The 144,179-nt window shown below is 43.6% G+C and overlaps 4 protein-coding genes and 1 pseudogene across 6 annotated transcripts; 1 reads left to right on the forward strand and 4 right to left on the reverse strand.

Annotated features, from left to right (window-relative positions):
• The first annotated feature begins 11,702 nt into the window (after positions 1-11,702).
• LOC129867174 (C-C motif chemokine 4-like) lies at positions 11,703-13,396 on the forward strand. The gene is made up of 3 exons (XM_055940397.1): positions 11,703-12,576; positions 12,780-12,900; positions 13,086-13,396. The coding sequence occupies exons 1-3, from the start codon at positions 12,441-12,443 to the stop codon at positions 13,174-13,176; spliced, it is 348 nt and encodes a 115-aa protein (XP_055796372.1). The 5' UTR covers positions 11,703-12,440; the 3' UTR covers positions 13,177-13,396.
• Positions 13,397-13,412: 16 nt separating this feature from the next.
• On the reverse strand, positions 13,413-47,053 carry LOC129867173 (septin-7-like). Of its 3 annotated transcripts, none has more exons than XM_055940395.1 (13): positions 46,713-47,053; positions 39,792-39,888; positions 28,914-29,020; positions 26,267-26,367; positions 25,974-26,108; positions 20,159-20,276; positions 19,963-20,055; positions 19,700-19,796; positions 16,288-16,339; positions 16,040-16,168; positions 15,622-15,757; positions 15,367-15,512; positions 13,413-15,241 (listed from the first exon to the last, which is right to left on the reverse strand). In XM_055940395.1, exons 1-13 carry the CDS (start codon positions 46,749-46,751, stop codon positions 15,202-15,204), a joined length of 1,290 nt encoding a protein of 429 aa, XP_055796370.1. In that variant the 5' UTR covers positions 46,752-47,053; the 3' UTR covers positions 13,413-15,201. The 3 variants fall into 3 exon arrangements, with proteins under 3 accessions (XP_055796370.1, XP_055796369.1, XP_055796371.1); XM_055940394.1 differs by having other exon boundaries at positions 39,792-39,891; XM_055940396.1 differs by lacking the exons at positions 28,914-29,020; positions 39,792-39,888.
• Positions 47,054-49,053: 2,000 nt separating this feature from the next.
• On the reverse strand, positions 49,054-50,654 carry LOC129867175 (C-C motif chemokine 4-like). The gene is made up of 3 exons (XM_055940398.1): positions 50,436-50,654; positions 50,227-50,347; positions 49,054-49,655 (listed from the first exon to the last, which is right to left on the reverse strand). Exons 1-3 carry the CDS (start codon positions 50,503-50,505, stop codon positions 49,541-49,543), a joined length of 306 nt encoding a protein of 101 aa, XP_055796373.1. The 5' UTR covers positions 50,506-50,654; the 3' UTR covers positions 49,054-49,540.
• A 5,663-nt stretch (positions 50,655-56,317) lies between these two features.
• LOC129867176 (sphingomyelin phosphodiesterase 3-like) lies at positions 56,318-114,042 on the reverse strand. Its single transcript, XM_055940399.1, has 8 exons — positions 113,375-114,042; positions 73,758-75,448; positions 68,695-68,770; positions 67,228-67,386; positions 66,976-67,065; positions 60,639-60,702; positions 60,358-60,517; positions 56,318-59,899 (listed from the first exon to the last, which is right to left on the reverse strand). The coding sequence occupies exons 2-8, from the start codon at positions 75,105-75,107 to the stop codon at positions 59,798-59,800; spliced, it is 2,001 nt and encodes a 666-aa protein (XP_055796374.1). The 5' UTR covers positions 75,108-75,448; positions 113,375-114,042; the 3' UTR covers positions 56,318-59,797.
• Positions 114,043-139,301: 25,259 nt separating this feature from the next.
• On the reverse strand, positions 139,302-140,711 carry LOC129867180 (adhesion G protein-coupled receptor L1-like; annotated as a pseudogene).
• Positions 140,712-144,179: the final 3,468 nt, after the last annotated feature.

Genomic DNA, 144,179 nt, shown 5'->3' on the forward strand with positions numbered 1-144,179 from the left:
AACAACCACCCACAAAATCCCAACACAAAACAAGCCACCTATATATGATTCTCAATCAGGGACAACGATAGACAGCTGCCTCTGATTGAGAACCATATTAGGCCGAACACAGAAACAGACAAACTAGACACACAACATAGAATGCCCACCCAGCTCACGTCCTGACCAACACTAAAACAAGCAAAACACATAACTATGGTCAGGACGTGACAGATGGGGCAAAAGGAATGGCAAATAAGTCTGGCTGCACAACCAATTGGCAAACTTATTGAAAATTGAGAAATCATGTGACTAAACTGAATAAAAAGAAGAAACTACACTATGAAACAAAGATAAATGAAATAAAGAATGATAGTGAAAAGCTTTGGAGCACCTTAAATTCTCTTGAAACCAAGGTGGCTTAGCAGTTCAGACGTATTTTTCCGTGTTGTCGTGTCGTGTCCTGTATATATATATATTTACACCTTTTCTTCACATATCTTTTATTTATTTTATTATCCAAGAACTCAACTACAAAAGCTTTCCTGCAAAAGCTTTCCTGCAACCCGCTTCACCAATTACAATAAGTACTATTTACCTCAATCTGAAAATCCATCGTGGAAGATAGCCAGGGGCTAATTCAGAAGCTAGCCTGAAAGCTAATCCAGAAGCTACTCCGATAGCTAGCCAGAAGCTAATCTGTAGCTGCCCCGAAATTAGCCGGTTTGCTGGCTAGCGTTGGTGTTTCAGCTGCCCACGTTTTTGCGGTCATCAGCTATTCCTCTAGCTCGATAATCTACCGGCACTTTTGTGCAACGCGACTCGGACCGGAGCATTCCGGGACTTTTTTTCTCTCAGTTTCCCCGGATTCCAACCGCAGCCTCTGGACACGTGCACCTTGATTTCGCAGCTAGCTAGCTGCATACCGTGTGACTATTGGCTTACGTCGACCCCGGAGCTAACTCAAATCATGCTGGAGCTAGCCAGCTGAGGAGTTCCATCACCATCCGGACCCGCTTCTTTGTTGCTGCTGCAGATACGGAACCCCACCGGGCCTTCACGACTGACTGCCGACGTTATCTGCCCGAGGGATTTATCCAACCGGCACCTCCGTCCCGGCGTTACCTGAACGCTCATCTGAGGCCCGCTAATCGTTAGCTGTCTTATCGGCTGCTATCTGAACAAAACCCCACTACACGGAACCTACCGACGGAAACGCACGAGGTATCTACAAACAGACCTCCATCCTATGCTGCTACCGATAGCCATATACCCGGCCAGCTGTCTGGATCGCCACGACCCCAACCAACCTCTACTCACTGGACCCTTATTTATCACTTGATTAAGCTTGCCTCTCCTTAATGTAAATATGCCTTGTCCATTGCTGTTCTGGTTAGTGTTTATTGGCTTATTTCACTGTAGAGATTCTAGCCCTGCTCTCTATACCATATCCAACCCTGCAGTTCCACCACCCACATATGCGATGACATCACCTGGTTTCAATGATGTTTCTAGAGACAAGATCTCTCTCATCATCACTCAATACCTAGGTTTACCTCCACTGTATTCACATCCTACCATACCTTTGTCTGTACATTATTCCTTTAAACTATTTTATCGCCCCCAGAAACTTCCTTTTACTCTCTGCTCTGGTAGCTCTAGGCGACCAATTCTCATAGCTTTTAGCCGTACCATTATCCTACTTCTCCTCTGTTCCTCTGGTGATGTAGAGGTGAATCCAGGCCCTGCAGTACCTGGCTCCACTCCTATTCCCCAGGCGCTCTCTTTTGATGACTTCTGTAACCGTAATAGCCTTGGCTTCATGCATGTTAACATTAGGAGCCTCCTCCCTAAGTTTGTTCTGTTCACTGCTTTAGCACACTCTACCAACCCGGATGTTTTAGCCGTGTCTGAATCCTGGCTTAGAAAGACCACCAAAAATTCAGACATTTTTATCCCCAATTACAATATTTTCAGACAAGATAGAACGGCCAAAGGGGGCGGTGTTGCAATCTACTGCAAAGACTGCCTGCAGAGTTCTGTTATACTATCCAGGTCTGTTCCCAAACAATTTGAACTTCTACTTTTAAAAATCCACCTCTCTAAAAACAAGTCTCTCACCGTTGCCGCCTGCTATAGACCACCCTCTGCCCCCAGCTGTGCTCTGGACACTATATGTGAACTGATTGCCCCCCATCTATCTTCAGAGCTCGTGCTGCTAGGTGACCTAAATTTGAACATGCTCAACACCCCAGCCACCCTACAATCTAAGCTTGATGCCCTCAATCTCACACAAATTATTAATGAACCTACCAGGTACCACCCTAATTCCGTAAACACGGGTACCCTCATAGATATCATCCTAACAAACTTGCCCTCCAAATACACCTCTGCTGTTTTTAACCAAGATCTCAGCGATCACTGCCTCATTGCCTGCATCCGTAATGGGTCAGCGGTCAAACGACCTCCACTCATCACTGTCAAACGCTCCCTGAAACACTTCAGCGAGCAGGCCTTCCTAATTGACCTGGCCGGGGTATCCTGGAAGGATATTGATCTCATCCCGTCAGTAGAGGATGCCTGGTCATTTTTTAAAAATGCCTTCCTCACCATCTTGAATAAGCATGCCCCATTCAAGAAATGTAGAACCAGGAACAGATATAGCCCTTGGTTCTCTCCTGACCTGACTGCCCTTAACCAACAGAAAAACATCCTATGGCGTTCTGCATTAGCATCGAACAGCCCCCGTGATATGCAACTTTTCAGGGAAGCCAGAAACCAATATACACAGGCAGTTAGAACAGCCAAGGCTAGCTTTTTCAAGCAGAAATTTGCTTCCTGCAACACAAATTCAAAAAAGTTCTGGGACACCGTAAAGTCCATGGAGAATAAGAACACCTCCTCCCAGCTTCCAACCGCCCTGAAGATAGGAAACACTGTCACCACCGACAAATCCACTATAATTGAGAATTTCAATAAGCATTTTTCTACGGCTGGCCATGCTTTCCACCTGGCTACCCCTACCCGGGACAACAGCACTGCCCTCCCCTCTGCTACTCGCCCAAGCCTTCCCCATTTCTCTTTCTCCCAAATACAGTCAGCTGATGTTCTTAATGAGCTGCAAAATCTGGACCCTTACAAATCAGCCGGGCTAGATAATCTGGACCCTTTCTTTCTAAAACTATCTGCTGAAATTGTTGCCACCCCTATTACTAGCCTCTTCAACCTCTCTTTCGTGTCGTCTGAGATACCCAAAGATTGGAAAGCAGCTGCGGTTATCCCCCTCTTCAAAGGGGGGGACACCCTTGACCCTAACTGCTACAGACCTATATCTATCCTACCCTGCCTTTCTAAGGTCTTCGAAAGCCAAGTCAACAAACAGATTACCGACCATTTCGAATCACACCACACCTTCTCCGCTATGCAATCTGGTTTCAGAGCTGGTCATGGGTGCACCTCAGCCACGCTCAAGGTCATAAACGATATCGTAACCGCCATCGATAGGAAACAATACTGTGCAGCCGTATTCATTGACCTGGCCAAGGCTTTTGACTCTGTCAATCACCACATCCTCATTGGCAGACTCGACAGCCTTGGTTTCTCTAATGATTGCCTCGCCTGGTTCACCAACTACTTCTCTGATAGAGTTCAGTGTGTCAAATCGGAGGGTCTGTTGTCCGGGCCTCTGGCAGTCTCTATGGGGGTGCCACAGGGTTCAATTCTTGGACCGACTCTCTTCTCTGTTTACATCAATGATGTCGCTCTTGCTGCTGGTGATTCTCTGATCCACCTCTACGCAGACGACACTATTCTGTATACTTCTGGCCCTTCTTTTGACACTGTGTTAACAACCCTCCAGGCGAGCTTCAATGCCATACAACTCTCCTTCCGTGGCCTCCAACTGCTCTTAAATACAAGTAAAACCAAATGCATGCTCTTCAACCGATCGCTGCCTGCTCCGGCCCGCCTGTCCAACATCACTACTTTGGACGGCTCTGACTTAGAATATGTGGACAACTACAAATACCTAGGTGTCTGGTTAGACTGTAAACTCTCCTTCCAGACCCACATCAAACATCTCCAATCCAAAGTCAAATCTAGAATTGGCTTCCTATTCCGCAACAAAGCATCCTTTACTCATGCTGCCAAACATACCCTTGTAAAACTGACCATCCTACCAATCCTCGACTTCGGTGATGTCATTTACAAAATAGCCTCCAAAACCCTACTCAATAAATTGGATGCAGTCTATCACAGTGCCATCCGTTTTGTCACCAAAGCCCCATATACTACCCACCACTGCGACCTGTACACTCTCGTTGGCTGGCCCTCGCTTCATACTCGTCGCCAAACCCATTGGTTCCAGGTCATCTACAAGACCCTGCTAGGTAAAGTCCCCCCTTATCTCAGCTCGCTGGTCACCATAGCAGCACCTACCCGTAGCACGCGCTCCAGCAGGTATATCTCTCTAGTCACCCCCAAAACCAATTCTTCCTTTGGACGCCTCTCCTTCCAGTTCTCTGCTGCCAATGACTGGAACGAACTACAAAAATCTCTGAAACTGGAAACACTTATCTCCCTCACTAGCTTTAAGCACCAGCTGTCAGAGCAGCTCATAGATTACTGCACCTGTACATAACCCATCTACAATTTAGCCCAAACAACTACCTCTTTACCTACTGTATTTATTTATTAATTTATTTTGCTCCTTTGCACCCCATTATTTCTGTCTCTACTTTGCACTTTCTTCCACTGCAAACCAACCATTCCAGTGTTTTTTTTAGTTTTTATTTTACTTGCTGTGTTGTACTCACTTCGCCTCCATGGCCTTTTTATATTTTTATTTATTTATACATATATCTGTTTGCCTTCACCCCCCTTATCTCACCTCACTTGCTCACATTGTATATACTGTAGACTTATTTTTTTCACTGTATTATTGACTATATGTTTGTTTTTACTCCATGTGTAACTATGTGTTGTTGTATGTGTCGAACTGCTTTGCTTTATCTTGGCCAGGTCGCAATTGTAAATGAGAACGTGTTCTCAATTTGCCTACCTGGTTAAATAAAGGTTAAATAAATAAAAAAAAAAAAAAAAATTATATTCTGGGAAAAAAGGCAAACTCAGCTCATCATTCATTGAATCAGATGGCTCATTCATCACAAATCCAACTGATATTGCCAACTACTTGAATGATTTCTTCATTGGCAAGATTAGCAAATTTAGGCATGATATGCCAGCAACAAATGCTGACACTACACATCCAAGTATATATGACCAAATTATGAAAGACAAGCATTGTCATGTTAAATTCCGTAAAGTTAGTGTGGAAGAGGCAAAACAATTATTGTTGTCTATCAACAATGACAAGCCACCGGAGTCTGACAACTTGGATGGAAAATTATGGAGGATATTAGCATCCGATATTGCCACTCCTATTTGCCATATTTTCAACTTAAGCCTACTAGAATGTGTGTGCCCCCAGGCTTGGAGAGAAGATTAAATAATTTCGCTACCCAAGAATCAAGAATAGTAAAGCCCCCTTTACAGGCTCAAATAGCCGACCAATCAGCCTGTTACCGACCCTTCGTAAACTTTTGGAAAAAATGGTGTTTGACCAGACACAATGCTATTTTACAGTCAACAAATTGACAACAAACTTTCAGCATGCTTATAGAGGACATTCAACAAGCACTGCACTTACACAAATGACTGATGATTGGCTGAGAGAAATTGATGATAAAAAGATTGTGGCGGCTGTTTTGTTAGACTTCAGTGTGGCTTTTGACATTATCAATCATAGTCTGCTGCTGGCAAAACGTATGTGTTATGGCTTTACACCGCCTGCTATATTGTGGATAAAGAGTTACCTGTCTAACAGAACACAGAGGGTGTTCTTTAATGGAAGCGTTTCCAACATAATCCAGGTAGAATCAGGAATTTCCCAAGGCAGCTGTCTAGGCCCATTACTTTTTCAATCTTTACTAATGCTACTGGCTTTGAGGAAAGCCAGCGTGTCTATGTATGTTGATAACGCAACACTATACATGTCAGCTACGACAGCGACTGAAATGACTGCAACACATCAACAAAGAGTTGCAGTTAGTTTCAGAGTGGGTGGCAAGGAAAAGGTTCGTCCTAAATATTTCTCAAACTAAAAGCATTGTATTTGGGACAAATCATTCACTAAGCCCTAAACTTCAACTAAATCTTGTAATAAATAATGTGGAAATTGAACAAGTTGAGGTGACTAAACTGCTTGGAGTTACCCTGGATTGTAAACTGTCATGGTCAAAACATATTGATACAACAGTAGCTAAGATGGGGAGTTTGTCCATGACAGCACCGCTCTCTGCCTTCTTGACAATACTGTCAACAAGGCTGGTCCTACAGGCTCTAGTTTTATCGCAGCTGGACTACTGTTCAGTCGTGTTGTCTGTTTGAACTACTGGGGCACAGCTCGGACACCCATGCATACCCCACAAGACATGCCAGAAGAGATCTCTTCACAGTCCCCAAGTCCAAAACAGACTATGGAAGGCGCACAGTACTACATAGAGCCATGACTACAGGGAACTCTATTCCACATCAAGTAACTCATGCAAGCAGTAAAATTTTATTTAAAAAAACAGATTTAAAAAAAACACCTTATGGAACAGCGGGGACTGTGAAGCTATACAAACATAGGCACAGACACATACATACACACGTTAGCATACACACGTACACATGGATTTTGTATTGTATATATGAGGTAGTGGTGGAGTAGGGGCCTGAGGGCACACAGTGTGTTGTGAATGTATTGTAATGTTTTTAAAATTGTATAAACTGCCTTAATTTGTCTGGACCTCAGGAAGAGTAGCTGCTGCTTTGGCAGCAGCTAATGGGGATCCATAATAAATATAAATCAAGATATAAACATGTGCCCGTTAAAGCGCCATCGTGTGGTCGATAGAAATGTTCTTGCATATGTTGAGTCTTGACAGTATTTGCAACGTGTACCAAATTGTGTTACAATACGAATATCCTTGACTGATTCATACTTTAGGTCAAACGGGGTGAGGGGTGTGACCTTTCAAAGTTAGCTTTTTCAATCTCTTGTTATACCTCCACCATCTGGCCAATCAGTGTAATTTAGTAAATGCCGGATCTCTATGGCAAGACCATCATTCACACAACTGTCTTCAAAATTGGGCCAGTGCCGGCTGAGATATCAGATTTGACTAAAATAAGAATGAGACCGTGTATGGACGGAGACAGATCCACAGTCCCCTCCCTGATTTAATTGTGGGGGACAACAAATCCCAAACACATTCTACATTCATTTAACATTGATTGAACATACATGCGAGGTCTGAAGTAATCTCATTAGCATTATTGCCGAATACCAATGATTAACTGTCGGTGAAAATTTGTGAGGGTTGAAAATGAGGGGTTGCAAGTGTGTGGGAGTCAGCCTGATATGAAAATGCTACCGTATGTATGTGTGTAAAAAATATCTGATAAGATCTGTTGTCTGTAGAATCTCCACTTGTCACAGGCAGCTCCACACCACAGACTTCTGCAACAGCGTCCTACACTGACATTTTCACAGTGTTGGGGAGTAGTGAACTATATGTAGTTCAACTAGTAATTTAACAACATTTTGCAGTAGCTTGGTGGTAGTTTAACTAAATTCAAATATAGATAGTATTTTCAGTAGTTAATTACTTTTTTGCCATGTTGCGGTGTAGCTAACTACTGGAACTACACACTACATATCTTACTAAGTATCACTTGAAACATTGTGTGTTTAATAGGATAAATTACACATTCTGTTATTACATTTTATAGTATTTTACATTTCAGATTTACATATAATTTTTCACAAAGTAGTTTGGAGGTAGTCAACTACTTTTTCAAAGTAAGTTTAGTTGAGTAAACTATATTTTTTGTAGGGCTAGCTTAAGTGTAGCTTAACTTCTTCCAGTGTGAAGTAATTGGTAGCTATATATACAGTGCATTCAGAAAGTACTACTCAGTACTTTGTTGAAGCACCTTTGGCAGTGATTCCTGCCTCGTGTCTTCTTGGGTATGATGGTACAAGCTTGGCACACCTGTATTTGGGGAGGTTCTCCCATTCTTCTCTGCAGATCCTCTCAAGCTCCGTCAGGTTAGATGGGGTGCGTCAGTGCACAGCTATTTTCAGCTCTCTCCAGAGATGTTCGATCGGGTTCAAGTCCGGGATCAGGCTGGACCATTCAAAGACATTCGGGGACTTGTCCCGAAGCCACTCCTTTCTTGTCCTATTGGGGGGGTGAACCTTCACCCCAGTCCGAGGTCCTGAGCGCTCTGGAGTAGGTTTTCATCAAGGATTTCTCTGTACTTTGCTCCGGTCATCTTACCTTCAACCATGACTAGTCGCCCAGTCCCTGCCGCTGAAAATAATCGAATCAAATTTTATTTGTCACATACACACGGTTAGCAGATGTTAATGCGAGTGTAGCGAAATGCTTGTGCTTCTAGTTCTGACAATGCAGTAATAACCAACGAGTAATCTAACCTAACAGTTCCACAACTACTACCTTATACACACAAGTGTAAAGGGATAAAGAATATGTACATAAAGATATATGAATAAGTGATGGTACAGAACGGCATAGGCAAGATGCAGTAGATGGTATCGAGTACAGTATATACATATGAGATGAGTAATGTAGGGTATGTAAACATAAAAGTGGCTAGTGATACATGTATTACATAAAGATGGCAAGATGCAGTAGATGATATAGAGTACAGTATATACATATACATTATATTAAGTGGCATTGTTTAAAGTGGCTAGTGATACATTTTTGATCAATTCCCATCATTAAAGTGAGCTGGAGTTGAGTCAGTATGTTGGCAGCAGCCACTCAATGTTAGTGGTGGCTGTTTAACAGTCTGATGGCCTTGAGATAGAAGCTGTTTTTCAGTCTCTCGGTACCTGCTTTGATGCACCTGTACTGACCTCGCCTTCTGGATGATAGCGGGGTGAACAGGCAGTGGCTCGGGTGGTTGTTGTCCTTGATGATCTTTATGGCCTTCATGTGACATTGGGTGGTGTAGGTGTCCTGGAGGGCAGGTAGTTTGCCCCCAGTGATGCGTTGTACAGACCTCACTACCCTCTGGAGAGCCTTACGGTTGTGGGCGGAGCAGTTGCCGTACCAGGCGGCGATACAGCCCGACAGGATGCTCTCGATTGTGCATCTGTAGAAGTTTGTGAGTGCTTTTGGTGACAAGCTGAATTTCTTCAGCCTCCTGAGGTTGAAGAGGCGCTGCTGCACCTTCTTCACAACGCTGTCTGTGTGGGTGGACCAATTCAGTTTGTCCAATAATCACCATTGGTCCAATAATGATGGACCAATAATCCCCACAGCATCATGCCACAACCATGCTTCACCTTAGGGATGGTGCCAGTTTTCCTCCAAATGTGATGCTTGGCATTCAGGCCAAAGAGTTCAATCTTGGTTTCATCAGACCAAATAATCTTTTTTCTCATGGAAAACTCCAAGCGGGCTGACATGTGCCTTTTACTGAGGAGTGGCTTCTGTCTGGCCACTCTACCATAAAGGCCTGATTGGTGGAGTGCTGCAGAGATGGTTGTCCTTCTGGAACTCTGGAGCTCTGTCAGAGTGACCATCGGGTTCTTGGTCACCTCCCTGACCAAGGCCCTTCTCCCCCGATTGCTCAGTTTGGCCTGGCAGCCAGCTCTAGGAAGAGTCTTGGTGGTTCCAAACTTCAACCATTTAAGAAGGATGGAGGGCACTGTCTTCATGGGGACCTTTAATGCTGCAGAATTGTTTTTGGTACCCTTCCCCAGATCTGTGCCTCGACACAACCCTGTCTCTAAGCTCTAAGGACAATTGCTTCGACCTCATGGCATGGTTTTTGCTCTGACATGTACTGTCAACTGTGGGACCTTATATAGACAGGCGTCAATGGAAACAGAATGCACCTGAGCTCAATTTTGAGTTTCATAGCAAAGGGTCTAAATACTTATGTAAATAAGGTATTCCTGTTTATTTATTTTTTCATAAATTTGCAAACATTTCTAAAAACCTGTTTTCCCTTTGTCATTATGGGGTATTGTGTGTATATGGATGAGAAAAAAATATGATTTAATACATTTTAGAATAAGGCTGAAACATAACAAAATGTGGAAAAAGTCAGGGGTCTGAGTACTTTCCGAATGCACTGTATATAACTATTTTCAGAGTAGCTTCCCCAACACTTCCTTTTCACACCCATTTGAAAAAAAATGACCTTAAATATAAAATGCTTGGGGGTTTCCTGATGTCATGGGTATCATTTGACCAAATGAAAATTGTCATACAGTAGACCTAGCATGCATATATACAGTGCATTCGGAAAGTATTCAGACCCCTTTACTTTTTCCACATTTTGCTACGTTACAGCCTTAATCTAAAATAGATTAAATATATTTTTCTCATCAATCTACACATAATACCCCATAATAAAGCAAAAACATTTTTTTTGATTTTTGTTGCACTTTATTACAAATAAAAAACAGAAATACCTTATTTACATAAGTATTTAGACACTTTGCTTTGAGACTCAAAATTGAGCTCAGGTGCATCCTGTTTCCATGGATCATCCTTGAGATATTTCTACAACTTGGAGTCCACCTGTGGTAAATTCAATTGATTGGACATGTGGAAAGGCACACACCTGGCTATATAAGGTCACACAGTTGACAGTGCACGTCAGACCAAATACCAAATCATGAGGTCGAAGGAATTCTCCGTAGAGCTCCGAGACAGGATTGTATCGACGCACAGATCTGGGAATGGGTACCAAAACATTTCTGCAGCATTGAAGGTCCCCAACAACACAGTGGCCTCCATCATTCTTAAATGGTTTAAGTTTGGAACCACCAAGACTCTTCCTTGAGCAATCTGAGCAATCGGGGGAGAAGGGCTTTGGTCATGGAGGTGACCAAGAACCCGATGGTCACTCTGACATAGCTCCAGAGTTCCTCTGTGGAGATGGGAGAACCTTCCAGAAGGACAACCATCTCTGCAGCACTCCACCAATCAAGCCTTTATGGTAGTGTGGCCAGACGGAAGCCACTCCTCAGTAAAAAGGCACATGACAGCCCGCTTGGAGATTGCCAAAAGGCACCTGAAGACTCTCAGATCATGAGAAACAATATTCTCTGTTCTGATGAAACCAAGACTTTGGCCTGAATTCCAAGCGTCACTTCTGGAGGAAACCTGGCACCATCCCTACGGTGAAGCATGGTGGTGGCAGCGTCATGCTGTGGGGATGTTTTTCAGTAGCAGGAAGTGGGAGACTAGTCAGGATTGAGGGAAAGATGAACGGAGCAAAGTACAGAGAGATCCTTGATGAAAACCTGCTTCTGAACGCTCAGGACCTCGGACTGGGGCAAAGGTTCACCTTCCAACAGGACAACAACCCTAAGCACATAGTCAAGACAACACAGGAGTGGCTTCAACAAGTATCTGAATGTCCTTGAGTGGCACAGCCAGAGCCCGGACATGAACTCGATCGAACATCTCTGGAGAGACCTAAACATTTCTGTGCAGCGACACTCCCCATCCAACCTGACAGAGCTTGAGAGGATCTACAGAGAAGAATGCGAGAAACTCCCCAAATACAGGCATGCCAACCTTGTAGTATCATACCCACGAAGACTCGAGGCTGTAATTGCTGCCAAAGGTGCTTCAACAAAGTACTGAGTAAAGGGTCTGAATACTTATGTAAATGTGATATTTCAGTAATTTATTTTGTTTGTTCCAAAAATGTAAAAAAAACCTGCTGTTGCTTTGTAATTATGGGGTATTGTGTGTAGATTGAGGGGGGAAAACTATTGAATCCATTTTAGAATAAGGTTGTAATGTAACAAAATGTGGAAGAAGTCAAGGGATCTGAATACTTTCCGAATGCACTGTACATCTCAATATTGTTTGTTATTAAGGCTTGTGGTGATCGTAATTGTATATAGTCATTTTTTTTTAACCTATTACAACTAAATAATGCAAGAGGACAACAGAATGTTCAGCTTCTTCGAAGACTGTTTAAATTAATGTTGTTTGATGATGGCATAGCTTCAAATAGCTGATACAGTGTGACCCTTTACTGCTTCATCCACTTTTTGTGATGATTCGTCATTCACTTTCCAGTGACAAAGGGTTGCTAGAGATAATTTGCAAGCACTGTGGTGGCACTGCATTTAATCTTATCTTCATCGCCTCATGTTTAGTCCCCTGCCTTTCAAAAAGGAAGTGACAAGGAAGTAGAATATAAAGATGATAGATATTGTAGTGCTTGGCAGGCTATGGGGGTGTATGGAAATTGGACATCGTAATGGCATTCTCTTCTAGGAAATATTAATATAACTCTGGAAGTTCCATCATACATCTTCGACAGTATTTATATGAGGAGATGCAACCCTTATGGACTCAAGACTACAAAGGAACCAAAACAAAGACGGGTCAAAAGCCAGACTTTCGACATCTCAAATCATCATGAAGACTACCTGCTTGGCTCTTGGGTTATTGCTGCTGACAGTATCCCAGTCCTATGCTATCCGTAAGTTCATTTAGTTTTCATGAGGATTGTAACCAATGTGTGCTTATATGCCCTTTTATAACTTGGCTAGGTGACTCCTTTCATGATTTTGATTATATACCTGTAAAGAGCTTGTCATACTTATCTTGGGTCGGTTGCCTTATGTCTTATGCTAGGAAATAGTAATCAAAGGATGTTCTAATTGACATGTTATTCCCCTACAGCTCTTGGACTGGAGTCATCACCTGACAGTTGCTGTTTCAGCTTCTCCATAATGAGAGTGCCCCCCAAGAAGATCGACTCCATCCAGAAGACTCACAGTGGATGCCCCCGACCAGCATTTGTGTAAGTGTTTGTTCCTCTTCCTCTGATGCCACAGTCCAAAAGGACAACTGCTTAGTTTGAGGCCCTAGCATTGTCTCAGTTATGGAAGACAGAAGAACTGGTGACTTTCACTGACTTGCAACAATCATACAAGCAACAGAACCCGCCTGATATTTCTCCTTTGTACCATTATCCCTCTACGACAGGGTCAAAACTGTTGAGGGCAGAGTGATTTGCTTCCAGTCAAGTGTGCCGTGGGTACAGAAAGCCTTCAACCGGATCAAGCAGCGGCATTGAGGGTTCCAGTCATCCTTGATAGCCTCCTCATCATGACTCAAACCTCACAAGACTATTCCGTCATCAACATGCAAGCAATGCATTCTAAGTGACATGTTTATCACTTAGAATGCAACAATTACTATTTTGCAACATATGGAATTGGGAAAGGAGTGTTAGGATATACACACATGTTTCTGTGTATGTGAATACTGTATGTGAGAATCCACTGCTTAAATAAAATGAGAACATTTGACTTAAACAAAAGTCTCATCTTTAATATAATAATGTACAGTTAGATAGAGAACAGATGATAAGAGGAAGAACCGAATAATGCTGAAAACAGTGTACATATATAAAAAAACAATACCAAAAAAAAAATCCTAAAGATATGACTACCTTTTATGGGGTTTCTAGGATAAGGGATTGGTTAAAGTTCTATTTAGAAAACGTTTGTTTCAGAACTTTGCTCAACTGAGCCTTTTACTGACCAGTATAGGTTGGGTCAAAGGTTGTCTTCTGTTAATTCACAGGGATTTTGAGTTTGTGTTCAGTTGTGATGATATAACAATTTAGTCATTTCCATTATGAATGTGAACCAGAGAAGAAGTACAGGGGTTAGATATTAGATGTGTGTTGTACACGTCTGTCCCTTTTGCATGTCTTCGATGCATCTGTTAAGATTCTAAAGGTTTGTAAAATCAAGACTAGGCTAAAATATTGTCTTATGAACCACTTACTGTAATGATCCTACTGGGTTTAAGAAATCTTAGTTCTCCAACCATACATTATATATTAGAATAAAACTTGACGATCCTCAGAGAGGTAAGGGTTTTGAGGTGTCACACAGTGTGGCTTAGTGTTAGTCTCACCATGCGTTTGGGACAAACCCATGCATATAGAGCTTTCAGCACAGTCTTTAGAACAGAGGACGAGTCAGGGAGAGAGAGGATGAGTCAGGGAGAGAGAGGATGAGTCAGGGAGAGAGTGGACAAGGGATAGATAGGGCTTTAGGTTCAGGGCTTCCACAAAATCCATCACTTCACATAATAAAACAGTCACGGTTATCATTGTTTTAGACACCCATGCAATTTGTGTAATATCATCTATATAATAGGAACATGATTATCTACTTCAGTATCCAGAATGTTGCTATGACACTGTTCCTGTTAACGTTGTGTGTTCTATTAGTAAAAATCGGAGGCATGGTTCTGATTGCATTATCAGGCATTATCGACCTCAAACACATAGTTTACAGATATACACAGACGCGCGCACACACATTTGAGATAGGTCATCCCTTTTCCTGAACCTGGCTTATTCATCTGGTCTTGGCTTTTCACTGTTATCATTCCACACAATTATTTTCCTTTTTTCTTGTACTCTCCGACCTGACTCAAACCCTTAATGACCACCTACATTGTCCCCCCCCTGTACACACACTCCCAAGTGTGGTGTTTAACATGCACATGTACCAGGTGTTCGGGGAATTTCAGACTGTATATGATTATGTGTTTACACATGTCACAATGGAGTGTGCTTGTGAATAGTCTAAGACTTGAGCTGCCTCTGCTGGAAGAAACAGGCGAGTTAAGTGGCCAGAGCAGCATCTAGAAAACAGTCTGTAGTACACTTGTGTAAAGGATGACTATGCATGGTGCCTGCCATGTGTAAAACTCCAAAGATCAGAGGGACATCATTTCCTCCATGTCAAGAATAGGCATTGACTTTCACATGCATTCCCACATAAATGGTTCAGGTTTTGGCAGAGACTCCAAGAGAGCGATGTGGCTGTGTGTGTGTGTGTGTGTGTGTAATTGGGGTGTGTTGTTGTATGTACTGTATGAGAGTGAGTTAGTGATGTGTGAGGTCCATGTCTGACATGTACTGCAAGAGAAACATACATTTGGAATGTTGGTATGGAATGTCTACTATAGTACAATATGTGTGTGTGTGGTGTGGTTTGCGGGTTACAGACCGTGTGACAATCTAAAAGGATGTAAAAACGAGTTTGTCATTTTTCATAAGGAGGAATAGGTTCAACTCTTAAAAGATTTTTCCTTTCTTTTTGTTCTTTTCCATGGTCCTGTAAAAAGAGACGAAGGGAAAGGGAGATTTCACATTTCAGCATTGCATTGAGAAATAGATAACATACTATATGTTTGTCTGAGAGAAAAAGAGCTAGGATGAGTAAATGTGTCAGCCACTTACTTAGAAGCCTCAAGTTTCTGCTGCTCCAGTATACGTTGCTGTGCCTCCCAGTTTGACTTCTCTTCCTCATGGTGGCGCTTCTTCTCCTCCAGTTCCTTATACTGAGCCTCCAAGTTCTTTTTCATCTGCTCGTGGCGTCGCTCCAGCTGAGAAGTGTGGCAAAAACTTATTAAGACACAAATACACCCCCACACGGACAAACACTCCCTCTACCTCTCCCCATTGGTTCTCACACACACACACACACACACACACCTCGGCCTCAGAGTCCTTCAGTTTCTGTTTCTTCTCCTTGACTTTCATCTCGAACACCTGCTCCATCTCAGTCTCCATCTTCTTCATCTTCATGACATGTTCCCTCCGTTCCTCCTCCATCTGGGCCAGGGGGCTCCTACAGGTCAAAGGTGAGAGACCAGACAACAAGCATCACTAACAGTGACCAGTGATTCATGAATCACATCTAATACAGTCTTGTCAACTGTCACTTAACGACAGTGTGACAATACCTTACTTAAAGTATCAAACCAAAGGTTAATCTATGAAATAAGCTTCATAGCAAATTAATGATATTGCTATTTATTCTCTTAACGTCATTTAGATTATTACGGTCTGAATACTATTCAACATATCAGATCTGTGGTATTTCCTCTGATGATTAGGGTCTCTCTCCTACCTGGTCATTTGGTTCTTGGTCTTGCTGGTGTCCACTCCTCCATTGCAGGTGACGGCAGCAAGCTTCCTGCTGCGGTAGTTCTCATAGTGGACATTGTTGGTCACATCCTTCAGATCTTGCATATGGGTCCTACGGGAGGGAATTGGTAATATTCTCAAATAACGATATCACTAATTATAACGATATCACTGTACATACTGTAAATGCTGCGGTATAAATCACTTTGACATGCATCCTCTGTCTCTCACCTGATCAGCATGTTCCGTAACACAGTAAAGTCACAGTGCTCCCCGTTCTCCACTGAAACAGGAAGAGAGAGAGATGTCAGAGACCTTTTGAGATGAATCTCATCACACGGCCAGCCATCATTAATGTGTCTACTGGTAGAATACACACCACTTCCAAGAGTTCCCAATAATAATTGGTGTCTAACGATATTACAAAGGGCTCTCGGATCAAACGGGACAATCTCTACTTCTGGAGCCAAAAAGCACTGGGTCACTCAGCTAGTCAAGTGTACAATCTAAATCACAGCATATTAGCTGATGAGACAGTTAGGTAGACAAACACAGACAGACACAGTCAACCCACAAATTCATGAGCCATGCTCAGTCAGTCAGACTGTTCACTGAGCAGACACATTGTTTAGTTTACACACAGACAGTCAAACCTATCACTGCTTGCTAACACAGAGACAGGACATCTCACTGGACCACTGTTCAGACAGACATTCAGTAGTATACATGGAGTAAACAACAACAGTCAGATAGACAAACATCTCATCAATCAGACAGACTACTGCCCTAAGCCATTCATTTCAGCTGATTAGATGGCCATACAGTCTCTCTGCTCAGACAAACACACGGTTAGAAGATCACATGGGATTCTGGAAAAGCATTGCAGAGACGCTGTGCTGCTGCTGAGGATGTGGATTCCTCCTCTTTCCTGATCAAAACATGGCTCCTCTCCCCAGGCCCCACCTCTAGGGCTAAACCTAATATGCATCCCGCTGTCAGCTGTGGATCTCAGGAGGAGGACACCTTACCATGATGAGGTGCATGCATAGAGCCCCGTCTGCCAACCAATCCCCGGATGTCACCTACCTGAGTGATTTCTGACGGAGGGAGGGAAGGGCACACAGGAGCCCAGGTCCTGCCCAGGTGACCCCCATAACCAGTGTCTGTCCACCCTGACTGTCTACTGAACCAGGGGTTACATGAGGGGGTATGATGGCTGGCAGGGCAGGCCAGCCTCAGTGATGGGACGGGAGTGGATGAGGGTTGGGTTCACAGGGTGATAGGGACACAACAAAGCAGGGTTGTAGCTCTGATGGAAAGATACACCCTCAGCCGATTGGCTGAAAACTCCTGATGTATGCTGGACTGAATGGTTGTTGCACCCTCACTGTTTTCAGTGCTCTGACGTTAAAACAGAAATATTGCGAGCAAGAGGTCAGCTGCCCATCTGGAGTTTTAAGCCAGAGTGCTTTAGCTACGAATGTTTGTTATGTTATGATACATGCATGGACGTTTCCATTGAATGAGCCAAGAGCAGTGAAAAATGTCTTAGCTCATGACCAGGTACTTATTGTAAAATGCTCAATGAATCAATATGCAATGTATACTGAACAAAAATATGAACGCAACATGTAAAATGTTGGTCTCATGTTTCATGAGCTGAAATAAAAGATCGCAGAAATGTTTCATACACACAAAAAGCTTATTTCTCTCAAATTGAACGCACAAATTTGTTTACATCCCTGTAAGTGAGAATTTCTCCTTTGCCAAGATGTTCCATGTGGCATATCAAGAAGCTGATTAAACGCCATGATCATTACATAGGTACACCTTGTGCTGGGACAATAAAATGCCACTAAAATGTGCAGTTGTGTCACACAACACAATGCCACAGATGTCTCAAGTTGAGGGAGCGTGCAATTGGCATGCTGACTGTAGGAATGTCCACCAAAGCTGTTGCCAGAGAATTTAAATGTTAATTTCTCTACCATAAGCCACCTCCAACATCGTTTTAGAGAATTTGGCAGTACATCCAACCGGCCTCACACTGCAAACCACTTGTAACCACGTCAGCACAGAACCTCCACATCCGGCATATTTTTATTTATTTTTTGTACCTTTATTTAACTACGCAAGTCAGTTAAGAACAAATTCTCATTTACAATGACGGCCTACCCCAGCCAAACCCAGACGACGCTGGGCCAGTTGTGCGCTGCCCTCTATGGGACTCCCAATCACAGCCGGATATGAAACAGCCTGGATTCGAACCAGAGACTGTAGTGAAGCCTCTTGCACTGAGATGCAGTGCCTTAGATCGCTGCGCCACTCGGGAGTCATCTTCACCTGCCGGATCGTCTGAGGGGGATAGGGGTGCTGAGTAGTATTTCTGTCTAATAAAGCCCTTGTGGAGAAGAAAACGAATTGTGATTGGCTGGGCCTGATTCCTAAGCGCCCTACGCTTTCCCAGGCCCACCCATGGCTGCTCCCCTGCCCAGTCATGTGAAATGCATAGATTAGGGCCTAATTTATTTATTTAAATTGACTGATTTCATTCTATGAACTGTAACTCAGTAAAATCTTTGAACTTGCATGTTGAGTTTGTTTTTGTTCAGTATACTAGTGTGATCGACCCCCTGTGGACACAGAGTGCAACTACAGGTATGGAGTGCCAGCAAACAGCATCATGACACCAGGATTTAGAGCAAGAGTGTGTAGCTACATACGTGAGCGAATGTTTGTAGAGCATGCATGCAAAATGTGTATACATTGACATTATCTATATAATAAGTTTGTGCAAATGCGCCTTTATCTCTTAACATGTCTATAATTGTATGAGTGTTCATGAGTGGCCAAATGATGACTAAAATAGATAAAAGGTGGCTCAGAGTTTTGGAAAATGTATGACTTTTTATATTAAGATAATTAGGCACCTATAAACATAAGTTAGATGGTGATTTTGCTTTATTCTAGGAGTAGCGTCAGCACTGAACAGCCATTCGTTTTCTCCATGACCACTGACCATCAACCTAATGTCATAGCAACATAAAGGCGAAGAGGGGAGGAAGGCCTGAGGGAGAGTAGTAGAAAAAGTGAGAGATGGTTTTGTTTACCAAAAATGCCCTCTGTCAGTCATGGAAAATAGATGGAAAAAGAGAAAAGAAAGAATGAAAAAGTGAAAGACTGATAAACGGTCAACCACAGAGCAACACTTGAAAATGAAAAAGTAGTCTTTTAGGGGACTAAAACAAAAGAAAATCAAGTGGAGAACAACGATCATCGTGGCCAATGATGAAAAAAAACAGGGTGACAGTCTTTCTCTCTGATGCCAGTGGGTGGTACAGTACAGTACAGTATTTACTGTCAGGGGGACCATAATATCCTATTAGATCCCTGTCCCCCTTTTCCAGAATCCCTGTAAGACACACTATCTGGTGGGGGGGGGGGGGGGGGGGGGGGTCCTGGAAGACCATGCAGCTTCCCTACACTGGATCTCCACACTCCTGTACTCCGTCCTCAAGCATGGCACAGTGAGTGACATTAATAAAGAGCTTCCTTCAGTACAACCCTCAACAGCAGCATGCCAATATCTCGTCTCATCTCAGCCAGAGAACAGAGAACCCAGGCCAGAACATGCTGAACCTACCTTCTGCCACGCCCCAGGGGTACTGACGACCTCTGACCTTCTTGCCGTTTACTTCGATCACTACATTGCTGCCAACCACTGCCAGAGGCATCCGCTCCTGCCACACAGGGACAGAGGGACCAGCGTCAGTTAATCAGTGAGCCTGTACAGTATCCACAATATATTAGATAACCAAACTGACAGGGATAGACAAGGGCAGATAGGGACTAGTGTGAACTGATACAGGTTGACTATCCGTCTCTCTCACTCTCTTTGCACACTACCTTGATCTTCCGGATGAGCTTGCTGTCCTCATCGTCCTCTGTGTCAGGAAACTCATAGATCTGGATCTTGTGTTCTTGGATTTCCTTCATGATCTGAGGATGAGTTGAAGGTAAAAATGACATGAGTTATTTCCACACACATACTGGTACACACAATGTGTTTGTGCTAACACAAATAATTACTACACACCCACACCTGTTTCTTGAATAGCTGGCATTCCTCAGGTGTCAGGGTGTCTGCCTTGGCGATGAGAGGGATCACGTTGACCTTGTCATGGAGACGCTTCATAAACTCAATGTCCAGGGGCTTCAGCCTAAAGGGGAATTCACGCATTGAAGAAAATCTATTCCGAGTTTGTTGTTGCACAATCATACACAGTCATTCAGTTAGACAAACACAGGCAAGCAGGGAAGGCTGATCTATGCTTTGATGTGACAGTCCTGAATAATTCTCTGCAGTTATGCCGCATTCACGCCATGTCGGAAATTCAGAACCTCAGAGTTAAAGGTAACGCAAGTTATTTGCGTAGAGCTTCATTTTGGTTGATTTTGATACCTCCCAATTGGAAACTCAGGATCCGACTCTTCCGCCTAGGTTAGCAAGTTGGAAATGTTTGAGTTTCCGACATATCACGAACACCATAAGTAGACTTTATGCTCAAACTGATGCAGTTCATTATGTCACCAGTAGAGGGTCACCGGCATGAAAACACAGTGGGGGTACAAAGGAATCAAAGAAACAGCGACTGACTTATTTTTCTGTATTTTCTTTTTTACAGTTAGCGACCACTAATAATTATGTCATGGTGGGCTCATGAGGGATTCTCTTTGTTCTCACTCTGGCTGGTGAGGGAGTAGGTGGACAAAGGGGCTATTCATCTCAGAGGCCTGAGAGAGTGAGTTCTGTCCAGGGACCGGAGGGAAGGCCTGGAGGGGGCAGAGCAGTAAGGGTGGGTGGGGGGGTGCTGAGTATTCCATGAATGTAGAGATACAGAGCAACAGACCAGCTGTTTACAGGTCACAGGAATAAAGGAGGCTTATGAATTGTGGGGAGAGAGACAGACCTGACAAAGATTAAATGTCATGCTCTGAATTTGTCTCCACATTATCAGGAGCAGGGGGGTCAGAGGCAAGGGCTGACATGACCTCTGATCTCTTAATACATCACCATGTGTGGGTCTAACTGACATTTTCTCTAAGAATTTCAGGATCTTATATAATTACAGCAACCATGTGTCCCTACTCCTTATGGCTGCATATAATTACAGCAACCATGTGTCCCTACTCCTTATGGCTGCATATAATTACAGCAACCATGTGTCCCTACTCCTTATGGCTGCTAATAATTACAGCAACCATGTGTCCCTACTCCTTATGGCTGCTAATAATTACAGCAACCACGTGTCCCTACTCCTTATGGCTGCATATAATTACAGCAACCATGTGTCCCTACTCCTTATGGCTGCATATAATTACAGCAACCATGTGTCCCTACTCCTTATGGCTGCTAATAATTACAGCAACCATGTGTCCCTACTCCTTATGGCTGCATATAATTACAGCAACCATGTGTCCCTACTCCTTATGGCTGCTAATAATTACAGCAACCATGTGTCCCTACTCCTTATGGCTGCTAATAATTACAGCAACCATGTGTCCCTACTCCTTATGGCTGCATATAATTACAGCAACCATGTGTGCCTACTCCTTATGGCTGCATATAATTACAGCAACCATGTGTCCCTACTCCTTATGGCTGCATATAATTACAGCAACCATGTGTCCCTACTCCTTATGGCTGCATATAATTACAGCAACCATGTGTCCCTACTCCTTATGGCTGCATATAATTACAGCAACCATGTGTCCCTACTCCTTATGGCTGCATATAATTACAGCAACCATGTGTCCCTACTCCTTATGGCTGCTAATAATTACAGCAACCATGTGTCCCTACTCCTTATGGCTGCATATAATTACAGCAACCATGTGTCCCTACTCCTTATGGCTGCATATAATTACAGCAACCATGTGTCCCTACTCCTTATGGCTGCATATCATTACAGCAACCATGTGTCCCTACTCCTTATGGCTGCATATAATTACAGCAACCATGTGTCCCTACTCCTTATGGCTGCTAATAATTACAGCAACCATGTGTCCCTACTCCTTATGGCTGCTAATAATTACAGCAACCATGTGTCCCTACTCCTTATGGCTGCATATAATTACAGCAACCATGTGTCCCTACTCCTTATGGCTGCTAATAATTACAGCAACCATGTGTCCCTACTCCTTATGGCTGCTAATAATTACAGCAACCATGTGTCCCTACTCCTTATGGCTGCATATAATTACAGCAACCATGTGTCCCTACTCCTTATGGCTGCTAATAATTACAGCAACCATGTGTCCCTACTCCTTATGGCTGCATATAATTACAGCAACCATGTGTCCCTACTCCTTATGGCTGCATATAATTACAGCAACCATGTGTCCCTACTCCTTATGGCTGCATATAATTACAGCAACCATGTGTCCCTACTCCTTATGGCTGCATATAATTACAGCAACCATGTGTCCCTACTCCTTATGGCTGCATATAATTACAGCAACCATGTGTCCCTACTCCTTATGGCTGCATATAATTACAGCAACCATGTGTCCCTACTCCTTATGGCTGCATATAATTACAGCAACCATGTGTCCCTACTCCTTATGGCTGCTAATAATTACAGCAACCATGTGTCCCTACTCCTTATGGCTGCATATAATTACAGCAACCATCTGTCCCTACTCCTTATGGCTGCATATAATTACAGCAACCATGTGTCCCTACTCCTTATGGCTGCATATAATTACAGCAACCATGTGTCCCTACTCCTTATGGCTGCTAATAATTACAGCAACCATGTGTCCCTACTCCTTATGGCTGCATATAATTACAGCAACCATGTGTCCCTACTCCTTATGGCCGCTAATAATTACAGCAACCATGTGTCCCTACTCCTTATGGCCGCTAATAATTACAGCAACCATGTGTCCCTACTCCTTATGGCCGCTAATAATTACAGCAACCATGTGTCCCTACTCCTTATGGCTGCATATAATTACAGCAACCATGTGTCCCTACTCCTTATGGCTGCTAATAATTACAGCAACCATGTGTCCCTACTCCTTATGGCTGCTAATAATTACAGCAACCATGTGTGCCTACTCCTTATGGCTGCATATAATTACAGCAACCATCTGTCCCTACTCCTTATGGCTGCTAATAATTACAGCAACCATCTGTCCCTACTCCTTATGGCTGCATATAATTACAGCAACCATGTGTCCCTACTCCTTATGGCTGCATATAATTACAGCAACCATGTGTCCCTACTCCTTATGGCTGCATATAATTACAGCAACCATGTGTCCCTACTCCTTATGGCTGCATATAATTACAGCAACCATGTGTCCCTACTCCTTATGGCTGCATATAATTACAGCAACCATGTGTCCCTACTCCTTATGGCTGCTAATAATTACAGCAACCATGTGTCCCTACTCCTTATGGCTGCATATAATTACAGCAACCATCTGTCCCTACTCCTTATGGCTGCATATAATTACAGCAACCATGTGTCCCTACTCCTTATGGCTGCATATAATTACAGCAACCATGTGTCCCTACTCCTTATGGCTGCTAATAATTACAGCAACCATGTGTCCCTACTCCTTATGGCTGCATATAATTACAGCAACCATGTGTCCCTACTCCTTATGGCCGCTAATAATTACAGCAACCATGTGTCCCTACTCCTTATGGCCGCTAATAATTACAGCAACCATGTGTCCCTACTCCTTATGGCCGCTAATAATTACAGCAACCATGTGTCCCTACTCCTTATGGCTGCATATAATTACAGCAACCATGTGTCCCTACTCCTTATGGCTGCTAATAATTACAGCAACCATGTGTCCCTACTCCTTATGGCTGCATATAATTACAGCAACCATGTGTGCCTACTCCTTATGGCTGCATATAATTACAGCAACCATGTGTCCCTACTCCTTATGGCTGCTAATAATTACAGCAACCATGTGTCCCTACTCCTTATGGCTGCATATAATTACAGCAACCATGTGTCCCTACTCCTTATGGCTGCTAATAATTACAGCAACCATGTGTCCCTACTCCTTATGGCTGCATATAATTACAGCAACCATGTGTGCCTACTCCTTATGGCTGCATATAATTACAGCAACCATGTGTCCCTACTCCTTATGGCTGCATATAATTACAGCAACCATGTGTCCCTACTCCTTATGGCTGCTAATAATTACAGCAACCATGTGTCCCTACTCCTTATGGCTGCTAATAATTACAGCAACCATGTGTCCCTACTCCTTATGGCTGCATATAATTACAGCAACCATGTGTCCCTACTCCTTATGGCTGCTAATAATTACAGCAACCATGTGTCCCTACTCCTTATGGCTGCATATAATTACAGCAACCATGTGTCCCTACTCCTTATGGCTGCATATAATTACAGCAACCATGTGTCCCTACTCCTTATGGCTGCATATAATTACAGCAACCATGTGTCCCTACTCCTTATGGCTGCATATAATTACAGCAACCATGTGTCCCTACTCCTTATGGCTGCATATAATTACAGCAACCATGTGTCCCTACTCCTTATGGCTGCATATAATTACAGCAACCATGTGTCCCTACTCCTTATGGCTGCATATAATTACAGCAACCATGTGTCCCTACTCCTTATGGCTGCATATAATTACAGCAACCATCTGTCCCTACTCCTTATGGCTGCATATAATTACAGCAACCATGTGTCCCTACTCCTTATGGCTGCATATAATTACAGCAACCATGTGTCCCTACTCCTTATGGCTGCTAATAATTACAGCAACCATGTGTCCCTACTCCTTATGGCTGCATATAATTACAGCAACCATGTGTCCCTACTCCTTATGGCCGCTAATAATTACAGCAACCATGTGTCCCTACTCCTTATGGCCGCTAATAATTACAGCAACCATGTGTCCCTACTCCTTATGGCCGCTAATAATTACAGCAACCATGTGTCCCTACTCCTTATGGCTGCATATAATTACAGCAACCATGTGTCCCTACTCCTTATGGCTGCTAATAATTACAGCAACCATGTGTCCCTACTCCTTATGGCTGCTAATAATTACAGCAACCATGTGTCCCTACTCCTTATGGCTGCATATAATTACAGCAACCATGTGTCCCTACTCCTTATGGCTGCTAATAATTACAGCAACCATGTGTCCCTACTCCTTATGGCTGCTAATAATTACAGCAACCATCTGTCCCTACTCCTTATGGCTGCATATAATTACAGCAACCATGTGTCCCTACTCCTTATGGCCGCTAATAATTACAGCAACCATGTGTCCCTACTCCTTATGGCTGCTAATAATTACAGCAACCATCTGTCCCTACTCCTTATGGCTGCATATAATTACAGCAACCATGTGTCCCTACTCCTTATGGCTGCTAATAATTACAGCAACCATGGTTTGTTAAAAAGCGTGAGGTTGGATAGGGTGTGCTATGATACAAATTGTGGGCCTAGCTGAGTTGCTATTGAGGCGATTTTCTAGGCTGAAACTAAAACCTCCCGTTCCCAGGGATTCTGAGCTCAGGGGCTCCTCAGCGAGCTGCTTCCTCCTGATTAGCTGGCTCAGTGCTGGTGAGAACGCTCCCATCACATCTTCCACAGAGCACGCTCAGTCTAGTGGGTGTTATGCAACCTTGTGGGTCACAACGTTGGCAGCCTACATCTCTCTCTCGCTTCCCACTCACATGTGAACTCATGGCTACGCCTACACTCTAATCCACTCATGTTCACGTTCGGCCTCACACATAGGCAGGCAGAGATGCATAGATAATGACAAAGGCACACGATCAAAAGCATATAGAAGCAATAACGTCATGGCTTATAAGGCCTGTCAGTGTCAGTACTCACCCGTGGCCAGAGGGGGCAATGAAGTACAGGCAGCAGTGAACCCGGTTGTCTGGCATCAGTCTTCGGTTCACCCGGGACTCCGCATTCAGGAAGTCCTCACACTTACTGTCAATGTAGTTAATGACAGGCTGCCAGCTGAGAGGGGGATGATTAAGGACAGAGAGAAAAAAATAGGAAAATGTTGTTTACTCTACATGTAGGCTCTCCTTGACTCAGAGAGCATATATTCACACTCCTACACAACATACAAACTATGTCATTCATACATGCTCACAATTACTCCCAATACTCACCAGTTACTATTATCCACTGCATCTCCGAACCCTGGTGTATCGACGATGGTGAGTGTGAGTTGGACACCCCCTTCCTTCACCAGAACCTTGGACTGCTCCACCTGTAAAACAGCAACACAGTTTCTCTAAAACAGCACTCCATAGTTCCCATGTTATTCCTCAGCGCCTCCACACACTATAGTTCATCATTAGCGTCATCACGTTGTCCTCAGGGGGGTGGTTCTGGATCAGTGGAAGTTAGGACTCAGTGATATGGTGTTGGTAGATTTTTTCTTCTCACAGTTTAGGAGACGAATATATAATTTTCTCCCTGCTGCTGTTAGTTTCAGCGGCTCTCTGTTTGGCTGCATACTTTCGTTTCACAAGGGTAGTTATTTTGGGTTGATCCCTTTGTCTCTCTAAACACAAACCATTTTTTTTCTTCAAGCTGGGCATATATCAAGCACTCAAAACACTTTTGTAAGTGTTTGACTGTGTGTGTGTGTGTGTGTTTGTCTGCATATCTGCTTAAAAATCAACTTCAGTGAATGAAAAACAAAAGAAGAAAACCCCCAAAATACACACCCATCAGTTCAGTGAAATCTGAGTAGACAGAATGTGACCATTTGACAAGCATAAGAGATTGTTAAGAGATTGATTGGAATGTAAATACTCTTCCCGTTTCTACCCCTCAGCGGCCACATCACACAGCTCACTGGTCCCAAGTCTACCCCTCCACATTTACACTGTGGATCTGGCCGACCCAAACAGCTCCATTCCTAAACATTGGACACTCCTCAATGGAGAATCAAACACATCAGCAGGAATCACAGGGACCCCTGAGACACAACCAGGAATCTCAGGCCTCAACAAATGTGCAAAACAGCTTATTTCTGTCTACATTCAAAAGTGAAGTCAAACATTCGCTCAAACACATTTTCTGGAGCAGCTTTTTGACTGCGATTCTAATTTCAGGAGATTGTGACTTACCATGGCTCAGGACCACGCACAGATCATTCAGGGGGGAGGGGCTCAAAATGAAAAAAGGGCAACACACTCACTGATCTCAAATTGTAAGCAAGCTAGTTAGTGCCTCCTAAAGACATGATTGACATCGGTAAAGAGTGGTCTATCAGCTGATCATTGATGTAAATCTGCTATTGTTTTTTTAAAATACTTTTTTTGTTTAACCAGGCAAGTTTTAAGTGCTCTTACAATGACGGCCTACCCCGGACGATGCTGGGCCAATTGTGCGCCGCCCTATGGGACTCCCAATCACGGCCAGATGTGATAAAGGCGTGACACCCCTTTCACTGAGATGCAGTGCCTTAGACCGATGCGCCACTCGGGAGCCCCTAGTTATAGCTAGCTTTTTCTTTCTGATTGAGATTTTTCTTCAGTGCTCTTAAATAACTTCATAATATGTTACTAATAATCTTCTAACTCATGATATATGGCCGGCTAGTGGCTTGTGTGGGTTATTTTAGCGTATGGTGGTTGGCTAGAGTCTAGACTAGCTGTGTTGCTGCTGCCCTGACACACACATGCAACTCCTGACTGAAGAAGGGATGAGTTGGGTCGGAGGGTCGTGGATGCAGCTGCTCCTCCCTAGGTCTCTCTGCCTCTCTCTACTGTGGGTAGGCCATCAGCCAACCAGACCCAGTACTGTTGATCATGAAAATGAAGTCTTAATAAAAATGTTATGCTTCAGCTGCTGTGGCAGTACTGTTGATATTTAAACTAGGTAGCTAACACACACTCGACCGGTGACTGCATCTCAAGCCATGAGTGTTTGGATACCGGGGGCGTGCGAGCTCCATACAGGGCAGACCAACAGGCGCAACCAACCAACGGCCGGGGGGTGGCGAACTTGACGACGTCAAGGCAACTTGCCTTGGATTCAGAACGAAAGACAAAAAATGTCACCACCCACAAAGGGCACTTGGCGAGTGGTAGGGCAAAGGGGTAGGTGCTCTGAACAGGTAGACCCCGATCTGTGCACGTGCCTGCCATGGTTACTAACTCCAACACATCAGTGCTCTCAGTATGAACCCAAATATCAAGCACCACCCCTGTGTGTGTGTTCCTTTGCATATGTGTCATAAAGACAGGAGGTTATTACAGGATGCTTCAGATGGCAGTCTAGTGTTTGGTGGGAAAGTCACCACTGGGTGTTGAGTTTCATGGGAACATTCCTAACCTCCTACTGACCCCTTCAGGCACCAAGAGGAACCAGCACGCCTGAGTCCAACTTCTCCCCCTCTCCTCCTTGTCCCCATTCTAAATCGAGACCACACAAACCTCCCCAAACACCCATAACTAGCCTACACCCCTCCCTCCCCTCCCCTGGTCCTCCAGATGCAGCTTCTTCACCTGCTGGTTCTCTGGGTGCGTTGCCTCTGACCTGGCCACTGTAACCATCCAGTGGTAATTGGGTTTGTTTGCTGTGTGATCTCTGGCCTTTGGTTGTGTTGAATTTCCACATGTGTTTGGAGATGGGGGATGGTTAGAGAGGTGAGGGGGGAGGATTGAGCCCTGGGAGATTTGGAACCAGCTAGAAAGAGAATGGAGGGTTTTTGGGAGTAGTCCCAGTCCCGAAGAGACAAACATGGACGAGAGGTAGGTTAGGTCAGGGGTGAGAGGTCGAGGAGAGAGGGATGTGGGCTACCTGAACAGTCTTCTTGATCCGTAGGGATGGCCCTGGGTAATCCTTGGAGTACAGGTCAGTCAGGAATAGGGAGTTGATGAGTGTGGATTTCCCCAATCCAGACTCCCCTATGGGAGTAGTTAAGGAGATCAGACATCAGTTACATTGTCAATCCATGTAATCCACCAACACCATAGCTAAAATAACATAGGTCAAACCAACATGTTTCAGCATGGTTAGCCTTCATTTGCCTATGCATACACTTCAACACACTTACTAACATCATACACACCCTGTAGTGACACAGTCACAGTCTAAGGTTTGAAGGTCATCTCTGTCCCAAAGAACTGCAGCACAGGATATACAAAGCTGATTCCGTGTCTCACTGGGAAAGGTCAAAAGTGCATCTGCCAGAGAATAGGCTTGTAGTCCGAGGGAATAAAACATCTCTCCCTTTCTCTCTTCCCAATGTTCCTTTCCCTTGCTTCCCACCCTGACATTAGAATCATTCAGCATGTTGTCAGTTTGACTATATGACCCATTAGTTTACAGATCACACACACACACACACACATCTCCCACTTACATGTTACAGTGATTAATGAGTGGGCATCTGGCAAACTGTGCTGGGGAGCGACTGCTCCGGTGCTCAAGGGGTAGGGTAAAGGGAAGGTTGCCTGGCATGCTCCAGCAGGACCAACCCACTAGCAGCTGAGCAACAGCAGCACTACCACCATGGTCCCAGCAGGGGGCACCCCACCACAAGTCAACCCATACTACTGCTCCAAGACATGTTCTTGGGGTTAAGGGGATCACTTATTGAAAATTGTAACAGCACAACATAATTTCCGACCATCTAAAAATCAACCCCTACTTCATCTTCCCTCCACCCCCCTCATGCTGCTGTCCCAGATCAATTACACCCCCATCTCCCCAAATACTCCACCTCAGCTGTATGGAAGGGCCTCATTTAAATGGAGCATTTCCATTCAGGATTTACCATGGTGTTTTACTCAAAAGGCTCAGACTTTTCTGTTTCTATATCGCGGGCCGGCATCAGTCTCTCTCTGGGCCATGGCTCCGGTGAACCTGCTCTCAGTTAGGGCCAAAGCCAGGCCACTGGTACTTTTCAGCTTGAATTTACATAACAATGGCCAACTGTGAACTTGAACGCCTTTTCACAAAGCAACTGTTTTGATTATGCAGAGGTTGTTGATTCTGCTCACTGTCAGCCCTAGCTATGGAAACAACTTCCCTAGTATAACATGCTGGTGTATACACTAGTGTAACACTGTTTCAGTGGAAAAGCAGCAACAGAGCCACAACAGCCCAGCCACAACACTGGGCACTAACCAAACATCGAATAGAACTGCTCCAAAGAGGATGCATGCCAAATTACAACCAATGTCCTCTGCAGTGTACTCCACTTATAAAGGCTTCCGCAACTGTTTGGTAGAGTTCGTGCATATATTACGACGACATTTTGGACTTGGGCAAGTTTTTTTTGGGCTGTTCGGGCACACAATATCTTTTCTGGAGGCAAGCCGTAGTTCGGGGCCGAAGTCTACACCTCTTCGTCGGTGATCGGTCAACAGTAGGGATTCTTCAATAAAGTCTGTTGTCATTGAATAAGAAACAACTTGTTTCACGCACATTTTTTAAATGAAAAATACTGCACCAAACATTTTAGTTGGATGTAAAATTGCACGACTAAAATCTCCTCGGCAAAAACGTCAAAATTAATGACAGATTTATTGAGTTATCTTAGATGAATTCTGACTATTTTGAGGAAGTGTATACTGGCTATGGTGTCTCAAACAGTACTATTTTCTCATTTTTCAAGCGAGCACACTAGTTTGGTTTGCCAGATATCGGCGTTAACCTAATGCAGAGGCTGGAATGGAATAAATGGAATGGTATCAAACTAACATTTATTCCATTCCAGCCATTACAATGAGCCTGTACTCCTATAGCGCCCCCCACCAGCCTCCCTTGACCTCATGGTAACTCATGGGGGTCAAAATCATGGTACAACAACAGTTGACATACCACATACAGTTAGTTGTGACAGCGGCTGTTCTGTGGTCCAAACTAGCTGACAGCTTTGACCAATGATAGCCTCACTCACCCCCCCGGAGGGCAAGTCCAAATGAATTAGCCTTCCTCTCAGTTAATTAAATACTGGTCCGCATGATCTCTGGAAATGCACTCTCCATAAATAGACCCTGTCCCTGACGACCCAGAGCTGCATGGATGGATGGCTGGGTGAACCCCCCTCTCACTCCCCCCTCTTTCTTTTATTACGAGAACATTAACTGAGCAGTGTGAGGGGGACAGAGGGAGACTAAGAGTCAGGTGAAGAGAAAATGCAGATAGGGAGGGAACGGATGTAGAGTACTGAAGAACAGTGACAGCAGTTAGAGAGTGACTGATTGAAAGGGCTATGGGGACAGACATACAGATGGACACAGGGTACATTTCCCAGGAGATTATTAACATTCCTGGCTTTTTATCTCTACTTTCTTCCTGTCAACCAAAAATTACCCATGGGGCAGCAGCTGGCCCTAGACATCCTGACAGGCCCCTTTACCCAGCGCCCCTCCCGTGCCCGGCCAGACTCTTGCTCCTCTCCTCGCCCCACAGAAGGGGCTCCTGGTGCTTATAGTCGGTATGCCTGTAGCTCTTTACCACTGACAAACACAGAGCTCTCCTCCCCTAACTAACAGACATGTGGGCTTGAATCGGAGTCAAATGAGACATCTGGCCGACACACACTAAAAAGAGAAGGGAGAAAGAGGGGGAAGGGAGAGGAAAGAAAGGGTAAGAGGGGGAAGGGAAGAGAGAGAATGTGAGTAGGGATGTTTCAGTGGGACTGACTTCAGTAGTGATAAACTCTATTGTTCAGGAGAAAAGGGATGGCTGCAGTAGGGTCAAAGGTAATCTCTATTGTGATAAAGATCTGCAACTCACAAGGATGGACACAGGGCACAATCTTTATAACCTCAAACTGTTATAAATGATTAGCAAGTGTATTGGGTCCAATAGGAAATATTCTGGTAGCCTTACAGATAGATTGGCTACACTCCACTGACTAAAGACCTGATCTTAAAATAGACAATGTGAGCCAGTTTCCAGAGATTTGGGAGAGAGTGTAATGTATAAAGTTTAACTTTGAACCTATGAGTCTAAACAGAAACAGCACTTGTGAGGTCATACAGGACATGTGCACACTCCACAGCAGCAGCGCCTCCCACACACAGTCACTCACACACCCAGCAGCAGTCCCACTGATCACACACACATTATCCTGCTGTGTCTTACCGCCAAGGGCCATAATAAATCATTGAGAAATACATTTCTCGATTATTTTCTTAGTGGCTCTGTCATCTTGTAATGTGATGAGATTTCCTTTACGATTCAACTGGAACATCGATTTCTGAAAACATCCTTTCTTTTCATGGTTCTATGCTTCTAAGGTAATGCTATCCTTTTTGTAAGTGAACAGTAAACAAGGGTTAGCAGATGATAGTAGAACGATGAGTTGGATGAAACCAATAGGTGAAAATAGACTGGCATAGAATATGGGATGGTGGAGGACTGTGGTATAGGCTAGGGGAAGATGAATGGGTAGTAGAGGAGATGTGGGCCAAGCCAAGGCCTCAGTACAAACACTGGTGAGTGAACTACACAAAGAAAACTACAGTTAATCCCATAGATTACTCAGCCAAAGCCTGGGTCCCCTGCCAGGTCAGCAAGCAAGCCAGTCAGAGCTAAGCCTGTCAGACCTTCTTATCAGAACGCACACAGAGAGCTTACACACAACCAGGAGACAGGCAGGCAGGCAGGCAAGTAGACACAGACATAATGGCTGACAGGAGATAACACAGACTGGGATCCACTGCTAGGCACTGACTGTGAGTAAAGAGAAGCTCCACTTCCAAGTGTTGTGCAGGGTTGTACATTTTTAGGTCTTGTGAGGTGAGTTGTTATAGTGGGCTGTTTAGACTCCACTTTGTTCCTACAGTATACCATGGATTTGAATAACCTGCTTTGTACAGCAGCACGGATCTCTCCAATCTTTCCAAAGTTCGCTACAGAAACTGCCAGCTGGCCAAAAAGCCAGGAAACAGATTTTAATCTGTCCCAGATTTTTGGAGGGGAAAAAAATGTCCCGAGCCAAAGTCCTGTGGCATCAGTCTCAGAGTGACAGCGGAACAGTGGAGACACTTCTAAGTGACCGGGCTCTAACAAGCGAGTGGATTCACTTTCAGTCAAGACCCAAACAGAGCCCCAGCCTGTCAAAACAGTGAACCCAGCTGGCTTCCATTACAGCCAATCTTCACACAGCTACAGCTCACTCTACTTGCCTGAAAGTGCACTCTATAACACTCTCACAGTGACAGAGGTAGAGTTTCGCAATAGTGTGTCTAAATGTGTTATATTGAGTTGCACCCCTTTTGGCCTCAGAATAGCCTCAATTTGTTAGGGCAGGGACTCTACAAGGTGTCAAAAGCAGTCCACAGGGATGCTGGTCCATGTTCACTCCAATGCTTCCCACAGTTGTGTCAAGTTGGCTGCATGTCCTTTGGGTGGTGGACCATTCTTGATACACACGGGAAACTGTTGAGCGTGAAAAACCAAGCAGCATTGCAGATCTTGACAAACTGGTGCACCTGGCTCCTACTACCACAACCTGTTCAAAAGGCACTTAAATATTTTGTCTTGCCCATTCACCCTCTGAATGGCACACATACACAAGCCATGTGTCAACTGTCTCATGGCTTAAAAATCCTTCTTTAACCTGTCTCCCCCCCTTCATCTACACTGACACAAGTGACATCAATAAGGGATCATAGCTTTCACCTGGTTAGTTTATGTCATGGAAAGAGCAGGTGTTCTGAATGTTTCGTATACTCAGTGTCTCTCATCCTTTTTGTTCCAAACACTGCTGTGCTTGTTCTCTCTTCCACACTTCACATTTTGTGTGTAACGTTTGGCCCAGCTGGGGTATGCAGTGGTTAGAGCCAAAAAGAAAGAATTAAAGAGAGGCCCATATGTAACAAGGCAGAAAGTAGAGATGTAATGATTCACAGATAAACATTTGAACCGGGGACCGATGCGTAATATGCGAGTGCATCGGTCCGTGGGAGCCCAAACAGATCCAAATGATGCATGCAGCCGTAAGAAAACCAATTCAAACGTTTTGAATCGCCAGTTTACTAAAAAATGTTTTACTCATTCATTTCTGCCTCATTCTGAAAATACATCTAATCTGTTGTGACTGAATTGATGCGTCCTCTTCTTCAGCCTATCAACATTTTATGCATGTAACGGAGTATGAAGTTTATCTACAAGTCAGATAACTGTGTACACTTTGCATTACATGCTGACCAGACCGAACACGTCGCGTGCGTCGCAAAATAAATTTAGAAATCCATTTTATTCAATTATTGCACCCACACTGCTCGCGTCTGCGACACCAAGGGCTAAAATAGAACTCACACCTTGCCCAAACCGGCTGCGCGCGTGCGCCATCGTGCATACATTTATTTTGCCCCCCCCACACCAAACGTGATCACGACACGCAGGTTAAAATATCAAAACAAATTCTGAACCAATGACATTAATTTGGGGACAGGTCGAAAAGCATTAAACATGTATGGTAATTCAGCTAGTTAGCTTGCACTTGCTAGCTAACGTTAATTTGTCCTATTTAGCTAGCTTAATGTTGCTAGCTAATTTGTCCTGGGATATAAACATTGAGTTGTTCTTTTACCTGAAATGCACAAGGATCTCTACTCCGACAATTAATCCACACATAAAATGGCCAACCGAATCTTTTCTAGTCATCTCTCCTCCTTCCAGGCTTTTTCATCGTTTAAATTATATGGTGATCGCATCTAAACTTTCATTGTATTACCACGACTACCGGCAAAACAGTTAGTCTTTTTATAACCCACGTGGGTATAACCAATGAGGAGATGGCACGTGTGTACCTGCTTCTATAAACCAATGGCCCTAGCCCTCACCCTCCGATCCAACAGGTCCCAGATCTGAGATCCGGGCTCTTCGCTGGCCATGGCAGAACACTGACATTCCTGTCTTGCAGGAACTCACGCACAGAACGAACAGTATGGCTGGTGATATTGTCATGATGGAGGGTCATGTCAGGATGAGCCTGCAGGAAGGGTACCACATGAGGGAGAATGTCTTCCTTGTAACGCACAGCGTTGAGATTGCCTGCGATGACAACAAGCTCAGTCCAATGATGCTGCGACACACCGCCCCAGACCATGACGGACCCTCTACCTCCAAATCGATCCCACTCCAGAGCACAGGCCTCGGTGTAAAGCTGATTCCTTCGACGATAAACGCGAATCCGACCATCACCCCTGGTGAGACAAAACCGCGACTTGTCAGTGAAGAGCACTTTTTGCCAGTCCTGTCTGGTCCAGCGATGGTGGGTTTGTGCCCATAGGCGACATTGTTGCCAGCGATGTCTGGTGTGGACCTGCCTCACAACAGGCCTACAAGCCCTCAGTCCAGCCTCTCTCAGCCTATTGCGGACAGTCTGAGCACTGATGGAGGGATTGTGCATTCCTGGTGTAACTCGGGCGGTTGTTGTTGCCATCCTGTACCTGTCCCGCAGGTGTGAGGTTCGGATGTACCGATCCTGTGCAGCTGTTGTTACACGTGGTCTGCCACTGCGAGGACGATCAGCTGTCCGTCCTGTCTCCCTGTAGCGCTGTCTTAGGCGTCTCACAGTACAGACATTGCAATTTATTGCCCTGGCCACATCTGCAGTCCTCATGCCTCCTTGCAGCATGCGTAAGGCACGTTCACACAGACGAGCAGGGACCCTGGGTATCTTTTTGTGTTTTTCAGAGTCCGTAGAAAGGCCTCTTCAGTGTCCTAAGTTTTCATAAATGTGACCTTAATTGCCTACCGTCTGTAAGCTGTTAGTGTCTTAACGACCGTTCCACAGGTGCATGTTCATTAATGGTTTAAGGTTCATTGACAAGCATGTGAAACAGTGTTCAAACCCTTTACAATGAAGATATTTGGATTTTTACGAATTGTCTTTGAAAGACAGGGTCCTGAAAAAGGGACGTTTCTTTTTTTGCCGAGTTTACATTAATTTCAAAACACATTGCGTTGGAGAGGCAGTTTCAGTGCGTTCTGTGTGGTGTATACGTTATGGATTTTCCCCCTGTAATCTGATATTGGTAGACGCTCAGTCTGTCCAATGGCTCAACTCACACTACAACACACACAAGCTCAGACAGCTGCAGCTCAGCTCCTGAGCGCCATAAGTATCAGATATGAACTTAGAATGTAAAAATGAAAGTGTTCATACAACAACTGTTAGTGAATCGAATCATATAGAACCGAATTGTATCGATTTGTTCCACTAATCAAATACAATCGCACCAAATCGTTTCAAACTAAAAGTATCATATCGGAGTCCGTATACCAGTACCAGTCAAAAGTTTGGACACACCTACTCATTCCAGAGTTTCTTTATTTAGACTATTTTATACATTCTAGAATCCCAAACTTTTGACTTTTACTGTATCTACATGCGTATTGATTTGTGCTGTAAGGAGAGATGCACGCCCTTAACTGAAATCCAATCCTGTTGATATGGAATGCTGCCACTCTCCCTCTGGCACATGCAGCCCTTTCCCAGTGTCACTTTACCAAACAGGAAACCCAAACCAGAGGGAGATTTATGTGGGACATGTCATGCTGGTTGGCTGTGAGAGAGAATGAGACAGAATGAAAGAGAGAGAGACACTGTGTGACTTGTTAGGAAGAGAGAGAGAGAGAGAGAGAGAAAGTGTACAGTTGGCATACATGAAAAAGACAAAAACCAACATACCCAGTCTTGATTCCCATGGAAAGCAGTCCTTACATCAGAGAAGTATGATCAGCCTCCTCATGTATTCACCCATGACTGCGTGGCCACGCACGCCTCCAACTCAATCATGTTTGCAGACGACGCAACTAGAGATCGACCGATTAATTGGAAACGCCGATTAATTAGGGACGATTTCAAGTTTTCATAACAATCGGTAATCGGCATTTTTGGACGCCCGATTATGGCCGATTACATTGCACTCCACAAGGAGATTGTGTGGAAAGCTGACCACCTGTTCCGCGAGAGCAGCAAGGAGCCAAGGTAAGTTGCTAGCTAGAATTAAACGTATCTTATAAAAAAAACAATCTTAACATAATCACTAGTTAACTACACATGGTTGATGACATTACTAGTTAATCTAGCTTGTCCTACGCTGCATATAATCAATGCGGTGCCTGTTAATTTATCATTGAATCACAGCCCACTTTGCCAAACGGGTGATGATTTAACAAGCACATTGGCGAAAAAAAGCACGTTCGTTGCACCAATGTGTATCTAAACAACCATCAATGCCTTTCTTAAAATCAATACACAAGTACATTTTTTAAAAACCTGCATATTTAGTTAATATCGCCTGCTAACATGAATTTCTTTTAACTAGGGAAATTGTGTCACTTCTCTTGCATTCTGTGCAACAAAGTCAGGATATATGCAGCAGTTTGGGCCGCCTGGCTCATTGCGAACTGTGTGAAGACCATTTCTTCCTAACAAAGACCGTAATTAATTTGCCAGAATTTTACATAATTATGACATAACATTGAAGGTTGTGCAATGTAACAGCAATATTTAGACTTAGGGTTGCCGCCCGTTCGATAAAATAAAAGAATAAACGTTTTGTTTTCAAAATTATAGTTTCCGGATTTGACCATAATAATGACCTACGGCTCGTATTTCTGTGTGTTTATTATATTTCAATTAAGTCTATGATTTGATATTTAATAGAGCAGTCTGACAGTGGTGGTAGGGAGCAGCAGGCTCGTAAGCATTCATTCAAACAGCACTTTCCTGTGTTTGCCAGCAGCTTTTCGCTGTGCTTCAAGCATTGCGCTGTTTATGACTTCAAGCCTATCAACTCCCGAGATTAGGCTGGCTATACTAAAGTGCCTATTAGAACATCCAATAGTCAAAGGTATATGACATACAAATGGTATAGAGAGAAATAGTCCTATAATAACTATAACCTAAAACTTCTTACCTGGGAATATTGAAGACTCATGTTAAAAAGGAACCACCAGCTTTCATATGTTCTCATGTTCTGAGCAAGGAACTTAAACGTTAGCTTTTTTACATGGCACATATTGCACTTTTACTTTCTTCTCCAACACTGTTTTTGCATTATTTATTTGAGACTAAATTGATTTTATTTATGCATTAAGTTAAAAAAAGTTTTCATTCAATATTGTTGTAATTGTCTTCATTACAAATATATATATATATATATATATATATATATATATATATATATATATATATATATAAAACAATATTTATTTATTTATTTTTATTTATTTATTTATTTTTTTAGTCGACCGATTTAATCGGTATCGGCCTTTTTTTGGTCTTCCAATAATCAGTATCGGCGTTGAAAAATCATAATCGGTCGACCTCTAGACACAACAGTAGTAGGCCTGATTACCAACAATGACGAGACCCTGGGAGAGTGGTGCCGGGAAAATAACCTCTCCCTCAATATCAACAAAACAAAGGAGTGGATTGTGGACTTCAGGAAAGAGCAGAGGGAGCTCTTCGACAGTACCACAGTGGAGAAGGAGGAAAGCTTCAATTTCCTCGGCACATCACGTCACTGACGATATGAAATGGTCGACCCACACAGACAGTGTGGTGAAGAAGGTGCAACAGCGTCTCTTCAACCTCAGAAGGCTGAAGAAATTTGGCTTGGCCCCTAAAACCCTAACACATCATGGAGAGCATCCTGTCAGGCTGTATCATCGCCTGGTAAGGCAACTGCACCTCCCGCAACCGCAGGGCTTTCCAGAGGGTAATGCGGTCTGCCCAACGCATCACCTGGGGCACACTGCCTGCCCTCCAGGACACCTTCAGCACCAGATGTCACAGGAAGGCCGAAAATATCATCAAGGACATCAACTACCCGAGCAACTACCTGTTCACCCCGCTATCATACAGAAGGCGAGGTCAGTACAGGTGCATCAACGTTGGGACCGTGAGACTGAAAAACAGCTTCTATCTCAAGGCCATCAGACTGTTAAATAGCCTTCCCTAGCCGGCTACCACCCATTTACTCAACTCTGCACTGCACCTTAGAGACTGTTGCCCTGTATACATAGACATGGAATCACTGGCCACTTTAATAATGTTTACATACTGCTTTACTCATCTAATATGTATATAGTGTATTCTATTCTACTGTATTTTAGTCAATGCCACTCCGACATTGCTCGATCTAATATTTATACATTTCTTAATTGCATTCTTTTAGATGTGTGTATTGTTGTGAATCTTTTTTAGATACTACTGCACTGTCAGATACTACTGCACTGTTGGAGCTAGGAACACAAGCATTTCACTACACCAGCAATAACATCTGCATGTGACCAATAAAATTTGATTTGAATACTGTATATCCTGACATCAATTGCCTCATGCAGAGTGATGATTCAATAAACATGTGATTGTGTGTCTGTGAATGTGTATAACCCATCAAGCCTACATTCTCTACCCATCTTATCTTCTTAGATACCAGATTCCAACAAGTTCATTCATACATTCTGTGGTTTGCTAATTCTTCAATCCACAAGTTTTCCAGTATAGAGATCTAGAGATGTACAAATAATTAACACACTCAGTCATAACTCAAATGTCCAATGACATTTCATGCAGAGACATAGAAAAAAACACACCGATCCACACAATCCATTCAAATTAAATATTAAACCTCAAATGGCATACATTCCTTTTTCACAGAGAGACATAACAAATAAGCAGACAAAGTGACTCACCAACAACCATTAGTGTGAACTCAAAGCCCCTCTTCACTGACTTCCTGTACACCTGGTTTGGGAGGTTGGCGAACCCCACATACCCCTCCAAATTCCTCTGCTGGAAGAAAACACAGAGTTACTCTGGAATCTTCCGGGGGGAAAAACACCTTGAGATTGTGTACACGGCATGTGTGTACACACTCACACGGAGACAAAGAGTTGGTTTTAGATTCAAATTTCTCTGGCCGGGAGTGACAAAGCACCATTGAAGGAGACGGGTAAAACTGGAACAGGGTTTTGGGGGTGAGGTGAGTAAAATGGTAAGGAAGTCTAACTGCTCCCCCTGTTTATTTACCAGTTGTATCATATCCATCATATCCATCATCTGAGAGACGTCATCATGGAGATCATGGATCTCGCACCAGATGACAGCCAAGGCGTTCCCAAGTTGTGTGCTCTCCTCCTCTCTAGTACTGTATTTCTCCATTCCTCTCTCTCCCTCTGCCTGCTGTAATCTCATCCTCTCCCAGCGCGTTGTCATGCACGCTACACAAGGCAAGTACAATTGATTGCTGCTCACCCCTGCTAACGGCCCTCGTATGTGTCCCAATGGAAAACTCGGGTAGAGAGAGAGAGAGAGGGGCCACACGAGTCACTCCTACACAGCAACCCAGTGGGCCACTGTCTACCACCCTGAAAACATGTGTCCTCTCACTTATCCTACAGAATCAGGAAACAATAGGGCTGCTAAGAGAGCAAACACGTTGTGGTATGTCCAGCCACCCAAGTCATAGTCTGTTCTCTCTGCTACCGCATGGCAAGCGGTGCCAATGCACCAAGTCTAGAACCAACAGGACCCTGAATAGCTTCTACCCCCAAGCCATATACGTGGACTATCTGCATTGACCCTGTTTGTACTTACTCTTTTGACTAATCACATACGCTGCTGTTAAAGTTTATAGTCTATCCTGTTGCCTAGTCACTTTATTCCTAGTTATATGTAAAGTACCAATCAAAAGTTGACACACCTGCTCATTCAAGGGTTTTTCTTTATTATTACTATTTTCTACATTGTAGAATAATAGTGAAGACATCAAAACGATGAAATAACACATATGGAATCATGTAGTAACCAAAAAAAGTATTCAACAAATCCAAATATATTTTATATTTCAGATTCTTCAAAGTAGCCACCCTTTGCACACTCATGGCATTCTCTCAACCAGCTTCACCTGGAATGCTTTTCCAACAACCATGCTTTTCCTTCACTCTGCGGTCCAACTCATACCAAACCATCTCAATTGGGTTGAGGTTGGGTGATTGTGGAGGCCAGGTCATCTGATGCAGCACTCCATCACTCTCCTTCTTGGTCAAATAGCCTGTAAATAACGTGGAGGTGTGTTGGGTCATTGTCCTGTTGGGAAACAAATGATAGTCTCACGAAGCACAAACCAGATGGGATGGCATATTGCTGCAAAATGCTGTGGTAGCCATGCTGTGCCTTGAATTCTAAATAAATCACAGACCGTGTCACCAGCAAAGCACCCCCACACCATCACAGATGGTGCTTCACTGTGGGAACCACACATGCGGAGATCATCCGTTCACCTACTCTGCGTCTCACAAAGACACGACGGTTGGAACCAAAAATCTAAAATTTGGACTCATCAAACCAAAGGACAGATTTCCACCGGTCTAATGTCCATTGCTCGTGTTTCTTGGCCCAAGCAAGTCTCTTCCTCTTATTGGTGTCATTTAGTAGTGGTCTCTATGAAGCAATTCGACCATGAAGGCCTGAATTATGCAGTCTCCTCTGAACAGTTGATGTTGAGAAGTGTCTGTTAGTTCAGCTCTGAAGCATTTATTTGGGCTGCAATTTCTGAGGCTGATAATTCGAAGGAACTTATCCTCTGCATCAGAGGTAACTCTTGGTCTTCCTTTCCTGTGGCGGTCCTCATGAGAGCCAGTTTCATCATAGCGCTTGATGGTTTTTGCAACTGCACTTGAAGAGACTTGACTGACCTTCATGTAATGATAGACTGTCGTTTCTCTTTCCTTATTTGAGCTGTTCTTGCCTTAATATGGACTTGGTATTTTACCAAATAGGGCCATCTTCTGCATACCACCTCTACCTTGTCACAAAACAACTGATTGGCTCAAACGCATTAAGGAAGGAAATTACACAAATTAACTTTTAATTGAAATGCATTCCAGGTGACTACCTCATGAAGCTGGTTGAGAGCATGCCAAGAGTGTGCAAAGCTGTCATCAAGGCAAAGGGTGGCTACTTTGAAGAAACTGAAATATAAAATACATTTTGATTCGTTTAACACTTTTGGCTACTACATGATTCCATATGTGTTATTTCATAGTGTTCATGTCTTCACTATTATTCTACAATGTAGAAAATAGTAAAATAAAGATCTCTCCGAAATTGATATTTTGCTGTTGTTTACAGGTCAGTCTGTGTTCAGGCGGCGGGCAAGTAAGTGATTTTAAATGGCCCAAGCAATTTCCATACTCGCTCCCTACCCATGCTGGGTTACATAATGTTGTTGTGGTGCCATCTAAGCACTCTCATCACCTGGGGGTAACACGTAAATTCTAGGGCTGGCACAATTCCTGTATAAATCATGTAACCAATGATTTTAGAGGAAGACCGTCATGAAAATAAAACAAACATCATAACTGTTTATGTTGTTGTGTGGAACGAACAGCTCACTGAAGCAATGAGGTATATAATAACTGTATGTTGTTGTGTGGAACGAACAGCTCACTGAAGCAATGAGGTATATAATAACTGTGTGTTGTTGTGTGGAACGAACAGCTCACTGAAGCAATGAGGTATATAATAACTGTTTGTTGTTGTGTGGAACGAACAGCTCACTGAAGCAATGAGGTATATAATAACTGTATGTTGTTGTGTGGAACGAACAGCTCACTGAAGCAATGAGGTATATAATAACTGTATGTTGTTGTGTGGAACGAACAGCTCACTGAAGCAATGAGGTATATAATAACTGTATGTTGTTGTGTGGAACGAACAGCTCACTGAAGCAATGAGGTATATAATAACTGTATGTTGTTGTGTGGAACGAACAGCTCACTGAAGCAATGAGGTATATAATAACTGTATGTTGTTGTGTGGAACGAACAGCTCACTGAAGCAATGAGGTATATAATAACTGTATGTTGTTGTGTGGAACGAACAGCTCACTGAAGCAATGAGGTATATAATAACTGTATGTTGTTGTGTGGAACGAACAGCTCACTGAAGCAATGAGGTATATAATAACTGTTTATGTTGTTGTGTGGAACGAACAGCTCACTGAAGCAATGAGGTATATAATAACTGTATGTTGTTGTGTGGAACGAACAGCTCACTGAAGCAATGAGGTATACAATAACTGTTTATGTTGTTGTGTGGAACAAACAGCTCACTGAAGCAATGAGGTATATAATAACTGTTTATGTTGTTGTGTGGAACGAACAGCTCACTGAAGCAATGAGGTATATAATAACTGTTTATGTTGTTGTGTGGAACAAACAGCTCACTGAAGCAATGAGGTATATAATAACTGGAGACAGCATCCAAGATGGCTGACCGTTGTCAACGTAATATACTCCCGTCCGCATAAGCCGTTTCATGGCAGTTGCCACCTGCTTTACAGAGCCAATAACTCTACTTGAATAATTCAATGGATTCTTTTTTTACTTCTCTACCGCCGTCAGCAAATCTGCAATACCGAAAGTGTCCTCTGACTACAGTGAGCGTGCTTCTAGACCGGAATCCTGCACTAAAGGCGGGACAGCCAGGTATTTGTGTGGTTGAGTCCATGTCTGCGGTAACATGGACTTCTTAGGGCTAGGACCCTTTTTTCTCAATTTCTGCATGAATGAAGTGGCCAAGGTAAACTGCCTGTTGCTCAGGCCCTGAAGCCAGGAAAAGTATACAATTGATACCATTGGAAAGACAACACTTTGAAGTTTCTAGAAATGTAAAAATAATGCAGGAGAATAACACGATAGATATGGTAGGAGAAAATCCAAAGAAAAACCAACCAGAACTTTTTTTGTTTGTTGGAGAGCCCATGCTCTTACAATGGAAAGTATAGGGGCATACTGCATTCTAGCTCCCAGGATGCAATTTATATGGCTTCCGCAGGGTGTCAGTAGTCTATGGTCAAGGTTTCAGGCTTGTAACTTCCAAAATGAATAATAAATATCAGTTTTAGTACAGGGACACAGTCTTGGAAATTTGTGTATGCGCACGCGATGAAGACAAAACGCACCTGCTAAAAATTGGTTTCCTATTGAACATACTTCTTTCCGTAAGAAATATTATTACTTTGATTATATTTTAGGGTATCTGAGGAGTAAATGGAAACACATTTTGACTTGTTGAAACAAAGTTTAGGGGTAGATTTTCAGATTCCTTTCTCTGCATGTTCAACGAGTAGATTACTCAAATCGATGGCGCCAACTAAACTGACCTTTTGGGATATAAAGAAGGATTTTATCTAACAAAACGACTACCTGGGACCCTTTGGATGACAAATCAGAGGAGGATTTTCAAATAGTAAGTCAATATTTAAATCGCTATTTGTGAATTTATGAAACCTGTGCCGGTGATCTTTGTCCCCCAGGCACTGAGTTTGAATGTAGGCCTTGAAATACATCCACAGGTACACCTCCAATAGACTCAATATGATGTAAATTAGCCTATCAGAAGCTTCTAAAGCCATGACATTATTTTTGGGAATTTCCCAAGCTGTTTAAAGGGACAACTATATATTCTTAACAAGAAATTTGTGGAAAACATGCATTCAGGAGCAGAGGAGAGGAGAAAACATGCATTCAGGAGCAGAGGAGAGGAGAAAACATGCATTCAGGAGCAGAGGAGAAGAGAAAACATGCATTCAGGAGCAGAGGAGAGGAGAAAACATGCATTCAGGAGCAGAGGAGAAGAGAAAACATGCATTCAGGAGCAGAGGAGAAGAGAAAACATGCATTCAGGAGCAGAGGAGAGGAGAAAACATGCATTCAGGAGCAGAGGAGAAGAGAAAACATGCATTCAGGAGCAGAGGAGAAGAGAAAACATGCATTCAGGAGCAGAGGAGAGGAGAAAACATGCATTCAGGAGCAGAGGAGAAGAGAAAACATGCATTCAGGAGCAGAGGAGAAGAGAAAACATGCATTCAGGAGCAGAGGAGAAGAGAAAACATGCATTCAGGAGCAGAGGAGAAGAGAAAACATGCATTCAGGAGCAGAGGAGAAGAGAAAACATGCATTCAGGAGCAGAGGAGAAGAGAAAACATGCATTCAGGAGCAGAGGAGAAGAGAAAAAATGCATTCAGGAGCAGAGGAGAGGAGAAAACATGCATTCAGGAGCAGAGGAGAGGAAAAATATATATATATTTTTTTGCTATTTAAATGGTGACTATGATAATTTGGCTGACTAATAATTGTCATCCATAATTCCATGACCATCACAGACTTACACATACCAGATGGGTAGCAGCTAGAATTATTGGTGATCTTTTGAAGAGGGAGAGATAGAGATTTGAGGCCTGTGAATAAAGCTGTGTCTGTGGTTCAGAATAAGAGGCAGCCCAAGTCCATGTGTTGCTCTTTAACCCCCTCTAGATGACATCTGCATTTGATTCTCTGTTGTTTGCCAATGCAAATTTGTCAAATGATGTTTTTCTGCATATTGAACTGAACATAGGCCTAGTCAAATTTTGATTGAACAAGACCCACTTACAGCCTATAGAGAAATAGTACTGGCGTCTTTTCGTAGGCGCTAACTACACCATGGTTCGTTGGACAAATCCTATAGGGAAATTTAATGGAGTTGTTGTATATATGCCGAAAATAAGGTTTGTGGTAAACACAGGCTTAGGAGATCGTATATGCTTTGTTTAATGAGATATCCTTCATCAGCAAACATCACTTTTTGTGAATTTTTAAACATTTATGTACTAAAAACCCCCCACATAAAGGCTTCATATTTCATAAAGGTCATGTTAACTGACTGATATCTCAGAACAAAACGTATAAGAGCTCCTAAGCCTGTGTTAACCCCAGACCTTATTTTCAGCATTTATCCCAAAACCCTATTCTTTCACCATTAGGAATGGCTAAAAAAAAACAGAGGTAACTCATTTTTTAGGCCTACAAAGCTGGTGAGCTCTATAGAATGAAACCATCAGACTCTACTACATCCAATAACCTTCATCACGTGCGCAAATACAACATTGCCATATTCATATAGCCTATGGATGTTTCGGATATCTGCATAGAAACAAAAGCATTATTGGAAACATAAGCCTTTTCTCAGAAATTCCATAGTGCATTCGCAATGTTAGGGCGAGTCTCTCCAAAACGCGCATTATTATGCATGTCCATTCCTTTCCACGACTGGACGTGGGATGTCATTGGCACTATTCAATTTGATCGGTCGGTGCGTGAGCAGGTTTTAAAGCGATGGGTGCACTTGGCAAGAGCAGGTTACAATTGTTACCTTTATAATAAAGATAAAATATCTATACAATGTATGCTGCGTAATACAAGGATACAACGCGTAATAACACAACGTACATGGGTACAACAAAGCGGAGTAGCAGTCGAGATGCTCCAACCTAAGGCAAGGCCTATAATAGAACGTTCATGCGTTGTCTTCCGTTGCCAGAGGCTGGTTTTCCAGTGAATACGGGAGAATGGAGTCGAATAAACCTACTCAGGCCAAGAGCTATGAAAGAAATCCTAATTTTCGGTTACATTCCTCTTTCTCCTATTGCCTCGGACGATCATGGGGTTTTAACGTTGGATAAGACAACATGGGATGCATTCATAGTATTGGTTTCAATTAATTAATGAAAATTTGTGTCCAGTTCACACGAGATAAAATATAATTGATTTGATAAGAATAACACTTACTGCAATGCTGGCAACTGCAGATTCTGGTCGTTCGATCATTGTAGTACTACTGTGACACCACCCACCCTAGAGACGAATAGATCAGACATAAAAATGTTTTAAAAAACACGGCGCAAAAGCGTTAAGAGACACTGGTTTAAAAAAAGAGCCGCCCTCTTTCTGCAACGCAACGTTTGCATGTAGCCTACTAGTAGCAACAGAACCCTGAATGAAATTGGGTTGGTGGTAGACTATCAATATAGGTTACGACGACAAGTAGAATACCACCATGACATTTCGCACAAGTGGGGAAATGTTCGTGTTGCAATCTCAAAAGGCGACTGTCTCCTCCTTTGGAACTACAGTATATTTAAGCCTATTGGCTAGAGACAGCTGAAATTGTGATGTCACATCAGATTCGACGGACTACCGAATTCTATTGGTTCTAAATACGAACTGCATTCTTATTCGATGAGGTTTAACGGCGGTTGGCATCCAATATATGTTGCGTTACCGCCACCTACTAGACTGGAGTACAACTCTCTTATACTTCGCTTGAAAAAATAAATAAGTAAATAAACAAATACCCTACCATCTAACACTACACTCACAATATAATTTTTTTATAATAAAAAATAACACCACCCTACTCCACTATTTAAATCTATTTAGTCCTATCTCATTCCAACAACTACTTTCTTCAATGCCTCAGCATATGACAACTTCTGCACTACTCTAACCCTGGAAACCTGTACATGCCTCTCTAGCATGGGACATAGCATGGGACATTTCTGATCCCCAGCCCCTACAATTAACACATACCACATACCACTAGTGCCAAGTCTAGGACAAAACGGCCTCTCAACAGTTTTTACCCCCAAGACATAAGACTCCTGAACAGGTAATCAAATGGCTACCTGGACTATTTGCACTATTGGTTAGAGCCTGTAGTAAGCATTTCACTGTAAGGTCTACACCTGTTGTATTCGGAGCATGTGACAAATACAATTTGATTTGATTTCCCCAATGCTACACATTCCTTTGTCTCATGCCCTTCTGCACACATCTCACACCTAGGAACCTCCCTCCTACACACTGCTGCCACATGCCCATAAGCTTGAAAACCTGGAACAATGTAATGTATACGGAACAAAAGCTCATACAGGATAACTTATATATACTAACATCACTTTGTCAGTCAAAGACTCAACATCAATGTTATTGCATTTCCCTATACCCACAAAACATCTGCTAAACATGTGTATGTGACCAATACAATTTGATTTGATTTGATCAAAACTCAAAAGAACAGACAATGACTGTTCTTTTTCACCACTCACGCCACCCTGGCTACGTCGCACCAAACAACGAGCATCACAAACACTGGAAATCTTATTTTTCAGTTGGTCTACGAACTGCATTGTGGTAAGCCGAGCCTTTTATTTTGAATCTTTTACGAATCTTTCATGAAGGTTTTGGACAGACAATCCATCATCTCATAAACGTGCCGTTGGATTTGCATTGATCACAGGTCAAATATCGCATACATGTGGTCTCCTGGCCTCCTGCATTCATATTCTCAATAGGATAACCCAGAAACAACCATGAGTTCATTCCACACGGTCATTTGAGAACACCAGTATGTCTAGTTGTGCACTTTTGTGGCTGTGCATTAGAGCATTAGAATCAAATCAAAATGTATTTGTCACATAAGCTGAATACAACAGTTGTCGACCTTACTGTGAAATGCTTACGTACAAGTCCTCAACCAACAATAAGAGTTAAGAAAAATAAGAGTTAAGAAAATGTTTACTAAATAAACTAAAGTAAAATAATAACATAAATGAGCAACAATAAAATAACAGTAATGAGGCTATATACAGGGGGTACCGGGTCAATGTGCGGAGGTACAGGTTAGTTGAGGTAATTTACGTAATATGCACATGTAGGTGGGGGGGGGGGGGGGGGGGGGGGGGGTGTCAATGCAAATAGTCCAGGTAGCCATTTGATTAGCTGTTCTACGGTCTTATGGCTTGGGGGTAGAAGCTGTTAAGAAGCTTCTTGGACCTAGACTTGGCGCTCTAGTACCACTTGCCGTGCGGATGAGGCAATGACACACATACACTATGAGCCTATGACTGATACAATAGTTAGAAATCCACCACTACAGTTCATTTACAGGTGATATATCAACTCAAGAATGAGCTGGCCAGTGAAACTTTCATGTCCTTTACACTGAGACAGTTAGACACACTTACACAATTGCGTGCATCCGAATACTCAGTGTGGTTTAGAGATATTTTACAGTCCTGTTTATTCAGGTAAGCATTAAAACAGAGAGTGAGGCATTGAAACCAACAAATTATTTGTCTACATGCATTTTAATGAATTGAAGGCAATAAAACAGAATATAGGCCTATATCCTGCAATTCAGTAATCAAGAATACTTAAATGTAACATAACCTAGGTCATTCTATGAATCTACACTCTAATTTAATCTAATCATCACTATGCACAACACATTCTACACAATTATGTGTTTTACGGATGTGTCTATCGAATTTAATTTAAAAAATAAATATTGACAATCGTTCTGTCAAATCATTCTCTGTCATTTGATCACAGGCATCAAATGCTAAAGAGAAAGGTATACAGGCTGCTCACAGTGTTACAGTTATATAGAGATCTAGCTCATCTATTTCCCCAGATCCAGGTGGTGTTTTGGCTCAGGGCCATGACTGCTCTCTCTGAGGCAGATCACTGGCCATGTCCTTGTGAAATAGAGGTACAAAAGAGGTTCTGAAGGATTTGCTTTGATGTTGAAACAGCTGATGGTCCGATCACCATAGTTACAGGAGTGGTGTCTGCTCCCCAGACTTCTTGCTGTCCAGGAAGTTGATATAGTCTTTCACCCATCCGTCTGAGGACCTGGCACACACCTTTCGCCCCGCCTGAGTCTTAAACCTGGACATAGAAAAACAGGGTTATTAGCACAGCATAACAGCAACAACACCGCATAGGGACAATCACATGCAAGACATCCAAGGCTCACTCATGACTTATGACATCCTGTTTTAGATCTATGTTAGATTTTTAACCTAGTTTTAGATGATGATGTCAGAGGACTTTTGTTCTCATTTTTAAAGGGAAATGCATGACGAGTGAAAGTGAGGTAGTGAAAGTTGATCACAGGAAAGAGGAACACATTCTGAGTTATACAACAGAGGGATAGTCAACAAAAAGAAGAAGCTCGCTCTCTCTCTTTGTGGAGCGGTCTCTTACACTGATTTCTTTGAGGATTTGGACCACGAATGCCAATCATTCCCTGTCAGTCCTATAACTATCCCAGTCACAGCATGACTGAATCAATGGCTCTCTGTCTGTCTGACACCTGTAATATTACAACATAACACTTTTCTTTGACATCAGTACCTTGAGTGTTCGGATCACACTAACTTAGAAATCACTCTCAAGCACTAATCGCCACATATCCATTCTCACAGAGTAACAGCTAAATATCAGTAAGGTTACTCACAGAATGGCTGGGTTGGAGCATTGCTGGCTGGTCTTGGTGTAACCCACCACTCTACCTCTGGGTATTTGACGATCAGCAAAGGTAAAACAACATTTCTTCGGTCCGCTTGCCATACGCAGGCCTAGACAACACACAGAACACACACTTATAGGTCAGTTTGGGACACACACACACTCAAAAATACAAACATTACAGTTACACTCGCTTACCTTCGGTAAAAGTGATGGCACTGAGTACCAGAACAAGCGCAGACAGCATAGCAAGACGAGGGGTGAACATGCTGGCTTAGAGTTGGTCCAGGTAGGGTGGAGAGTGAATGAGAAGTAAAGTGTTGTGACTTCAGGTGTCAAGCTTTATTCTCTGCGTTGTTGTGGTGTACAGAGGACCAGTCTTTATACTATAAAGGTGGAGTTAGGGGGAGACCCTGACAAGGGTCTCCCCCTAACAATTGTCTCGGTCAGGTTTTTCCCATCTAATTGTTAAACATTTAAGTCGTGTGTATTTGTGTGTGTGTCGTCCCATGCATCAGACAGTGTCAGGAGTTTTCTATGACGTGGCTGTATTTCACTTCTCTTTTTCAGCATTGGGTTTTACATCAGAAGTATACATATGATTGTGAATTCATAATGAAGAAAAGCCCATGTGGGATTTTTAGGTTCTATTCATGTCATGACCGTGTATAGAGACGGATCAAGGCGCAGCGGAGGTTGAGTTCCACATCTTTATATCTAAGTGAAACTTAAGCTAAGCAAAACAAAACATTAATGAAACAACGAAACGTGACTAAGTTGTGCACATGCACAAAACACAAAATAATATCCCACAAAACACAGGTGGGAAAATTAACTGCTTAAATATGATCCCCAATTAGAGACAACGATTACCAGCTGCCTCTAATTGGGAATCATACAAAACACCAACATAGAAGAGAAGGAGAGTTTGTACTTAGTGATTTAGTACATGAGATTGATATACTGGACGTAGTCTATAATATACTGTACATATAGCTGTGTGACATACAATAGCTCAGTATTTTGTTATTTATTTTCTACAGTAATTTTTGTTAATCTTTATCAAGGGGGTCAATAATTTAGGGCGCAACTGTACATACAGTGCATTAAGAAAGTATTCAGACCCTTTGACTTTTTCCACATTATGTTACGTTACAGCCTTATTCTAAAATTGATTTAATTGTTTTTTTCCCCCTCATTCTAAACACAACATCCCATAATGACAAAGCAAAAACAGTTTTTTAGAATTTTTTGCAAATTTAGAAAAATAAATAAATGTAACTATCACATTTACGTATAAGTATTCAGACCCTTTACTCAGCACTTTGTTGAAGCACATTTGGGAGCAATTACAGCCTCGAGACTTCTTGGGTATGACGCTACAAGCTTGGCCCACCTGTATTTGGGGAGTTTCTCCCATTGTTCTCTGCAGATCCTCTCAAGCTCTGTTAGGTTAGATGGGGAGCGTCGCTGCACAGCAATTTTCAGGTCTCTCCAGAGATGCTCGATCGGGTTCAAGTCCGGGCTCTGGTTGGGCCGCTCAAGGACATTCAGAGACTTGTCCCAAAGCCACTCCTGCGTTGTCTTGGATGTGTGCTTAGGGTTGTTGTCCTGTTGGAAGGTGAACCTTCGCCCCAGTCTGAGGTAGTGAGTGCTCTGGAGCAGGTTTTCATCAAGGACCTCTCTTTAATTTGAGAGTCCTTTAGGTGCCTTTTGGAAACTCGAAGCGGGCTATCATGTGCCTTTTACTGAGCTCTGTCAGATTGACCATCGGTTTCCTGGTCACCTCCCTGACCAATGCCCTTCTCCACCGATTGCTCAGTTTGGCTTGGTGGCCAGCTCTAGGAAGAGTCTTTGGTGGTTCCAAACTTCTTCCATTTAAGAATGATGGAGGCCACTGTGTTCTTGGGGACCTTCAATGCTGCAGAATTTATTTGGTATCCTTCCCCAGATCTGTGCCTCGACACAATCCTGTCTTTGAGCTCTGGGGACAATTCTTTCGACCTCGTGGCTTGGTTTTTGCTCTGGCATGTACTGTCAACTGTTGGACCTTATATAGACATGTGTTTGCCTTTCCAAATCATGTCCAATCAATTGAATTTACCACAGGTGGACTCCAATCAAGTTGTAGAAACATCTCAAGGATGATCAATGGAAACAGGATGCACCTGAGCATCATTTTGAGTCTCATAGCAAAGGGTCTGAATACTTATGTAAATAAGATATTACTGCTTTTTGTTCTTAATAAATTTGCAAAAATGTCTTAAAACCTGTTTTTGCTTCGTCATAATGGGGTATTATGTGTGTATATGGATCAATTATATGTGTATATGGATCAATTTTAGTATAAGGCTGTAGCGTAAAAAAAGAAGGAAAAAGACAAGGGGCCTGAATACTTTGCAAATGCACTGTATACATGTAGCTCTGTGACATACAGTATATTCTGGTATGTACATTTTTACCCAAGCAGGTGATTTCCCCTCTTTATTAAAAGTCATACTATTACTGTTTTTTTTAAACTGTGTTTCTAGTCATGCATGTCAACGTCTTTAGTATGGAATGCATCATGGCCGTTGGCACAAATTCACTGTAATCATGATTGAATATTGCCATTATAAATGAGAGTTGTTGTTTATGGTTGACTGGACAAGCAATTTGCTTAACTCATCAGCATACCAGGCATATCATCAAGCTCAAATAAACAATCTAGAACTCGAAATTAGATACAAATTACAAGGCATGTGTAATTGACTAGTTTGGAGGAATGTTATTTGGGGATGTTGACCCTTGATTGGTAAAATATGCCAAAATGAAAAGATGCCAAAATGTTTATCTCACATTTGGTCTTGTGTCTTTATGTATATATTATTTTGCTTTATGTTTATAGGGAGTCCCCTCGTTGAAGTTTTCAAAAAAGCTCATACAATGGAGTGTTCTACCACTGAAGAGTTATTTGTGGTTCTTCACAAAGTGTTCAAGCGTAACATTGAACTCTCCTCTCCCCTGATATTAAAAAGCAGAAGTATATGTCATACGAGGAAAATACCCACAAGATTTAACTTCCTTGTCACTTTTCTTTCTTTGGTACACAAGTGGTTTCGTTCCTTTCTATACTGTGTAACTAACCACAATTACCTTATGTAACGCCAAGCTTTCATAGAAAGTGAAGCTAATTAAATATCATCAAATATACAGTAACAGTCAAAAGTTTGGACACACCTACTCATTCAAGGGTTTGTCTTTATTTTTACTATTTTATACATTGTAGAATAATAGTGAAGACATCAAAACTATGAAATAACACACATGGAATCATGTAGTAATCAAAAGATGTTAATGTATAATATATTTGAGATTTTTCAAAGTAGCCACCGTTTGCCTTGATGACAGCTTTACACACTCTTGGCATTCTCTCAAACAACTTCATGAGGAGGTCACCTGGAATCCATTTCAGTTAGCAGGTGTGCCTTGTAAAAGTTAATTTGTGGAATTTCTTTCCTTCTTACTGCGCTTGAACCAATCAGTTGTTTTGTGACAAGGTAGAGGTGGTATACAGAAGATAGCCCTATTTGGTAAAATACCAAGTCCATATTATGGCAAGAACAGCTCAAATAAGAAAAGAGAAATTACAGTCCATCCTTACTTTAAGACATGAAGGTCAGTCAATGCGGAAAATGTCAAGAACTTTGAACGTTTCTTTAAGTGCAGTTGCAAAAACCATCAAGCACTTTGATGAAACTAGCTCTCATGAGGACCTCCACAGGAAAGAAAGCCCAAGAGTTACCTCTGATGCAGAGGACAAGTTCATTAGAGTTACAGTGGCCTTAGAAATTGCTACCCAAATAAATGCTTCACATAGTTCAAGTAACAGACACATCTCAACATCAACTGTTCAGATGAGACTGCATGAATGCTTCATGGTCGAATTGCTTCAAAGAAACCACTTCTAAGGACACCAATAAGAAGAAGAGACTTGATTGGGCCAAGAAACACGAGCAATGAACATTAGACCAGTGGAAATCTGTCCTTTGGTCTGATGAGTCCAAATTTGACATTTTTGGTTCCAACCGCTGTGTCTTTGTGAGACGCAGGGTAGGTGAACGGATGATCTCCGCTTGTGTGGTTCAGACCGTGAAGCATGGAGAAGGAGGTGTGATGGCGTGGGTGTGCTTTGCTGGTGACACTGCACACTATGTTATTTATTTAGAAATCAAGGCACACTTAACCAGCTTGGCTACTACAGCATTCTGCAGCGATACGCCATCCCATCTGGTTTGCACTTTGTGGGACTATCATTTGTTTTTCAACAGGACAATGACCCAACACACATACAGGCTGTGTAAGAGCTATTTGACCAAGAAGGAGAGTGATGGAGTGCTGCATCAGATGACCGGGCCTTCATAATCACCTGACCTCAACCCAATTGAGATGGTTTGAGATGAGCTGCCAACAAGTGCTCAGAGTATGTGGGATCTCCTTCAAGACTGTTGGAAAAGCATTCCAGGTGAAGCTGGTTGAGAGAATGCCAAGAGTGTGCAAAGCTGCCATCAAGGCAAAGGGTGGCTACTTTGAAAAAACTGAAATGTAAAATATATTTAGATTTGTTTAACACTTTTTTGGTTACTACATGATTCCATATGTGTTATTTCATAGTGTTGATGTCTTCATTATTATTCTACATTGTAGAAAATAGTCAAAATAAAGAAAAACCCTTGAATGAGTAGGTTTGTCCAATCTTTTCACTGGTACTGTATACCTGCATATCCCAAATCCCCCCCGAGACACCCTCGGAGAGTGGGTCACTGCCAGGGTCAGCCATTATCAACGGTGACCCTGGCGCAATTAGGGTTAACTGCCTCACTGAAGGACACATCGACAGATTCTTCACCTTGTCAGCTTGGGGATTTGAACTAGCAACCTTTCCGTTACTAACCGCTAGGCTACCTGCCGCCCAGGTGAATATCCTGGTACTGAGTAAAGTTCATGATAGTCCTACATAGTCCTTTATACTGTAGAGCTAACCATAATTACCCTTTGTAACGCCAAGCTTTCAAAGACAGTGAAGCTCATTAACTATCATTGAAAATACTCTGATTGTAAGAAACATTAGGAACATCTTCCTAGTATTGAGTGCACCCATTTTCCCCTCAGAACAGCCTCAATTTGTCAGGGCATGGTCTTCACAAGGTGTCAAAAGCGTTCCACAGGGATGCTGGCTCATGTTGACTCCAATGCTTCCCACAGCTTTGTCAAGTTGGCTGGATGTCCTTTGGGTAATGGACCATTCTTGATACACACGGGAAACTGTTGAGCATGAAAAACCCAGCAGTGGTGCAGTTCTCAAACTGGTGCGCCTGCCACCTACTACCATACCCCATTCAAAGGCACTTAAATCTTTTGTCTTTCCCATTCACCCTCTGAATGGCACATCTACACAACCCATGTCTCAATTGTCTCAAGGCTTAAAAATCCTTCATTAACCTGTCTTCTCCCCTTCATCTACACCGATTGAAGTGGATTTAACAAGTGACATCAATAAGGGATCATAGCTTTCACCTGAATTCACCTGGTCAGTCGATGTCATGGAAAGAGCAGGTGGTCCTAATATTTTATACACTCAGTGTATACCCACACTGTCATAGAAAGGACTTGAATCTGCAGACAGCCATTTTGTTTCCATCCTGGCGCTGAGAGAAAGATTGATTGGCGGAAGTTCCATGTAATGTCTAGGTCGATGTGAGCTGTGGTATGCTGTAGTATGCTGGATTACCCAATGTGATACTGCCATGAATTTTCTATAACACACACACACACACACACACACACACACACACACACACACACACACACACACACACACACACACACACACACACACACACACACACACACACACACACACACACACACACACACACACACACACACACACACAGTCCCTAAGTCCCAGAGGATGCAGAGCGAGAAAGACAGTTTCTCTGGTGTTTTCCACTGGCGGTTTGGCAGAGAATGACCGTTGGTGAATGAGAGCACTTTAGACATATACTCCACACTCAAATAAACACACAAAGAGCCAGCGATTCAAAGGGGGAAAATAATTTTTTAAAAGCAGAAGAAAATAAGCTGTTTGTCGAAGAAGCTTAAAAAGAGAAAGACAATTCCCCGCCACATCACTCAGAAAACAAGGCTACACCAAAGCAGAACTCCCAGTAAAATGAAATAAAACCCATCAGTAACAGTTATTATAGAAAACAAAATCAAAACAACAGTAAGGTGATGCCTTTTCTGTGGAGAGACTAGAAGCCATTACACGCTGCATGCAGCTACAGCAGTTCTCCCTGCCTGCCCTTTGACCCCCAATCCCTGACTCACACAGGCCCAACCCCAGAGAGGCTGAGGCACTGGAGAGTCAGACAAGCACAACAGGGATTTTATCTCTATGAGTTTGTGCACTAAACCAGGGAACTGCAGCATTCTAAATAAGAAACAAGCAGATCGATAAAAAATATAAACCCTACCAATAATAATAATAATAATATTGATAATAATAAAGAGGCTTTAGAGAGTATAAAAGCAACCAGGTGATAACGTTAGTAGATGAGTAGAAACTCCAGGTGGGCATACATACAGTACACATAGTACCAGCCAAAAGTTTGGACACACCTACTCATTCAAGGGTTTTTCTTTATTTTTTACTATTTTCTACATTGTAGAATAATAGTGAAGACATCAAACCTATGAAATAACACATATGGAATAATGCAGTAACCAAAAAAGTGTTAAACAAATACAAATATATTTAATTTTGAGATTCTTCAAAGTAGCCACCCTTTGCCTTGATGACAGCTTTGCACACTCTTGGCATTCTCTCAACCAGCTTCATCTGGAATGCTTTTCCAACAGTCTTGAAGGAGTTTCCACATATGCTGAGCACTTGTTGGCTGGTTTTCCTTCACTCTGCGGTTCAACTCATACCAAATCATCTCAATTGGGTTGAGGTCGGGTGATTGTGGAGGCCCGATCATCTCATGCAGCACCCATCACTCTCTTTCTTGGTCAAATAGCTCTTACACAGCCTGGAGGTGTGTTGGGTCTTTGTCCTGTTGGAAAACAAATGATAGTCCCACTAAGTACAAACCAGACAGGATGGCGTATTGCTGCAGAATGCTGTGGTAGCTTGATTTCTAAACAAATCACTGACAGTGTCACCAGCAAAGCACCCCCACACCATCACACCTCCTTCTCCATGCTTCACGGTGGGAACCACACATGCGGAGATCTTCCGTTCACCTACTCTGCGTCTGACAAAGACACGGCGGTTGGAACCAAAAATCTCAAATTTGGACTCCAGACCAAAGGACAAATTTCCACCGGTCTAATGTCCATTGCTCGTGTTTCTTGGCCCAATCAAGTCTCTTCTTCTTATTGGTGTCCTTTAGTAGTGATTTCTTTGCAGCAATTCGACCATGAAGGCCTGATTCATGCAGGCTCATCTGAACAGTTGATGTTGAGATGTGTCTGTTACTTGAACTCTGTGAAGCATTTATTTGGGCTGCAATCTGAGGTGGAGTTAACTCTAATAAACTTATCCTCTGCAGCAAAGGTAACTCTGGGTCTTCCTTTCCTGTGGCGGTCCTCATGAGAGTCAGTTTCATCATAGAACTTGATGGTTTTCGCAACTGAAATGTTCCAGATTGACAGACCTTCGTGTCTTAAAGTAATGATGGACTGTCGTTTCTCTTTGCTTATTTGAGCTGTTCTTGCCATAATATGGACTTGGTCTTCAACCAAACAGGGATGTCTTCTGTATACCACCCCTACCTTGTCACAACACAACTGATTGGCTCAAATGCATTAAGAAGGAAAGAAATTCCACAAATTAACTTTTAACAATGCACATATGTAAGTTGAACTGCATTCCAGGTGACTGCCTCGTGAAGCTGGTTGAGAGAATGCCAAGATTGTGCAAGGCTGTCATCAAGGGAAAAGATGGCTACTTTGAAGAATCTCAAATAGAAAATATATTCTGAATTGTTTAACACTTTTTTGGTTACTACATGATTTCATGTGTTATTTTATAGTTTTGAAGTCTTCACTATTATTCTACAATGTAGAAAATAGTAAAAAAATAAAGAAAAAACATTGAATGGGTAGGTATGTCCAAACTTTTGAATGGTACTATACTTACATAGCTAGTAAAGTACAGAGATATTCTGACTGACCAGGCTTATTCACTGACCAGAAACGAATAATCAGGTGTGTAAACATTCGCCTCTGCTGTGGCCACAACCAGGAATAAGCTTTATAAATACTGCACCATGCTAAAGGGGGACATGGGGTCGTCACATATCCCAAAGCCAGCCCTGCACACATAGGCACATCCCTTATCGTCTTGTACAGCCAGCAATAGCAACAGAGTCAATACTATACTGCTAGAACAGGTGAGAGAGTAAAAAGGTGTGATCACAAACGAGGCAGGCAGGAGTGCCGTCTATGTCTGTCTGTAATGTGTGTGTTTGTGGGTATTGGCAGGGTGGAATTTCATGCAGAAACATTACATTGGCAGTATTTGAGGTTGTATCGTCAAGGGAACATGCTTATCGCCCTGGAGACCAGGCTTCCAACCTAAACAGTCTCTTATCGAGGGATTGAAGTCTGAAATCCTCATTCCCCTCTCCATGCAGAAACCCCCCCACTTCTCCACCCAGGCCTTCCTAACTATGTTCCTCTTATCTAATCATTTCAGGTGTCCCTCACTTCTCAGCTCTGCCAAACTACCTACCAACCAACCGCCACTGAAACATGAGATGCCTGTAAGTGGTGGCCCCAAAAACATCCCTTTTCAGTCAAAGATGTTGGTTTTCATACAACTCCTCCATTATAAATGTAAAGTATTAAATGCAGGTGTTTAAACTCCCTACAAAGATGGCGCAGTGACCATAGAAACCTTTACAAAGAGTTAGAAAAAAAATAATTTTTGCTGAGGTTCCTTCAATTGACAGGAACAAACACCAACAGAGAAACACAGAGGGCCATAGAAAGCCAGGCTACACTCTAGATTGCATGAGTCAAGAGAAGTCTCATGTTGCCATTTTTTATCATAGAAATAAAGAACAAAGATTTGACACTTCCGAGCCCAAAAGGTAAAAACATAAAAAGGTCAGACATAAATGAGGCCTAAAAACAAAATAGTCCCTAAATACAGGAAATTATTTATAGTAAATCAATCATTGGGACTCCATCACCAGGGAGCTGATAGTCCATGAGGACCAGAGGTGATACAGTACGGTGGCCTGTAGGTGCGTGAGTCAAACTGAAACTGTCTGTGTGTTTAAGTCTTTGGCTCAGTCTCTCAGGTCCACATTAGGCCCAGTCCAGACCTCTGACACACACAACAACCACTCCTTTCTCTCTCCATCAGGTTCCATCTGGATCACATGATTCCTCTGTATCTGCTCTTCTCTTTCTTCCTCTTTACATCCATCTTTATTTTCTTTGTTAAGCTCTGTATTTCTCAGGCCTGAGTCCCTTTCGTTCTCTCTCTCTCTTCCCTCCCCATTCTAAGGTTCCTCCTCTCCAGTGGACACAGCCAGACGCATGGCCACAGACAGGTGGTCAGTGAGGCCGGCTAGCTGGGTGATGAAGCTGAACTCTTCAATGTCCTGCAGGTGGCGACAGAGAAAAGGTTCATGACATCACCATAATAATTTCATGATACAATATTATGGGATTACAGATTAATTATGTAAAGTCAGGAAAATACTAGATTACAACACAGTGTATTTTAAATCATAATATTCTGCACCACTGTGTGTATCTGAAAATGTATGTCAACCATAATTCCTGCCATAGCCAAGTTTAATCACAAGGGGGCAGTTCAGTGCAACGATTGATAATGAGAAAAACTACAGCAGTAATACGAGATGTTGTCCTGCACAGATTTGCAATCTATGCAAATAAAGTAATTTGGTTTTCTAATCCTCTTTGATGAAAACATTGACCTAACCCTAACTCTCCTTTCCCAGTTTGTTTGATCTGGTCTTGATGCTCAGTCTCCTCTCTTTGCATATTTCTATATGCAATTTGGCATCTACAGGGTCTTTAGCCAGGGTTTACGTACCACTTTCCAGTCCTGCTGCACCTCCTCTCTGTAAAGGATGTAGTCGATCCTCCTCCCATTGCCTTTCAGGGGGATTTTTCTGCCCTTCTGATTAGGACATTGGTTTTTATTGGTGGGGAACACCAAGTATTCCTTCCTCCCCTCCTCATTCTCCATCACTCTGTCAACAAAAACAACCAATAAACAACTTAAAAATACAATACAATTTCAACAGATATTAATAAGGGTATATGTATTGTCTGCCTGTGTGTGTGTGTGTTGATATTCGTTGTTTTACTTACTTTTGTAAACTCTCTGGTGAGCTGACCTCCTCGTCATAAAGCCCACTGGTGTCCAGTAGTGTACCTGTTAACACACACACACACACACACACACACACACACACACACACACACACACACACACACACACACACACACACACACACACACACACACACACACACACACACACACACACACACACACACACACACACACACACACACACACCTGGGTGAAAGGACAGCTGACAGGGAGGTATGAGTTCACCTGACCAATTGCATAAACTGACAATAGTTGGCAGCTCATAAGAATCTATAGTTCTGAAACCTGTTTTCTCTATAATTTCTTGAAAAGTCAACAATGAAATCTCCAGTATCTTCCTCCTCTGTGACATAACAGATCTCTAATAACCTTAAATCCCCAGACCGCTACAATTTTCATTTATAGAATGGTCCTCAGGCCAGAAATCCAATGTGCAGTATTGGTAATGAGGAGCTCTAAGGAACTAGTCTTAGGCTGATGGAGTCTTCCACATGGAGGAGTCTGGGTGAGACAACGTTAAAATGAGCAGTAGAAGAGAAGGAGAACATGGTGACTCACAGTGATTAACATACAGTGCCTTCAGAAAGTATTCATACCCCTTGACTTATTTCACATTTTGTTGGGTTACAGCCTGAATTCAAAATGGATTACATTTATTTTTTCTATCACCCATCTATGCACAATACCCCATAATGACAAAGTGAAAACATGTTTTTTAAACTTTTTGCAAGTTTTTGCAAAACACCAGTCTCAACGTCAACAGTGAAGAGGCGACCCTGTGATGCTGGCCTTCTAGGCAGAGTTGCAAAGAAAAAGCCATATCTCAGACTGGCCAATAAAAATAAAATATTAAGATGGGCAAATTAACACAGATACTGGACAGAGAAACTCTGCTTAGAAGGCCAGCATCCCGGAGTCGCCTCTTCACTGTTGACGTTGAGTCTGGTGTTTTGCGGGTACTATTTAATGAAGCTGCCAGTTGAGGACTTGTGAGGCGTCTGTTTCTCAAACTAGACACTCTAATGTACTTGTCCACTTGCTCAGTTGTGCACCGGGGCCTCCCACTCCTCTTTCTATTCTCGTTAGAGACCGTTTGCGCTGTACTGTGAAGGGAGTAGTACACAGCGTTGTACGAGATCTTCAGTTTCTTGGCAATTTCTTGCATGGAATAGCCTTCATTTCTCAGAACAAGAATAGACTGACGAGTTTCAGAAGAAAGTGCTTTGTTTCTGGCCATTTTGAGTCTGTAATCGAACCCACAAATGCTGATGCTCCAGATACACAACTAGTCTAAAAAAGCCCAGTTTTATTGCTTCTTTAATCAGAACAACAGTTTTCAGCTGTGCTAACATAATTGCAAAAGGGTTTTCTAATGACCAATTAGCCTTTTAAAATGATACATTTGGATTAGCTAACACAACTTGCCATTGGAACGCAGGAGTGATGGTTGCTGATAATGGGCATCTGTACGCCTATGTGGCCGATGTGAAATGGCTAGCTAGTTAGCGGTGGTGCGCGCTAATAGTGTTTCAATCGGTGACGTAACTCGCTCTGAGACCTAGAAGTAATTGTTCCCCTTCATCTGCAAGGGCCGTGGCTTTTGTGGCGCGATGGGTAACGATGCTTTGTGAGTGACTGTGGTTGGTGTGTGCAGAGTGTCCCTGGTTCGAGCCCAGGTTGGGGCGAGGAGAGGGACGGAAGCTATACTGTTACATTGGTGCCGTGACCCGGATCACTGGTTGCTGCGGAAAAGGAGGAGGTCAAAATGGGGGTGAGTGTGTCCGATGTGAAATGGCTAGCTAGTTAGCGTGGTGCGCGCTAATAGTGTTTCAATCGGTGACGTCACTCGTGCTGAGACCTAGAAGTAGTTGTTCCCCTTGCTCTGCAAGGGCCATGGCTTTTGTGGCGCGATGGGTAACTGTGGTTGATGTGTGCAGAGGGTCCCTGGTTGGGGCGAGGAGAGGGACGGAAGCTATACTGTTACACCTAGTATGTAGATATTCCATAAAATATAAGCCGTTTCCAGCTGCAATAGTCATTTACAACATTAACAATGTCTACACTGTTTTTCTGATCAATTGTATGTTATTTTAATGGACAGAAAATTAGCTTTTCTTTAAAAAACAAGGACATTTCTAAGTGACCCCAAACTTTTGAATGGTAGTGTTTATCTGGGTATAAAAGGGTCTAAAGCAATTTCTAGAGTGTTGAAAGTTTCCAAGATCACAGTGGTCTCCATCATTGCTAAATAAAACAAATATGGAACTCCCCAAACTCTGCCTAGAGCTGGATGTCCAACCAAACTGTAACGAAACTCTAGCTCTTCCTCCTCCTCGGACGAGGAGAGGCGAGACGGATCAGATGACCAATATGCAGCGTGGTAGTTAGACATAATGAAATTTATTAAACAAGATGAAAAAACGAACTACACTTGATAATTAACAAAATAACAAAACGACGTAGACAGACCTGGACATGAGAACTTACATACAACGAAGAACGCACGAACAGGTACAGACTACAAAACAAACGAACGAACGATACAGTCCCACGTGGTACCAACATACAAACACAGGAGACAACCACCCACAACAAACAATGTGAAACAACCTACCTTAATATGGCTCTCAATCAGAGGAAACGTAAACCACCTGCCTCTAATTGAGAACCATATCAGGTAACCCATTAACCAACATAGATACACATAACATAGAATGCCCACCCCAACTCACGCCCTGACCGACTAAAACACATACAAAACAACAGAAAACAGGTCAGGAACGTGACATAACCCCCCCCTCAAGGTGCGAACTCCGGACGCACCAGCATAAAGTCTAGGGGAGGGTCTGGGTGGGCATCTGACCACGGTGGTGGTTCAGGCTCTGGGCGTGGTCCCCACCCCACCATAGTCAATCCCAGCTTCCCTATCCCCCTCCCAATGACCACCCTACTATTAAACCCACCTAATTTAAGGGGCAGCACCGGGATAAGGGGCAGCACCGGAATAAGGGGCAGCACCGGAATAAGGGGCAGCACCAGGATAAGGGACAGCTCCGGACTAAGGGGCAGCTCCGGACTGAATGGCGGATCCTGGCTGGCTGGCTCTGGCGGATCCTGGCTGGATGACGGCTCTGGCGGATCCTGGCTGGATGACGGCTCTGGCGGATCCTGGCTGGACGGCTCATGGCTGGCTGACGGATCTGGCTGCTCATGGCTGGCTGACGGATCTGGCTGTTCATGGCTGGCTGACGGATCTGGCTGCTCATGGCTGGCTGACGGTCTGGCTGCTCATGGCTGGCTGACGGATCTGGCTGCTCATGGCTGGCTGACGGATCTGGCTGCTCATGGCTGGATGACGGCTCTGGCTGATCCGGTCTGGCGGAAGGCTCTGGCTGATCCGGTCTGGCGGAAGGCTCTGGCTGATCCGGTCTGGCGGAAGGCTCTGGCTGATCCTGTCTGGCGGAAGGCTCTAGCGGCTCCTGTCTGGCGGAAGGCTCTAGCGGCTCCTGTCTGGCGGACGGCTCTGTAGGCTCATGGCAGACGGGCGGCTTTGCAGGCTCATGGCAGACGGGCGGCTTTGAAGGCTCAATACAGACGGGCAGTTCAGGCGCCGCTTGGCAGACGGGCAGTTCAGGCGCCGCTTGGCAGATGGGCAGTTCAGGCGCTGCTTGGCAGATGGGCAGTTCAGGCGCTGCTTGGCAGACGGGCAGTTCAGGCGCCGCTTGGCAGACGGGCAGTTCATGCGCCGTTGGGCAGACGGCAGACTCTGACCGGCTGAGACGCACTGTAGGCCTGGTGCGTGGTACCGGAACTGGTGGTACCGGACTGGAGACACGCACCTCAAGGCTAGTGCGGGGAGCGGGAACAGGACACACTGAGTTCTCAAAGCGCACTATAGGACTGGTGCGTGGTACCGGGACTGGTGGTACCGGGCTGAGGGCACGCACCTCAGAACGAGTGCGGGGAGAAAGATCAGTGCGTACAGGGCTCTGGATACGCACATGAGGCTTGGTGCGTGGTGCTGGAACTGGAGGCACTGGGCTGGATACACACACCACAGGGAGAGTGCGTGGAGGAGGAACAGGGCTCTGGATACGCACTGGAAGCCTGGTGCGTGGTGTAGGCACTGGTGGTACTGGGCTGGAGCGGGGAGGTGGCGCCGGAAATACCGGACCGTGCAGGCGTACTGGCTCCCTTGAGCACTGAGCCTGCCCAACCTTACCTGGTTGTATGCTCCCCGTCGCCTGACCAGTGCGGTTGAGGTGGAATAACCCGCACCGGGCTATGTAGGCGAACCGGGGACACCATGCATAAGGCTGGTGCCATGTAAGCCGGCCCGAGGAGACGCACTGGTGGCCAGATGTGTAGAGCCGGCTTCATGACATCCGGCTCAACGCTCAATCTAGCCCGGCCGATACTGCGTAACACGGTGTCTGCCCGTACTCTCCCTCTCCACGGTAAATACAGGGAGTGGGCGCAGGTCTCCTACCTGACTTCGCCACTCTCCCTTTAAGCCCCCCCCCCAAAAATTTTTTGGGTAGTACTCAGGGGCTTCCAGCCTTGCTTCCGTGCTGCCTCCTCATATCGCCGCCTCTCTGCTTTCGCTGCCTCCAGCTCAGCTTTGGGGCGGCGATATTCTCCTGGTTGAGCCCAGGGTCCTTTACCGTCCAATATCTCCTCCCATGTCCACGAATCCTGGTTTCGCTGTAGCGCTCTCCCACGCCGCTTGGTCTTTGGTTGGTGGGTGGTTCTGTAACGAAGCTCTAGCTCTTCCTCCTCCTCGGACGAGGAGAGGCAAGACGGATCAGATGACCAATATGCAGCGTGGTAGTTAGACATAATGAAATTTATTAAACAAGACGAAAAAACGAACTACACTTGATAATTAACAAAATAACAAAACGACGTAGACAGACCTGGACATGAGAACTTACATACAATGAAGAACACACGAACAGGTACAGACTACAAAACAAACGAACGAACGATACAGTCCCACGTGGTACCAACATACAAACACAGGAGACAACCACCCACAACAAACAATGTGAAACAACCTACCTTAATATGGCTCTCAATCAGAGGAAACGTAAACCACCTGCCTCTAATTGAGAACCATATCAGGTAACCCATTAACCAACATAGATACACATAACATAGAATGTCCACCCCAACTCACGCCCTGACCGACTAAACACATACAAAACAACAGAAAACAGGTCAGGAACGTGACACAAACTGAGCAACTTGGAAAGAAAGACCTTGGTCAGGGAAGTGACCAAGAACCCAATGGAACCAGAGGTGACCTGGAACCCAAGTTCCTTGACTGAGATTGGAGAACCTGCCAGAAGGACAGCAGTCTCTACATCACTTCACCAATCTGGGCTTTATGGGAGAGTGGCCAGACGGAAGCTACTCCTGAGAGAAAGGCACATGAAAAGACGCCTGGAGTTTTCAAAAAGGCACGTGAAAGACTCTGTGGTCTGATGAGACAAAAATGTAACTCTTTAGCCGGAATGCAAAACGGTTTGTCTGGAGGAGACCAGGCACAGCATCATGCTATTAGGATGCTTTTCATCAGCAGGGACTGGGAGACAGATAAGAATAGAGGGAACAATGAATGAAGCCAAACAGACAAATCCTTGATGAGAACCTACTTCAGGGTGCAAACAACCTTAGACTGGGGGCGAAGATTTACATTCCAACAGGACAATGACCCCAAGCATACAGCCAGCGCAATGCTGGAATGGCTTCAGAACAAGAATGTGAAAGTCCTTGACTGGACCAGCCAAAGAATTTCTGTATTTCATTTTCAATACATGTGCTACATTTCCAAAAGCATGTTTTCACTTTGTCATTAGCTGGTATTGTGTGTGTAGATGGGTAAGAAAAAACATTGCTTTAATCAATTTTGAATTCAGGCTGTAACACCGCAAAACGTGGAATAAGTCAAGGGGTAGGAATACTTTCTGAAGGACTGTAACTCCTATGTATCTACACATTGGCTCCAGTGCACAATAAACTTGGCTTGGTTGAATATACGCCAAAATCCATCCTACCATCTCTTACGGCGTATAGCACTTGCCAAACATCACTGTGTCCTAGAAAATGTTCCCTCTCCTTTAGATTTGGTTCCGGACCATAATTCTCCAGGTTTATGCCAGCATATATTGTACTTATTTTTGGTCTGCACAGTGTGTGCCCAGATTGGCTGCTATAGGAAATCAAGCTTTTTCTAAAGAGACAAAGCCTAGTTCCCTGACACGAGCACACCCACTCCCTCCAGTACCAGCCCAAACTTCTATCCACTCACCCAGAGCCCAAGGCTTGTCCTCCCCTGGCCCCAGGCGACATGGGTCCTTGTACTGGGTGAAGACGGCATGCTGCTGCTCCAGTTTATCCTCTGAATTTGAGGGGTGCAATGAGAAATAAAGAGATGCTTGTCTGTCCAGATCCACCAGACATTGGTCTAGATACATCAAATTATATGTACAACACTCACAAGTACAATTTCTGCAGGATGTCAGAGAACAGAAGATTTTCACACAGTCAGACAGCTAGCTACCTGAGGAGCAGTTGTCAAAATTGAGGTCGCCGAGGACAACATCAAAGGCCACCTGGTCTTCCAGACCCTTCTCCTCCGAGGGGCGGGACGTCATCTTGCGGAACTCCGCCCCCCACGACAAGAGCAGATCCAACTGCTCACAACGCACAGCTGCATCTCCTGAGAGATGGAGAGAGAGAGAGACAGGGAGAGAGAGACAGAGAGAGAGAGACAGAGAGAGAGACAGAGAGAGAGGGGAGGGTGTGGGGGGATGGAAATAAAACAATTGAGTGGCTTAGCTTAGCCAGCGAGGATGACCATGCTACTAAACATATTTGTATGGAGGAAGAGCAGGGATTGTCAGGAACCCTGGATGACGTCTATTCAATGCTGATCATTTATGTGTCAACAAGACAATGCAAACATGTGTTCTAAATGTAGACAGTAATATAATTGTTGCCTCTGCACAAGCAGCAAAGGCCAAAATTAACAGAAGAAAAATGCACAAGTACACACACACAAGTACACACACACACACACACACACACACACACACACACACACACACACACACACACACACACACACACACACACACACACACACACACACACACACACACACACACACACACACACACACACACACACACACACACACACACACACACACATACAGTACACAGAACAAGCAGTAAGAGGGGAAAAATCGGCCATGAAAAACAAGCAGCAATAAAAATGTGCCCCGTTGCAAAGATGTATACTGTAGTGTGCAGCATCACCCAGACCATAATAAATCAAATAAAATTTGATTTGATTTGAGAAATGGCGGGTGTTAACAGAGATACAATGGATGATTTGGAGGATGAAGAGATTTCTGGATCAAACTCTGATTCAGAAATGGGAACCACAGTTGACGTTAAACCCCAAGTAAGAAATGTTATTTGATTATAATAAGGCCTTTCTTGTACTCTCTCCCATATGTTTAAGTTGTCTTTAGAAATAGCCGCAGTTCTATAATTAGCTGAGTGAGCAGACTCTCAGAGGCATGGGAGGCTCCAGAAATAGCAGGGAGATCTGTCTTGGTAAAAAATTAGGCTCAGAGACCAGAGGCTTTAAATAGGCCTGACACTTAAAACAGCTTGAGCTTGTCGCCATGGGAACAGAGGATGTGTGCGGGTTTGATGCATCCATTTATCTTATACACTGAGGTAGAAAGCTGAGTAGTCTACTACACACTAACCACCTTAAACCATCTGCCTACAACTGTTGTGTTTACACACCCACCTGCACAGGTACAATCACTCTTACACCCTTTTTTTATTCTATAACATTTGTCCTATTTCTCTCTGATATTCACATAAGACCACAGAGCCAGAATAGACCCATTCAGACACTGGGGAGAATAAGTGTTATGGCTGGGATCCAATTAAAAAAGCAGCTCAAAATGTATTGCTTTGTGAATGTGTATTGTTCTATCTCAACGTACCTTCAATGGCATGCAGATGCGTGCAGGTGAGATATCCCACAACTCTTTGCTCCTGATGGGAGGTGCCTACCTGCACCTGTAGTGAATAGGGAGAGACAAAGAGGAAGTTAAATATCTCTGTCAACAAGTTGTTCGAATATTGAATTAGAAAACATTTAATATCGCATTTACACCACCTTCTCTGTCATTGGCCCAATCCCAAACTCTCATTCTCCATCTGTCTCCTCTCCCTCCCTCTCGTCTCCCCTCTCCAACACTCTTTTCTCTGACATTGTCCCTCTTTGAAATCCCCTCAGTGGAGACAGTCTGTCTGTCACTGTCTTGATTTACAGCCCTGAATTGGCTATGATAAGCCTGGAATGAATGGAGAGGCTTTTACTGCAGATTACACTGGGTCTGTGAGACTGGGCCAAAAATGGATACTGAATGGATGGACGGGTGCTCTTGAGTGTAAGGGATGGGTGGACTACACAGAGGGGTGTAGGGTACAGGGGTAGATGTAGGGTATAGGGGTAGATTAGAGTATTTGAATGTGTGGGTTGGAAACACGCAGTGTTCTGAAGTCTCGCGCAGAATCAGAAAAGGTCTCTTTAAAGACCTTCATGAGGAGATCTCTGAATAGGTTTCCTCTGTGATCATGGCTATTGTAAATTGGATTGGATTTGATTACAGTGTATTCAAGTTCTCTGTTCAGTCACTGTGCAGTCATCCAATCACTGAATTGCATTCTTGGCTTGGTCTCACCATCAAGGCCCTCACAGTAAATGCTGAGGACCAATAAAGCATTAACCCACTTAGCTAGACTTTAATATGAAATGCAAGCTTTACATTTCAGACCTCAAACATAATAAATTCAGTGACATTTCCACCCCACAGAGATTTGCAGCATTAACTCAATTAAGAAGCAGTAAACTCTATGTCCAGCCATAACCTGACACACTGTACTGTCCCTGACCCGTCTGTAGAGCTGGAGCTGCTGCCTCCCCAACTCTCTCACCCGTGTTCCTGTTCCCAATTCTCTCTCTCTCTCTCTCTCTCTCTCTCTCTCTCTCTCTCTCTCTCTCTCTCTGTCTTTCATCTGCTCTCTCTTTCCCTGACTGTATCCCTGTGTATGAATATTTCAGAGGCTTATCCATGCTTGGGTAAGTGTGTGCTCTGAAACTGACATCAGGCCTGAAGGGAATCAGGGGTATGTGTCTCGGGCCGCTTGTGTGTGTGTGCGCGCTTACATGTGTATGTGTGTGCACGTGTGTGTGTGTCGCTGTGTGTTTGTGTTTTACGTAGGCCGTGTGAGAAAATAAATAAATTATAATGATGATTATGATAATTGGAACTGACGAAACTAGTAGCAGGGTAAAAGGTCCATGTGATTCTAAAGGACTAGATATGTGACCCACTTTAAATTTTCCTGCACCCAGACCTTTGTCTCTCTCATCATGGAGGCTAGAGAGAGGAGCCAATACCTCTACTGTACACCATTACTGTGTTCAATGCTTAAATAGACTTTCACATTGACACATGCAGAGTAAAAGCAAAGCCCTTTATCTACCAGGAGGGAAGGTGATTTAAATCAACAAATGGAGTTCGACCTCAGCACTGAGAGGAGAAGCTATGGGTTTATTTATTTAATTGATTTCCATTTGATGTAAGCTTTGAGTGGGCCTGGACCTGTTTTGAGGTTTTCTCTGTAATTCAAACCACACACAAACATGCACACACGCACACACGCACGCACGCACACACGCAGGCACGCACGCACGCAGGCACACACACACACACACACACACACACACACACACACACACACACACACACACACACACACACACACACACACACACACACACACACACACACACACACACACACACACACACACACACACACACACACACACCTTCTTCACCCTTGTCCTTTGTGGTTTTAAATAATAAATAGAGGGCTAATTGTTGAGACTCAAATTCTTTAATTACTGGGTTGCTCACTCTTCAGGGAGACATTTTTAATTAAGTTAATATCTCTGCACACGCTCCTCCCCATAACTCCCTTCCTCCCTCCCTCCTTCCCTCCCTTCCTCCCTCCTTCCTTTTGCCTGCAGAGCTCATGTCTTTGTAATGTTTGAATCTGTCACTTTGTATTGGAAGTGAAATCTGCCACTTTCACTTCATGTAGGTCTGCTTACACCATAGACTGTTGGAGGAAATTACCATGTAATATTGATTTGGTCACAAGCCTCCCTAGCTTAGAGAGAAAGATCCCTGGGATACATCATTATTTCTGAAGCCCAGTGGCATGTATTCATGGATGCCAAGGGAAAATATTTTGTCACAGCACCCCTCTGTCTCAGTATGTGTAGTCCATGTATTTGATGCTGTCTGGACCAAAAGAGTATGACATGTTGCGGACGTAGCATTTGATTGATTGATGCCAGCAAGCATTTGGCCTCAGTTGATAAAAAAATTATAAACTAATCAGCCAATCAGTGTTGAGCTGAGCTAAACTGTGGGTTGTCCTGGTGCAGCAAAATGCCCCCAAGGGAGGCCAGTTTGGATTTGGCTTCAAAACAATCAAATCACATCCTAAGCAAAACTTAATTTTAGTTTCTGGCCTGCTTGTTTTGATGTCCTGCAGTAGCTAGCTTGCTAAATCGGCCCTTTCCTAAACCATGGATGGAGATGGGGATTTAGATGTGGTTTTGACTTAATCCTCTGTACAGGTCAATGATTATGATGACGATTATGATCTAATCATAAATTAAATGTTGTGCCACTGGCCTGAGACGACTGAAGTTCAATATTTGGCCTAGCCCTTTTAGGCTCAGGCTAACTAGCTAGCTAACTTAGCTGGTTCATTGTTACCCACGTGAGAAATTTAGGTTAGCAAGCATTTTAACTAGGTAGCCTATGACAACAAAATCTAAAAGTGTGCTGTATGACAGAGCCATAGAGAGTGGAGGATGGTATTGGTGCTCAACTAGTCTACAAGTAGGGTGAGTAAAAAAATGTTTTTACTTGCGCAAGCACAAAAACACACACACACACACACACACACACACACACACACACACACACACACACACACACACACACACACACACACACACACACACACACACACACACACACACACACACACACACACACACACACACAGCGGAAAGATGTTGCTCTCAGGTTTTGTGATGAAAAAAATGTATGTGTAGTTGAATTTATTCCGCCACTGTGTGACTGTTGCCTTTTTGTTGTCTCAGCCTTATTGTATATCACTGTGGCTTATGAACTAATGGTTAAAGAGCAAACAACGCAATTATCACAACATAGGTTATAATATGGCTTTTTTACTGGCTTGGCTTCCTCTGTGATTTTACGTACACACCGCTACTGCTGAAGCCTGCTAGTCTGTGGGGTGAAGCTGTATTAGAACCCTGCAGCTAGGGGTCAATACTACAGCTCTAGAGACAGTGAGATGGTGACCCAGAATTACCCTGGGGAGGAGGGAGGGAGGCACTTAGAGGCAACACCATGTGAGCTTGTTATCTGAAGCAATAGCTAGCAGGGGCAGGTATCAAACCTGGGTGTCAGAGTGGTAGAACTACTTGGTGCCTACAGTATCTAGCAGGCCTGTCAGCCTCCTAGCTTATTTTAGATCCATCACCACCTTCAGGCTGAGCTGCCCCAGCAGGACCTGAAGCCCAGCCCAGAACCAGGGATGCATCCCAAATGGCACCCTATTCCCTACATAGCCACTGCTACAGCCACAGCCCCATTCTCAGCCGCACAGCCTCAGCCCCAGCCACACAGCCCCAGTCCCAGCCACATAGCCTCATCCCCAGCCACACAGCCCCAGCCTCAGCCCCAGCCACACAGCCCCAGTCTCAGCCACATAGCCTCAGCCCCAGCCCCAGCCCCAGCCACACAGCCTCAGCCCCAGCCCCAGCCACACAGCCCCAGCCCCAACCCCAGCCACACAGCCTCAGCCCCAGCCACACAGCCTCAGCCACAGCCCCAGCCACACAGCCCCAGCCACAGCCACACAGCCTCAGCCCCAGCCACACAGCCCCAGCCACACAGCCTCAGCCACACAGCCTCAGCCACGCAGATTAGTGATCACTAAACTAAAACTTTGCTCCGATCTGCCTGTCATCACTCTCCCCAATGAAGTCAACACACAGTGCCTCGTCAGTCACCCACAGCACACGGCACAGTGCTGCTACGGCAGCAGACTACCATAGCTCACTGCTGGGAATGGGAGTGACTAACATTCTAGCCAAATGTATGTTTTAATGTATGTTTTAGGAAAAGTTGCGACTCTGTAGTTTTGGAGCAACTTGAAAGCCCAAAGACAGCTGTAATAGAAGATTATCCTTAAAAAGGAAGATCAAATAGGCTCAATAAGCTCCTGTTGCCCTGTGCTAATTCAAATGTCGTCCTTGAAACTGTTTTAGTGTCACTACAACATTCAAAAAGAGACCTTGCTTGTTTTAGAACTTCAGAAATACTGTCTTGGTTTAAAAAGACAGCCCACCTAATTATAATCAAATACAAAAATATGGGAATAGCAAAAACTGCTGAAATGACACCACCCTTTGAACAGAAGGTAGACATATCTGCAACAAACTAAGGCCTACAGTTTTATTTGAGATTTGAATAAAAGGAATAAAAATACATTCATTTTTGTCCTGGTGTCTGCCAGTATTTCAAGAGAGATGTTCAATTTCAAAATCCCCCCCAAGCCAAGGGTACAGGGAACTATGCCTAAATAATTCAACTTCGTTTTGTTCACAGAGTTTCTGCGACAGTTAGATTGACTATATCTGTCCAACAAAAGAGAAAACAGATCCAACCTCAAAAAGCAGCCAGAAGTGAGGATGCAGCCTGGAGGATATTTAAGTCCTTCACCAAAAGTCTGGCCCAATAAGATGCAGTAACACATTGGTAAAACTCACCGGGTTGAAAAGTACTAGCCTAATTATTATCATTCCTTCAGCCTTTTACACACTGACAGATTTATTTACAGCACTTGCCAATGCTATCATTAGGATAGACAGAGAAAAAACACCTCACCTTGACAAAGAGGACTCCTTTGGCTGCAAGGGCATCTTCCCCTCGCCCGTTGGGGTAGCACTCGTAGTGGGCATCCAGTATGGGATAGCGGCTGGCCAGCATGACGCCGCTGTTCAGGAACTTGAAGTGGGAGCAGCAGCCCTTCCAGGCGTAGCGGCCCACATCACTCAGGATGTAAGGGAAGTAGTGGTGCAGCTGGTGCCTCAGCCTGGACATGGCCCGGTGGTCAAACACTTCCTGCAGACACAGGAAGTCCAGGTTGGCAGGGAAGAAGGCAGAGATCTCATGGTCGAATCCGTCGTCGCCTTGGCGCCGCTTGCGACCGGTGTGCTTCTTGAACATGGAAGTGCGGTGGGACAGGGTGTTGTTAGAAGACACCCCCCCTGTCAGGCTCTCTGCATCACCTTCCTTTTGGTGATTCCCTGTCCCGGCCTCTGGGGGATCTGGCTCTGGGGCACTGATACTTATCTGGACCCCCGAGGCATGCATGGGGCAGTCTGGGGAGTTCTGGGCCCCTGTGGTGTGCAGTGGACAGTCAGAGTTGTTCTGAGAACCAGCAGTGTGAAGGGGGCACTCTGGTGTGTTCTCTCCACCAGCTACATGGACGGGACAATCTGAGGAGCCCTGGTCCCCTGTTGAGTGTATGGGGCAGTTTGGACCTGTGGTGTGTAATGGGCAGTCTGAACCTGCAGTGTGTATTGGGCAGTCGGTTACGGGTTCGGTCTCGGCCTCGGCTGTGTTGTCGGGCCGCTGGCCCAGGGAGGATGTCCGTCGGAACCCTGTGACCAGGCTGCTGAAGGAGGTGGCGCTGATGGAGGTGTTGGTGGGGGAGTCGATGTATATCTTGATCTGCGGCCTGCTGGCCCCATTACGGATGCGCTTGCCCACCTCGCGTGCACGGCGCTGGGTCTCAGACAGGTTGTTGAAGCGTGCCAGGGAGTCTGGCAGTAGGCACACGTTGGAACTGCCGAAGCAGAAGCTGCGGCCCTGCGGCCTCCAGTCAGCCAGTGACGCCACACCCCCCTGCTCAGCCTGGTGCTTGTCTGGGCGGCGGTGGGTGTAGAGATAGGGATGGCGGGCCATCTGCAGGGTAGCCCACAGCAGGAAGCCCAGCAGAGCGAAGGGCAGCGAGGCTAGGAGGAGCAACAGGTAGAGCGGGGTGGACACCAGCACATACAGCGTCACGAAGGAACAGGGGTCCTGGGAGCGCCGACGCTTCTCCAGAGAGGTTGCCACGCAGGAGGACAGCAGGCGGTCCAGCAGCCAGTAGCAGGGAAAGATGAAGCCCCATGACAGGCTGCTGAGGCACCGTAGGAAGGCACTAGAGTAGGGAGAGGTGTGGAGGACCATCTCTTCTCTGGCTCACATGAAACACTTTTACACTGAAATCAATGGGGAAAAAACTAAACTCAAATCTACCCTCCCCCCTGAGTGGAGAAAAAGACACTACATGGTTCCCTTCGCTTTCACCAGCACGCTCTGAAGCTCTTTCTTTGACGACAGGAGGCTCCTTTACCCTCCCCCTCCCCTCTTAACAGTGGCCCTCCAATGGAGGAAGGATGAACTATAATCTCTGGGTGGAGATCATTTTGACGACGTGGAACTAAATGCTGCAGTCACAAAGGTTCCATGGACATCAGGGAGTCGGATCTATGAAGAAGTAGATCTCACTACTATCTCAGCATCAGAACCTGCAGATAGAAGATGGAGGAAAGAAGGATAGAGGGAGAGATAGAGAGAGAATGTATAAGAGAAATAGGGAGAGACTAAATTGAAGGGGAATTAGCTGTGCAATGACTCACTGTGATGAAAATGTGTGGTCAGCAAAATGGGCCTTGTTAATTTCACTAATGTCCCCTAATGGTTAGAAATACTGCTTCACAGATACATTGTTTCTGATAGGCTTGTGTGCATGCCACAAAACAGAGATTCATGGGTGTGTCTTTGTGTGTTGAAACAGTCAAAATGAGACATGTTTTTATTATAACACAACAAAAACCTCAATTGGTTTTAGTGACAAAACATGGTTTATAAATCAGCAGAATTCATAGCAAATAACACTGCTGTAAACGATCTTTAGACACAGGAGGCAATCATTGGGGTAACCTTATATGAATAGAGGTTGAGTGAAAAAGGGAAGTAATCCACTGTATAAATAAATCATGAATTGTTAATTCATTCATTGAAACAGTTGAGGGTTTAACAACACTGGAGGCCACTGAGGCCACTGGCCTCAGCCTAACCCCAGAGCCACCAAACCATATTCAGCACAACCTGGACTGTGTGTGGCAGAGGCCCTGGGGCAAGACTGTGCTACAAAGACTGTATAAATGATTATGATGTTTATTTATTTATTTTTATTTAACCTTTATTTAACTAGGCAAGTCAGTTAAGAATAAATTCTTATTTACAATGACGACCTACCAAAAGTCAAAAGGCCTCCTGCGGGGACAAATAAAATAAAATCAAGATGTAGAGCTTACAGTGAAATGCTTACTTACGAGCCCCTAACCAACAATGCAGTTTCAAAAAAATACGGATAAGAATAAGAGATAAAAGTAACAAGCAATTAAAGAGCTGCAGTAAAATAACAATAGTGAGACTATATACAGGGGGGTACCGATACAGAGTTAATGTGCGGGGGAACCGGTTAGTTGAGGTAGTATGTACATGTAGGTAGAGTTATTAAAGTGACTAGCTTCAGCAACATAGCTTCAGCCTGTAAATCAGCTACAAAATGTGTCGGCATCGAGTAATTGTCTCTGGCCCCCTCCCAGTTAGGGGGAGTGATGAGCTCTACAGCAGAGTCTCACTGCGCGCTAACAATTGGACATAAATAATGGATTTTTTTCGAACAAAACAAACATTTATTGTGGACCTGGGATTCCTGGTGTGCTTTCTGATGTAGATCATCAAAGGTAATGGAATATTTATCATGTATTTTTGTATTTATGGTGACGCCATCTTTGCAGCTGTGGTATGCTACTTTTGAGCGCCGTCTCATATTATAGCGTGCATTTCTTCTTCCGTAAAGTTTTTTTTAAATCTGACATAGCGGTTGCATTAAGGATAGGTATATCTATAATTCAATGTGTATAACTTGTATTATCATCTATATTTATGATGAGTATTTCTGTTGAAACGATGGGCTATGCAAAGTCACTTGATGTTTTTGCATTTAGTGAATCTAGTCGCCTCAATGTAAACTCCGATTTTGTGATATAAATATGAGTTTAATCAAACAAAACATGCAAAAATATAGATTTTTCCGCAAGGACATATACAAGATTCTACCCTCCACAAAATTCAGCCTTGTTGATTAAATTTGACACTTCGGAGCCACCAGATTTTGACATGTGAATACAGTTTGCATTGAATTGTGGGTCATATCAACCCCGCAAGTGACCAAAGTTGTTCACTCGCTCCCTCGAGCTAAATCAGGGGCAGACGGGGCAACGTTAGTGAATTGAACCTCCACTGAAGATGGCAATAAAACTGCATCCGGTTACGATGGGGATTCCCCCGAGGGAAAGTGGCTACCTCAAGGGCTTAGGGGGTAAAAATAACGTGTTTGGGCTGCAGCCCCTGTCTGCATCTCAAATGGCCCATAGGGCTCTGGTCAAAAATAGTGCACTATACAGGGAATAGCATTCCATTTTGGATGCAGACCCTGTGTCTGTCTGCTAGACAAGGAGTATGCCCTATGATGAGGCTGGCTGAACACTAACTGCATCCGTCTCTGGACCTATGACCACAACCATGTTGGAGTGAAGTGCAGGCAGCAGCAGCAGCAGCTCCCACCAGGGGCTGTTTGTGACCTTCTCCTCGGGGCTGAAATGGCAGTGGGGACGACTGGGAATATGTTTTGGTCCGATGACGAACCATTTCAATGTGAACTCTTCTTAGCTGTCTTGACATGGGCCTCAGGGGGTTGGAGAATGTAGCATTTTTCAAACACCTGAAACAGCCGTTTCCTGCAATCTTGAGCCATAATCATTATGCTTAATTCTATGTAAAAAAGGTGTCTGCAAATCTAAACATACCTCTTGTGTTGTCTGTATCCTCCTGACTAGTGGTTATAAAAATACAAATAAATGCTGCATTGATGCTAAAATCTGGGTAAAAGACTGAAAGCAATTGAATCTTAGTCAGTACATTTAATTATTGCTTGATTTTCTAAAGTCTAACAACCTTGCCAGCAGGCATGCCAGCTCAGATAGTTAGACAAGCTAACTACTCGAACATGATTGATAGCCTGAAATGACTTCTTGGTAGCTAGTTATGAGTTTGTGAAATTGGGAACCTATCTGGGCTAGCTAAAGTCAACTTCATAAAATTGCTAGGTGGCTAGTAATATTACAGAGAAACAAAAATGTTTAAAAAAAATCTACACTTTTATTTATATTGTAGTAATAATACAAAAAATGACAAATCTGAGGGGGCATGTGCCCCTGTGCCCACTATGGGCATGACGCATCTGTGTCTTGACACGCTAATTTTCTTTGCTATATGAAACTCTCAGTGTTTGTTGAAGTTAAGCATTTATAACTGTTAACTATTCTGTCTTCAATATAGAGTATGTGCCACTTTGTCAAGATGATAATGATGTATATGCATGTTTACAACAATCTGAGGAATTTCCCATCAATTTCCCTCTGCATAGCATTCAGATCGATCATATTGGTATCTTGATGTCCAAATGACACAGAGATAGCTCTCAATTCTGAACCATATGTGCTTACACAGAATACAATGCAGCATCACACCTGTCATTCCAACTATTCATATTGAGGCGACATACTTGGCTTCCAAAAATCCCTTGTACAGTGCCTTCAGAAAGTATTCACACCCCTTAACCGTGTCCACATTTTGTTGTGTTACAGCCTGAAATTAAAATGGATTACATTTTTTCTTTCTTTCCAAGATGGCATAGCAGTTCAGACGTCATTTTGTCCTCGTATTGTCGTGTCCTGTATATATATATATTTACACCATTCTTCGCATATCTTTTATATATTTTATTATCCAAGAACTCAACTACAAAAAGCTTTCCTGCAACCCGCCTCACCAATTACAGAAAAAAAAGTAATATTTACCTCAAATCTGAAAATTCACAATTGAAGCTAGCAAGAAGCTAACCAGAAGCTAACCAGAAGCTAGCCAGAAGCTAACCAGAAGCTAGCCAGAAGCTAACCAGAAGCTAGCCAGAAGCTAACCAGAAGCTAACCAGAAACTAACCAGAAGCTAGCCAGAAGCTAACCAGAAGCTAACCAGAAGCTAGTCAGAAGCTAACCAGAAGCTAGCCAGAAGCTAACCAGAAGCTAGCCAGAAGCTAACCAGAAGCTAGCCAGAAGCTAACCTGAAACTACCCAGAAGTTAGCCGGTTTACTGGCTAACGTTAGTATTTCAGCTACCCACGTTTTGTGGTCATCAGCTATTCCTTTAGCTCGATAATCTATCGGCACTTTTGTACAACGCGACTCAGACCAGAACATACCGGACCTATTTTTCTCAATATCCCCGGATTTCAACCGCAAGCTCTGGACATTTACACCTTGATTTCGCAGCTAGCTAGCTGCAAACCGTGTGCTTACGTCGATCCCGGAGCAAACTTAAATTATTCCGGAGCTAGCCAGCTGAAGAGTTCCATCAGCCATTCCTGGGCTACAATCACCTATCCGGACCCGTTTCTTTTTTTTTTTACTACAAATGCGGAGCCCCACCGGGCCTTCACGACTGTCTACCGACGTTATCTGCCCGAGGGAGTTATCCAACTGGCACCTCCGTCGCGACGTTACCTGAACGCTCATCTGGGGCCCGCTAATCGTTAGCTGTCTTATCGGCTGCTATCTGAATAAGTATATCGGACAATTTTTTTTCTTTCTTGGGTCACTATATCTATTTTGCCAGTTGGATTGATCCCCTCTACCACACGGAACCCCACTAATCTACCGACGGAAACGCACGAGGTGGCTGGGAATGGACCTCCATCCTGTGCTATCTTGCTACCGATAGCCAGCTACCCGGCCAGCTGTCTGGATCGCCGTGACCCCAACCAACCTCTACTTACTGGACCCTTATGATCACTCGATTAAGCATGCCTCTCCTTAATGTAAATATGCCTTGTCCATTGCTGTTCTGGTTAGTGTTTATTGGCTTATTTCATTGTAGAGCCTCTAGCCCTGCTCACTATACCATATCCAACCTTTCAGTTCCACCACCCACATATGCGATGACATCACCTGGTTTCAATGATGTTTCTAGAGACAATATCTCTCTCATCATCACTCAATACCTAGGTTTACATCCACTGTATTCACATCCTACCATACCTTTGTCTGTACATTATTCCTTGAAGCTATTTTATCGCCCCCAGGAACTTCCTTTTACTCTGTTCTAGACGTTCTAGACGACCAATTCTCATAGCTTTTAGCCGTACCCTTATCCTACTCCTCCTCTGTTCCTCTGGTGATGTAGAGGTGAATCCAGGCCCTGCAGTACCTAGCTTCACTCCTATTCCCCAGGCGCTCTCTTTTGATGACTTCTGTAACCGTAATAGCCTTGGTTTCATGCATGTTAACATTAGAAGCCTCCTCCCTAAGTTTGTTTTGTTCACTGCTTTAGCACACTCTGCCAACCCAGATGTTTTAGCCGTGTCTGAATCCTGGCTTAGGAAGACCACCAACAATTCTGACATTTTCATCCCTAACTACAAGATTTTCAGACAAGATAGAACGGCCAAAGGGGGCGGTGTTGCAATCTACTGCAAATATTGCCTGCAGAGTTCTGTTTTACTATCCAGGTCTGTTCCCAAACAATTTGAACTTCTACTTTTAAAAATCCACCTCTCTAAAAACAAGTCTCTCACCGTTGCCGCCTGCTATAGACCACCCTCTGCCCCCAGCTGTGCTCTGGACACCATATGTGAACTGATTGCCCCCCATCTATCTTCAGAGCTCGTGCTGCTAGGCGACCTAAATTGGAACATGCTTAACACCCCAGCCATCTTACAATCTAAGCTTGATGCCCTCAATCTCACACAAATTATCAATGAACCTACCAGGTACCACCCCAATTCCGTAAACACGGGTACCCTCATAGATATCATCCTAGCCAACTTGCCCTCCAAATACACCTCTGCTGTTTTCAACCAAGATCTCAGCGATCACTGCCTCATTGCCTGCATCCGTAATGGGTCAGCGGTCAAACGACCTCCAATCATCACTGTTAAACGCTCCCTGAAACACTTCAGCGAGCAGGCCTTTCTAATAGACCTGGCCGAGGTATCCTGGAAGGATATTGATCTCATCCCGTCAGTAGAGGATGCCTGGATATTTTTTTTAAATGCCTTCCTCACCATCTTGAATAAGCATGCCCCATTCAAGAAATTTAGAACCAGGAACAGATATAGCCCTTGGTTCTCTCCTGACCTGACTTCCCTTAACCAACAGAAAAACATCCTATGGCGTTCTGCATTAGCATCGAACAGCCCCCGTGATATGCAACTTTTCAGGGAAGCTAGAAACCAATATACACAGGCAGTTAGAAAAGCCAAGGCTAGCTTTTTCAAGCAGAAATTTGCGTCCTGCAACACAAACTCAAAAAAGTTCTGGGACACTGTAAAGTCCATGGAGAATAAGAACACCTCCTCCCAGCTCCCAACTGCACTGAAGATAGGAAACACTGTCACCACCGACAAATCCACTATAATTGAGAATTTCAATAAGCATTTTTCTACGGTTGGCCATGCTTTCCACCTGGCTACCCCGCCTGTCCAAAATCACTACTCTGGACGGCTCTGACTTAGAATATGTGGACAACTACAAATACCTAGGTGTCTGGTTAGACTGTAAACTCTCCTTCCAGACTCACATCAAACATCTCCAATCCAAAGTTAAATCTAGAATTGGCTTCCTATTCCGCAACAAAGCATCCTTCACTCATGCTGCCAAACATACCCTTGTAAAACTGACCATCCTACCAATCCTCGACTTCGGTGATGTCATTTACAAAATAGCCTCCAAAACCCTACTCAATAAACTGGATGCAGTCTATCACAGTGCCATCCGTTTTGTCACCAAAGCCCCATATACTACCCACCACTGCGACCTGTACACTCTCGTTGGCTGGCCCTCGCTTCAATCTCGTCGCCAAACCCACTGGCTCCAAGTCATCTACAAAACCCTGCTAGGTAAAGTCCCCCCTTATCTCAGCTCGCTGGTCACCATAGCAGCACCTACCTGTAGCACGCGCTCCAGCAGGTATATCTCTCTGGTCACCCCCAAAACCAATTCTTCCTTTGGCCGCTTCTCCTTCCAGTTCTCTGCTGCCAATGACTGGAACAAACTACAAAAATCTCTGAAACTGGAAACACTTATCTCCCTCACTAGCTTTAAGCACCAGCTGTCAGAGCAGCTCATAGATTACTGCACCTGTACATAGCCCATCTATAATTTAGCCCAAACAACTACCTCTTTACCTACTGTATTTATTTATTTATTTTGCTCCTTTGCACCCCATTATTTCTATCTCTACTTTGCACTTTCTTCCACTGCAAACCAACGATTCCAGTGTTTTTTACTTGCTATATTGAATTTACTTCGCCACCATGGCCTTTTTTATATTTTTATTTATATATATATTTTGTTTGCCTTCACCTCCCTTATCTCACCTCACTTGCTCACATTGTATATAGACTTATTTTTCACTGTATTATTGACTGTATGTTTGTTTTACTCCATGTGTAACTATGTGTTGTTGTATGTGTCGAACTGCTTTGCTTTATCTTGGCCAGGTCGCAATTGTAAATGAGAACGTGTTCTCAATTTGCCTACCTGGTTAAATAAAGGTGAAATAAAATAAATATTTTTATTTTTTATTTTTTGTCACTGACCTATACACTATTACCCATAATGTGAAAATGTATTTAACCCATTTGTTATGGCAATCCTAAATATGTTCAGGAGTAAAAACATGCTTAGGGCACATACTAAGTTGCATGGACTATGTGTGCAATAATAGTGTTTAACACAATTTTTGAATGACTACCTCATCTCTGTACCCCACACAGTATATGTAGGATCCGTCAGTCAAGCAGTGAATTTCAAACAAAGATTCAACCACAAAGACAAGCAAGGTTTTCCAATTTGTGAGGCCACAAAGAAGGGCACCTATTGGTAGATGGGTAAAACAAACAAAAAGCAGACATTGAATATCCCTTTGAGCCTGGTGAAGTTATTAATTACACTATGGATGGTGTATTAATACACCCAGTCACTACAAAGATACAGGCATCCTTCCTAACTCAGTTGCTGGAGATTAAGGAAACCACTCAGAGATTTCACCATGAGGCCAATGATGACTTTAAAACAGTTAGAGTTTATTGGCTGTGATAGGAGAAAACTGAGGATGGATCAGCAACACTGTAGTTTCTCCACAATACTAACCTAATTGACAGAGTGAAAAGTAGGAAGCCTGTACAGAATACAAATATTCCAAAACATGCATCCTATTTGCAACAAGGCCCTAAAGTAATACTGCAAAAAAACTTGGCAAAGCAATATAATTTTTGTCCTGAATACAAAGTGTTATATTTCGGGCAAATCCAATAAAAATGACTGAATACCATTCTTCATATTTTCAAGCATAGTGGTGGCTGCATCATGTTATGGGTATGCTTGTAATTGTTAAGGACTGGGAGTTTTTCAGGATAAAAAATAAAAGGAATGGAGCTCAGCAGAGGCAAAATCCTAGAAGGAAACCAGGTTCATTCTGCTTACCACCAGACACTGGGAGATTATTTCATCTTTCAGCAGCACAATATCTACAATGGAGTTGCTTACCACTAAGACAGTGAATGTTCCTGAGTGGCTGAGTTACAGTTTTGATTTAAATCTACTTGAAAATCTATGACAAGACCTGAAAATTGTTGTCTAGCAATGATCAATAACCAATGTTGACAGCGCTTGAAGAATTCTGAACAGAAGAGTGGACAAATGTTGCACAATCCAGGTGTGGAAAGCTCTTAGAGACTTACCCTGTAAGACTCACATCTGTAATCGCTGCCTAAGGTATTTCTACAAAGTATTGACTCAGGGGTGTGAATCTTTCGGTAAATTAGATATTTCTGTATTTCATTTTCAATCATTTTGCAAAAATGTCTAAGAACATGTTTTCAGTTTGCCATTTTGGGGTATTGTGTGTAGATGGGTGAGAAAAATATATTGAATCCATTTTGAAGTCTGTAACATGACAACATTTGGAATAAGCATGAATACTTTCTATAGGCACTGTTTTAGCAATGATCATTTTGATTGTGCTTTGGCTACCAGCTTTGAATCAGCTAGTGTAATATATTTTAATCATATCTAATATGCTTAATCCACCTCACTGTTTAGGGTGATGTGTTAATGCTGTGTCATGATGATCAAAACAGAGTACAACAACACTGGACCTTTTTATTTTTATTATTTATTTACCGTGTAAGTTGACTGAGAACACGTTCTCATTTGCAGCAACGACCTGGGGAATAGTTACAGGGGAGAGGAGGGGGATGAATGAGCCAATTGTAAACTGGGGATTATTAGGTGACCATGATGGTTTGAGGGCCAGATTGGGAATTTAGCCAGGACACCGGGGTTAACACCCCTACTCTTACTATAAGTGCCATGGGATCTTTAATGACCTCAGAGAGTCAGGACACCCGTTTAACGTCCCATCCGAAAGACGGCACCCTACACAGGGCAGTGTCCCCAATCACTGCCCTGGGGCATTGGGATATTTTTTAGACCAGAGGAAAGAGTGCCTCCTACTCGCCCTCCAACACCACTTCCAGCAGCATCTGGTCTCCCATCCAGGGACTGACCAGGACCAACCCTGCTTAGCTTCAGAAGCAAGCCAGTAGTGGTATGCAGGGTGGTATGCTGCTGGCATGAAATTAGACAAAGCAAATCTGCACGCACAAGCAGAAGCAGGAGAGATAGAGAGAAGTGCAGAGGAGAGATAAAGAGAAGAGCAGAGGAGAGATAAGGAGCAGAGGAGAGGAGAGATAGAGATGGAGAGAAAGCAAAGGAAAGATATAGTGAAGAGAAGAGTAGAGGAAGATGGAGAGGAAGAGAAAGTGCAGAACCGGTTCCAGTCCTCATCATCATCCATCTCCCCAGCCCATTCTAGGTTGATGATGACAAAGGTTAAGACAACGGGATTCTAATATCCCATAACGTTTTGCGAAAATGGGACCAGCTTTGCAAGTTAGCAACGGCACTAGTAGTTATCAACAGCACTGGTCCAATGAATTTGTTTACTTTCGAACGCTGCCACATGGAATTACAGTATTACGTTGTCTTAACCTTGTCATCTTCAACCTAGAGCCCATTCCCCACAGCAGCAGATTGACTCCTGACCTCTGCATCGGAGGGGTGGGTGACAGATGGCAGGATCAAGTGGAGAGTAAAACACCAGTTGTTTTATCAAATAGTAACCCTGTGTCTTATCCAGACTCAACTAATCATAATCCTCAACAGTGTGGATGATAGAAAAAATATCACTGCATTGTGCAAGAGCTGACACATACCATCATCCTCTCTATCTCTGTATCTAACCCACAAATACACGTGGCACACAGACATGCAAACCACAGTGACACATCGCATAAACTGTATGAACCATAGGAGGAAGGGGAGGACCATCCTACTCAGTGAATTTCATAACAATTCAAATAGGGAAACATTACAAAAGTTGATACGAGAATAAATTATACAACGAGCAAAGTGACGATGCTGTATGTGGCTGCTATGAAAGTGAACTGTTTGTGCGGGTGATCATGGGTGTATTCATTCCGCTGATTCTGTTTTCCTTAAATGGAAGCAAACGGAATGAAACGGAGATGGACCTACCTGAATTTGTCCAAAAGAAACCTTTGTTTTAGAACAGAACATTTTGCAACTGTTTGGACTAATGATTACATCCAGATCAGCTAGATGCAGGCAAGAGTGTGCAAGACGTTACTGAATGTGTCACTGTCACCTTGATTACTCCAATTTGTCTCTCGACCTGTGCACCAACATTATGAAGTTTAATTTGTAGGCTAGGTTTTAACAACCTCATGATGGGTATAGGGCAAATTTTTCTATCATGTAGTAGCCTAAACCTATCGATGTTGAACTGGGTGAATGGAATATGAATGACAGTCATCCAATTTACAGTAATAGAAAAAAGGCCATGCTCATAACAAATTGTCCCTCCCTAATCTTAAAGAGCACCAACAGCCACTGGTATGAACAGTATAATATCCTATCCTATGCATACTTTTAGTTTCATAGACATATTTGCACATACACAAACATAAAGCATACATACACAAACACTAAAGATTTAGGAAATGTGTATTTGAGTTTTAAAAAGGCTTCTAAAGTTTGTAATTTCCACGTTGAAATTTGAGACTTGATTTGCCTTAATGAAAAATGTCAATTTATTATAATCCATTTATTAGAATAATTTATTTATTATAATGTCAATAAATTATAATTATAATTATAATAAACAATTCACATTTCCTGTTGCTGCTGGATTATTTTCCTGCTGTAGCAAACTGGCTCAAATTAAGATCCTACATCTGTAGTTTTCTTAGAGATATAAATACACAGTCACACAACCAAACACAGAAGAACACTCACAGAGAGGAGTTTTGCAGTCAGAAACAATCTTTTATTTTATTGATGTGTTTGCTCTGCTGGGTCTACTGCTGCTGATGACAGGGAAGCCAGGGCACCACTGTAGCCCGCTGTGCCCATCCCTGGTGCTACGTGGCAGGATGCTGCACCTACAGTACCTACAGTATGACCAGACCAGGACTGAATGTGATGACCTCTGCCTGAACACACTACTTGTGCTTGGCAGAACACAATGTGAAGTATGCTATAGTCAGAGAGATTAAGCACAGTATGAGATGTAAATCTTTACCTGACCCTGCAGTTTATAGTAGTGCTTACAGTAATACTTCTCAAGCCAGTAATGCTTCTGCAGCCACTAAGACCACACACCAGACACACCCACATGAAAAAATACTGTAGTATTACGATATTTATATAGTATTCACTGTAGTGTTTTTGCAGACTTTACTGTAGTATTTCACTATAGTGTTTTTATTTTATTATCTTTGACATAAAAGTAGGGTATTTTTCCTTGAGGAATCCTATTGAACAAATACTAAAAGAGCAAATTATCCATAACCTGTAGGTAGATCGGACTGGAGTCTGAACGAATCGTTCAGCGCTTCTGCTCTTTTCTATAACCCATAGGGAACATAACAAATGATCTATACTTGGAATGTAGGTTTGTCACTTATGGGTAGCACAAGTTGGGATAAGGAGGAGGGGAATAGGCACGGTATATGCAAATGAAATACTGTAGTATTACTTTAGTTAAAAAGCTGTCGTGTTTTTGCTGACATTACTGTAGTATTTACTGCACAGTGTTTTGGTGGATAATGCTGTACTATTTACTATAGTATTCTACACTACACTACATAATTGTATAGTAAGAACAAAACATGATTGAGGAATACTACAGTGTAGAGTATAATATTCTACAGTATACTACAGTTTTCTATAGAATTCTATAGTAAGTACTCTAGTATTATATAGTAAACTGTAGTATTTTTTAATGTGAGCAAACGCGCATGCATGCACATGCGCACACATACAAACACAGACAGATGAGCATGTGCACATACACACACACACACACACACACACACACACACACACACACACACACACACACACACACACACACACACACACACACACACACACACACCCCCCCCCCCCCCCACACACACACACACACACACACACACACACACACACCCCCCCCCACACACACACACACACACACACACACACACACACACACACACACACACACACACACACACACACACACACACACACACACACACACACACACACACACACACACACACACACACACACACACACACACAATGACAACAATGACAAGCCACCAGGGTCTGACAATCTAGATGGAAAACTACTGAGGATAATAGCAGACGATATTGCCACTCCTATTTGCCACATCTTCAATTTAAGCATACTAGAAAGTGTGTACCCTCAGGCCTACCAAAGAATAGTAAAGCCCTCTTTACTGGCTTGAATAGCCGACCAATCAGCCTGTTACCAACCCTTAGTAAACTTCTGGAAAAAATTGTGTTTGACCAGATACAATGCTATTTTACAGTAAACAAATTGACAACAGAATTTCAGCATGCTTATAGGGAAGGACACTCAACAAGCACATCACTTACACAAATGACACAAATGATGATTGGCTGAGAGAAATTTATGATAAAATTATTGTGGGGGCTGTCTTGTTGGACTTCAGTGCAGCTTTTGACATTATCGATCATAGTCTACTGCTGGAAAAACGTATGTGTTATGGCTTTACACCCCCTGCTATAATGTGGATAAAGAGTTACTTGTCTATCAGAACACAGTTGTTCTTTAACAACACTATCAACAAGGCAGGTCCTACAGGCCCTAGTTTTGTTGCACCTTGACTACTGTTCAGTCGTGTGGTCAGGTGCCACAAAAAAAGGACTTTTGCAATTGGAAAATTGCAATTGGCTCAGAACAGGGCAGCACGGCTGGCCCTTGGATGTACACAGAGAGCTAATATTAATAATATGCATGTCAATCTCTACTGGCTGAAAGTGGAGGAGAGATTGACTTCATCACTACTTTTATTTATGATAGGTATTGACATGTTGAATGCACCGAGCTGTCTGTCTAAACTACTGGCACACAGCTCGGACACCCATGCATACCCCACAAGAAAAGCCACAAGAGGCCTCCCAAGTCCAGAACAGACTATGGGAGGTACACAGTATTACTGGAACTCTATTCCACACACGCACGCACGCACGCACGCACGCACGCACGCACGCACGCACGCACGCACGCACGCACACACACACACACACACACACACACACACACACACACACACACACACACACACACACACACACACACACACACGATAGCATACACACTATACATACACATGGATTTAGTAGATGTAGATATGTGGTAGTGGTGGAGTAGGGGCCTGAGGGCATACAGTGTGTTGTGAAATCTGTGAATGTATTGTAATGTTTTAAAATTGTATAAACTGCCTTAATTTTGCTGAACCCCAGGAAGAGTAGCTGCTGCTTTGGCAGCAGCTAATGGGGATCCATAATAAATACAAATACACACACACACACACACACACACACACACACACACACACACACACACACACACACACACACACACACACACACACACACACACACACACACACACACACACACACACACACACACACACACACACACACACACACACACACACACACACACCAATGCCCTGACCTCTGTTAGGTAGTGACACTGAGAGAGCCCTCCTGTCTGATTGCCAGAGTAGCCAGCTCAGCAGTCGGCTCTGCTCTTCACTGTCTTTACATGACTAAAAACTTTTATCTGTTGTTTACTGGAGAGAATCTAGGAATATACTGTATCTTTCCGTTTTGCAGGAGGCTCCGGCGATGTTGTGTAAGATGTATCCCCCGCTGAGCAGGGTGGTATCTGTTTCATCTAGCTAGCCAACCATGTGTTTGTTTTGGAGTTAAACATGACTCTGATAATCATCTTTGCCATCTTTCATAAAGGACCCAAGGGGCCTTCCTGCCTGAAAAATACACACTCAACTGAAGCAAAACCAATCTCAGAGAGATTCACCAGTTTGTTTCCCAGACAATGGGGATGAACATGACAAACGACTGGGGTGCCTGCCTCAACCACTCCCCATGGATCTGTTTACCAAATGTCCCTCTCCATTGGATCAATACTGATAACGTCAAAGCACCTGCTACCATGAGTGGGTGAATGTGTTTGTTTGTGTGTGCCTGTGTGTGTGTCTGTGCGTGTGTCTGTATGTGCGTGCATGTGTGTATGTGTGGCTGTTTGTGTCCATACGTGATAGAGCGGACAAATGAGTGATATACTGCTAAGTATCCAGTGACCGATGTAGCCCATCCAGCTGGCTGTGGTGGATTCCTTCTGTTTCATTATTAACGGTGCCGAATAGTGGAAAGTGTATGAGTGTATGCTGCTGCTACATTGTGAGTAATGACCAGAGGCACCGGCAGCACTGTATATGCTGAACAAATGTCTGTGTTCAGGGCATAGAACTAAAATAGACCAGTAGGATCTGAGAGAGTTGCTGTTTCCCTCTTCTCAGAGCGAAGGAACTTCTCTGGATCTCTTTCTCTTTCCTGTAAGCTTTGAAAGTTGCCTCCCGTTCATCCTTCACTGCTGAACCAAACCAGGAGTGTCTGCCAGAGCCAGCCAGTGATGCCACTCCGAGCATGTTCAAGGGATTTTGGTTGTCATGGTGACCTAGTCACATGCACCTAGGAACTGTACTAGCGTTGCCTGTCGACGTCTGGTGGTGAATGTTGCCCACCTCCAATTCTCCTACCACACACGTTTGTGTTAAATCTTTACACAACACAACTGCACTGTGGATCAAACACACACACACACACACGCACACGCACACGCACACGCACACGCACACGCACACGCACACGCACACGCACACGCACACGCACACACACACACACACACACACACACACACACACACACACACACACATACACACACACACAAACTGCTGTAAATATACATAAAGCTCAATAAATATTGTACACACGCTGGCAAACACACACCTGGTCACAGATACAGGTACCTTTTAAAATGAGAACAAACAAACAATCTAATAACCCTGAGCCTGAGGCACAGCGGTAGAGCATGCAAGTGTAATTCAAATCTACACACCAACAGACAGACATACTGTACACTCTGATGCAGTTACTCAGCTGTCTGTAACAGACCCCTGTCTAGTCTGTCCTCATGTGTGGTATAAATAAGCATTTCTTATTCTTAAATGTCATAAGATTGGCTACTAATATTTGACTAAGTCCCTATGTGAAAAGCGGACTGAAAACAATCACTCCCAGTTATTTGAAAGCATCATTAGACAACCCATCATTATGCCTTTCCAAAGCCAGAAAGCGTATTGGCCAGATAAGAATATTTTGCCAAATGCTCTGAATATTGTATTATATGAGGGTCAGTCTATTAGTGTTTTGTTACTGATGGATTTTCCATTGGCAGATTAAGTTGTGTCTGGACAAATAGTCTCAAGCGTTTTACCCAGCAGCACTAGTAGTTGCTTTATGCTGGTAGAAGACGGTCAGAATGGGTCATTTGTTAAGTTTTTCAGTTTCTCCACCCTCTCTCCTCCTCTTTCATTCATCACCCTTTCTATTACAGACAGGACTGTGTGCTCTGGGATGAGTGTAATTTGGGATTTAATACTGTTAGAGGAAATGGATAATGCCATCACTATTACCACAATGAAATCATCACTATAACTCAATCAGCCCGTTCTGCCACCTGCTTTTTAGTAAGGAACAATCATTCCTCACGTTTCCCTTGGTCTATGTTTGTGTTAGCAAGTGAGAAAGACAAACAATCCAAAATAATCCAGAATGACTAAATTGGTTAACTAATGTTAGTGTTACTGAGTAGGTATACAGTAGAAATGTACCATACAAAGGGTTACCAAGAAGAAAAAGGGATGCGTGAGAGAAAGCGAGGAAAAGAGAGAGTGAATCCTGGAATATCATACAGTAGGGCTGTGGAGTATTACAGCTGGCCTATGTATAAAGAGGCCTCTTTGGCTTGGCATGTACTCACATGGGGGATTACAATGATGATTCAGAATTACCCAGCATGCCTCGGGGCTGTGGCCCATATGGGCTCATACTGCCACAGGGCGGCTGCCCTAAATATCCTTTCAAATCTAGATCATGCTGGATCAATAAGAAGGAGCTGATGTGCCATCATGCACTACACTACATGCTACGTAGCCCTTCTGCTGTGCCTCTACTGCACACTGACCTCCCCTCTCTCCCTGTCCTGACTCGTGACCTTTGACCCCTCCCCCAGCCACACAGCTGGACCCACCCCAGAGCCTACACACACTCACTCACACATAACATGTAGACACAGGCACACTGTCGCCACACACACACTGCTGCTATTGTCTATTATCTATCCCGTTGCCTAGTCACCTTACCCCTACGTATATGTACAAACGAGGTAGTTCGAGCCATAAATACTAATTGGCTGACACTATGGTACATCAGACCGTATACCACGGGTATGACAAAACATGTATTTTTACTGCTTATGTTGGTAACCAGCCTATAATAGCAATAAGGCACCTCGGGGGTTGTGGTATATGGCCAATATACCACGGCTAAGGACTGTATCCAGGCACTCCGTGTTGCGTTGTGCGTAAGAACAGCCCGTGGTATATTGGCCATTTACCACACCCCTTGGGCCTTATTGCTTAAATCTACCTCAATTTCGTCACACACCTGCACATTGACTGTCACACACTGACCATAGAGAGCCTTTTTATTCTCTATGTTGGTTAGTTCGGGATGTGATTAGGGTGGGTAATCTAGGTTTTTTTTTCTATGTTGGCCTGGTATGGTTCCCAATCAGAGGCAGCTGTTTATCGTTGTCTCTGATTGGGGATCATATTTAGGCAGCCATTCCCCACTGTGTTTTGTGGGATCTTGTTTTTGTGTTGTTGCCTTTGAGCACTTAATTGACATCACGTTTCGTTGTTTCTTTATTTTGTCTTGTTCAAAGTTTCACTTCAATAGATATGTGGAACCCAGATCATGCTGCGCTTTGGTCCGAGTATGCTTCCAACAACGATCGTGACATTGACTTGGTAATGCTATCCCATGTATATAGCCAAGTTATCATTGCTCAATGTGTATTGATTCCTTGTGTTACCATATTTTTTAAATAATATTATTATTACATTTTTTATTGTGTTCTGCATTGTTGTGAAGGGCCTGTAAGTAAGCATTTCATTGGTAGTCTGTTTACGAAGCACAAGACAATTAACATTTGATTTGATCATTCTCATTCTTTAACTTCTTGACGCTAAGGAGGCAGAATTTTTATGTTTGGAAAAATAACGTTCCCAATGTAAACGGCCTATTTCTCAGGCCCAGATGCTAGAATATGCATATAATTGACAGATTAGGATAGAAAACACTCTAAAGTTTCTAAAACTGTCCAAATATTGTCTATGAGTATAACAGAACTGATTTTGCAGGCGAAAACCTGAGGAAATCCAACCCGGAAGTGGCTCTTATTTAGAAAAATCTCTGTTCCATTGCCTGCCTATCCTTCATTTCAAGGGATATCAACCAGATTCCTTTTTCCAATGCCTTCCACAGGTTGTGAACAGGCTTTAGACATAGTTTCAAGCTTTTATTCAGAAAAATGAGCGAGATTTATCAAAACGCGTCGGTGGCCAGGTGTCCTCTGATTAGTTAATGCGCCCGAAAGTTGTTGCTCGACATTTTCTTTATCTCTAGTATTGATAGTTTACCGTCCGGTTGAAATATGATCGATTAGTTATGTTAAAAACAACCTGAGGATTAATTATAAAAAACATTTGACATGTTTCTACGAACTTTACGGATACTATTACGAATTTTCGTCTTCCCTTCATGACTGCTGGATCCTGTTGATTTCTGAACATAACACACCAACCAAATGGAGGTTTTTGGATATAAGATATAAGTTTTTGGATATAACAAAAGGAACATTTATTGTGTAACTGGGAGTCTCGTGAGTGAAAACATACGAAGATCATCAAAGGTAAGCGATTAATTTTATTGCTTTTCGGACTTTCGTGACCAATCTACATTGCTGCTAGCTGTTCGTAATGTTTTGTCTAGTGATCGATAAACTCACAAACGCTTGGATTGCTTTCGCTGTAAAGCATATTTTCACAATCTGACACGACAAGTGAATTAACAACAAGCTAAGCTGTGTTTTGGTATATTTCAAATATTTTTTATTTATTTTATTTTATTTGGTGCTCTGCAATTCAGCGGATGTTTACGAAAATGATCCCGTTAAAGGGATCCGTGCGCCAAGAGGTTAACCCCCACGCCCAAACTGTACCACAAAAAATACTCCAGCTTCCTCTTTCTGTAAACATGCAGCCTACTCCCCTGCCCTTGAAATGCTTTCACAGGCAGACATATGGGTAGACATCATGTATTCTCACATTCGTTACAGTAACATAGAAAATCTGCACACCACACACACACACACACAAATAAAGAGTGATCCCATCACTAGTTCATACCCTGCCTTGGTTTTCTACAAACATATATCGATTGGTTGTCGCATTGATTTGTTCAATATTTGTCATGATCTGAAATGTCAAAACTGTTTGTTTCTATCTGAGAACTTGCATACAGTGAAAACAAATACATTTCTATTCATAATACCCATAGGGCAAATATGTATTTGTGTGGAATGCAAGCCAGTGTTGGACTAAAAGCCAGCCACGCCTCGAAAAGAAAGCCAGCCTCGGAATAAAAATGTTGTGGCGTTTGCACCATTCCTGCAGGTTTGAAGGCAATACAGCTCAAATGCCCCATGTCATATACAGTAGGTGTGGAACTTGAGAGAGAGTGTGATATTTTCTGGAGTTGTTCAACCAGTGCATTGTAGATGTACTGTAAGTCATTGTAAAGAACTTTCACAAAAAGCTGCACACAGAGACCGTCTTTCCATTTCTATGGTCTTTCCAAACTAAACCAACTGCCACTCGAAGGAACTACCATTTTTTGAAAGATCCCATTAGCAATGGGATATAGCCATATCAACACATCAAATTATGAAATGGTAACAAGTTACTCAGTTACAGTGATATAGAGAGGAGTGACAAAAGGTGAAACTTAGGAGAAAACACAGGTGGAGAAAGAACAGACAGAGATAGATCACAGGTTCACTTAATCACTGAAGTGTGAAGTGAAGGTTGCCACGTAAACTGCCCAAAGTTCAGGCCACAGCTAACAAAGGTGAGTAGACCCCCTAGGAGAGGAGAGAGAGAGACAGTATAGAAGAGGGAGATAGATGGAGAGAGAGACATTTAGTGTCTGTACCTTTTCCACTATGGTACATCAAGCAGAACGTATAAACATTCAAGGACCCCGTAAACACACTCCAAAGAGAGCACTACTATGTCCTACATGCAATACAGCAGCCCTCATACAGCCGCTCTCTAGGCCTGCGTGTATCTGAGACAGCAGGCAGTCTGCTACGTGTCCCACTGCCCTAGCAAACCCCATCTCTAATCACAGTACATGCCAACAGAGTGTAGTAGGCTAATTAAACCGGCACCCCACCGCTCCACACACACGCATGTACAGAACACAGAAGACATGCCCACCCTGCTTTTTGAGGTCAGAGCGTGGCCTCTATGTAATGAAAGACAATCTGATAGGTTAGGCAGGGTGGAGGTGTTTTGGTATAGATGTAGCCCCACCCAGACCCAGGTCCCACACCTCTCTCCACCAGAGCTGGTCCACCAGACATCTGGGGGCCTCCCAAGCCCACAGCACCACCCAGAGCAACCATACAGCACCATAACTACACACTCACACAGACCAGCAGCTGGGAGCATACTGCACCAAATGACACAGCTCTGCTCTGGCTTTGTAGAAGAGAGGATGATATGAGGATGGCACGAGGATGGCATGGGTCAAGCCTGGCAGTGTGGGTGGCTGAGTGCATGGACGAGTGGACGGCAAAGTCAGACAGGACTAGTTGAGGGCTGGTGGTCACACACACATGCACATGTGCACATAGCTAAAACACACACACAAAAGATGAAGTGAACAAAACTCAAATCCTCCCCCTCTTGTGTCAGTCATATTTTCCTCTCTACTGGCGGAGGACACATAATCTATCCATGTTCACACAGTCTGTTCACACAACACTGCCAACACCAGACAAGTCTCGCCCCTCCCTCCCACATACTATGAACACACGTTCTTTGAACTGGATTAAACACGTCAGTGCTAGAGGTCAATTAGTATAAGTAAACCTGAGTATATCACTGCTGAGTAAATCCCACCATGCCACTCTACTAGAATAGTTTGAGTAATATTTTTAGCAAATGAAAATCCTTCAGCAAAACCATTAAAAAAAAATCCTTCTGAATACAGTGAGAACCAAGTTATACAGAAACTGACCTCGAACATCCCCAAGTCCAAAACCCCTAAATGTTTCTGAATGGATGGCTTCTTCCTTACCGACATGACAGGACATTTTCCACACATACACTACACTTCTGTCCAATGTTCCAACTCTCTGAGCTCAGGCCTTACATTTCAAATCCCTAAAAGCTGTGAGCTATGAACAATTGTTTTTGACTTAATCTGAAGAAATACAATTTTAGAGCACACATCTTATATACTGTCTGTGATCATCAATTGAACTCCAATGTGTAAGCTGTTGTTCCTTCCCTGTGTGTGCTTTAAGCGTTCACTCTGAATGACGTCCGAGATGTCTGTAGTCTTTTCTAAATGCCATAGAATCAGAGGGGTCATGTGCAGCTAATAGAAGAACTTCAGTAAATCCTATGTTTTTTGTTAAGCCTAATAGGCTGACCACACCGCTTGCGTCGCGTGCGCGAGCGTTTCAAAATAAATGTAGAAATCTCTGTTATTACATTATTGCACCCACACTGCTCGTGCGCGCCAACGAGCGTCTGCATTGCCAAGGGCTAAAATAGAACTCCTTTCTATTTCTGACGCAGATCGCGCTGCAAGTCCTGCCTCTCCCATCTCCTCATTGGTTCATAGAAGCAGGTACACATGTGCCATTTCCTCATTGGTTATACCCACGTGGGTGATTGAAAGACAAACTGTGTTGGCCGGTCGGTGTAGTAATACTATGAAAGTTTAGATGCCAATCACCATATAAGGACAAATTAGCTAGCAAGTGAAAGCTAACTAGTTAAATTTCCATAAATGTTTAATGCTTTTTGACCTGTCCCCAAATTAATGTAATTGGTTCAGAGTTTGTTTTGATTTTTTAACCTGCTTGTCATGATCGCGTTTGGTGTAGGGGGACAAAATAAATGTATGCACGATGGCGTACGAAGGCGCACGTGCGCAGCCGGTTTGGGTTCCGTGTAAGTGTTTAAAGTGAGGTTTGGAGATTGTGTAACTACTTGGATCAATGAAGAATTCTACCTCAGTATTCAATCAAATCTAACTCAAAAATATTTTTTGCATTAGCTTGTCCGAGCTAACATGTCTTATGCTGAAAAGTGGAGGCAATGAGAGGAGTATTTCTGCCAGGCATTTTTACATTATTTATTTATGGGATTTAGTTTGCTATGTCAATACTGTGACATGGGTTAGATTAAATTGAGCCAGCTTTGCTGTGTTTTGGACCACCACACTTTGTATAATAACACACCCACAGGACCACACACCACTGGCCATGCTGGCAGACAACCTAACCCAGACACTATGAATGGAAACAGACAGATGGCAAGGAAAGGGAGATGATAGAGACAGACAGAGAGGGCCAGGGTTGTATGAGAGAGGAGAAGGGAGAAAGTGATGGAGAGATGAAGTTAAAAAATAGACAGATTTTCAGAATGTACTAGATGAAAGGGAGAAGGTAGAAAGTAGGTCTACAGATAGAAAGAGAGAAAAAGGGAGAGAGAATCTTGTCAACTTGCTCAGTGTCATAAAAAGTGAAAGCTGTGTAGGTCTAGAATGGCAGAGAGCCCCACCCTCTCATTGTGTTCAGTCACAACCTTTGGTGCCACGACTGTAGAGGTTCACACTTGGACCAATGTCGTATCACTGCTCTTTTGCTAAAAGCATTCGTTAGACAATGCCTTTGATTACTGTGTGCAGCTTCTTGCTGAGAAAATCGACTGCTTGGCAGCATACACAATTCTCTACGAACCTTATTTCTCACTCCCAACGATAGAGCATTTAGTTGTACCGAATTGTGACAATGTATTCAGCCTCACACTTGATAGCACTTAAGGGCCCCATGCACCTCATCCGGAGCAGCACAGACAAAAACCAGGCAAAATACCTATGTATTGAAGACTATTGTATAGAAATACGACAGTGACATTCATGTTTTTCTGTCATCAGCCAGGCACTATGAATGGAAACAGACAGATGGCAAGGCACTCAGCTTGATCAATTTATATAAATATTGATATAATATATTGAATAGATATGGGCCTGTATTTTCTTTTACACATATAACACATTTGGCCATCTGTGCTGTAATAATGCTAATTCATAAGCACATCATAGACAAATTCTGTCCTATACCCAGCCAACATATCCAGGTGGGCCACACCTGGGTTTTATATGGACTTCAACTGGGCAAGGGCCAAATGGTTATCTTAGGTGGTACCCATATGGGGTTATAGTGTGGGTCCTGAATCATTTTCTATGGGTTGAAAGTGAGCAATCTGGTGTTATTTGTTCAGGAATAATGACTGTGACCCAATCAGGTTAACCATTTGGGTCACAAACAGGCAAACCCGTAGGTAGTGGGCTTTCTGATGTAAATATTGTCAGGGATTGTCTATGGGACAAAGTTGGGCATACCATCTGGGGCAGGCATGAGAAAACCATATTATATTATGCTTGTGAAATTCCTCAGCAAATATGCTGAATGACCTGGAATATTGAAATCCATTCAAGAATCAATTTTAAAAAAAACTAAACAGCCAATATGCTAAGTGAACTTGCAGATTCAAATCCATTCAACATCGTTTTTGCCTAAACAGACACCAGTCGGTAGCCTGGGTACTAGTCTTTGAGTTAATCCACTCCCTGTTCTCCATGTCATGTGCCAAAGAAATGTGTCCTTTACAAGGAGTGGCAAGGAGTGTAATGTTAGCTAAAGAGACTGGTACTCAGACTAGCTAGTGGGTGCTGTCACACATCTTTTGAAGGGCGCATGCGCATTCAATATTTTGAGGAGGGAGGGGCACATGACTGAATTTCAAATTCAGGCACTAAACGTTGGAATTGTATACAGTGCCTACAGAAAGTATTCACACCCCTTGACTTCCCCCCATTCTGTTGTGTTACAGCCTGAATTTAAAATTGATTCAATTGAGATTTCTGTGGAAGTGGAATTCTTTTTTTCAAAATTTCTACAAATTAGTAAAAAATGTAAAGCTGAAATGTCTTCAGTCAATATTTAGTTAACCTCTGTTATGGCAAGCCTAAATCAATTCAGGAGTAAAAATGTGCTTAACAAGTCACATTATTAGTTGCATGGACTCACTCTGTGTGCAATAATAGTGTTTAACATGAATTGTATATGACTACCTCATTGTATATGACTACCTTGTACCCCACACATACAATTATTTTTAAGGTCCCTCAGTCGAGTAGTGAATTTCCAACACAGATTCAACCACAAAGACCAGGGAGGTTTTCCAATGCCTTGCAAAGAAGGGCACCTATTGGTAGACAGGTAAAATTAAAAAACAGACATTGAACATCCCTTTGAGCATGGTGAAGATTTTAATTACACTTTGGATGGTGCATCAATACAGCCAGTAAATACAAAGATACAGACGTCCTTCCTAACTCAGTTACCGGAGAGGAAGGACACCGCTCAGGGATTTCACCATGGTGACTTTAAAACAGTTACAGAGTTTAATAGCTGTGATAGGAGAAAACTGAGAATGGATCAACAACATTGCAGTTACTCCACAATATTAACCTAATTGAAAGAGTGAAAAGAAGGAAGCCTGTACAGAATACAAATATTCCAAAACATGCATCCTGTTTGCAACAAGTCACTAAAGTAATATTGCAAACAATGTGGAAAAGCAGTAAACTTTTTGTCCTGAATACAAAGTGTTACGTTTGGGGCAAATCCAATACAGCACATTACTGAGTACCACTCTCCATATTTTCAAGCATAGTGGTGGCTGCATCATGTTATGGGTATGCTTGTAATTATTAGAGTAGGGAGTTTTTCAGGATAAAAAGAAACGGAGGTAAGCACAAGCAAAATCCTAGAGGAAAACCAGGTTCAGTCTGCTTTCCACCACACACTGGGAGATGAATTCACCTTTCAGCAGGACAATAACCTAAAACACAAATACAAATCTACACTGCTGCTTACCAAGAAGACCATGAATGTTCCTGAGTGGCTGAGTTATAGTTTTGACTTAAATCTACTTGAAAATCTATAGCAACACCTGAAATAGTTGTCAAGCTATGATCAACAACCAATTTGACAGCGCTTAAAGAATTTTGAAAAGAATAATGTGCAAATGTTGCACAATCCAGGTGTGGAAAGCTCTTGGAGACGTACCCAGAAAGACTCACAGTTGTAATCGATGCTAAAGGTGCTTCTACAAAGTATTGAATCAGGGGTGTGAACACTTAAGTAAATGAGATATTTCTGTATTTCATTTTCAATAAATGTGCAAATATTTCTAAAAACATGTTTTCACTTTGTCATTATGGGGTATTGTGTGTAGATGAATGAGAAAAACATATATTTAATCCATTTTTAATTCAGGCTGTAACACAACAAAATATTGAATAAGTCAAGGGATATGAATACTTTCTGAAGGAATTGTATGTCCAGGCAAGACAACAGGAGCTGGAAATCGAGCTGGAAATCTACAGAGTGATTCGACCAGTAAGTGGTACTGACTAAAGTTAATATTTGCTTGTGTTGTTAGCTAATTGGTTTTGGTATTTTATGTTGCTGTCTGGCTGCAGAGTCATTATAGCTAATGTTAACTAGCTAGCTAGACTGACAAAGTCCTGCAATAAGAAAACTCTACATAGTTGTGTTGTGTGGTTGTGTGGGTGTCATATAAACTCAGCAAAAAAAGAAACGTCCTCTCACAGTAAACTGTGTTTATTTTCAGCTTAACATGTGTAAATATTTGTATGAACATAACAAGATTCAACAACTGAGAGATAAACTGAACAAGTTTCACAGACATGTGACTAACAGAAATGGAATAATGTGTCCCTGAGCAAAGGAGGGGGGGGGGGGGTCAAAATCAAAAGTAACAGTCAGTATCTGGTGTGGCCACCAGCTGCATTAAGTACTGCAGTGCATCTCTTCCTCATGGACTGCACCAGATTTGCCAGTTCTTGCTGTGAGATGTTACCCCACTCTTCCACCAAGGCACCTGCAAGTTCCCTGACATTTCTGAGGGGGTGGGGGGGAATGGCTCTAGCCCTCACCCTCCGATCCAACAGATCCCAGACGTGCTCAATGGGATTGAGATCCGGGCTCTTCGCTGGCCATGGCAGAACACTGACATTCCTGTCTTGCAGGAACTCACGCACAGAATGAGCAGTATGGCTGGTGGCATTGTCATGCTGGAGGGTCATGTCAGGATGAGCCTGCAGGAAGGGTACCACATGAGGGAGGAGGATGTCTTCCCTGTAACGCACAGCGTTGAGATTGCCTGCAATGACAACAAGCTCAGTCCGATGATGCTGTGACACACCGCCCCCAGACCATGACGGACCCTCCACCTCCAAATCGATCCCGCTCCAGAGTACAGGCTCATTCCTTCGACGATAAACGCGAATCCGACCATCACCCTTGGTGAGACAAAACCGCGGCTCGTCAATGAAGAGCACTTTTTGCCAGTCCTGTCTGGTCCAGCGACGGTGGGTTTGTGCCCATAGGCGATGTTGTTGCCGGTGATGTCTGGTGAGGACCTGCCTTACAACAGGCCTACAAGCCCTCAGTCCAGCCTCCCTCAGCCTATTGCGGACAGTCTGAGCATGAATGGAGGAATTGTGCATTCCTGGTGTAACTAGGGCAGTTGTTGTTTCCATCCTGTATCTGTCCCGCAGGTGTGAGGTTCGGATGTACCGATCCTGTGCAGCTGTTGTTATCCGTGGTCTGCCACTGCGAGGATGATCAGCTGTCTGTCCTGTCTCCCTGTAAAGCTGTCTTAGGCGTCTCACAGTACAGACATTGCAATTTATTGCCCTGGCCACATCTGCAGTCCTCATGCCTCTTTGCAGCATGCCTAAGGCACGTTCACGCAGATGAGCAGGGACCTTGGGCATCTTTCTTTTGGTGTTTTTCAGAGTCAGTAGAAAGGCCTCTTTAGTGTCCTAAGTTTTCATAACTGTGACCTGAATTGCCTACCGTCTGTAAGCTGTTAGTGTCTTAACGACCGTTCCACAGGTGCATGTTCATTAATTGTTTATGGTTCATTGAACAAGCATGGGAAACAGTGTTAAAACCCTTTAAATTTAAGATCTGTGAAGCTATTTGAATTTTTACGAAATATCTTTGAAAGACAGGGTCCTTTCTTTTTTTGCTGTGTTTATAGGTATGCCCCCAATGCAATTCTCAATTCAAATACATCCACAGTGCAAACAGATTTTCTTTGTTGTTGGTCAAATTAAATAATAATTGTATTTTGTTGAATTTATATAACAACATTCTAACCTTGTTTTTGTCTTCTGTCTGTTTTCTGTAAACAAGTGCTGTAACATGGAGATATGGCCGTGTGGGAACACTAACCATATAAATGTGTGTAGTAATTTACGTTTTTGAATTGTTTTATTTCTCGTTGGTATGAAAGATACGTTCCTTATGTTTCCAAAACAGAACCTCAAGCAATGAGAGGTAATTTTTAGAGCAAGCGTCAGGGCTCTAAACAAAACTCCCCCGGTCAGAACATAATATCGTCAATAGACGCTAAAGTGGTTAGCGTATCTTCATAATGCCTATCTTCATAATGTACTGTCTCCGCTGAAACTAACACAAAACTGAAATGAGAAAAGTTGCCTCCTACACTAACTGAAATAAAATACACTACTTTTCAAAAGTTTGTGGTCACTTAGAAATGTCCTTGTTTTTTAAAGAAAAGCACATTTGTTGTCCATTAAAATAACATAAAATTGATCAGAAATACAGTGTAGACATTGTTAATGTTGTAAATGACTATTGTAGCTGGAAACGGCTGAATTTTTATGGAATATCTTCACAGGCGTACAGAGGCCCATTATCAGCAACCATCACTCTGTCACGATCGTGTGGGGAATTGACGGACCAAAACGCAGCATTAGGAAAATAAGCCATCTTCTTTTTATTAAGAAGAAGAAGGAAAACCGAAAACAAAACACTCTTACAAAACTAACAAAACAAACAAACGACCGTGAAGCTATGAACGTAGTGCACATACAGGCTACAAACGTATAACATAGACAATTACCCACATCAAACGAAAGCCTATGGCTACCCTAAATATGGCTCCCAATCAGAGACAACAGAAATCAGCTGTCTCTAATTGGGAACCCATTCAGGCAACCATAGACTCTCCTAGACAACTACACCAACATAGACACAGCTAGACACATACACATACACTCAACACAAACCCATACACTACACCCAACACCCCCTTTACCATATAATCACCCAAAACCGATAAAACACAAACATTCCCCATGTCACACCCTGACCTAACTAAAATAATAAAGAAAACAAAGAATACTAAGGCCAGGGAGTGACATAACCCCCCCTTAAGGTGCGAACTCCGAGCGCACCAGCAAACAGTCTAGGGGAGGGTCTGGGTGGGCTTCCTTCCACGGTGGCGGCTCCGGCACTGGTCGTGGTCCCCACCCCACCACAGTCACTAACCGCCTCCTTAGCTTCCTCCAAATGACCCCCCTCCACATTAACCCCACTGCATTAAGGGGCAGCTCCGGACTAAGGGGCAGCTCCGGACTAAGGGGCAGCTCCGGACTAAGGGGCAGCTCCGGACTAAGGGGCAGCTCCGGACTAAGGGGCAGCTCCGGACTAAGGGGCAGCTCCGGACTAAGGGGCAGCTCCGGACTAAGGGGCAGCACCAGGATAAGGGAGAGCACCAGGATAAGGGAGAGCACCAGGATAAGGGGCAGCTCCGGACTGAGGGACGGCAGCTCCGGACTGAGGGACGGCAGCTCCGGACTGAGGGACGGCAGCTCCGGACTGAGGGACGGCAGCTCCGGACTGAGGGACGGCAGCTCCGGACTGAGGGACGGCAGCTCCGGACTGAGGGACGGCAGCTCCGGACTGAGGGACGGCAGCTCCGGACTGAGGGACGGCAGCTCCGGACTGAGGGACGGCAGCTCCGGACTGAGGGACGGCCCATGGCTGGCTGACGGATCTGGCTGCTCATGGCTGGCTGACGGATCTGGCTGCTCATGGCTGGCTGACGGATCTGGCTGCTCATGGCTGGCTGACGGATCTGGCTGCTCATGGCTGGCTGACGGATCTGGCTGCTCATGGCTGGCTGACGGATCTGGCTGCTCATGGCTGGCTGACGGATCTGGCTGCTCATGGCTGGCTGACGGATCTGGCTGCTCATGGCTGGCTGACGGATCTGGCTGCTCATGGCTGGCTGACGGATCTGGCTGCTCATGGCTGGTTGACGAATCTGGCTGCTCATGGCTGGCTGGCGGATCTGGCTGCTCATGGCTGGCTGACGGATCTGGCTGCTCATGGCTGGCTGACGGATCTGGCTGCTCATGGCTGGCTGACGGATCTGGCTGCTCATGGCTGGCTGACGGATCTGGCTGCTCATGGCTGGCTGACGGATCTGGCTGCTCATGGCTGGCTGACGGATCTGGCTGCTCATGGCTGGTTGACGAATCTGGCTGCTCATGGCTGGCTGGCGGATCTGGCTGCTCATGGCTGGCTGGCGGCTCTGGCAGATCCTGTCTGGTTGGCGGCTCTGGCAGATCCTGTCTGGTTGGCGGCTCTGGCAGATCCTGTCTGGTTGGCGGCTCAGGCAGATCCTGACTGACGAACGGCTCTGACGGCTCGGGACAGAAGGGCGGCTCTAATGGCTCGGGGCAGACGGATGGCTCTAATGGCTCGGGGCAGACGGATGGCTCAGATGGCGCTGGGTAGACGGATGGCTCAGATGGCGCTGGGTAGACGGATGGCTCAGATGGCGCTGGGTAGACGGATGGCTCAGATGGCGCTGGGTAGACGGATGGCTCAGATGGCGCTGGGTAGACGGATGGCTCAGATGGCGCTGGGTAGACGGATGGCTCAGATGGCGCTTGGCAGACGGGCAGTTCAGGCATCGCTGTGCAGACGGCAGACTCTTGCCGGCTGAGGCGCACTGTAGGCCTGGTGCGTGGTGCCGGAACTGGTGGTACCGGGCTGGGGACACGCATCTCAGGGCTAGTGCGGGGAGCAGCAACAGGACGCACAGGACTCTGGGGACACACAGGAGGCTTGGTGCGTGGTTTAGGCACTGGTGGTAAAGGGCTGGAGACACGCACCATAGGGCTAGTGCGTGGAGGAGGCACTGGTGGTACTGGGTAGGGGCGGGGAGGTGGCGCCGGAAATACCGGACCGTGCATGCGTACTGGCTCCCTTGAGCACTGAGCCTGCCCAACCTTACCTGGTTGTATGCTCCCCGTCGCCTGACCAGTGCGGGGAGGTGGAATAACCCGCACCGGGCTATGTAGGCGAACCGGGGACACCATGCGTAAGGCTGGTGCCATGTACGCCGGCCCGAGGAGACGCACTGGTGACCAGATGCGTTGGGCCGGCTTCATGACATACGGCTCAACGCTCAATCTAGCCCGGCCGATACGTGGAGCTGGAATGTACCGAACCGGGCTATGCACGTGTACAGGAGACACCGTGCGCTCTACTGCGTAACACGGTGTCTGCCCGTACTCTCGCTCTCCACGGTAAGTACAGGGAGTAGGCGCAGGTTTCCTACCTGACTTCGCCACACTCCCTTTAAGGCCCCCCCCAAGATATTTTTGGGTTGTACTCACGGGCTTCCAGCCTTGTTTCCGTGCTGCCTCCTCATATCGCCTCCTCTCGGCTTTAGCTGCCTCCAGCTCTTCACGAGGAAGGCGATATTCTCCCGGTTGTGCCCACGGCCCCTTACCATCCAGTATCTCCTCCCATGTCCAAGAATCCTGTGTAGGTGGGTCCTGTTGCCGCTTTACATGCCGCTTGGTCCTGTATTGGTGGGTAATTCTGTCACGATCGTGTGGGGAATTGACAGACCAAAACGCAGCATTAGGAAAATAAGCCATCTTCTTTTTATTAAGAAGAAGGAGAACCGAAAACAAAACACTCTTACAAAACTAACAAACGACCGTGAAGCTATGAACGTAGTGCACATACATGCTACAAACGTATAACATAGACAATTACCCACATCAAACGAAAGCCTATGGCTACCCTAAATATGGCTCCCAATCAGAGACAACAGAAATCAGCTGTCTCTAATTGGGAACCCATTCAGGCAACCATAGACTCTCCTAGACAACTACACCAACATAGACACAGCTAGACACATACACTCAACACAAACCCATACACTACACCCAACACCCCCTTTACCATATAACCACCCAAAACCGATAAAACACAAACATTCCCCATGTCACACCCTGACCTAACTAAAATAATAAAGAAAACAAAGAATACTAAGGCCAGGGCGTGACACACTCCTGCGTTCCAATGGCAAGTTGTGTTAGCTAATCCAAGTTTATCATTTTAAAAGGCTAATTGATCATTAGAAAACCCCTTTGCAATTATGTTATCACAGTTGAAAACTGTGTCCTGATTAAAGAAGCAATAAAACTGGCCTTCTTTAGACTAGTTGAGTATCTGGAGCATCAGCATTTGTGGGTTCAATTACAGCCTCAAAATGGCCAGAAAAAAAGTACTTTCTTCTGAAACTCGTTAGTCTATTCTTGTTCTGAGAAATGAAGGCTATTCCATGCGAGAATTTTTCCAAGAAACTGAAGATCTCGTACAACGCTGTGTACTACTACCTTCACAGAACAGTGCAAACTGGCTCTAACGAGAATAGAAAGAAGAGTGGGTAGGCCCCGGTGCACAACTGAGCAAGAGGACAAGTACATTAGAGTGTCTAGTTTGAGAAACAGACGCCTCACAAGTCCTCAACTGGCAGCTTCATTAAATAGTACCCGCAAAACACCAGTCTCAACGTCTACAGTGAAGAGGCGACCCCGGGATGCTGGCCTTCTAGGCAGAGTTACAAAGAAAAAGCCATATCTCTGTCCAGTGTCTGTGTTCTTTGGCCCATCTTAATCTATTATTTTTATTGGCCTAGTCTGAGATATGGCTTTTCAAAAGACCAATTAGTGGAAAAAAGACTTGGGTTGCCTGTGTAAATGCAGACATAGGGACCCATGTTGTAGATCACATGGGTTTGTCCATGTCTGGCTCAAAAGGATAATCCAACTGGGTACAAGTGAAGATTAACATTTAGAGTCCTTGGATAAAGAATGAAATGTTGCACTAGATCAGTCGCCTAAATGCTTAATGATGTTTTCTTTTCACAGCTACCTATGAACAGGCCCGAATCAAACTTAAAAGGGCAGAGGAGATTTCTGATCTGCAGATGGACTCAGAAATGGATGAAGAAGAGTCAGGACCTGACAATGGTAACATGGCAACAGCAACACTACCCGAGGGGGCTGATTACACTATGAATACTGTCCAGGATGTGGAGGCGATGGAGTAAAAGTAACCCAACACAGCTTTCCTGAATGGAGTGGTAGGTGCTCTGAAAGGGATGTTTTACAAAAACAAAGTATTGTAGTATGTTCTTCATTAGTCCACTGTTAATGCAATCCCAAAAATTGTGCTTTTTAGCAATCAAGTTTTCAAGATAGATAGAGCACTTTCAGTACAGAGCAAAAAGTGTGATGATGATGATGATGATACAAATTATATGCAAATGAGCAAAATGATCATTGCATATAATTTGCATCATCATCACTATTTTTTCTCTGCACTGCAGTGTTTTCCAATAATGGTCCTGGGGACTCAAAGTGGTCCACTTGTTTAGTTTTTTCCTAATGCTCACACACTTGATTCCACTAAGCAACTCATCATCAAGCCTTTGAATTGAATAAGGTATGTGAGTGCTAGGTCAAAAACAAAAATATGCACCCCTTTGGGACCAGGATTGGAGAACACTGCTGTACTGAAAGTCCTCTATCTTGAGAACTTCACTGCTGGCATGCACATTTTGAAAAATTGTTTACAGTGTGTGGAAACCATGTCTGCATTTGTAATTTGAGCGAACTATCCCTTTAATCAGAGTTCCTGCATTGCATTTGATCTGACCATGTGCTATAAATAAACATGTATTTATTGTATAAAGAAAACTGTTTTTGTCATCTCTTAAATCTCTTAAGAAAGCTTGCTTTGGCAGCAGCATCTAGGGCCTGCATGGAGACTGAGAACAAACTCAGGTTTGTTTCAGGTGGTCAGCCCAACTGAAAATCACTTATTGTCCTTATAGATCTCACTACACACCCATCCTTTACCCAGATGTAACCCATTTAGGTAAACCATTAGGGCAGCGTATGAAGCCCAACCTTAAACCACATCAAGCCCAACATGAAAACAACATGTGGGGCAAATGCGAATGCTGAGGGCAAAACCTTGTGTGCGTGCACCTTGTGGTTATCCTACATGTGGGGCCAAGAGTTAATCATTCTTTAACACACCTGGGCTAAAACCTAGGGCCCATATGGGTTATAACTAGGGTTGTACATTTTGGGGAATATTCAGAGGTGGAATCTTTCTGTAGGAATTAACAGAAATATATGGGAATTAACAGGAATATATGGGAACTAACATACATATATGCAAATTAATATTAATACCATTTAAATATAGATGTTTTTTGCATTGGATATATTTACCATATCATATGGAGACAGAAACATAAACCTTTTACCCTATCATAGACATAATTGCAAATGATTAAATAAAAAACTATTTAGTATTGAATTGAACTTTAATTACATGAGTTGACTCTTCACATGGGATGATTTCACTGAACAACAAAAGAAAGAGAATATTGAATGATCCCCATCGAATCTCCAAAAAAACGTTTTCAACATACATCTGTAAAAGGATAGTCTAGAAACGAAATCTTTGGTTTTCTTCCTCTCAGGCTTCCATGTCTTCTCCCTGGACCTCCTCAATGTCCACCTCTTGAACATCAGACTCTGAGGCCTCATCTTCACTCTCACTTTCCAACCTTGTTGAGGATGGCTCGTTGTCAGGCTCAAAAAGCCTCAGATTTGCCCGGATGGCCACCAATTTTTCAACCATTGTATTGGTCAGCCTGTTGCGTGCTTTGGTGTGTGTGTTCCCAAACAAGGACCAGTTGCACTCTGAGGTGGCTGATGTTGGTGGGATTTGGAGGATGATGGAGGCAACAGGGGAAAGAGCCTCAGATCCACAAAGTCCCTTCCACCAGGTGGCTGATGAGATATGTTGGCATGACTGCCATATTGCATCGCCATCCCAAAGCCCTTGCTTGGAAGTGTACTTCGCCAGACTGCCAAGAACCTTGCCCTCATCCAGGCCAAGGTGGCGAGACACGGTATTGATGACACCATAGGCCTTGTTGATCTCTGCAGCAGACAGGATGCTCTTGCCAGCATACTTGGGGTCCAAAATGTGCGCTGCGGCGTGTATGGGCTTCAGGCAGAAAGAAGTCTTCATGTTTTTTTATGTATTTCAGAACTGCAGTTTGGAGCAACAGTGAAGTGTGCAGGGCAGTATGGATTTATTCTCTTACATCTGCAATCAGAGTCTGAACATCAGACAGGATGGCATTGTCTTCCTCAATCTGTGCAATGGCTACTGCTATAGGTTTCAGGAGTTTCAGGCTGCTTACCACTCTCTCCCAAAATATATCATCCAGGAGGATCCTCTTGATGGGGCTGTCCATATCAGCCGACTGTGATATGGACATTTCTTGGAGAGACTCCTTCTCCTCCAGGAGACTGTCAAACATGATGACAACACCATCCCAATGGGTGTTGCGGGGCAGCTTCAATGTGGTGCTCTTATTTTCTCACTTTGCTTGGTGAGGTAGATTGCTGCTATAACCATTTCCTTGGCTCTCTTGTAGAGTGTATCCATTGTTTTCAGTTCCATGATGTCCTTGAGGAGCAGATTCAATGCATGAGCAGCACAGCCAATGGGTGTGATGTGAGGGTAGGACTCCTCCACTTTAGAACAAGCAGCCTTCATGTTCGCAGCATTGTCTGTCACCAGCGCAAATACCTTCTGTGGTCCAAGGTCATTGATGACTGCCTTCAGCTTATCTGCAATGTAGAGACCGGTGTGTCTGTTGTCCCTTGTGTCTGTGCTCTTGTAGAATACTGGTTGAGGGGTGGAGATGATGTAGTTAATTATTCCTTGCCCACAAACATTCGACTAGCCATCAGATGATTGCAATACAGTCCGCTTTCTGTATGATTTGCTTGACCTTCACTTGAACTCTGTTGAACTCTGCATCCATCAAATGAGTAGATAAAGCATGTATGGTTGGGGGGGGGGGGGGTGTATGTTGTGCGAAGAACATTCAGAAATCTCTTGCAATACACATTGGCTGTGAGCATCAGAGGTGAACCAGTTGCATACACAGCTCGGCAAGACATTCATCAGCATTTCTCTGACTACGTTCCTCCATTGAGTCAAAAAAAACTTCTGATTCCAGGAGGACGATGACCTGTTGCTATCGATAAGGTGTCTGATTCATAATTTTCACCTCGAATAGAAGTAGAGGGAATTTTGGCAGAGGTTACTTGTTGTGAGCGCTGACAGAACTTGCACTTAGCCAGATGATTCTGCTTCTTTGTTGCATTCTTCACATATGATTTGGCACAGTATTTGCAAATGTACACAGCTTTTCCTTCTACATTAGCTGCAGTGAAATGTCTCCACACACCAGATAGTGCCCGTGGCATTTTCCTTTTAAAGATTAGATTTTTTTTTTTTTAAGCCTGAAAATACAATACCATGTATAGATAAATAGTTAAACAGTTAGATTAAACAACTTCTTTTTAAGATAAATGTTTTAAAATGAAACATGTATGGAAACAGGTGAATTAACACTCCTCAGTTATTAGGCTCAATCAAGCTCTAACCCACATGGTAGCAAAAACTAACAAGCAGAAATTGTTAACAAGTTAGAAATGATTAAAATACACTTTGCTGTAGGCTACTATTTACTAGTTAACAAAAAAATCATGTATGTCATATAAAATATATTCACCCCACCCGGTATTGTAATCAAAACTTACCAGAAAGCATGTAGTCCTTGGCTCAGACAGTGTAGTAACGTGGGCTCAATAGCATCTCATTAGTGTGCAAGATCTTGAGAATCAGCTGTACATGGAAGAATGCACTGTGCATGCAGAGGGTTGCAATTCCATTGAATTGGGGATAGTTTAACCAAAATATGCCACAAGACCTAGAATTGCCTTATGTGTATCCCACAAAAAGGTTCACTGTTATAAGCTAACTTTGTTGATGAATTTAAGTTAAATTACCCAAATTCCAGAGCTTAACTTCCCATGGAAAATTCCTGGGAAAATTCTGAAAATTTACCAGAATGTTTCCGAACCTTTGCAACCCTAGTTATTACACATTTGCCTACTGAGGTCCCTTAATAAACCCAACATGAACCCACATAAAGCTCAACATGGCAACCACATGTGGGGCCAACATGGACACTGAAGACAAAACGTTGTGGGTCCTAAGTGGTTATCCTATCTGGGGCCCACATCTTAAAACCATTCTTTAACCCATGATGGCTTTAAACTTGGGGCCCTTGTGGCTAAGAGCACATGTTGACTGGGTACAGTCTGACTACCTTTTTGGGGTTAGGTGCTTGTGTAAACCTATTCCTGAGGCACGTTCACCTTGCACAAGGAGAATAGGCTACGCTAAACACACACTTATGACAGTCAGCACACAACCCCTTCCTTTGTAGCCAAGCATTTACGAGTTGCAGGTTGTCTTTTAATAACAGGACACACTTGTCAGCTACCAGCATCATCATGCTCCCTCCCTTGTCCTGTCAGCTTTGACTCAGCTTTGAGCGTCTATCCTCAAGAAGGGAGGCCGAGAAAGAAAGAGCGAGAGAGCAAGAGTTTTATTGCCTGACTCTTTTTCAACCTGGCCTCAGAGCCATAAGAAACATACTTTACGTATTTCTGAACATCTCCAAGACGTATGATACCTACTAATGTCTAGTTACGTTCCGTAGCGTCTAGGAATCCAAAGGTTGCGTGTTCAAGTTGCATCGGGGACAACTGTTGCATTTTAGCTAACCCTTCTCCTAAGCCTTATTCTAAAATTAACCCATTTCACCTAACTACATACATTATTGTAACCTTTGTCATTTTAGTTCCCTTAACCTTTTACATAAATTATCCTAACCTTTGTCATTAGTTCTTCTAACCTCCAACATAAATTCTCCACAGAATTCCCCTTTGTTGTTTTGTGCAACAAGCAACCTGGTCTCGGAGAAAGACATATAGATTTCTGATAAGGTACATCATCCAGTTTGTACGCTATTGTACGACCATGCTGATACTATGATACTATACATGCTATAATTCGTATGATATTGTATGACTGCTTTTTCATTCATAATGTAACTTAATGTACTATATCACACTAAATGGCGTGTCACAGCTTTATGTATGACAAAAAAAGTATGAAAATGTATGCACTTGCTCCTAGAAAATAGCGTCTGCTAAATGACTAAAATTGGAAATGTAAAAACATTTAGTGAATAATACGAATTGCCCTGAGACCACGTTGCTTTTTCACCAGCTCAGCCCTGACCAAGAGAGCAGCCTGTGCACAGCAGCTGTGCCACGCCTATCCTTGGAATAAAATCACCATCCCGAAATCAAAGATTGTGTTTCCACTGAATCTGCAACATAGGGGCTAAATCAGTTGTCATGTCCAGTCAACAAAACTAGCCTATTTCAATAGGCTGCAATTCTGTGCAAACAGTGGTGATATCTAGGCCTAATAATTCCTTGCAAGCGGTTATTATGACGTCTTATTAAAGGGTACATTTTTCAAACTCGGACCAAGTGACTTTTCCTAGCCGCCTGAAACTAAACGCGTCTGCTAGCGTATTTTGCCATGTTGAGGCAGCCCTCCCCTCAACCATGTAGAAGAGAGAGGTAGGTGTAAGCTAAGCTGTACAAAACGGTGCGCGCATAAAAAAGATTCGTTTCCATGGGTTTGATTTACTAGACTAGCCTATGTAAAGTAACAACCTCTCTCTCTCTCTCTCTCTCTCTCTCTCTCTCTCTCTCTCTCTCTCTCTCTCTCTCTCTCTCTCTCTCTCTCTCTCTCTCTCTCTCTCTCTCTCTCTCTCTCTCTCTCTCTCTCTCTCTCTCTCTCTCTCTCTCTCTCTCTCTCTCTCTCTCTCTCTCTCTCTCTCTCTCTCTCTCTCTCTCTCTCCCACACACACACACACAATCAGCCTTGAACATTCGATCTTTGGGTCTCATGCAAATACCAGTCAAATCATCCCACGTTGTAGGCATTGAGGTGAAAGACGCGGCATAATAAATATGCTACAAAAAGCACTCATAAAGCTATTACAGGCTGGAGGTAACCTAACCAATCAGGACCGTTTGTGAACGGTTGATAATTCACATGAGCAACGTTCTCAAGATGTTAAAAAAACGCAATATCTTCATTAAACCCAACCCTTTAATGCTCCCTTGCAAACCATGCGATCTAGCATAGCTACTCACTTCTTTCAGATCCCGCAGATTTATTCAAACAGGTGGAACCCTATTTCTCTTCGGTATTCTTCCCATGTGAACCGTGGTAATAACCTCTGATGCTCTGAAATCCACGGTACAGTCCACTTCTTGCCCGCAGAAGCTGTTGGACTACGTGAGGTTCCTTCCAGCACCACCACTCCATGAACAGCTCCATTGACGTCATCACTCACAGGCTCGATGCCACTCCCTTTCATAACGACCACAGCCAATCGCAAGGCAAAGAGACAACCCTTGTTACTTCTCATGACGATCACTTTGGTGCTTGTTGGAGAAATTTGGTTTTATGATATGGTGCTTTCAAGAAAACTAGGAATTCCCAAAAAATAGGTCAGTGATCTTCTGGTTGGAAAGTCGGCGCTCTAGAAAGATCCCCGAGTTTCCGCCATAGAATTCCGAGTTGGATGACCGTCCAAAACATTTTCTCCCAGTTGACTTGAACGCACTGATGTCGGAATCCGGAGATTTCCGAGCTCCCAGTTCCCAGTTGTTTTGAATTAGGCAATATATTGTAACGACCCTGGAATTATAAACGCGGAAATCGACTCTGCCGCACGAGCATGCATTTGCGGCACAGTCGATAGCGCGCCGGACCTCGGGCTAGAAGGTCGAGTGTTCGAGACCTGCTCCCTGCCGTTTCATTACACTGGTGTCAGAAGTGACCTGACCTTGCATCCACGACAGTGCGTGTGCTTGGCCGGTGAGCGCGTTCCTGTAAGACGTAGAGTCGCAAGCTAGCGCCAGGACGCGCTCTTTGAAAGGAGGGCGTAGTGTAACGACCCTGAGTTTATATGCGCGGAAATCGACTCTGCCGCACGAGCATGCTTTTGCGGCACAGCGCGCCGGACCTCGGGTTAGAAGGTCGAGGGTTCGAGACCTGCTCCCTGCTGTGTCATTACAATATATTGCATTTATACTTTTATACATGTGCTATTTTAATTAAGAAAAAATGCAAACGTGAGGTTGCATGACTACACTATTATTGCGATCTGATCCCATGACAACCTAGTAAAAAATGTAAGGTGCAAAAATCGCATCTTCAACCTAGCATGACACTTCTCAGTGAGATTCTAGTTCGATTCTTTACCATATTTTTTGTGGTGTAAAATGTATAAGACTTCTATTCCCAGAAAGCACAGGTCAATGCAGTGTTTCCATGGTTACCATAACATAACAGAGAGGTTTTTGTAGGCTACCAGCAACAGGCAGGTAAGTGACATAGCTCGTAGCACACAGTGTAGGAAACAATGATAGCCAGTGGTCACAGATCTGTGTTGTGATGCGTTGCTAATTCACATGGTCATTGGCAGAAGTGGCAAGGTAGCACAAACAGATCTGGGAGACCAGGTAAGCTGTTAGCTAAGCTTCTACTTGAATGATAACATGGCAGGTATTCCTGCAGGGTAAATGAAGAGCCTGTGAATATGGATGGTTGTGTGGTCCATCTCCACACAGTGAAATTCAAGCCCAAAATAGATGGCAGCAGGAGTGACTTCACTGCCCAACCCATCAAAGTTGACTTCCACGAGCTGCTGGGAACCAGTGATGCCCCTGAGCTCATTCCACAGGTACTAGCAACCCCATCCACTCCCTGCACCCTTCGACCTTCTAGACAATACTTCAATCACATTGAAGATATTGTGTGTATCTCTACCCATCCCCTCCCCGCCATAGCACTCCTCTTCTGCTGGAAACAACAGAAGTCTCATCATACCCACAGACTCTATGATTATTTCCTGTCACAGGCAATCAGATGCATTATAGATTGATAGTCCAAATGCATCTACTCTTCTGGGACAAATAAATAGGACAGTAATGCCTGGCTCTGTCAAAAAGGGAGTGTTGCTGAGCAACCAAGATGCAACATATAGAAAACCTGCCCTTCTCACATCAGAAGATACTGTATGGTTGTGTAGCCAAGTCTGCATTCTCATGCATATGTGTGGGTCGAGTGCATGTGTTACTGTTTTTGGTTTGCCCTCATCCTATTCATAGACATACTTAATCTATCTTCTGCTGTCCTTGGTGCGGCGATCCACCAACGTTCCGTAAAAAAATAATCTAACGTGAAACATGTCTATGGTAAAAAGAGTATGTGGCCTTTTCTGTGGCCTAAATGTATGACAATGTAATGAGACAGACACTTTTTACATCCTGCACATTTCTCCAACCAAATAGCCTAACCTGGTGCCCAATCAAATAAAAAATGTGTTGACATGTTAACAAACACATCCTAAAAACAGGACATGTCAAAGTAAAATGGACAATATGGAATGGAGCATCAGGCTACTGATGTCCTGCTGTCCTGGAGTTTCACCCCATGGGCTAAAATGTAATGATCAGTGGTATGAAGTTTGTATCCATCCATTTTTAACGAGCTGATCATAGCCCAAAATAAGATACTTCTACATTTCCCACTGTGTAAACACATTGATTCTCATTGCAAATAGGCTCAGGATAACTCCTGTAAAGTTGGGTAGCTGATATTCAGAGATTAAAAGTAATCCAAGTAATTGATCACAGGAATCAGGACTAAAAAAGCCAATGCAAGTGCCTGTTTTACAAAGCATTCATAAGATTCCATTGCGGCTGACACTGTAAGCTATACCCCAGTCAGCATGGACCTACGCCAATGTCTTTTCGGCTGTCTTTTTTTTATGTTGGTGTTTTACAAACGTTAGGCCTACCACATAGATGGACATTCAGAAAATTACATTTCGGCCGACACTGTAGGCTACACCCCAGTTCTTTCGGTCCTCTCTGGATCATTCCGGACCAAATCTGAACCAGTCATAGATGTCTATGTTTACTTCAGATTTGGTCCGGTCTGGACCAGTTTTGATTTGGTCCAAACATAGACGTCTATAAATTACATATTTTCAACTTTCATTCAGAACTGAAAATGAACCTGATTTAAACATCCAGAAATTACGTATTTTCAACGTCCGGAAAAATAATTATTTTCAAAGTCCAGGAAATACGTATTTTCAACTTCCAATCAGAACCGAAAATTAACCTGATTTCAACATCTGGAAAATATGTATTTTAATGGTGGTTATTGGTGAGAATGGAGAGGGTCTATGTCCGGAGGATTGGGATGGGGTGACTGGGAGAGCATCAGACACTTCTCTGAGGTGTGTGTGGGGCCTCCACTCATCCCATTTCAGTCTATCGGAGGACCCACTAAACCCAAGTAGACTCCCACCAGTGTAACGATTCTCCTCTTCGTCTGATGATGAGGAATAGGAATCATCGGACCAACACGCGGCGTGGTAAGTGTCCATAATATGTATTTAAATAAATCAACTGAACACTGAACAAAATAACAAAGAGCACGAACAAACGAAACAGTTCTGTATTGTGAAAACACACAACACAGAAAACAACTACCCACAAACACAGGTGGGAACAGGCTACCTAAGTATGGTTCTCAATCAGAGACAACGATTGACAGCTGTCTCTGATTGGGAACCATACCAGGCCAAACACATAGAAAAGGACAACGTAGAACAAAACATAGAATGCCCACCCCAACTCACGCCCTGACCATACCAAAATATAAAAAGGATTTCTAAGGTCAGGGCGTGACAACCAGCCACTATACTTTAATTTATAATGTAAAACAAACAATCCACAGTACTTAAGTGGCAGTTTCTTTTCAAAAGTATGTACAATTGGTGTATGTATCCACAGTTTTGGTACATTAGGAGAGGAGTTGGCCCTAAAAAGGCTTACTTTTCTTAGTTTTTTTGTTGTTGTGTTTTTTGTTAAATGTCTGCTCAAATGCCCACACACTCTATATATGTAATGTGTACAATAACTATGTATTAATACTATGATCCTCCCATTTTATGGAAAGCCCACCGCCCAAACATGTAATGTCTGCTAAAATGTTTTACTTGGTTCTTCAATGATAGACAGAAATCCAACTTATCACATGGAATGTGCACTGGCTCCATGATGGGAGAAAAAGTATATGGTTCTTGAACACTTAAAGAGATTGGTGTGGTTTTCTTGCAAGAGTTACATTTTTTATTTTATTGAAATTGAACATTTGAAGAGGAGCTGGGTTGGAGAGGCCTTTGCTGCCACCTGATGTAGAAGCAGCAGAGGTGTAGGCATCCTGATAAATAACAAAACCCCATTTTCCCTTATATCCCAGCACATGGACAAACAAGGCCTTTTTTTAATGTTGAATTGTACCTTACACGGTGAAAAATACACATTGATTTCCTTGTATATCCCACCAGTGTCACGCTCGTCATAATAAACGGACCAAGGCGCAGCGGGATATGAGGACATCTTCTTTTATTAGAGATGACGAAAACACGAAACTAACACTTTTACAAAATAAAACAACAAACGGCCGTGAAGCTACAAACGTAAGTGCATACACAAGCTACAAACGTTCAACATAGACAATTACCCACAAAACCCAAATGCCTATGGCTGCCTTAAATATGGCTCTCAATCAGAGACAATGAACCACAGCTGCCTCTAATTGAGAACCAATCTAGGCAGCCATAGACATACAAACACCTAGACAAGACACTGACCCATTAAATGTACAGAAAACCCTAGACAATCCAAAAAACACATACATTCCCCATGTCACACCCTGACCTAACTAAAATAATAAAGAAAACAAAGATAACTAAGGCCAGGGCGTGACAGTACCCCCCCCCCCCCCCCAAAGGTGCGGACTCCGGCCGCAAAACCCGACACAGAAAGGGAGGGTCCGGGTGGGCCTTCCTATGGTGGCGGCTCAGGTGCGGGACGTGGACCGCCCTCCACCATAGTCACTAACCGCTTTGGTGGCGCCTTTGGAACGGCGAGTCCCGGACTGAATACCATCCCAGAGGGCGCCACTGGACGGAGGGGCAGCTCCGGACTGAGGGGCAGCTCCGTACTGAGGGGCAGCTCCGGACTGGCAGATGGCTCTGGCGGATCCTGGCTGACTGACGGCTCTGGCGGATCCTGGCTGGCTGGCTCTGGCGGATCCTGGCTGGCTGGCTCTGGCGGATCCTGGCTGGCTGACGGCTCTGGCTGGTCATGGCTCGCTGACGGCTCTGGCTGGTCATGGCTCGCTGACGGCTCTGGCTGGTCATGGCTCGCTGACGGCTCTGGCTGATCCTGTCTGGCGGAAGGCTCTGGCTGATCCTGTCTGGCGGAAGGCTCTGGCTGATCCTGTCTGGCGGAAGGCTCTAGCTGCTCCTGTCTGGCGGACGGCTCTGAAGGCTCATGGCAGACGGGCGGCTTTGCAGGCTCAGTACAGACGGGCTGCTTTGAATGCTTAGTACAGACGGGCAGTTCATGCGGCGCTTGGCAGACGGACAGTTCAGATGGACAGTTCAGACGTCGTTGGGCAGACGGGCAGTTCAGGCGCCAGTGGGCAGACGGGCAGTTCAGGCGGCGTTGGGCAGACGGGCAGTTCAGGCGCCGTTGGGCAGAAGGGCAGTTCAGGCGCCGTTGGGCAGACGGGCAGTTCATGCGCCGTTGGGCAGACGGGCAGTTCAGGCGCCGCTGGGCAGACGGGCAGTTCAGGCGCCGCTGGGCAGACGGGCAGTTCAGGCGCCGCTGGGCAGACGGCAGACTCTGGCCGGCTGAGACGCACTGTAGGCCTGGTGCGTGGTGCCGGAACTGGAGGTACCGGGCTAAGGACACGCACCTTCAGGCTAGTGCGGGGAGCAGGAACAGGGCACACTGAGTTCTCGAGGCGCACTATAGGACTGGTGCGTGGTACCGGGACTGGTGGTACCGGGCTGAGGGCACGCACCTCAGGGCGAGTGCGGGGAGAAGGATCAGTGCGTACAGGGCTCTGGAGACGCACATGAGGCTTGGTGTGTGGTGTCGGCACTGGTGGTACCGGGCTGGGGACACGCATCTCAGGGCTAGTGCGGGGAGTAGCAACAGGACACACAGGACTCTGGAGGCGCACAGGAGGCTTGGTGCCGGTACTGGTGGTAATGGGCTGGAGACACGCACCATAGAGCTAGTGCGTGGAGGAGGAACAGGGCTCTGGAGACGCACAGGAGGCTTGGTGCGTGGTGCCGGTACTGGTGGTAATGGACTGGAGACACGCACCATAGGGCTAGTGCGTGGAGGAGGAACAGGGCTCTGGAGACGCACAGGAAGCCTGGTGCGTGGTGTCAGCACTGGTGGTACTGGGCTGGAGACACGCATCTGAGGATGAGTGCAAGAAGCAGGAACAGGACACACCGGGTTGTGAAGATGTACTGGAGACCTGGTGTGTATAGCCGGCATCAAATCTTCCGGAACTTTAACACAAGTTTCAGGCTGAGTACGAGGAACTGACACAGGTGGCATCGGACAGCTAACACGCTCCTCAGGGAGAATGCCATGCATACTCTGCCAAATCAACAGCTCTCTCTCTTCACTCTCCTCCAATTTCGTCAACAACTCCTCGAATGTCTCATAATCTCCCCTTCGTTCACTCTCCTCCAATCTGTCCAATAACTCCTCAACTATCTCAGACTCACCCCTCAACTTCGCCGACTGCTCCAAATGCCCCCGCCCCCCAATAATTTTTAGGGCTGTTTCTCGGGCTTCCTACTGTTTCGCCGTGCTGCCTCCATTCGCCGGTATCCTTCCTCGCACTGCGCCAGAGAATCCCAGGCGGGCTCCGGCACTCTCTTAGGGTCGATCGCCCATCTGTCGATCTCTTCCCACGTAGTGTAGCCCAGATCCTTCTCCTGTTTCCGTGCTGCCTCCTCATACTGCCGCCTCTCGGCTTTAGCTACCTCCAGCCCTTCACGAGGGCGGCGATATTCTCCAGGTTGAGCCCATGGCCCTTTACCGTCCAGTATTTCCTCCCATGTCCAGAAATCCTGTGTAGGTGGGTCCTGTTGCTTTCTCCCGTTACACCGCTGCTTGATCCTTTGTTGGTGGGTAATTCTGTCACGCTCGTCATAATAAGCGGACCAAGGCGCAGCGGGATATGAGGACATCTTCTTTTATTAGAGATGACGAAAACACGAAACGAACACTTTTACAAAACAAAACAACAAACGACCGTGAAGCTACAAACGTAAGTGCATACACAAGCTACAAACGTTCAACATAGACAATTACCCACAAAACCCAAATGCCTATGGCTGCCTTAAATATGGCTCTCAATCAGAGACAATGAACCACAGCTGCCTCTAATTGAGAACCAATCTAGGCAGCCATAGACATACAAACACCTAGACAAGTCACTGACCCATTAAACGTACAAAAAACCCGAGACAATCCAAGAAACACATACATTCCCCATGTCACACCCTGACCTAACTAAAATAATAAAGACAACAAAGATAACTAAGGCCATGGCGTGACAACCAGGGGCAACTCTGATGTTTTCAGATAGAATTTAATCTATTTTAGAACAAATCCAGACAGGGACTATGATTTTAGCAGGTGACCTAAATTATACATTCAATAAGATTGACAGATGCAGTAATAAAAAAGGCACAATTATTTCCAAAAATGCACTCAACAATTTACTGGATTCAAGAATTCATGAAATAGTGATATCGGATCATTCTCCGGCATCATGTTTAATTACACCAATATAAAATACACTTAGGTACAGAATTTGGAGAATGAACGTGCACCATCTGGACCCTAAATGTATTAAACAAAACAATTTAAGAGGGAGAATTTACATAGGTATTCAGGCCCTTTACTCAGCACTTTGGTCAAGCACCTTTGGCAGCGCTTACAGCCTCAAGTCTTCTTGGGTATGGTGCTACAAGCTTGGTACACAGTCTAAGGTCCTGAGTGCTCTGGAGCAGGTTTTCATCAAGGATCTCTCTGTACATTTGCTCCGTTCATCTTTCCCTCGATCCTGAATAGACTCCCTATCCTTGCCGTTGAAAAACATCCACACAGCAAGATGCCGCCATCACCATTTTTCACCGTAGGGATGGTGCCAGTGCCAGGTTTCCTCCAGACGTGACGCTTGGCATAAAGGCCAAATAGGTACATTTTGGTTTTATCAGACCAGAGAATCTTGTTTCTCATGGTCTGAGAGTCTTTAGGTGCATTTTGGCAAACTACAAGCGGGCTGTCATGTGCTTTTCACTGAGGAGTGGCTTCCGTCTGGTCACTCTACCATAAAGTCCTGATTGGTGGAGTGCTTTAGAGATGGTTGTCCTTCTGGAAGGTTCTCCCATCTCCACAGAGGAACTCTGGAGCTCTGTAAAGTGACCATCGGGTTCTTGGTCACCTCCCTGACCAAGGCCCTTCTCCTCCGATTGCTCAGTTTGAACGGGCAGTCAGCTCTAGGAAGAGTCTTGGTGGTTCCTAACTACTTCCATTTAAGAATGATGGAGGCCACTGTGTTCTTTGGGACCTTCAATGCTGCAGAATTTTTGATGGTACACTTCCCTAGATCTGTGCCTCAACACAACCCTGTCTCGGAGCTCTACGGACAATTCCTTCGACCTCATGGATTGTTTTTTGCTCTGACATGGACTGTCAACTGTGGGACCTTATATAGACAGGTGCCTTTCCAAATCACGTTCAATCAATGTAATTTACCACAGGTGGACCAATCAAGTTGTAGAAACATCTCAAGGATGATCAATGGAAACAGGATGCACCTGAGCTCAATTTCGAGTCTCTTTGCAAAGGGTCTGAGTATTTATGAAAATAAGGTATTTCAGTTTTTATTTATTTTATTAATTTGCAAACATTTCTAAAAACCTGTTTTTGCTTTGTCATTTTGGGGTATTATGTGTAGATTCATGAGGGAAAAAATAATTTCATCAATTTCAGAATAAGGCTGTAACGTAACAAAATGAGTCTGAATACTTCCCGATTTTCATGATGATATTACATATTTTCTCCCCTTTGTCTTTTCCGCAATTTTTTTGCATATTTGTCATATCATCGTAAGTAATGTTCCTCCTGCCTCTGGCCTTTACTTGGCTCAGAACTCTCATTCTTAATTGATTATGCTTTCAAATCCTGCAAAATATCAGTGTCTTGGAAGGGGAGGATATGGTAATGGCTATTTCTTCATTCCTGTTTCTGAATATGACTATAATACGTTTTGTAACAGTACTCTATGTGTGTGTATGTGTGTGTTTTTTTCTATAGGTAGATAATACGGATATCCTGTGTTCAGTGGTTGCTCTGTTTGATGTGTCTCTCCCTGATGTTGGCCCTCGAGACGTCCATGACACGGTACGCAGCCATGGAACGCACACTATTATCCTTTTCAGGCAACAGTCAGGTATACTTGATTTTCTACAGTATGGTTATTATTCACATGGTTAAAGTGGCCTTCTTTGGATATAGACATCAGAATTCTCTGTTCTATTAATGTCCTGCTCCATTTCTCTGTCTCACCAACTCTCTCTACCCCTGCTTCCCTCTCTCTCTCTTTCTACCCCTACTCCCCGTTCTCTCTCTCCCACTGCTTCCCTCGCTCTCTCTACCCCTGCTCCCCCCTCTCTCTCCCTGCTCCTCTCTCAAATTCAATTCAATTCAATTCACGGGACTTTATTGGCATGGGAAACATATATTAACATTGCCAAAGCAAGTGAAGAAGATAGTAAACCAAAGTGAAATAAACAATAAAAATGAACAGTAAACATTACACTCACAGAAGTTCCAAAAGATAAAGACATTTCAAATGTCATATTACAGTTGAAGTCGGAAGTTTACATACACTTAGGTTGGAGTCATTAAAACTCGTTTTTCAACCACTCCACAATTTTCTTGTTAACAAACTATAGTTTTGGCAAGTAGGTTAGGACATCTACTTTGTGCATGACACAAGTCATTTTTCCAACAATTGTTTACAGACAGATTATTTCACTTATAATTCACTGTATCACAATTCCAGTGGGTCAGAATGTCACGTTCCTGACCTTATTTCCTTTGTTCTGTATTGTTTAGTTGGTCAGGACGTGAGCTGGGTGGGCATTCTATGTTATGTGTTTCTATGTTGGGTTCATTGTCAACTAGCCTGATATGGTTCTCAATCAGGGGCAGGTGTTTTACGTTTCCTCTGATTGAGAACCATATTAAGGTAGGCTGTTCTCACTGTTTGTTTGTGGGTGATTGTTGCTGTGTCTGTGTTTGTTCGCCACACGGTACTGTTTTGTTTCGTTCGTTCGTGTGTTCCTTCCTGTTCGTGCGTTCATGTTTTATGTTCTTAAGTTCAGGTCTGTTCACGTCGTTTTTTTGTTATTTTGTATTTTGTTTAAGTGTTCTTCATTACGTCGCTTAAAGAAATAAAATATGGATACATACCACGCTGCATATTGGTCCGATCCTTGCTCCTCCTCAGACGAGGAGGAGGACGAACGTTACACAGAAGTTTACATACACTAAGTGCCTTTTAACAGCTTGGAAAATTCCCGAAAATGATGTCATGGCTTTAGAAGCTTCTGATAGGCTAATTGACATCATTTGAGTCAATTGGAGGTGTACCTGTGGATCTATTTCAAGGCCTACCTTCAAACTCAGTGCCTCTTAGCTTGACATCATGGGAAAATCAAAAGAAATCAGCCAAGATCTCCACAAGTCTTGTTCATCCTTGGGAGCAATTTCCAAATGCTTGAATGTACCTCGTTCATCTGTACAAATATTAGTACACAAGTATAAATACCATGGGACCATGCAGCCCTCATACCGACCAGGAAGGAGATGCGTTCTGTCTCCTAGAGATGAATGTACTTTGGTGCGAAAAGTGCAAATCAATCCCAGAACAACAGCAAAGGACCTTGTGAAGATGCTGGAGGAAACAGGTACAAACGTATCTATATCCACAGTAAAACAAGTCCTATATCGACATAACCTGAAAGGCCGCTCAGCAAGGAAGAAGCCACTACTCCAAAACCGCCATAAAAAAGCCAGACTACGGTTTGCAACTGCACAACTGAGAAATGTCCTCTGGTCTGATGTAACAAAAATAGAACTGTTTGGCCTTAATGACCATCGTTATGTTTGGAGGAAAAAGGGGGATGCTTGCAAGCCGAAGAACACCATCCCAACCGTGAAGCACAGGGGTGGCAGCATCATGTTGTGGGGGTGCTTTGCTGCAGGGGGGACCGGTGCACTTCACAAAATAGATGGCATCATGAGGGAGGAAAATTATGTGTATATATTGAAGCAATATCTCAAGACATCAGTCAGGAAGTTAAAGCTTGGTCGCAAATGGGTCTTCCCAATGGACAATGACCTCAAGCATACTTCCAAAGTTGTGACAAAATGGCTGAAGGACAACAAAGTCAAGGTATTGGAGTGGCCATCACAAAGCCCTGACCTCAATCCCATCGAAAATTTGTGGGCAGAACTGAAAAAGCTTGTGGAAGGCTACCCGAAACGTCTGACCCAAGTTAAACAGTTTAAAGGCAATGCTACCAAATACTAATTGAGTGTATGTAAACTTCTGACCCACTGGGAATGTGATGAAAGAAATAAAAGCTGAAATAAATCATTCTCTCTACTATTATTCTGACATTTCACATTCTTAAAATAAAGTGGTGATCCTAACTGACCTAAGAGAGGGAATTTTTTAAATGATTAAATGTCAGGAATTGTGAAAAACTGAGATGAAATGTATTTGGCTAAGGTGTATGTAAACTTCCGACTTCAACTGTATATACAGTGTTATAACGATTTGCAAATGATTAAAGTACAAAAGGGAAAATAAATAACATAAATATGGGTTGTATTTACAATGGTGTTTGTTCTTCACTGGTTGCCCTTTTCTTGTGGCAACAGGTCACACATCTTGCTGCTGTGATGGCACACTGGTATTTCACCCAGTAGATAAGGGGGTTATCAAAATTGGGTTTGTTTTCAAATTCTTTGTGGAGCTGTGTAATCTGAGGGAAATATGTATCTCTAATAGGGTCATACATTTGGCAGGAGGTTAGGAAGTGCAGCTCAGTTTCCACCTCATTTTCGGGGCTGTGTGCACATAGCCTGTCTTCTCTTGAGATCCAGGTCTGCCTATGGCGGCCTTTCTTAATAGCAAGGCTATGCTCACTGAGTCTGTACATAGTCAAAGCCTTCCTTAAGTTTTGATCAGTCAGAGTGGTCAGGTATTCTAACACGGTGTACTCTCTGTTAAGGCCAAATAGCATTCTAGTTTGCTCTGTTTTTTGGGGAATTCATTCCAATGTGTCAAGCAATTGTCTTTTTGTTTTCTCATGATTTGGTTGGGTCTAATTGTGTTGCTGTCCTGGGGCTCTGTGGGGTCTGTTTGTGTTTGTGAACAGAGCCCCAGGACCAGCTTGCTTAGGGGACTCTTCTCCAGGTTCATCTCTCTGTAGGTGATGGCTTTGTTATGGAAGGTTTGGGAATCGCTTCCTTTTAGGTGGTTGTAGAATTTAACGTCTCTTTTCTGGATTTAGATAATTAGTGGGAATCGGCCTAATTCTATTCTGCATGCATGATTTGGTGTTTTACGTTGTACACGGAGGATAGTTTTTCAGAATTCTGCATACAGAGTCTCAATTTGGGGTTTGTCCCATTTTGTGAATTCTTGGTTGGTGAGCGGACCCCAGACCTTACAACCATTAAGGGCAGTGAGTTCTATAACTGATTCAAGTATGTTTAGCCAGATCCTAATTGGTATGTTGAATTTTATGTTCCTTTTGATGGCATAGAAGTCCCTTCCTGCCTTGTCTCTCAGATCATTCACAGCTTTGTGGAAGTTACCTGTGGCACTGATGTTTAGACAAATCTGCCCGATTCCAGCCTTGCTGAAGCACACCCAGATCATCACCGATCCTCCACCAAATTTCACAGTGGGTGCGAGACCTGGAGAGACCTACAAGCCACAGTGTCTCGCACCCACTGTGAAATTTGGTGGAGGATCGGTGATGATCTGGGGGTGCTTCAGCAAGGCTGGAATTGGGACGCATGAATCAAGCCACGTACAAGGTTGTCCTGGAAGAAAACTTGCTTCCTTCTGCTCTGACAATGTTCCCCAACTCTGAGGATTGGTTTTTCCAGCAGGACAATGCTCCATGCCACACAGCCAGGTCAATCAGGGTGTGGATGGAGGACCACCAGATCAAGACCCTGTCATGGCCAGCCCAATCTCAAGACCTGAACCCCATTGAAAACCTCTGGAATGTGATCAAGAGGAAGATGAATGGTCACAAGCCATCAAACAAAACCGAGCTGCTTGAATTTTTGCGCCAGGGCATAAAGTCACCCAACATCAATGTGAAAGACTGGTGGATAGGATACCAAGACGCATGAAAGCTGTGATTGAAAATGAGGGTTATTCCACCAAATATTGATTTCTGAACTCTTCCTAAGTTAAAACATTAGTATTGTGCTGTTTAAAAATTAATATGAACATATTTTCTTTGCATTATTCGAGGTCTGACAGCACTGCATCTTTTTTGTTATTTTGACCAGTTATCATTTTCTGCAAATGAATGCTCTAAATGACAGTTTTTTTTTTGAAATTTTGGAGAAATGTTGTCAGTAGTTTATAGAACAAAACAAAAATGATAATTTTACCCAAACACATACTATAAATAGTAAAACCAGAGAAACTGATAATTTTGCAGTTGTCTCTTAATTTTTTTCAGAGCTATATATGTTGAAAAGGTTCGGGCTTAAGCTGCATCCCTGTCTCACCCCACGACCCTGTGGAAAGTAATGTGTGTGTTTTTTGCCATTTTTAACCGCAGACTTGTTGTTTGTGTACATGTATTTTATAATGTCGTATGTTTTTCCCCCAACACCACTTTCCATCAATTTGTATAGCAGACCCTCATGCCAAATTGAGTCGAAGGCTTTTTTGAAATCAACAAAGCTTAAGAAGACTTTGCCTTTGTTTTGGTTTGTTTGTTTGTCAATTAGGGTGTGTAGGGTGAATATGTGGTCTGTGATATGATAATTTGGTAAAAAGCCAATTTGACATTTGCTAAGTACATTGTTTTCAGTGAGGAAATATTTTCCCAAGGTTGCTGTTGACGCATATCCCACGTTAGTTATTGGGGTCAAATTTATCTCCACTTTTGTGGATTGGGGTGATCAGTCCTTGGTTCCAAATATTGGGGAAGATGCCAAAGCTAAGGATGCTGTTAAAGAGTATAGCCAATTGAAATTTGTTGTCTGTATATTTTATCATTTCATTGAGGATCCCATCAACACCACAGGCCTTTTTGGGTTGGAGGGATTTTATTTTGTCCTGTAGTTCATTCAAGGTAATTGGAGAATCCAGTGCGTTCTGGTAGTCTTTAATAGGTGATTCTAAGATTTGCATTTGATCATGTATATGTTTTGCTGTTTGTTCTTTGTTATAGAGCCAAACAGATTGGAGAAGTGGTTTACACATACATCTCCATTTTGGATAGATAACTCTTCGTGTTGTTGTTTGTTTAGTGTTTTCCAATTTTCCCAAAAGTGGTTAGAGTCTATGGATTCGTCAATTACATTGAGCTGATTTCTTACGTGCTGTTCCTTCTTTTTCCGCAGTGTATTTCTGTATTGTTTTTGTGATTCACCATAGTGAAGGCATAGACTCAGGTTTTCTGGGTCTCTATGTTTTTGGTTGGACAGGTTTCTCAATTTCTTTCTTAGGTTTTTGCATTCTTCATCAAACCATTAGTCATTTTTGTTAATTTTCTTTGGTTTTCTGTTTGAATTTTTTTGATTTGATAGGGAAGCTGAGAGGTCAAATATACTGTTGAGATTTTCTACTGCCAAGTTTACACCTTCACTATTACAGTGGAACGTTTTGTCCAGGAAGTTGTCTAAAAGGGATTGAATTTGTTGTTGCCTAATTGTTTTTTGGTACATTCCTTCCATCTATAGCGTTTCTTAATATTACTCAGTTCCTTTGGCTTTGATGCCTCATGGTTGAATATTGCTTTGTTCAAGTAGACTGTGATTTTGCTGTGATCTGATAGGGGTGTCAGTGGGCTGACTGTGAACGCTCTGGGAGACTCTGGGTTGAGGTCAGTGATAAAGTAGTCTACAGTACTACTGCCAAGAGATGAGCTATAGGTGTAACTAACATAGGAGTCCCCTCGAAGCCTACCATTGACTATGTACATACCCAGCGTGCGACAGAGATGCAGGAGTAGTGACCCGTTTTTGTTGATTATGTTGTCATAGTTGTGCCTAGGGGAGCAAATGGGGGAGGAAATGCTGTCACCTCCAGGCAGGTGTTTATCCCCCTGTGTGCTGAGGGTGTCAGGTTCTTGTCTGATTCTGGCATTTAGGTCACCACATACTAGTACTGGACATATCCCTGGGCCTGGAAATTATTGATTTTCCCCTCCAGGATGGAGAAGCTGTCTTCATTAAAATATGGGGATTCTAGTTGGGGGATATAGGTAGCACACAGGAGGACATTTTTCTTGTTGAGATCATTTGCTTTTTAATTTCTAGCCAGATGTAAAATGTTCCTGTTTTGATTAATTTAATAGAGTGAGTTAGGTCTGCTTTATACCAAATTAGAATACCCCTAAGTCCCTTCCCTGTTTCAGACCTGGTTGTTTGGTGGATGGGACTACCAGCTCTCTGGAACCTAGAGGGCAACCAGTGGGTCCGTCTCCTCTATACCATGTTTCTTGTACGATAACAATGTCTGTATTTCCGATTTCTTTGGTGAAGTCCAGGTTCCTGCTCGTTTGGCCAAAGCCAGATGACCTCAGGCCTCAGATGTTCCAGGATGAGATAGTGATAGCTTTGTGTTCTTTAAAGTGTCCAATGTTGTTGGTCGTGTGGTTTGGCCTCAGGCCAATAAGTGTGAGCAGAGCCTGTTGAGCATCTGGTACGTTAAATTGGCTTGGACTAGTGTAAGAGTGGGGGTTGGGCCTGTTTGCCTGCTCATGGCCTGGGCGTAAGTGTGACTTCCATGTTGAGGCCCTCTTTGCGAGGGTGGGGGGCATGGGGTGGGCAGTAGGGGCAAAGGTCTGATCTGAGGGAGCCTAAATGGGGTGTGGGCATGGTTGACTTGGGGAGGTGTTGATTGATTGGGGTTGGTGTGTGGATGTGGCTGTTGGTGTTGTGGTCTGGATGTAGGTCCAGGCCACAATTCTGTCGCGGAGCTCACAATCCTGTCTTGGAGCTCTACTGACAATTCCTTCAACCTCATGGCTTATTTTTTGCACTGACATGCATTGTCAACTATGGGACCTTATATAGACAGGTACCTTTACAAATCATGTCCAATCAATTGAATTTACCACAGATGGACTCTGTGGAAAAATAATTTCATCAATTTTGAAATAAGGCTGTAACGTAACAAAATGAGTCTGAATACTTTCCAAATGCACTGTACTTCAGTTTTCATTATGATATTCCATATTTTCTCCCTGTCTTTTCCGCCGATTTTTTGCATATTTGTCATATCATCGTCAGTAATATTCCTCCTGCCTCGCCTTTACTTGTCTCTCATTCTTATTGGTCCTATATGTGTGCGTCCTCATGTATATTATAGGTTTTTTCTATCATTTTTTTCTATCACTGTGCTCTCAGATCGTTTGTGCCTGTGTGTATTATTATGTGGCTGGGTGACCATAGTTGTTCCTCAGACAGAAGGTCTAGGGTGCGCTGGTTGTTTGGAGACCAGAATTTAGACACTGTGTTCGGGAAAAAGTGTTTTTCTTGTATATATTTCCCATTTGAGTCCATAAGGAGTGTAATCTGTGTGTCTCTCTCTCCTCCTGCTCCCGTCTCTCTTGACACTGCTCCTCTCTCTCTCTCTCTCTCCCCCTGCTCCTCTCTCTCTCTCTCCCTCTGCTCCCCTCTCTCTTTACACTCCTCCTACACTCTTTCCACTGCTCCTCTCTCTCTCTTTCCCCCTGCTCCTCTCTCTCGCTCTATCCCTGTTCCTCTCTCTCTCCCCCTGCTCCTCTCTCGCTCCCCCTGCCCCCCTCTCTCTCCCCTTGCCCCTCTCTTTGTCTCCCCCTGCTCGTCTCTCTCCAGATGTTTTAGGAGAGTATAGAAGCAGAACACCGCCCAGTTTTCAAGCGGAACCTGTGAGCTCCCCTGTCCCTGCAGTGGTAAATGGGCATAGAGAATCAAAGGGGCGATACCTCCAAGTGTTCAGTGAATCAGAAGACAGTTCAGACAGCTCGGATGACCATGAAGAAGGCATGGAGGGCACAGAGCCCAGGTACAATACTACAGTAGCTCATGCATCACATTGCACTGCTGCTGACCCACTGTTACATTGGCTTATAGTACTGTAGTACTGCTGAATTCTCAAAGCTCTTCTTGTTATTGGCAGATGTACTGCTCTTTCAAGGATGCTGATGCATGAGTTCACACTAATACATGATGGATCCATATAGCACTGACTTAGAATGCCAACGTCAGTCTCACTAATCCAGGGTGCACGTTTTGTTTTTTGCCGTAACACTACACAGCTGATTCAAATGATCAAAGCTTGATGATTAGTTGATTATTTGAATCAGCTGTGTAATGCTAGGGCCAAAATCAAAACGTGGCCCACTTGGAGTCACAAGGACCGAGTTTGGGAAATGTTGCACTAATCCTGTCACAGCCGTCGTCTAGGTGGAAATGACCGGACCAAGGTGCAGCGTGGTGAGCGTACATTTTCCTTTATTTATGTAAATGTCGCCAACAAAACAAGAAACAAAGAAACGACCGTGAAGCTTACCAGGGCTATAGTGTCACTAACAAAGATAACTACCCACACCATACTGTCACGTTCCTGACCTATTTCTGTTAGTTTGTTGTATGTGTTAGTTGGTCAGGACGTGAGTTTGGGTGGGCATTCTATGTTTTCTGTTTCTATGTTGGTTTATGGGTTGCCTGGTATGGCTCTTAATTAGAGGCAGGTGTTTGGCGTTCCTCTAATTAAGAGTCATATTTAGGTAGGTTGTTTCACAGTGTCCGTTGTGGGTGGGTGTCTCCTGTGTCAGTGTTTGTCGCACCATACGGGACTGTTCGGTTTGTTTTTGTTCATCGTCATTTTTATGTGCAGGCTATTTTCCCTGTTCGTGCGTTATTCGTGTTATGTGAGTCCGTCGTCCAGGTCTGTCTACACCGTTTGTTGTTTTGTTAGTTTATTAGTCAAGTTCGTGTTTTCGTGTTTTCTTGAATAAATTATGTCTTCAAACTCCGCTGCATTTTGGTTCAATCCCTGCTCCTCCTCTTCTGATGAAGAGGAGGAGGAAAACCGTTACACATACAAAGGAAAAGGGCTGCCTAAGTATGATTCCCAATCAGAGACAACGATAGACAGCTATCCCTGATTGAGAACCATACCCAGTCAAAAACAAAGAAATATAACACATAGAATGCCCACCCTAATCCCACCCTGGCCTACCCAAAATAGAGACTAAAACCCCCTCTATGGCCAGGGCGTGACAAATCCATTAACAATTTTAGCATTTAAGACAAACTAATGAATGAATTAACAAAAGGGTAAATTAACAAATTCATTCATTAAGTAAAGGATTTACTCAAAATGCAGTCATTTACAAATGCATTTCTGCAGTGAGTACCATGGCAATTATATTTATTGGTCTCAATACAGGGTTGAAGTGACCACCAAGTCTATTAATAAATAATGCTCTGTGGCATCCATTTCCAAACAACTCAATTAGTTCATCAGTCCCACAGATAGATGAATACTGTATAAAGGTGGATCCTCAGGGGAACCCTACAGCTAAGAGAATGGGATGGTGCCTTGATGGGGATGGTCTGAAAGACACTTACAAACAGAAGGGGACCCCTGCTCTGGAATAGCAGGGCATGGCAAACATACCCTTTTTGCTTAAAGATAGTAATTTAAATGTGTTTAGATGTTACCCACTGAGCACAAACTGGTTGAATTAACATTGTTTCCACGTCAATGAAACAAAAAATCTATATTATATGGTTGAATCAACGTGAAAAACGAGTTGGATTTGCAAAAAGTCATCAACCTAAAGGAATTTCTGGAATTTGTATAATTTTTGGGGTTGATTTCACTTTGAATTCACATTAGTTGACAACTCAATCAAATGTAAATCAAAATTAGACATTGAACTGATGTCTGTGCCCGGTGGGTACCATCGTACTGTTAGAGTATATTACGTAAGTTGTAGAATGGTCTCAGTGTGTTCTTAGGACTGTGAGTTGTCAGCTTGCGTGTCAATATGCTGTGTGTGTGTCCCTGTGCGCATATACACTACCGTTCAAAAGTTTGGGTTCGCTTAGAAATGTCCTTGTTTTTGAAAGAAAAGCTATTTTTTTCCATTAAAATAACATTAAATTGATCAGAAATACAGTGTAGACATTGTTAATGTAGTAAATGACTATTGTAGCTGGAAACGGCTGGAAACAAACGGCTGATTTTTTTTATTTTTTTTATGGAATATCTACATAGGCGTACAGAGGCCCATTACCAGCAAACATCGCTCCCGTGTTCCAATGGCACGTTGTGTATGCTAATCCAAGTTTATCATTTTAAAAGGCAAATTGATCATTAGAAAACCCTTTTGCAATTATGTTAGCACAGCTGAAAACTGTTGTCCTGATTAAAGAAGCAATAGAACTGGCCTTCTTTAGACTAGTTGTGTATCTTGAGCATCAGCATTTGTGGGTTCGATTACAGGCTCAAAATGGCCAGAAACAAAGAACTTTCTTTTGAAACTCATCAGTCTATTCTTGTTCTGAGAAATTAAGGCTATTCCATGAAAGAAATTGCCAAGAAACTGAAGATCTCGTACAACGCTGTGTACTACTCCCTTCACAGAACAGCGCAAACTGTCTCTAACAAGAATAGAAAGAGGAGTGGGAGGCCCCGGTGCACAACTGAGCAAGAGGACAAGTACATTAGTGTCTAGTTTGAGAAACAGATGCCTCACAAGTCCTCAACTGGCAGCTTCATTAAATAGTACCCGCAAAACACTAGACTCAACGTCAACAGTGAAGAGGTGACTCCGGGATGCTGGCCTTCTAGGACACTTTGTCCAGTGTCTGTTCTTTGGCCCATCTTAATCGTTTCTTTTTATTGGCTAGTCTGAGATATGGCTTTTTCTTTGCAACTCTGCCTAAGAAAGAAAGTGCTTTGTTTCTGGCCATTTTGAGCCTGTAATCGAACCCACAAATGCTGATGCTCCAGATACTCAACTAGTCTAAAGAAGGCCAGTTTTATTGCTTCTTAAATCAGGTACAAAAGTTTTCAACTGTGATAACATAATTGCAAAAGGGTTTTCTAATGATCAATTAGTATTTAAAAATTATAAACTTGAATTAGCTAACACAACGTGCCATTGGAGTACATTAGCGATGGTTGCTGATAATGGGCCTCTGTACGCCTATGTAGATATTCCATAAAAAATCTGCTGTTTCCAGCTACAATAGTCATTTACAACATTAACATTGTCTACATTGTATTTCGAATCAATTTTATGTTATTTTAATGGACAAAAAATGTGCTTTTCTTTCAAAAACAAGGACATTTCTAAGTGACTCCAAACATTTGAACGCTAGTGTATGTATGTGTGTGTGAGAGTGCATGTGTGAGTGTGTTGGTAGCTGTAAGGTTGTGTCACTGCCTTTTGATGTGATTCTAATTGACATGAATGACAAATTAGGTCAAAATAAACCCAAGGCTAGACCTGGCTAACAAGAGCTACTCTATTAAAGATAATGAGATTACAGGGCTGTGAGGACACTGCTGTCAGCCAAGTGCTCTCACTTGTCCGCCTAGAACTTAGCCCACCCCTGCAGTAGAGCAGACCAGACCCTACTACCAAAGACAGTATAGTATGAAGATTGGCTAAAACTGCTTCTCCAATAGAAATCCCCGATCACACTTGTAGGCGATGTCATAGCGACGTTGGCTAGCTAAGCTCATGCATAGAAACACGCCATCGGGTCTAATGGTCATCTCACACCAAACTGCGCATTTGCAGGCTGTCAAATCAAAGGAACTCCTTCAATATAAAGTTGTTTTTGACGAAAATGAAAACGTGTCAGTTTGTCACTTTCACGAGGTTGGAGTAATAACATGTTCAACTACTTAAGACATTGGCTCAGATCTAGGTTGTGCCTTTAGATTTCAAGAAAATTAACAACTAATGAATTCTCAAACTCATTCTCATTGACTTCTCAAACTCTAAACCCCGGCTTGGTCTGTTTCCGCAAGCTTTCCCGGAAGTCTTGCGATGTTGCGCCTCTGGCTTTAGAAACTCTGTGCCACTACCATCAGCACTGATGATTTGGAGATGACATTTCCTGGAAGGGAGAGCCCATATAAAAACACCCACTGCCCAGTTCTTGCCTGCAGTACGGCATTATCATAGGCAGAAACAAACCCATACCGATCATTATGAAGTTACTCTATTTGTGAGCACTGAAATACCATTGAGTAAAAGGTGATATCCCAGAGAGCTGAAGTACTACTGCTCAGAGCTCTCAGAGCATGAAAGCATTATAGTATAGAACCCTGACATTCAATGCAGTGTGTGTAGACACTATTTTGCTGATTAATTATCAGTCCGCAGACATGTAAGAGACATGGCTTCACATCGGGTTGTGTTTTGTAGTGAAAAACCTTGTAGTTTTGTTTACTCTCTTGTGTGCCTCGGTGTGTCTCATTAGCGTGTATAATAGTTTCATAGTGTCAGTTGTCTTCATTGTGTCAGTTCTCTTAGGCCTAGCTTCTAAGAGTGTCTTATAAGCATCTCATTACCTAGCTATACCATTATTCCTCTTATGGTAGAAGGATTATTTGGCAGAGTCAGTCCATCTCTGTGAGTCTAAACTGTGCAGTGTTCCATCCCTGCAGGTCTGCGTCTGCGTGGGAGACCTTCTGTACGGGGCTGGAGGAGTTCCTTGCCAGGGCACGGGAGAGGAGGGCACAGAGAAAGGCTCCAGAAGACGACCAACAGATCTTGCCCACAGCCGTGGGAGCTGAGTCACTCATTGTAGGGGCTGTAGCGTACAAATGAAAGACATTGTGAGTAGCAGTATGAAATGAAGGCAGGTGCAATATATCAGATACAAAGGGACATACAGTACTGGGCTAAAATGAAAATGATTACAGTCAAAATGTAATGGAGGAAAATGATCAACTATGAAGTGATAGGGTTTTTGGACAGGTTACACCTCAAACTTAGAGATACTAAACTTTTTGCTGAGGTTTTGTCAAAGAAACATAATTTCCTTGTGTGTCTTCATCTACATTTCTCTCCCCAATTCTGTTTTCTGTTATTTCTCCTTTTTCAGTCTTATGTCAACATCGTAGCAATTCCAGAGAACCTGTCTCTGTTTTTACATATTAAAAAAATGCATTTACATCAGGGTACTATATAAACCATTTTTTAAACATTCTATTTGAACCCACATTTTTATGACTCAGGCAGGACATAATAAACTGAATGTTTTAGCCTCAAGGCCATACGGGAAATGCCCTTAAACACAATTACCCAGTTAGGATAGAGAACAGACTGGGTACAGTGTCTAGCTAGCAGGCATTCACATTTCCATCCATCCTCTCCTCTTGGACTGAGTGGATTCCCTCCAGTTTTTTAAAATAGTTTTTTTATTTATATCTTCAAAATGAAAGAAGCCTTGTTATTATAAGTCCCCTTCTGTAAATCAGGTCTGGGTCCCACCCTTTGTGGCCTGCATCCCTCCCACACCCTCTCTCAGCTCGCCTGTGTCTATTTTCAGAGGATGTCTGAACTGAATGCTGCGCTGTGAGGGAGGTAGTGTGTAATTACCTCCCAATGAAAGAGCAGCAGCAGTGGCATACTGCTTCCCTTTCCACTGCTGCCCCCCACCCTCCCATCTTATCTCCGTGCCAATGGCTTCAACATGGCAGCCAGGCTCACCCCACCTCCCCCCGCTGCCATTCTGATCCCAGCCTCCACACGTTCACAGTTTGGCCAGTAAAGTGAATGCTGAGGACAGAGAGAAAAAGAGAGTTTGCAGCTTAGGAGTGGTTCAGCTCTGCTGCTTTAGCTCCTCACCAGTCCATTGCGTGTGCTCCTAAAATAGAAACAGGAATATTAATCCAATGTGGACGTATTAAGCTTTTAACCTGGTATTACCCCAGGGGTTACTTATGGACATAACAATCAGTATTAACCGAGACATTAATGGCCATAAAGAGAGTGATCAACTCAGGCATAGATGCTAGCTAGCTAATGACCATAACTGGTGGGGGTCATCACTAATGCATACGATACAGAGAATAAGACCATTACTGGTAATGGGGATGATGGTAGTGGTCATCATGTGCATTACTGCTATAGTAATGGCTATTGGCAGAAATAGGGACATGAGTCAAGAAGACAACATTGAGTGAAAGCAACAAATAACACGAACTGAAAAACAAAAAACGACTGACCTCCTTTACCTTTCAGGTCAACAGGAGAGAAGGGGCTACAGTTGTCTCTAATGGCTACCAGGAAGCGCTATCGGAACTGTGGAGTGGGTCGCCACATCATAGAGGTAGGGTGGGGCTGGGGCATGTGTTTCTCAGCTCAGTGGGATATATCATTTCCCAGTAGCTATGTAAACCCTGCTTTAGTGAGAACCTGAAATTAGAATCAATTATCTCTGTAATGTTGGGCTATAGTTTGAAAAATAGGAAGGAGCAAGATGAAAGAATAGTAGGCAAATCCAGTTAAAAATAATATTACTAACTAAAAGTGATACATAATGAAAGGTCAGTTTACTGTAACCATAGAGAGTTAACTATACAGAATGTACATTTTCTTTAACTATGGACCAGCAGTCTGTTATTATGTCAGTAGCTAGGGTGTGTCAGCCAAATCAGGGCAGCGCACTGGCTGCTGCCACAGTCCCTCAGCATCTTTGATCTGCTCTGTCTCTGTGTGTGGTTAGAGCTCCCCTGCTGGCCATGAGAGGGCTTACAGCTTTTCACACTGCAATATTTCACATGGTTGTAAATGTCAATCCCAGTTCTACCATCAGCATCTGTTTGCGATGATGGTGCAGTATTTCAAAAGCTTACCTTTGTTCTCTGTGTCCCTCTGTGGTGGTCAGCTTCTAAAGACCCAGTCTGTGTGTGGGGCCTACGATGCGTTCCTCGCTCACGCTGACTTCTTCTCATGCTGTGGACTCACTGACGATGCCCTGCTCAACGACAAGTTCCGGTACTGAAACACATCACCACCACCAGTCCATGGTGTTGCAGGTGTTGTTTACATCTACCTCTTTCTGTCTTTCATCAGAGAAGTGAGGGATGAATGGACCAACACCACGCTAATGAGTTACCTACCTCCCTCCACCACCGGTGAGTTACCTCCCTCCCTCCATCGCCGGTGAGCCACCTCACATGAACCACACAGGGAGCTCAGTACAGGCCATATAAATGAAGCCGTAACATGTCCTCTCTCCTCTCGTTCTTCAGAGTCAGAGAGCCGTAACCCAGGGTTTTCCTTGATGCTGCTGGAGCTGGAGGTGGAGATGGCGTGAGTTGAGCACACAGCATGGTGCTCTCCCGCTGTGCTCATACAGACCACCCCTGGTTAACATTGTTTATTAGAGCAGAGAGTATGTAAAGTAACACATAGGTTACACAGAAATGTCTCAGTATTATTACTGGCTTTTTTTGCCTCGTGCCAGGCCGTACTTTGTTCTTAATTGACCTGCCTCGTAAAATAAAAGTAAAATAAAAAATAAAAATGTTTCTCTACGTACACTGAGAAAGTGTCATCATAACATAAGACCACACATTACGATGTGCCATGCTTGTCAGGGTTGTGCCCTGTCAGATGCTAATTGTTGTGTCTTTATCTCTGTCAGGAGCACCAAGGCCCTGGCAGCCTACCAGCAGCAGGCAGTGTGTGTGACAAGGCTGGTCAGAGAGGTCAAGACCCTTAGAGAACAAGTGAGACTAACCAGCCATAAGAGGATATTTTATGGAATATAAAGCCCTGCTAGATAACTGTACATTCAATACATTTGTGTTAACACATTCAGTTGGAGCTACAGAGGAGAGAAGTGGAAACCCTAAACAATGAGTTGGACAAGGAGAGAGAGCGACGGCACAGAGTAGGTCTGTTTCACATTGGTTTCTTGGCCACAGTAGTGTGTGTCTGTCAATGTCAGGCCCTACTTACGGTAGTTGTGATCAGACTTATACACAATACTGTATAGAATTCTAAGGTATTCATTCATGTGTTCTGTTTATGTGTATAGAACAGCAGTTCTTGGATTATAAACTAAGGAAGACACGACAGCTCCTAGAGAGGCAGGTGATTTGCGACTCAGGTCAGTGTTTATAGCTTTAAATACATGTTCTAATGTGTGTTCTTTTGTTCCCTGTTATTAGTTCTCCCAGCACCCTCTGCTGACCATACTAGCTTACTGATATCGGTTACTGAGAAGCAGTTTTTATACATTACTGTATAACTATGTTTGAATGTGACATTAAACAGTATTACTTTGCTATAAGGGTGTTCTGTTTTTCGATGATTCCGACCAGAATGACCCAGAATCTCCCTGTGAACCTATCAGCTCACCTCCCAGTCCTTTAGACCTGTCATTGGATGCAGAGACGTATGAGATGGAAGATGAAAATGGAGTCAAGCCTAAGAAGATTCTGGTACAATATTTACAGAACAAGAGTATTGAAATATTACTTTCTATTTTTGACAAAGGGCTCATATCTAGTGGCTTTTAAAAATGATTTATTTAAATATTTTTTTGCAGGAAACAAGAGCGCTATTATGGATACTTCAAGGCTACACAGGGCGCTTGTGTGTACGTATGTGTGTGTGTGTGTGTGTGTGCGCGCCTTTGTGTAATTTAACCATATTTCATTCAGACTATTGTGCTGCACCGTATGTTTGAGGAAATAAAAGTGAATGCCTGACTGAATGAAATAATTTAGAGCCCATTTCAGTGTGTTTATCATGTTTATAGCACTTCAAGACATTTCAAATCTAATTCTAGCCAACCCTTATTTAACATCGCTGTGATTTAATTTCTTTAGGAAGAAGTCAACATTATAAAGATAAGCAGAAAAACAGCAAAATTAGGAATTCTCACACAGTATACACTGTTTCTACACTGAGTGTACAGAATGTTAGGAACTGTCTAGCTGGCTCAGCACCATGGTTACCCCGGTGCTGGAGGTAACCCAGTCTCATCAGCAGAAAAGTCGATGTCGGTCCAGTCTTTACAGTTGTAGTAGCAGTAGGGGAACTAGTTGTTGTAGCCGACGTCAGGTATCTTCAGACGACTTGTGACCTTGGTCTGTAGGTCATAGCGGGCCAGCTCAGCGGAGTCGCAGCAGTTATAGAACACTGCCTCACCATACCACGGTGCCGGAGCCCTAGATGGCATTAGCAAGGCTGTGGGACGGTGCCACGGACACATCCTCGTGGTTCTTGGAGGTCATGAAGTTGTCATAGGGGCTGTAACGGCGAACGATGTTCCCCAGTCTGTGGCGTTTCACAAGGGGCTGAATACAGTAGAAGTCCTCACTGCCCTCCTGGTCTTCGGGGTGTGGACCGAGTTTGGGAAATGCTGGCCTAAGGTATCTGAGCTGTCTCTCAAAAACACACATTTACACTCATTTATGAACTGATCTAGGATTGTCCTACAGGACTCCATGCCATTCTTCAGAAAGCTGTACTTTTCTTTCACCATCTTCATGTTAAAGGTGTTTGACAAATGCATCCTACAGTATCTACCTCCTTATGCACCGTATCGATCTGGGAGACACACAGTGAAGAGACATTATTAGCACATGACACATTAGAGTACCCAGAGAAAGGCCTTTGCAAGCTCTCATTTCTTACCCATCTGAGATGCATTGATAACCGCTTCGGCTAGATTGTATTACTTGTTGTTAATTAATCTATATAATTTTACGTTGAGAGGCAGCTGGCCCGCTATGTTGTTATGTGTTAGATTGGGCCAAGATCTTTAAAAAATGTATACTTAAAAAACTGGAAAACAACCAATCCTCCGTTGTTAATGCAATAGAAGGTCAAATGCTTTATTGTGTAAAAATGTAAAGTGCTGGGCGACGGAGAGAAAAACAAAATGGTGCAGTTTGAGGCTATGTGGCGGAGAGTGATGTGGAGAGTGATGCGGAGAGTGATGCGGAGAGTGATGCGGAGAGTGATGAGGAGAGTGATGCGGAGAGTGATGCGGGGAGTGATGTGGAGAGTGATGAGGAGAGTGATGCGGAGAGGGATGAGGAGAGTGATGCGGAGAGTGATGAGGAGAGTGATGCGGAGAGTGATGCGGAGAGTGATGCGGAGAGTGATGAGGAGAGTGATGCGGAGAGTGATGAGGAGAGTGATGCGGAGAATGATGTGGGAGCTGGAGATGGGTGTGTGAGTCTAGTGGGTCTGGGCAGGTGTGATGTAGTTGATGTTTGTATGATGTGAATGTTTTGTATTGTTTATAAAAGATCAAATAAAATCCTACAAAAAAAGATCGGCCAAGATGACATGTAATAAAGTGAACTATACTATATGTACCTCTTTGGTCCATTTTTGAGTCTGATCACTTGGCATGTCTTAGTGTATGAAGCCTCCAGCTCCCTCAGTTCATTGGCTAGCTGACGCAGGTGCTGGTACGGCTCCTGGCTAGCAGTCATGTTCTCAATAGTGGCCTGGATCTGAGGAAGCCTCTCGCTGGAAAGCATCACCTAACAATCAGTTGAGAAATAAAAATATCAATCAACTTAAAATGCACACTGATTACCGCAAAACATCGTTTTGATTTTGATCATATGTCCATGGTTATGTTGTTTATGGAACAGGAAACCATGTCAGAACATAATCATAGCCCACTTGTAACGATCGTCGTAATGTGGAAGAGAGGAGGACCAAAGCGCAGCGTGGTATGTTCATGTCTTTAATATAAATCCAAAAAACTGAACACAGGAACAAAAACAATAAACGATGATCAAACGAAACAGTGCCGTGTGGCGACAAACACTGACACGGAAACAAACACCCACAAACCAAAAGTGAAACCCAGGCTACCTAAGTATTATTCTCAATCAGGGACAACGATTGACAGCTGCCTCTGATTGAGAATCATACCAGGCCGAACACAAAACCCAAACATAGAAAAACACACATAGACTGCCCACCCCAACTCCCGCCCTGACCAACTAAATAAAGACAAACAAAGGACATAAAGGTCAGAACGTGACACCACTGTAAAACACCTAGCCCACTGTGACATGTTTTTGCAGGAATTTTCCACAGTCCTGCACCAACTGCATAACCCCCTCGAACTTGAGGCCAGGGAACGCCTAGACCAGGGGTCTCCAACCTTTTCTAGCATGAGAGCTACTTAAAAAAAAAAAAAATACACGTCGCAAGCTACTTTAAAAAAAAATATCTTTCAAATATGCACATTCTTCGACCCAGCAACTCTTCCCGGGGTCCTTGGTGTACAAGATATGTGTTTTCTGTTAATATGCATATCAAAACAATGGTTCATGAACAACTATAAAGGGCCCCATAAAATTATCATTTGTATTTTCTAGAATTCTGTTTTCTGTGTTTTATTTTTCCTGTCCTATTTCTTTTTTAAATTGAGTTTTTTACTCTCTATATTACGATTATTAATAGATAAATAGTCCATGTCAATGCTTAAATCACATCAGAATACCAATTTTGAGGTAAGAAATAATAATAATGTTTTAGATTTTTTTGTGTAATTCCCCTTTAGTTTAACATTTAGAAAGAGAGGAATTGGTCTAGCAATGTTTCTGTTAGGCCTACTGCTGCAGAGTGGGATCAGTGGCTTTGATTGGATAGTATCAATCAATCAAATGTATTTATAAAGCCTTCTTACATCAGCTGATGTCACAACGTGACAGCCTAAAACCCAAAAACAGCAAGCAATGCAGGTGTAGAAGCACGGTGGCTAGGAAAAACTCCCCAGAAAGGCCAGAACCTAGGAAGAAACCTAGAGAGGAACCAGGCTATGAGGGGTGGCCAGTCCTCTTCTGGCTGTGCCAGGTGGAGATTATAACAGAACATGGCCAAGATGTTCAAATGTTCATAGATGAGCAGCAGGGTCAAATAGTAATAATCACAGTGGTTGTCGAGGGTGCAACAGGTCAGCACCTCAGAAGTAAATGTCAGTTGGCTTTTCATAGCCGATCATTCAGAGTATCTCTACCACTCCTGCTATCTCTAGAGAGTTGAAAACAGCAGGTCTGGGACAGGTAGCACGTCTGATGGACAGGTCAGGGTTCCATAGCCGCAGGCAGAACATTTAAACTGGAGCAGCAACATGGCCAGGTGGACTGGGGGCAGCAAGGAGTCATCAGGCCAGGTAGTCTTGAGGCATGGTCCTAGGGCTCAGGTCCTCCGAGAGAGAGAAAGAAAGAAAGAGAGAAAGAGAGAAAGAGAAACAAGAGAGCGAGAGTTAGAGAGAGCATACTTAAATTCACACAGGACACCGGATAAGACAGGAGAAATACTCCAGATATAACAGACTGACCCTAGCCCCCCGACACATAAACTATTGCAGCATAAATACTGGAGGCTGAGACAGGAGGGGTCGGGAGACACTGTGGCCCTGTCCGACGATACCCCCGGACAGGGCCAAACAGGCAGGATATAACCCCACCCACTTTGCCAAAGCACAGCCCCCACACCACTACAGGGATATCTTCAACCACAAACTTACCATCCTGAGACAAGGCCGAGTATAGCCCACAAAGATCTCCCCCACTGCACAACCCAAGGGGGGTTGACTCAACCCACTCAAGTGACGCACCCCTCCTAGGGACGGCATGGAAGAGCACCAGTAAGCCAGTGACTCAGCCCCTGTAATAGGGTTAGAGGCAGAGAATCCCAGTGGAGAGAGAGGAACCGGCCAGGCAGAGACAGCAAGGGCGGTTCGTTGCTCCAGTGCCTTTCCTTTCACCTTCACACTCCTGGGCCAGACTACACTCAATCACAGGACCTACTGAAGAGATGAGTCTTCAATAAAGACTTAAAGGTTGAGACCAAGTCTGCGTCTCTCACATGGATTGGCAGACCATTCCATAAAATGGGGCTCTATAGGAGAAAGCCCTGCCTCCAGCTGTTTGCTAAGAAATTCTAGGGACAGTAAGGATTCCTGCGTCTTGTGACCGTAGCGTACGTGTAGGTATGTACGGCAGGACCAAATCGGAGAGATAGGTAGGAGCAAGCCCATGTAATGCTTTGTAGGCTAGCAGTAAAACCTTGAAATCAGCCCTTACCTTCACAGGAAGCCAGTGTAGAGAGGCTTGCACTAGTAGCCGAGAGCTTTATGTTTATGACAGTTTGCAATGGAACACATGCAAAAATTGCATGTACTTTCAGAATTGCTTGGGTCCTGTTGGAGATCCTGGGCCTTGATACTGTTCACCTGGCATGAATACAAGTCATCCTGTTTGAGGCCAGGGATGTGCTGGTCATCACCATAACCCTTTGTGTACACATGCACAGTATGCAGAGAAAAGCATGCTATTCTATCTACATACACCCAAATAAAAACATCTACATCAACAAAAAACACTTTCAATCCTTTAGAAATAAGTAATACATGGCATGTAACAATAAGAACATTTGAGGTTTGCTTTAGTAACAATGAGCATAAACCTGTGGAAGTTTAAAAAATGTATTAGATGAGATAGGAAACATAAAACAGTAGACAGGCAGTGTGGACAAAGAGTAGAACTGCAGCATTAGAGTACCCATGGCACACTGAAATTAAAAGGAACAACATTGTATTTTAAGCACACACACATTCACAGATGCACAAAAGCCACAGATGTGAATACTTTTGCTGTAGAAGGCAGTTCCGCCTATGTAAATTCAGAGGTTATGAA

This window comes from Salvelinus fontinalis, chromosome 12 (genome assembly GCF_029448725.1).
Source record: "Salvelinus fontinalis isolate EN_2023a chromosome 12, ASM2944872v1, whole genome shotgun sequence".
NCBI lineage: Eukaryota > Metazoa > Chordata > Actinopteri > Salmoniformes > Salmonidae > Salvelinus > Salvelinus fontinalis.

Coding starts and splice junctions, on each gene's coding strand:
- LOC129867175 (XM_055940398.1), bottom strand. CDS start 50,505: ATGTTCACCCCTCGTCTTGCTATGCTGTCTGCGCTTGTTCTGGTACTC. Junction 50,348..50,435: donor TGCCATCACTTTTACCGAAG/GTAAGCGAGTGT, acceptor TGTGTTGTCTAG/GCCTGCGTATGGCAAGCGGA. Junction 49,656..50,226: donor TGCTCCAACCCAGCCATTCT/GTGAGTAACCTT, acceptor TTCTATGTCCAG/GTTTAAGACTCAGGCGGGGC.
- LOC129867176 (XM_055940399.1), bottom strand. CDS start 75,107: ATGGTCCTCCACACCTCTCCCTACTCTAGTGCCTTCCTACGGTGCCTC. Junction 67,387..68,694: donor GCATCTGCATGCCATTGAAG/GTACGTTGAGAT, acceptor TCCATCTCTCAG/GAGATGCAGCTGTGCGTTGT. Junction 59,900..60,357: donor TGCAGCAGGACTGGAAAGTG/GTACGTAAACCC, acceptor CGCCACCTGCAG/GACATTGAAGAGTTCAGCTT.
- LOC129867173 (XM_055940394.1), bottom strand. CDS start 46,751: ATGATCGAACGACCAGAATCTGCAGTTGCCAGCATTGCA. Junction 16,340..19,699: donor CCCCTGGGGCGTGGCAGAAG/GTAGGTTCAGCA, acceptor TTCCTGTTTCAG/TGGAGAACGGGGAGCACTGT. Junction 15,242..15,366: donor CAGAAACTTGAGGCTTCTAA/GTAAGTGGCTGA, acceptor CTCTTTTTACAG/GACCATGGAAAAGAACAAAA.
- LOC129867174 (XM_055940397.1), top strand. CDS start 12,441: ATGGACTCAAGACTACAAAGGAACCAAAACAAAGACGGGTCAAAAGCC. Junction 12,577..12,779: donor ATCCCAGTCCTATGCTATCC/GTAAGTTCATTT, acceptor ATTCCCCTACAG/CTCTTGGACTGGAGTCATCA. Junction 12,901..13,085: donor TGCCCCCGACCAGCATTTGT/GTAAGTGTTTGT, acceptor CCTCTACGACAG/GGTCAAAACTGTTGAGGGCA.